This window comes from Mustela putorius, unplaced genomic scaffold (assembly GCF_011764305.1).
Source record: "Mustela putorius furo isolate JIRA1106 unplaced genomic scaffold, ASM1176430v1.1 tig00000868_pilon_pilon_pilon, whole genome shotgun sequence".
NCBI lineage: Eukaryota > Metazoa > Chordata > Mammalia > Carnivora > Mustelidae > Mustela > Mustela putorius.
This window is the reverse complement of record NW_025421502.1, coordinates 3,365,935-3,494,083: the sequence shown is the minus strand read 5'-3', so window position 1 is coordinate 3,494,083 and position 128,149 is coordinate 3,365,935. Positions and strand designations below refer to the sequence as shown.

Sequence of the window (128,149 nt, the reverse complement as noted above, 5' to 3'; positions counted from 1 at the left end):
AAAGTATAGACAATATGGAATGAACTCTAAGGTAATATCGTTCAGTGAAAAAGGCAAGGTACAAGAAAGTGTGTATAGTAGACGATTGTGTAAAAGGGTAACACCATTGGTATTTATTTACTTTTATGTTAATAAAATATTTCTGGAAAGAAATATAAGACCCTTATAATACTGAATGACTCTGTGGAAGGAAACTGGGTAGCTGGGGGATACAAGGAGGTGGCAAACTTTTCACTCTACTCCCTTTTGTTCCTCTTGAATATTGAGTCATGTGCATGTCATTACCTATTCAAAAATATATTTTAAAAGTAACAAAAGAAAGAAGGAAAAGGAAAACATAATGAATAAAAACAGAATACAAAGTGAGGTATGTATGCTTCAAGTATATAAATTAGACATATATATATATATATATATATATATATACACAAATATTAGATGGTAAGATAAATAGGCTCTGTTTGATTTGCTTAAAAACATAGAAGAAAATGTTTAAAAACAAGAAAGGAAAATACATCACCTGGACATTCCAGATTTTTGATTACTCAATGGTTAAACACTGAGCACCTCTTGTTCTGGTGCTGGTCCCTAATTAGAAACGCAAACTATGGTTCTGAAGAGCCACTAACACTACAGTTCTGAATGTAGTTCCTTTGTAATATGTTCTTTACTCTGCCCTTACTCCCTTATATTCAGTCAGCTTGCTTAGGCAGTATGCTTGGCACATGAAAGCAAGTCTTTTACAATAATGTCTAGATTCAGCTGTTACCCTCAAATGCTGTTCATTACACTTTGCCTGATGCTCTGATTTTGTACTCATGCGATATTTCCATGGGGTCTGGAAGGACATCTCTATCCATTCAAAACACTGGTAGGGCCTGTGATACCTAAAAAGAGTCACAGACACTTGGAGATGTCTTCTGGTATACACATGTGTCCACACAAACACACGCATAACTCATCTATGATGAAAGATCTGGTATCTTTTCATGCTGCAGAATTTGTCAACCATGTGTCTTCCCTACTGGTTACCCCCTCCATGCACAACCAGCCCTCTTCTATTTCTCAGTGCCTTACCTGGTCTTCAAAGATCTGGCCTCTACCTCACACCCCAAAGCCTGATACTGACTCTAGGGATAAGGAACCTGAAAATGTAGGAAATCATGTATCTGAGCTCCCAACATCATTATGGCCATGATAGTTCTTGGTTTATTTAGAAGCATACCCTCCAAAAGAAGGGTCAAAAGCGGCTGATTTTCTTACCTCAAGAATTCTGTCAAATTTCTCTATCAGGGAGAATTTTAGCTTGTCCCACGTAGGAGCAGAGTGGTGTGTATAACTACTTCATCTCTACTCCATGCTTGGGCTGTCAAATGAAACAAGTTGCACATATGCGTTCCAGAATATTGAACCAGAATGCTCTCCATTGAATATAGGACCAGCCACAGATGCTCAGTGAGTACACTGACTTCAACTGGACCAAAAAATTCTTTCTATTCCCCAAAGCCACAAATCCATAATTCAGCCAATAAAATAAATGTACTCAAAATTTTTGTTTCAAAAGAGGTGACCTAAGACTCTCACTTAGGAAGTCTTTTCTTTACTGGCTCTTCAACCTGAAAGTTGACCACTTCCTGATTTTTCACACACACACACACACACTCTCTCTCTCTCATTTACTCTAGTATCAGGACCAGATTTGCCTGTTTAGAAAGAAGAATATGAATAAAAGTCAATAATTAAGAGACTAACAGAAGAGTTAAAAGATATCAACCTAAATATTATTTCAGGATGAAAAGAACTCAGAGGCTTGCAGAGATATTTGGATTGTATATTTCCTTAACTTTATAATCAAATCATGCTAATATAAACCAAAGACACAACTTGAGCTAAACACACATTTCACTCATGGCTAATTACAAAGCAGGCATTTCAAATCAACATTGAGCTAATGTTTTTAGAATAATTATTTAGTTGTCAAGGTCCAATATCTGTCGAGTAAATCACCAATTTCCATTTCATTCTTATTTAATATAAAAAAATCAAATTAGTATAAAGCTATTTCACAGCTGCCTTTAAATTAAACCACAGTCAAGAGCATGCAGCATTTGGGGTTTGCATTGGCATTGCCAAACCAAATATTCATTTTGTTCAAATATTAAAGAAGCTTAATAAAAGTTACATTTTACTATGAAGTTTTAAGCTGAACTTTATAATCTCAGATTTTAACTTGTGCTTTTTCACAAGTGACTCAAATACTAAAATGTATATTTCTAAGGACAGGGGTCAGCAGCAGAGCAGAATATGAACTATTCTTTCTAAATCAACTTTTGAAAATAAGAATTTTTAGAATCACTAGCTCAGCTCTTAAATTTTTTTGATTGATAATCACTTTCTTGCATTAAGTAGCAAACTGGATCCTCTAGTAGCAATGTAGACCTTCAGAGACCTTCAAAGAGAAATCAGCAATCTCATTTCTTCAGAGTTTGGATGAATGCTTAAAAGTGCAATTGCTGTCACAATCAATACCACATTTGGGACAAGACTGGGCGAGTTATAAAACATTTTATTTGTTCGCTGGCTCTTTTTCCTCCCAAACATAAAAGAATAGTTCATAGAAGTGGGTTGGTCATTTTTTATTGTAAAATAATTCAAGTAAGCAATTTTCTTCATCTTTAAAATGAGTATTTAGTGACTTGGGTCACTGACATATTTTTTGAGTTGGCAAAAACAAACACTTCATTGCTGTTAATTATAATCAAGCCTTTGCCATTTTTCCATAGAGAATAAATAAATGGTATTTTGTTAATGTCAAAATCATACAAGTGTGTTAACATCCTAACTATATGGGTAACATCCTAACATTATATACATGTTAGCAAAGATTGTGATCTCTGGGTAGTGGATCCCTAGGTGCTTTTAGTTTTCTATTGTATATTCTTTGTATTTTCCAAACTTTCTACAAAGAGAATGTATTCTTTTCATAATACAAAAATTCTTAGGGGTGACATCAACAAGTTGGTGATAGAGGTTGGTCCTGACTTTGCCCCCCCTCACAAAAAGAACAACTGTTCAAGAATAAGACACCACTAAGAGTCCTAGAACATAAAGGTAAGGCTGAAAGCATGCCTTGTACCACATGAAAAGGTCTTCCCTGGGCCTCTGAAGCTTCCAGGGAGGAAAAGAGACCCGTGGGACAACCCATCATCCCCAGTATTGTGGGTCATTTTAAGGGAGTCTCCGCTTTGATCTCACACCATGGGGATTGCAGGGGAATTTGCAGGGCCCAGCCACTGGGAATCTGACAAAGGGGAGAGGGGCTTACAACAACCAGCACAGGCAAACTGAGTCCATACCTACAGTGCCAAGTCGTCATCCCAACCAGGAGTTTTGCTCATTTGTAGAACCAAGATCAGACCACACTCTGACCAGGGAAATCTGCAGTTTATAGATTGCCTGATTTGGTTCCTCACACAAGTTCTCCTTCTCCTTCCCTTTCCCCTTCCCCTTCTCCTTCAAGATTTTATTTATTTATTTATTTGACAGAGAAAGAGACACAGCAAAAGAGGGAACACAAGCAGGGGGAGGAGTGAGAGAGGGAGAGGCAGGCTTCCCAAAGAGCAGAGAGCCCAACATGGGGCTCCATCCCAGGATCCTGGGATCAAGACCTGAGCTGAAGGCAGTTGCTTAACCAACTGAGCCACATCACATGAGTTGCCCCTCACATGAGTTCTGCCAGCCCTAAAGCTGGGCTTCCCCCCAAGCCCTGGCCAAGGAGCTGAATCACAGCCCACTGGTGGAATGTCTTCTGGCACCATCTTACCAGAAGCATTGGCAACAACTCCTAGAATCTGTATGGTCCAACAGCCATAGAGCAAAGAAGTGGGCGGGCAGAGCTGACTGCTCCCAGAACAAAGCCAGTACTGGGAGTGAAGTGTCCTCACACTACACATAAGGAGAGGGATTAATTCATAGCCAATATTGAAGGTAACTCCTGGCACCTCTCAAAGAGAGAACCTGCTCAGGAAATTCAGAGTAACCTGAAGAAGCCCCTCCCCTTCCCACCCAGACAAAGGAGCTTCAAGAAAGCCTCATCCCTGTGAACTGTGTGTTTCGACCCCATCTCACTAGCAGGGTTGGTGACAACTCCTGGAAACTCCTGGTAACTGTGTGGCCCAGCAACACTCAAACCAAGAGGTATGTAGCAGAGCCAACAGTTTGACAAGCAAAGCCAGTGGCCTGTTCAGTCAGGGAACTTTGAATGTAGGTTGGCTTAAGACAACAAACAGCTTTAAAGCTGCTTCTCCCACAGCATGTGGGCATCTAATTCATAGCCACATCCATTGCTAAGTACAGCCTTCAGCCCATCTGACCAAAGAACCTAAAATATAGGAAACTATATAGTCCATTCAACAGCACTACTTACTCTAGAACTGGAACAGAAAGCACAGCCCAGGCTTCCCCCCATCTGCAGAGAAAAACCAGTGGCCTCACCTGACCAGGGAATTCAGTGTGCAGACTGGCCCGATTTGGGTCGCTAAACAATGAGCAGTAGAGGACCTGGACCCTGTCCTGTTGCCCTGCTAGAGTGAGGAAGCTAACTCACAGCGCTGTAACACTGAGTCTCAAACATGTAGTAATCCTAAACTGAAAATCCAGGCAACTGCAGAGACCATCCTACAGTCTTACTTAGGTAGGGAGCCAAGCCAGCCATTTTATTCAATTGTTCTCAGCCAGTGGCACAAGCCCCACCAAATCCTCAGTGCTCAAACACTTACTTCACCCAAAAGTAGACAAGAGTATGCCCCACTTGCTCAAGGATAATATTAAGAAATCCAAACAGAGCTGACTGGTGAAGAATTATTTCTGCCAAAGCAGATCTGTAAAGACTAAAAGAGGAGCCTGATTACTAAATATACAGGTGCCAACATAAGGAATCAAGGATCATGAAAAAAAAATCTTGAAAAATCAGGTAAATATGACAGCACTAAAGAAAATTAATAAAGTTCCCAAAAAAAAGAAAATTAATAAAGTTCCAATAATTAACCCTAAAGAAATGGAAGTGTATAAATTGTCAAAGAGTTCAAATAATCTTCTTAAGAAAGTTCAGTGAACTACAAGAAAACACAGACAACTAAACAGAATTAGGAAAACAATACATTAAAAAAACAAGAGGTTTGACAAGGAAATAGCAATAACCATCCAATAAATAAAGACTACCTGTAATTTTTTAAACTTCTAAATGAGGATTGTTAAGTGAATTATGCACCATTATTACTATATTGTAGAATCTAACTATAACTATAACCATTATTGGTGAGATTTATATTACCTGTTATTATGGTGTTAATTAGCATTCTTTTATTTTTGCTCAAAGAACTCCCTTTAGGATTTCTTGTAACAGGTCTGGTGCTAATAAAACCTCTGAGCTTTTGTTTGTTCAGGAAACTATTCCTTCATTTCCTTTTTTTTTTTTTAATGATTTATTTATCTATTTGAGAGAGAGAGCAGAGGAGCAGAAGGGGTAGAGAAAGAGGGAGAGAGAGAACCCAAAGCAGACTCCATGCTGAGCATGGAGCCCAATATGGGGCTCGATCCCATGACCTGAGATCATGACATGAACCAAGATCATGAGTTGGATGCTTAAGTGATTGAGCCTCCTAGGCATCCCTTTACCCTTTTGTTTCTGAAAGACTTTGTTGGGTATAAAATTCTTGATTGCCAGGTCTTTTCTTTACATATTTTGAACATGTCATCTCATTTTCTCATGGCCAGTAAAGTTCCTGTTCAGAAATTTGTCAAAAGTCTTATACCAGATGTTCCCTGGTATGTAACCTCTCTTTTCTCTTGCTGCATTTAAAATTGTCTTTGATGTTTGACAACTTAATTACAATGTGTCTCAGTGTAGCTCATTTGGGTTCAACCTATTTGGGATCCTTTGTGTCTCATGGATCTGAATGTCCATTTCTCTCCTCAGGGTCTCTGATTGCTTTAAATGTAGTTTCTGTCCTTTTCTCTTTCTCTTCTCCTTCTGGAATTCCCATAATGCGAATATTTTTTCTTTTCATTGTGTCTCATAATTCCCATAGGCTTTCTTCACTCTTTTTCATTCTTTTTTAGTTTTTGCTCCTCTGAATGGATAATTTTCAATATGCCTTTCAGTGTCCTCTATGTCAAGAATTCTTTCTTTGGCTTGGCTAAGTCTACTTTTGAAACTCTCTACTAAATTCTTCAGTTCTATTTTTTAACCCTAGACTTCTGCTTTGTTTTTGTTTCAGAGGGTGCCTATTTATTTGTTGAACTTCTTGTTTTATTCATGCATTGTTTTCCTAATTTAAATGCACACTAAATGGATCATTTACCATGATCAAGTGGGATTTATTCTTATAATGCAAAGAGGATCCAACATATACAAACCAATGTGATACACTACAATAATAGAATGAAAGAAAGAATCATATGATAATCTCAATAAATGCAGAAAAAGCATATGGCAAAATTCAATATCCATTCACAATAAATTCTTAACAAATTAGGCATAGAGGAACATATTTCAACATAATAAAGGCTATATATGACAAGCCCACAGCTAATGTCATACTCTAAGATGAAAGTAGAAAACTTTTCCTCTAAGATCAGGAAAAAGACAAGGGTGTCTCCTATTATCACTCCTATTCAACATGGTACTGAAGTCCAGCGAGCAGAGTCAGGCAAGAAAAGATATTGGAGTTGGAAAGAAAGAAGCAAATCTGTCTGTGTTGCATGTAACAACATGATATACATGAAATTGTATATTAATCATGTATATCATAAAATATACATGATATACAGAAATTCTAAAGACTAAAAAAAAAAAAACCCTTCAATCTAATCAATAAATTCAGTAAATCTGCAGAATACAAAATTAAGATACAAAAATCAGTAGTGTTTCTATACACTAATACTAAATTTCCTGGAAAAGGAAACAAAGAAATTTATTTCACTTATTATAGCATCAAAAACAATGAAATACTTAGGAACAAAATTAACTAAGGAGGTAAAAGATCTCTACTCTGAAAAGTACAAGACACTAATCAAAGAAATCAAAGAACAAATAAACGGAAAGGCGTTCATAGGTTGGAAAAATTAATACTGTCAAAATGTCAAAACTTACTTAAAGCCATCCATAGATCCAATGCAATCCCTATCAAGATTCCAATGGTATTTTTTTTTTTATCAAAGTAGAAAAAACACTCCTACAACTAATATGGAACTACAAAAGACCCCAAATAGCCAAAGAATTCCTGAGAAAGAACCAAGCAAGAGGCATGACACTTCCTAATTTCAAGCTATACTATAAAGTTGTAGTCATCAAAACAGTATGGTACTGGCATAAAAACAGACAATTAGACCAATGGAACAGAATCAAGAGCCCAGAAATAAACCCTAGCATATACAGAAAATAACTGACAAGGGAGCAAAGAATACCAATAAGGGAGAGACAATCTCTTCAATAAATGGTGCTGGAATAACTGGATGTTCACATATAAAAGAAGAAAACTGGAAACATATCTTACATGACTTACAAAAATTAATTCAGAATGGATTCAGCCATAAAAAATGAGAAACCCTATCATTCATGACAACATGGATGGACCCTGAAGGCATAATGCTAAGTAAAATAAGTCAGAGAAAGACAAATACTTTATAAGCTCACTTAAATGTTGCACATTTTTTTAAAGTTTTTTTTTTTTTTTTTTTTTTTTTTTTTTTTATCTGAGAGACAGAGTGAGGGCTTGGGCAGGGGGAGGGCCAGAGGGAGAGGGAGAAGCAGACTCCCTGCTGAGCAGGGAGCCCCTCATAAGGCTTGATTCCAGGACCCTGGGATCATGACCTGAGCTGAAGGCAGATCCTTAACCAGCTGAGCCACCCAGGCACTCCTATTCATGGCATATTAAATATCAAAAAACCAATCTCCTAGAAAAAGAGATTGGACTTGTGATTACTAGAAGTGGAGGGTAGAGGGAGGAGGAAGTGAAGGAAGGTGATTAAAAGGTACAGAGTTCCAGTGATATCATAAATAAGTATAATGTACAACATGATGACTTTAGCTAACACTGCTATAAGATATATAGGAAAGTTGCTAAGATAATAAATCTTAACAGTTCTCATCACAAGGAAAATGTTTTTCTTTTTTTCCTTTCTTTTTATTGTATCTATATGAGAACATGGACACTAATTGAACCTGTGGCAATTCATTTCACAATATATGTAAATCAAAGCAACAAGCTATGTCTTAAACTTACACAGTGATGTATGTCAATTATTTCTCAATAAAACTGGGCGGGGGGAGAGTAGTATAGATAAGTGCCCTTTAGGGCACCTGTGTGGCTCAGGCAGTTAAGCATCTGCCTTCAGCTCAAATCATGATTCAGGGGTCCTGGGATTAAGTCCTGCAGTTGGCTCCCTGCTCAGTGGGGAACCTGCTATTCCCTCTGCCACTTCCTTCTCTGGCTGATGAGCTCTCTCCCCCTTTCCTCTCTCTCTTTCTCTCATAAAAATAAAAAAAAATAACTTAAAAAAAAAAGATAAGTGAACTGTAGAACTATAATTATTTTTAGAATGGAATATCAAAAGGAATGAGAATATTTAAAACTATCAATATTCAAACATGGGCAGGCATCTCATGAGAATATTTAATAAATCAGGTATAAAAGCATAATGTGATTCCATTTCTATAAAGTTGAAAAGTCTGCACATGATAACACACATTACAATTTTCTATGTTTTCATAAGTTCGGATATCCTGAGGATGACAGTGTAGTAGCAGTAAGGGTACACAAAGGGGCTTCCTTGATGTTGATTATGTTCTATGACCCAAATGCTGGTTACAAAGATGTATTGACTTTGTGAAAATTCGATTAACTGTATACTTGTAATTTATGCACTTTTCTATATATGTGTGTATTAAAAAAATACTTCAAATTTTTTAAAAATTAAAATCCATTATATAATCTATCCATTACAGTCTATATGCCAATAGCTACCATGTAAATAAATGCACAGGAAAGAGACTAGAAGGGCATGAGCCAAAAGTATTCTCTCTTTCATTTGTTCACTCATCCAACAGATACTTATTGAATACCTGCTATACCAGGTACGGTGCTGGGTATTGGCCATGGCCTGGTACCGGGCACTGCTAAATTCAGGAGTGAATTTCTAGTGTTTCTCTTCTTCTTTTTGTACTTCTAAAAAGTTTTACTGTGAATATATATTTACTTACAAAATAACAGGGCATCATATATATTTATTTTTAAAAGATTCTGATAGAAGGACAAGAACCGCATGTTCCTCTCAATAGATACAGAAAAAGCATTTGACAAAGTACAGCAGCCTTTCTTGATTAAAACTCTTCACAGTGCAGGGATAGAGGGTACATACCTTAATATCGTAAAAGCCATCTATGAAAAACCCACAGCAATTATCATTCTCTATGGGGAAAAACTGAGAGGTTTTCCCCTAACATCAGGAACATGACAGGGATGTCACCACTGCTATTCAACATAGTACTGGAAGTCCTAGCTTTAGCAATCAGACAACAAAAAGAAATAAAAGGCATCCAAATTAGCAAAAAAAGTCAAACTCTCACGCTTTGCAGATGATATGATATTCCATGTGAAAAACTCAAAAGCCCCTACCCCAAAACTGCTAGAACTCATACAGGAATTCAGTAAATGGCAGGATATAAAATCAATGCACAGAAATCATTGCATTTCTATACACCAACAAGACAGAAGAAAGAAATTAAGGAGTTAATCCCATTTACAATTGCACCAAAAATCATAAAATACCTAAAAATAAATCTAACCAAAGAGGTAAAGAATCTATACTCAGAAAACTATAGAGTACTCATGAAATAAACTGAGGAACACACAAAGAAATGGAAAAACATTCCATGCTCATGAATTGGAAGAACAAATAATGTGAAAATGTCTATGCAATCTAGAGCAATCTACACATCCAATGCAATTCCTATCAAAATATCATCAGCTTTTTTCCACAGAACTGGAACAAATAATCCTAAAATTTGTATGGAACCAGAAAAAGCCCTGAATAGCCAAAAGAATGTTCAAAAAGAAAACCAAAACTTGTGTCATCACAATTCTAGAGTTCAAGCTCCATTACAAAGCTTTAATCATCAAGACAGTATGATATGGCACAAAAACAGACACATAGATCAAAGGAACAGAATAGACAGCCCAGAAATAGACCCTCGCTCTATGGTCAATTAATCTTCAACAAAGCAGGAAAGAATATTCCATGGAAAAAAGACAGTCTCTTCAACAAATGGTATTGGGAAAATTGGACAGCCATATGCAGAAGAATGAAACTGGATCATTTTCTTATACCATACACGAAATATAGACTCAAAATGGATGAAAGACCTCAATGTGAGACAGGAATCCATCAAAATCCTAGAGGAGAACACAGGCAGCAGCTTTTGTACAGCAAAGGAAAGAGTCAACAAAACCAAAAGACAACCGACAGAATGAGAGAAGATATTTGCAAATATCATATTAGATAAAGGGCTAGTATCCAAAATCTATAAAGAACTTATCAAACTCAACACCCAAAGAACAAATAATCCAGTCAAGAAATGGGCAGAAAACATGAACAGACATTTCTCCAAAGAAGACATCCACATGGCTAACAGACACATGAAAAAGTGTTCAACATCACTAAGCATCAGAGAAATACAAACAAAACCACAGAGATACCACCTTATACCAGTCCAAGAATGGCTAAAATTAACAAGTCAGGAAACAACAGATGTTGGTGAGGTTGTGAAGAAAGAGGAACCCTCCTACACTTTGTGGGAATGCAAGCTGGTGCAGCCTCTCTGGAAAACAGAGGTTCCTTAAAAAGTTGAAAATATGACCCAGCAATTGCACTACTGGGTATTTATCCCAAAGATAGAAATGTAGTGACCAAAGGGGCACCTGTCTCCCAATGATTATAGCAGCAGTGTCTACAATAGCCAAACTATGGAAAGAGCCCAGATGTCCATCAACAGATAAATGGATAAAGAAGATGTGGTATATATACACAATGGAATATTATGTAGCCATCAAAAAATTTTAAAAAAATCTTGGGATGCCTGGGTGCCTCAGATGGTTAGGTATCTGCCTTGGGCTCAGGTTATAATTCCAGGGTCCCAGGATCAAGTTCTTCATTGGGCTCCCTACTCAGAGAGAGTCTGCTTCTCCCTCTCCCTCTGCCTCTTACCCTGCTGTGCTCTCTCTCTCAAATGAATAAATAAAATCTTTAAAATAAAATAAAATAAAATCTTGCCATTTGCAATGATGTGGATGGAACTGGAGGGTATTATACTAAGCGAAATAAGTCAGTCAGAGAAAGACAATTATATGATCTCACTGACATGTAGAATTTAAGAAACAAGGCAAAGGATCATAGGGGAAGAGAGAAAAAAATGAAACAAGATGAAACCAGAGAAGGAGATAAAACATAAGAGACTCTTAATCATAGGAAACAAACAGGGTTGCTGGAGGGGAATGGGTATTATATAAGACTGATGAATCACAGACCTGTACACCTGAAAAAAACAATACATTGTATATTTTTAAAAACAGTAAAAAAATTAAGAAAAATAAATTTAAAAAAATATTCTGGGGGCGCCTAGATGGCTCAGTGGGTTAAGCCTCTGCCTTCGGCCCAGGTCATCATCCCAGGGTCCTAGAATTGAGCCCCATGTCGGGCTCTTTGCTCAGCGGGGAGCCTGCTTCCCCCTTTCTGCCTGCTGCTCTGCCTACTTGTGATCTCTCTCCCTTTGTCAAATAAATAAATAAAATCTTAAAAAAAAAATTCTGATCTATGGTTCAGAAAGGAGTGTTTTGATATAAGTGTGTAGCCATGTTCTAATAGATGAGTTTTTGAGATATTTATTTTTTTAATCGCTTCTCGGCCTTTTGGCTAATATCAGGTGTTGAGATATTTACTTATTTTTGAAGTAATACTGGTATTCCCCAGGAAGCCTTTTCTATGTCCTCTATAAAATCTATTCCTTTAGCAGACAGAAGCCATAATTTTAGAAAGAAATGTCTTTTTATTAGTAAGATTTTATATTACCTTCAACATCTGCCTATCTAAATATATGTATTTTTTTACATGTGGTTATTTAATGTTATTTAAATACTTTAAATAGTTTTTGATAACAAGGTTTTAGGATAATTAAAAAATATAAAAACTATATAGTGTAAAATGAATTTGGAATTCATATAAATACAAATTATCTATACCATGTCTTTTTGTGAATGAGATTTATCTTTAGATTTATCTTTTTCATTCTTTTTCTTCTGTTTTTCTTCTGCTTGCTTTTCAAAATAATCTTTAAGAAGATGGTTCAGCTGTGATTCATACTGGCTTGCATGTTGTAATCCATCTTCCCTTCCTTAAAAAGATGATACAAAACATGAGACAACAGTATTTCATAGTGGTCCCCTATTCCTTTATTTATCTCCTACAGTGGCAAATCCAGAGCTTTCCTATCTGAACCACTCTAAGCGCTAACTCAAAAGTCAATTTCAATTCAAAATGCTTGAATTAAACATATTTTTATTTTACCTTCACAGTGTTGGATAACACGTCCCCAGAGTCGATTTTTCCGTAAACAGGCTAAATTTCCCACGATCAATAAATGCCTCCTTCCTCTGGTCAATGCAACATTCATTCTTTTTTCTGAATCAATAAATCCTACTTGTCTTGTCCTTACACAGGACAGAATAATGATCTCCTTTTCAGCTCCCTGAAAAGCATCTACTGTGGATACCTGCACAGCTTTAATATCAGGATGGTCAAAGTCCGTAGCACTGAGTAAATGACAAAGCTATGGAGGAAAGAAGAAAGAGATCATTCAGGGCAGGGACTATGAAGAACTTAAGACCTGAACCTATTGACAGCAGCCCTTTTTATTTAACTGGTAGTGGATAATTTTCATTTTCTTTTTTATGACTCACAAAGATTTAGTAGTTTCTAAAATGATACATAAATAACGAGAGGACAATATAAGTTAGGCAACAAAATCAAAAGTGTTGATTTATCTGTTGCTGGGGAATTCATCTGGATATGCTAATTCAGAGTTGATAAATAATGAAACAGATGAAAAATATTTTTTTAAAAAAGCAAAAACTAGTTAGAAGTAATTAGCTTATGCGTACATTAATATCTGGTATCTATCTTTGATTAATAAAATGAAATGATAATGAAAGAACATTTTGGAAAACAAAGATTGAATCCCATCTGTCCCAAAACACAAAGCATACACTGTATTTTCTTCCCTCTAATTTGTTTATTTGCATTTTTGCCCCAACAGCTGTAAACTGAATTTAATTAAGCCTTGTTAGATTTACATTTAATTATACAGAAAAAAAGCCAGACCAGATAAAAATCAGAATTTTTTTAATATGTTAACTACAGTCCCAAAATTGTTTTTAACCAAAACAAACCACTACAAATGTAATATCAAATATTATAACATAAAATTATAATATTTAAGTATCATAATATGTAATACAAACCTTGTACATCTGGGATTTGTATAATGTTATCACCCCAATCATAGAGCCCACTATTCCACTTGCAATCAGTGATTGAATCAGTTTGAGTGTAAAAGCAGCTTCTGCCACATTATGAAAGCTGTTATCTCTTTCAATCTGGAATAAGAAACAGATCCTAAATTATATTTCCCAGAAAGCCTATGGAAAGACCAAGAAAACCATATAAACAACAACAATAAAATTAAAGCAGGAAACTAAACCATGTTGACTCTCATTAACATTAATGTCATTTACCTGTTCCAGTCCTTTAACGTTATAGAAACACAGGGTTGGGAGCCATTCCAATAAAGGGCTCCTCTCTGTTTCTGAAATGCCATTCATGAGGTTTCCTTCATAAAACAAATCATTAGAGATAGCACTGATCACAGGGTGACAACGGTATTGGGTTCTCAACAGAACTGGCTTATGCCCCTAAGAAATTTAAATGCAGAAAAATAGAAAATTGAAGCATTTTTTTTCCTTAAGGAAAAAAATAATATTTTAAAATTGAAAAGTATCACCATATTGTGCTCTTAGCAAGTGAATTACAACCATGATGAAACAGACTACAAATACAGTTTTCTTAATTACTAAAGATATTTTCATGGCAAACTATTATTATACCACAAAATTATAAAATATAAAACATGTCAAATCTTCAAATCATTACCTAATAGTATGGCACCTAACATTATGCTTTTATAATCTATGCAGAGTAGGGTGGACACTAAATTAAAAGAGAATCTTCAAAAAAAATTAGGAAGTGTTGTTGATAACTCATTTATGAATTTTCCTCCTTGGGTACAAGCCATCTTTCATTTTGAATCTTCAAATAAGTTTTCAATTTTGTTAATGTATCATAAAATACACATTTCATGTACTTTAGGGGTCTCTGGAGCAAAATGTTCTGTAATACTGTTTGAACATTTTAAATAATACAAGGTACTCCAGTAATAAAAACACATAGTAAAAGGTAGGATTAATGGTCACATAGACAAGTTTGTTTTTTTTTTTAAGATTTTATTTATTCATGAGAGACAGAGAGAGAGGGAGGCAGAGGCAGAGGGAGAAGCAGAGTTGGGAACCTGATGTGGGGCTTGATCTCAGGACCCTGGGATCATGACCTGAATGGAAGGCAAATCCTTAACTGACTGAGCCATACAGGCACCCAAGAAGGTATGTTTTATGGGAGAAAAATAGTAAGTAAAAATCCAATCCTCAGTACTATTTAGGGCCTAAATTTGTGGATGAGTCCGAATCAGTGGGCACGTGGGTGTAGCATGCTACTCTTAATCTTGGGGTTGTGATTTCAAGCCTGAGGGTGGTCATGAAGCCTACTTTAAAAAAAAAATGCTCAAAGGACCATGCTTTAGAACTAGAAACAATGTTAGAGAAATGACTAAATTATGGTATATCCACATTACCTATTTGGTGATTAAACATATTTATGACAACAGTGATGATTACAAAGCTAGTTAGAAACACAGGGAAATGATTTATTATAATGCAAAGTTTAAAAAAGTTAGGATAGAAACTATATAGTATGGTCTCAACTATGTTAGAAAATATTTTTTTCCAGCTTTATTGTGATATAATTGACATATAACATTGGGTACGTTGAAGGTGTACCAGGAGCTGACTTGATACACATATATTACAAACTGATTACCACCACAGTGTTAGCTAACAGCTCCATCACAGCACATAGATACCATTTCTTTTTTTATGGTGAGAATATTTAACATATATTCTCTTGGCAACTTTCAAGTATGTAATATAGTATTATTAACTATAATCAACATGCTGTTAATTAGATCCCTGGAACTTATTCATACCCTATAACTAGAAATTTGTACCCTTTGACCAACATGACCTGTTTCCTACCTCTCTACCTTCCAGTTCCTGGTAACCATCATTCTACTCTGTACAAGGTCAGCTTTTTTATTTTTATGTTTTTTTAAAGATTTTTATTTATTTATCTGACAGAGATCACAAGTAGGCAGAGAGGCAGGCAGAGAGAGAGGAGGAAGCAGGCTCTCCGCAGAGCAGAGAGCCAGATGCGGGACTCGATCCCAGGACCCTGGGATCATGACCTGAGCCGAAGGCAGAGGCTTTAACCCACTGAGCCACCCAGGTGCCCCAGCTTTTTTAGATTCTACAAATAAATGATATATATTACTGGTCTCTCTCAGATTTATTTCACTTACCATAATGTTCTCAAGGTACATCCATGTTGTTATAAATGGCAGGATTTCCTTTTTTATGGCTGCATGATATTCCAATGTGTGTTTGCACATATCAAATATATGTATTTTTAGAGTTTATATATATACATTTATCTGATATAAGCATATACCCCGAAGATAAAGGCTGGAAGGAACACTACTAAAATATTACAAAGGATTTTCTCTTGGGGGCAGTAAGGTTATTACCGTTTTGTTGTTGTTGTTGTTTTTAACCCTTTAGTTTTCTGTAGTTTCTATACTTTTTATCATGATTAGTAGATATTATTTTTATTTCTTTTAATTAATTCTGAGGTAGTTCAAATACACAGAAAAGCAAAGCAATATAATACTCATGTATGTACTACACAGATGTGACATTAGTATTTAGTCCTTGTTGCCTCAGATCTCTCTTTTGTTAAGACATAAAATGTGACATATATAGCTAAAGCTCCCACCTCATTTCCTCTACCAGCTTCTCCAGAAATAGCTTCAAACTAACATTATGTATACATTAATATGTGGTATCTATCTTTTTTCTGAATCAATATCTTATGGCATTCCCATGGAAGTTCTATATGTTTACTACATAGGCATATACCTATGATTAATACATATTATTTGTTATGCTTTTGAAATTCACATAAATTGTGTTCTACACTATGTAACACTTTGCACCTTGTTTCTCTCAATATCCACTACGTTTATGAGCACTATCTATATGGATCAAGTTAATTCACCTTAACTGTTTTATATATTCCATTTTGTAAATTCTATTCCATTTTATTCTGTAAATAAATCACTTTTAAGTCCTTTATTTACCCTTTTAAAATCCCCTCTAAAAATCTACTTCATATTTTAAAAGTCATCGACAACAAATAAGCGAAAGAGCAAAGAGCATAACAGCATGCATACTATGCTAGCATTTGTTAAAACAGAGGGAAAATACTTTATGTATTTGCTTATACTGACATAAATTATGACTAGAAGGGTACAAGCAAAGGTGACAGTTGCTTTGTGGGAGAGAAACTGAGTGGCTGGGGGACAGGAGTAGAAGTCTTCACTGTACTTTCTGGTTCCTCTTAAATTCAAATCCCAAATCATGTGATAATGTTACCTATTCAAAAATGGTTTAAGAATCTAAATAATTTTTGGGGGTGCCTGGGTGGCTCAGTGGGTTAAAGCCTTTGCCTTCAGCTCAGGTCATGATCCCAGGGTCCTGGGATTGAGCCCCGCATCAGGCTTTCTGCTCAGCAGGGAGCCTGCTTCCTCCTCTCTCTCTCTCTCTGCCCGCTTCTCAGCCTACTTGTGATCTCTGTCAAATAAATAAATAAAATCTTAAAAAAAAAAGAATCTAAATAATTTTTAATTAAGATTATTAAGAAGCCACTGGAAAGGTCTGATTCAAAAGAATCTGGACACTGACATTATGGAAGCGGTAGAAAGTTATGCAATTCAATTCAGTTACAATTAAAAGCTCAAGACCATTGAAAGCTTGAGTATTCACAAATTAAGTACAACTCAACTCAAAACTTAAATCAACTTGAAACTCAGTGTATGGGGAAACTTCTGAAGAAAGTAGAATAAAACTGCCTTGCAGAATCCATTCTCTGATATATAAAGGGACAACAAAAACACTAAAATAACAAAATAACTAAAAACAACAGCAAAAAAAAAATACAGTAGCCAGGCAACAAATGTTTATAGCCATCCCAATGTCATAAACGTTAAAAGGTTCCTGTCACCAAGAAAGAAACAAAATTTCAGTGGAAGGGAGAAATGCAATACAGATCTTCCTTGACTTATGATGCAGTAACATCCTGATAAACCCATCATAAGTTGAAAATATCATAAGTCAAGATGCGTTTAATACATCTACCCTGTGGAACATCATAGCTTAGCCTAGCCTACCTTAAACATGCTTAGAATACTTACATTAGCATACAGTTGGGCTAAATCACCTATCACAAAGCCTGATTTATAAAGAAGTGTCGGATATTTCTTGTAATTTAATACTGTACTGAAAGTGAAAACAGAATGGTTGTATGGGTGCAGAATGGTTCTTACATGTATCAGTTGTTTATTTTTATGATCCTGATTGGGAGCTGAGGCCCAGCAACATGAGAAAGGATCTTGACACATATGCTAGCCTGGGTAAAGATCAAAATTCAAGATTCAAAGTATAGTCTCTACTAAATTTATCACTTTCACACCATCATAAAGTTGAAATTGGTAGGTCAAAACATTGTAAGTCAGGAACCATCTGTGTAGTGAGATTCCTAACTCCTCTAGAAGTTATAAAATAGAAATGGCTTCTAAGAATAATAATGAAACAGAGAAAGTGAAATGGGCAGTTTTTAGCGGAAGTGAAGGCTCTGAGGACTAAACATCAAACTGAGAGGACACGTGAAATCCAAGAATAGTCCTCCTCTGGGAAAGGACAATACCTCCAACCATGTGGAGCGAATACTGGGACAGGATATTTAACAAAACCTTAGAATTGAGAGAGCACATGTAAGCTAAAAAAGACATTACACATTCTTATTTATTTCTATTCCAGTCTCACTCCTATTCCACTTCCCTACCACCATATTTTCAGGATACTACAAAAGTAGAGAATACAAATCTGAGAGAGCTACTTAAAGATGAACATCAAGAAATCAAGTAGGAATGGCAACTATGCAAACATATGATGGCTTCTCCCCGAAAATTAACAAAATAAAGGAAGACAATGCAAACAATATGCATAGAGCCCAGCCTAGACAAAATACAACCAACAGAAGAAAATTTTCCTCAAGTATAAAAGCTTTAGAATATAATCAGAATATAATTGAGTGAAACAAAATCTCAAAGGTGAGATGATGAAAAGATAAGATTAAAAGGGAAATTTCAATCATAAAGAAAAAAACTAATTTCTAAATGGTAACATTAAAGAACGGGTTCCCTCTCTTGCTGGGTCTCTCTCTGTCAAATAAATAAATAAAATCTGAAGGAAAAAAAAAAAGAAATTAAGGTAACATAAATGGAAGACAGATAAAGATACCCAATATCAGAATAACTGGGGAACCTCTGTTTTAGACTGAATGTGTTCCCCACCCCAATTCCTATGTTGCAGCGTTGAACCCCAAAGTTATGGAATTTGGAGGTGGGGCCTTTGGAAGGTAATTAGGTTTAGATAAGCATAAGGATGAGGTCCTCATGATAAGATTAGTCTCCTTATAAGAGGAAGAGGCCAGAGTTTTCTTTCTTTCCACCATGTGAGGATACAGCCAAGAACAGAGCTCTTATCAGGAACCAAATGAAGGTACCTTGACCTTGGCCTTCCCAAACTCCAGAATTGTGAGAAATAAATCTGTTGGTTAAGACCCAGTATATGGTATTTTGTTATAGCAGGCTGCACAGACAAGCTACTGACAGAGAATTCAACAGGTGGAACAAAAACCTTTCCTGAAACAAAGAACGAAAATTTCCACTTTGAGATACCTTATATTACAGAGTGGTTAGTTACAGAAAGCTCCACACTAAGATATACTGTAGTAAGTTTATCAACTTTAAGGTTATAAAAATAGTTCTTGCATCCAAGTAGAAAATATAAATCATTACAAGGGGAAAATAATCAGTTTGGCCCCAAAATTCACAGTAATAGCAACAATTCAATAAGCCAAGGTGCCATTTACATTTAAAGGAAATAGACATTTGAAACAAAAAGAACTCAGGAAAGTAGGCATCTATGAGCCATTATGGAAAAAAAAATGATGATGCAGTCCAAGGCACCCAGATGAATGAAAAGGTACTGAATTTTTTAAATATAAAACTGATTCTAAATAACTGTACAAATTATGATTGTAAAACAAAAAGAATAATGATGTAATAACTAACAAAGATAGGAACATGGGAAGGGATAAAAAAAGGGGGGTAAAGCATGAGAGCACTAGTATCTCTATCGTCTAGAGCAAAGAAATTAATCCATCCGTATAAAATCTGTTAGAGGATCTTTTAGAAAAACTCTCTCTTATGGGTAAAGAAATATTTATTTGAGATTTAATTATTTCTAGTTTCATTTCAGTTTTTCTCCTCTGCTAAGAAAGTACAGATTATTGGAAGTTCAAACAGCAAAATAACCCCCTAAATGCAATTTAAACTAGCAAGAATAGGAGTGCCTGGGAGGCTCAGTTGTTGAAGTGTCTGCCTCCAGCTCAGGTCATAATCCTGGGGTTCTGGGATAGTGTCCCACATCAGGGGGTCTGCTTCTCCCTCTTCCCCTGACCCTCCCCCAGCTTGTGCACACACTCTCTCTCTCACTCTCTCAAATAAATAAATAAAATCTTTGAAAAAGAATAAGCTAGCAACAATGAAAATTAATTAACAATAAACTAGCAACAATGATAACATTTTTCTTTTGACAACAGATTTTCTATAACTCTTATGGGTAATATTTTAATCTTCTGCTTTTAAAATAGCTCGATTTAGATTATTGCATCAAAACAATAGTAATAATGAATAGGTACAAAAATTATGGTATATACATACAATGAAACATTATTCAGCCATAAAAAGTAATTAAATCATATGCACCAATCAAATAGAATGGAGGATTTAGAAATAAACCCACACAAAGTCAACTGATTTTTAACAAGGGTGCCAAAACCATTCAATGGGGAAAGGACTGTTTTTTCAACAAATGGTGCTGGGAAAACAGGATATCTGCAAGGAAAAGAAAAAAGCTGATCTGTACCTTATATACCATCTACAAAAATTAACTCAAAAGGGATCAAAGAATTACATGTAAGAGCCAAAACTGTAACATTCTTAGAAGAAAACACTGGGGGAAGTCAGTATGACACTGGACTGGACAACAATTTCATGGCTATGACACCAAAATCATAAGTGACATAAGGAAAAAATAGACAAATTGGACTTCATCAAAATTACAAACTTTTGTGCATCTAAGGATACTGTCAAGGGGCACTTGGATGGCTCAGTTGGTTAAGCACCCACCTCTTGATTTTGGGACAGGATATGATCTCAGGGTCATGAGATTGCACCCCATGTCAAACTCCACAGTGGCCTGGAGCCTACTTAAGATTCTCTGTCCCTCTGCCTACCCCTCAACTGACTTGCTCATACAGGTTCTCTCTCTCCAAAAAAAAAATAAAAAGTAAAAAATAAAAAATATTGTCAAGAAAACAAAGACTACCTAAGAATGGAAGAAAGCATTTGCAAATAAGGGTTTAATATCCAGAAAATACAAAGAACATACACAACTCAACATCAAAAAACCAAACATCCCAATTAAAAATTGGGCAAAATATTTCAATAAACATTTTTCCAAAGATAAGCACATGCAAAAATGCTTAATGTCCTTATTCATTAGGGAAACCACAATGAGAGAGCTTCTTCACATCTATTAGGAGAGCTATTATTTAAAAAGCCCCAAAAATATAAAACAAAAAAAAACAAATATTGGTGAAGATGTGGAGAAACTGGAACATTTGTTGAGAAATTCCTGTAGGGAATGTAAATGGTATAGCTGATATGGAAAACAGTCTGGCAGTTCCTCAAAAAGTTAAACACAAAATTATCAAGGATGTGAAGAATGGAGAAACTTCTTACACTGGGAATGCAAACCAATGCAGCCACCCTGAAAAACTGTATGGACATTCCTCAAAAAGTTAAAAACAGAACTTCTATGTAATCCAGGGTATTTGCACTTCAATACAATACAAAATACAAATGTAATACAATAAAATACAAATACAAAATACAAATGCAAAATATAAAAATATAAAAACACGAATTCAAAGGCATACATGCACCCTGATGTTTACAGCAGCATTATCTACAATAACCAAACTATGGAAATAGCACAAGTGTCGACTGACTGATGAATGGAAAAAGAAAATGTGATATAGATATATATAGATATATATAGGTATATAGATACACACACACACACACAATGGAATATTATTACTCAGTCACACACACACAAAAAAGAATGGAATCTTCCCATTTACAATGACAGGGATGGAGCTAGAGAGTATAATGCTAAGCAAAATAAGTCAGAGAAAGACAAATACCATTTGATTTCACTCATCTCTGGAATTTAAGTAACAAAACAAGCAAAGGGGAAAGAAAGAGAGGCAAACCAAGAAATAGACTTAACTACAGAGAACAAACTGATGGCTATTAGAGGGGAGGTGGATAGTGGGATGTGCTAAATAGGTGGTGGGGAGTAAGGAGGGCACTTGTGAGAAGTACTTGGTGTTGTATGGAAGTGGGGAATTACTATACAGTACATGTGCATTTTAACTAACTGGATTTGAATATAAACTTAAAAATAAAAAAGAAAATGGATTTTAAAAAACCATAAAATTATTGTATGGCCCAGTAGTAACACTTCTGGGTACATAATCAAAAGAACTGAAAGCAAAGACTTGAATAGGTATTTATATACCAATGTTTATAACACCATTATTCACAGTAGCTGAAAGATAGAAACAACCCACATATCCATCCATAGATGAGTGAATAAATAAGATATGGTATTACACACAATGGAATGTTATTTGGCCTTTACAAAGAATGAAATTCTGACACATACCACTACATGGATGAACCTTGAAAGTATTATGCTAAGTACATAAGCCAAACACAAATGGATAAATATTGTATGATTCTACTTATATAAAACACCCAGAGTAGGCAAATTCATAGAGAAAGAAAGTAGAATAGAGGTTATCAGCTCAGGAAAGAAGCATATTAAATAATGGGTACAAAGTTTCTGTTGGGATAATGAAAAAGTTCTAGAAATGAGCAGGGCAATGGCTGTACTACGTTATGAATATACTTTTAAAAAATGTAATATAGTACGGACATATGCTACAGTGTGGATGAACCTCAACAACACTGCTAAGTGACAGAAGCCAGGCACAAAAGGTCACATATTGTATAAATTCCAAATTGTATGATACGAAAGTTGTAAGACTGTATGATATAAAATCCCCTGAAGAGATAAATCTATGTAGACTAAAAATGGACTGGTGGTTGCCAGGGCTGGAAGAAGGAGGAAATGGACAGTAACTGTTCAAGGAGTATGGGATTTTATCTTGGGGTGATAAAAATATGTTGAAACTAGAGAGAGGGGGCGCCTGGGTGGCTCAGTGGGTTAAGCCGCTGCCTTCGGCTCAGGTCATGATCTCAGGGTCCTGGGATCGAGTCCCGCATCGGGCTCTCTGCTCAGCAGGGAGCCTGCTTCCTCCTCTCTCTCTCTGCCTCTCTGCCTACTTGTGATCTCTCTCTGTCAAATAAATAAAATAAAATCTTTAAAAAAAAAAAAAAAAAAAAAAGAAACTAGAGAGAGGTCATTACACAGTATTGTGAATGTACTAAATATCACTGACTCATTTAGTTTAAAATGGTTAATTTTATGTTATGTGAATGTTACCTCAATTTAAAAATATATTAATAATTAATTTTTAAAATTCTTCTAAATGTGAAGCAGCACTCTGCAACAGCTCTACAATAGGGGACAGGGACAATAGAGACATTATAGAGTTTTTTAAATTTTAGAGCAAGAGCAATGCATTTACTACCCACTACTAAAGTACATGGGGAAAAGATTAATTTTATAAAAGGCCATTCAAATTACAGGGTTCTACTTATCTTTAAGAGGGGTACTTTCTAAACAATTACAGTTAAAATTATTTTAAGGCATGGGGGTAGTTCTAATATTTTCATTATCTATCAATCTACACAGTATATAAATCAATAAATTATAATTTTGTATGAATTCAGCAGTAGTACCATTAAGCAAAGCCGATCAAAAAGAGTTTGTTCCAATCCTTTTTCATGAGCTGCATCAGAACCCTGAATAGTAGGAGGAAGCTGTTTGGGATCTCCAACAAGAATCAGCTTTTCACACTCAAACCTAAAAACAGAATTCCAAAAGTTAATCTAAGCAACAACAAAAAAGGATGCACTGATATCACTTATTGCACTATTTTTTTTTTTTAAGATTAATTCATCTGAGGGAGAGAGAGAGAGAAAGGGCAGGGGTGGGGGAGCAGAGGCGGAGGAGGAGAGTGGGAGAACCTTAAGCAGACTCCTCACTGAGCCCAGAGCCCAGTGAGGCTCAATGGGGCTCCAACTCATGACCCTGAGATAATGACTTTAGGCCCAAACCAAGAGTCAGAGGCTTAACCAACTGTGCCGCCTACATGCCCCTTATTGCACAATTTCCTAACATGTATTTCAAAGAACTGGAATATCACAAAGAGTTCTAAGAACTGGGGTACTTAGCTTGCTCAGTCAGTAGAATATGTGACTCTTGATCTCGGGGTTTTGAGTTCGAGCCCCATACTGGGTATAGAGATTACTCAAAAATAAAAAAATCTTAAAAAAAAAAAAAGAAGTTCTGGTAACCAACAAGGCTTGATAATGCTAATAAATGTATTAAAAGGATTTGAAGTTACTGAGTTAAAAATCCTTTACAACTTTTTCCACATAAAACTCCCTTTATAAATGGGGCACCTGGGTGGCTCAATGGGTTTAAGCCTCTGCCTTCGGCTCAGGTCATGATCCCAGGGTTCTGGGATGGAGCCCCACATCGGGCTCTCTACTCAGCGGGAAGCCTGCTTCCTCCTCTCTCTCTCTCTGCCTGCCTCTGCCTACTTGTGACCTCTGTCTGACAAATAAATAAATAAATAAATCTTAAAAGAAAAAAACTCGTTAAATGTCTGCCTGCCTCTGCTTGGAATTAGCATTTTGCAGAACACATTTTGAGAAACAATGACTTTTAAATTCTGTAAACTCAGAGGCTTTCTTAAAAGTCATTTGGCTTAAACTCTTGTTTTAGAGATGAAGTAAATTGGGCTCCTGGGGCTAAATGTCTTTCTAAATAGAGGTAGGATATCATGGGAAAATGTCTGGTTTTCATAGAAGAGTCTATATCCAAATCTCAGCTCTATTATATTCTATGGACATAAGTTATTCAACTTCTCCAAGCTTCAGTATTCTGACTGGTAACTGGATGTATTAATACCTTGTAAAACTGTTTTAAGGACTTAGTGAAGTATATAATGTGTTTAATGTACAGTAGGTGCTCCAAAGTATTACTCCTCTATCCTCCATGCAATGCCTTACTGTTCCTCCATTCCTCGCTCCTGAGTAGGGTGACCAACTCACCCTGGTTTGCCCAGGACTGTCCCAGTTTAAACTAAAATTCCTACAATTAAGGACCTCCAAGTCCCAGGGAAAACATACTAATTGGTACCCTGCTCCCTCATTAACCAGGGATAGAGCAAGGACTAGAACTCAGGTCTACTGGGTCCAAGTTTAGCACTTTCTCTATCACCTTTAGGATCCCTCAATTAGAAATGTTTTAAAAGCATAATGTTTCAATTAGCTGATACAGCTTAGAAGATGTCATAGTCTTCTAAATTTTAGTACACGAATTTTTAACTTATTTTTCTTTATATACTTTATATCCTTTCATAATATAATTTTCAGAACCTAAACACTGGAATTTTAACAAAGTAAGTTACTGAAGAACAATTCTTCAATAGCTTAGGTTCTCAAAGTAGGACTAAAATGGAACCTTTAATCTAGCTGGGAAATCTGTAAAGTCCTAGTAGAATCCTAGCACGAGAGCTATCAAGGCTTTGAAAATTATGTAATCTGGGGGTACCTGGGTAACTCAGTTGGAAAAGTGTCTCACTCTTGATTTCGGCTCAGGCCTCATCCTGGGGTCCTGAGATCAAGCCCTGTGTCAGGCTCTGTGCTTAATGGAGAATCTGCTCTCTTCCTCTCTTTCCTCTAGCCCCACTATGTTCTCTCTTTCTCTTTTTTTTAAGATTGATTTTATTTATTTGTTTGTTTGACAGAGAGAGACGCAATGAGAGCAGGAACACAAGCAGGGTGAGTGGGAGAGGGAGAAGCAGGCTTCCCACTGAGCAGGGAGTCCCATGCAGGGCTCCATCCCAGGACCTCAGCCCAAGGCATATGCTTAACGACTGAGCCACCCAGGCACCCCACCCCTCAAATAAATAAATCTTCAAAAAAAAATTATGTGATCACCAGGGAGATACAAATCAAAACTATAATGAGATACCACCTCATACCTGTTAGAATGGTTAAAATCAACGTAAGAAACAGTGGGACTGGTGAGAATGTGGAGAAAGAAGAACCTTCTTGCACTGTGGGTGGGAATGCAAACTAGTACAGCCAATGGAAAACTGTGGAGGTTCCTCAAAAAATTAAAAGCAGAACTACCCTATGATCTAGCAATTGCACTACTGGGTATTTGCTCAAAGAATACAAAAACACTAATTCAAAGGGATAATACACCCTTATGTTTATAGCATCATTATTTATAATAGCCAAGATATGGAAGCTGCCCAAATGTCCATCAACTGATGAATGGATAAATAAGTGGTATCTACATATACAATAAAATATCATTCAGCCATAAAAAAAAAATGCAATCTTGCCATTTGCAACAATATAGATGGACTAGAGGGTACAATGCTAAGAAAAGTAAGTCAATCAGAGAAAGAGGAATACCATATGATTTCATTCATATGTGGAATTGAAGAAATAAAACAAACAAAGGGAAAAAATAAGAAAGAGACAAATCAAGAAACAGACTTTTCATTATAGAGCACAAACCAGTGGTTACCAGAGGGGAGAGGGTGGGCTGCGGGGAGAGGGCTAAACAGGTGATGGGGATTAAGGAGGCACTTGCGATGAGCACAGGGTGTTACATGGAAGTGCTGAATCACTATATTTTACACCTGAAACTAATATTACACTGTATGTTAACTAACTGGAGTTAAAGTTAAAACTTCAAAAAAAGAATTACATGATCCAAATGTCTCAACTGTGATCTAACAAAATCTTGACACATTAACCAAATCCCCCCAAATTATCTTCTGCATTCTTTTAAATGAGTTTAGTACCTAAATTACTAAGAATTTTCACACAAGTTTAGTAAGAGTTTGAAGTGAGAAATTATTTGAAATAATTGTGAAATCTGTGTTTTTCAGAAATGTTTAGGTTACCTTGCAATAGGAAGGAGAGAGGCCGGTTCAGTTATTTGACTACACTCATCCAGCACAACTACAGGAAATTTAAGATCATTCATGCATGGGAATGGGCAGGCTGCACAGGTAATTCCAACTACTCGTACCTTTATTACAACAAGAATATTATTAATTAACAACTTTTCGAGAAAATAAGATAATGAATTTACCAAAGAACTTGTAAAGTTAAAATCAGAAATGAGCTGTCCTAATTTAATTACTGGCAATCAAGAATCACAAGTCACTTTACCTCCACATTTTTATTATTTCCACATAGGAAATGGAAATCACAGAACAAAGGCTACTTAAGCCACAAGTCCCTTAACAAGAACAAATAAAAGGCACACTTTGATATTTACTAGGAAGGTATTATATTATCAAGGATTTTAAAAATATTAAGGATGACATACAAATGTCATCCTTCTAGATGAAGCTGGATAAACACATCATCCATTACTATTATCAACACAGGCCAAAGTTCTCCACAAAGAGAACACGCTAATGAACTGTACTTTGCTTTACCTTCAAGCATGTTAGGATTTTGACTTATTTTAGAAAGTAAAAATGTCTAACTATTTCTAAACAACAGTAAACTAAAGTGTACTTGTGGTCTATAAGCATATTTGAATCTTATAATTCTCAAATATTATAGCAGAATACCATTATTCTCAAGCAAAAAGCCTCATTAAAAAAAGCTAACATTTAATCTCTGAAACTAAATATAAACAAAAGGAAAATCACTGAATTTTCTGATTAGATGTGGTCAATTGCCCCTGTAGTCTAATAGCTACATACACACACACACACACACACTCTCACTCATACACACATACACACATGCATATATAATTTTTTTCCCTCTTAACAATCTGGAGAATAATTCCATTTCCTTTTTTTTTTTTTTTTAAGATTTTATTTATTTATTTGACAGGAAGAGAGATAGTGAGAGAGGGAACACAAGCAGGGGGAGTGGGAAAAGGGAGAAGCAGGCTTCCCACTGAGCAGGGAGCCGGACGACACAGGGATCGATCCCAGGATCCTGGGATCATGACCTGAGCGGAAGGCAGACACTTAAGGACTGAGCCACCCAGGCGCCTCTATAATTCCACTTCTTAGTAGCAAGGGCAGTCCACAAAAATGGACCATATTTTTTGTCAACAAACGTGACTGACAAAAATATGCTTTACAAATTAAATACTACCTCCATAGATCCCATAAAACAAGAAATATTATATACATTAATAATAACATTTATCACATATAATAGCCCTGTCAGTTATTTTCGTTTTGTTAAAAACAAGAACAAAATCATGAAGCCACATTTATGTTAGAAACTCCATACTTTTTAAATAGTCAGCTCTTTTAATATGATCCAGCAGAAGACACCACTGTAGCAGTATACACTGCTCATGTTATCACTTTCAAATATCATTCATTATTTAATTTCTGGAAACTATACCTGATAAAGACAACCTTAGACTAAGAACCTGAAAGTTGTGAACCAGGAAGCATTTTTTTTTAAAGAAATATCTAGTACAAAAACCTAAAGAACTAAGGTTTCTTTAAAATATTATATGATTTGTATCTTTAATTTGTTATATTGCCAAGATTCTAATCACAGAAGAAATCTTATTACTGATCTAGAAAATAGCAATTAAACTATGAAGCATTTTTTTTTTTTTTTTAAAGATTTTATTTATTAATTTGACAGAGAGAAATCACAAGTAGACGGAGAGGCAGCCAGAGAGAGAGAGAGGGAAGCAGGCTCTCTGCTGAGCAGAGAGCCCGATGCGGGACTCGATCCCAGGACCCTGAGATCATGACCTGAGCCGAAGGCAGTGGCTTAACCCACTGAGCCACCCAGGCGCCCCAACTATGAAGCATTTTTAAAATTTAATTTTATTGTAAAGACACGTCACTTTAGAAATGTACTAGCTTTGAATGCCTAATTGGAGGTTGGAAATTTGCTAGACAAAATTTCTTTTTTTTTTAAGATTTTATTTATTTATTTGACAGGCAGAAATCACAAGTAGGCACAAAGGTAGGCAGATGGGGGGGGGAGCCGGCTCCCTGCTGAGCAGAGAGCCCGATGCGGGGCTCGATCCCAGGACCCGGGGTTCCTGACCTGAACCAAAGGCAGAGGCTTTAACCCACTGAGCCACCCAGGTGCCCCAAGAGTTATGTATTTTAAAGAGAGAGTGCATACATGTCTGCATGCACATGCGTGTGAGGGGAGGGGCAGAGGGAGAGAGTCTTTAAGCAGACTCCCTGCAGAGTTTGGAGCTTGATACAGGGCTCAATCTCATGACCCATGAGATCATGACCTGAGCTGAAACCAAGAGTCAGATGTACAACTGACTGAGCCACCCAGGTGCCCCCGTGAAAACTCTTTTAAAGGAAACATTTTTTTTAAAAGTTTTGTCTAACAGGGACACCTGGGTGGCTCAGTGCATTAAAGCCTCTGCCTTTGGTTCAGGTCAGGAACCCCGGGTCCTGGGATCGAGCCCCGCATCGGGCTCTCTGCTGAGCGGGAAGCCTGCTTCTTCCTCTCTCTCTCTCTCTGCCTATTTGTGATCTGTCAAATAAATAAATAAAATCTTTAAAAAAAAAAGAAAAAAAGCCTCTGCCTTTGGCTCAGGTCATGATCTTAGGGTCCTGGGATCGAGCCCCGCCTCGGGCTCTCTACTCTCTGCCTCTCCCTCTCTGCCTGCCTCTCTGCCTACTTGTGAACTCTGTCTGTCAAATAAATAAATAAAATCTTAAAAAAAAAAAAAGTAAAATACATAAATCTTTAAAAATAAATAAATAAGAGTTTTCATTTGTAAACAGATAATACCAATGAGCAATATACTATGCTATCTGGGCTTTCACACAGAAAATTATCAAAGAAATCATTAACGATTATTCTTACATATCAATATTATGTTGGATAAGCAAGTAAAATGATAATTTACATAAATGACTAATTTGCATGGATTGAACCCAGTCAAAATAAGCCCTTCTGGATTTAGCTGGGGGAAAAGGAAGTAGTTAACTCTATAACTCAAAATAACAGAAAGCTAGTCTGAAGTCTTCTGAGGACTTCTATAACCAAAACTTGTAAATTGGTTATTATTTGCAATTTCTCCCTCCCTCCCTGTGAGAGTATTACATATCCATACCCTTTACCATGTGACTTTACAGAGAGAGAGAGATAGGGGGAGTATATTTCCCTGTCCCACTAAATGTTAGACTTGGCCATATGACTTGTTGCAGCAAATGGAATATTAGCAGACATGACATGAACAAAAGTTTTAAATGTATTTGTGTGATCTAGGCTTCCTTCTTGAACTTCTGCCATCTGTCAGAAGAAGACCATCATACCATCGGCAGTTTTTCTCAGAATAAGAGATCTGAACCAAAGCCTCAAGCTGGGCCTTGCCAACTGACCTTTAGAGTCATAATTTTGTTATCTTAAAGTATTGAGATTTTGTTTGTTAAGCAGCATTACTACTGAAATAGCTACACAATATGGGGACCCAAGTATGCTGATTTTTCTGAATCTCTTGCATAAAGTAACCAATGTCTACATGGTCCAAGAAGTCCACAACCCTCTTTTCTTCCCTTTCTTTTCCTCATGCTCTCCTTTCACTGGAGGAGGCTACTGACTGACTTCTTTCTCTCAGCTACCAGCTGAATGAAGCTGCCCACATCAAAAGGTGATAAAGGGGTGTGGCTACTTGTTACAGCTTGAGATCCTGTGTGTCCAGTCTTGGCTTCTAAAACTTACAAGAAAGTATATGAACCTCCTAGATTCTCAGATATAGACAAACCCTGAAAGGCTTGGCTTTCTAGGAAGGCATTAAAGACAAATTTTGCACAGGGTCAGACCTTCTTTTCCTTCCCCATTTCACCTAGAAAAAACCCAAATTTCGTTTAACTTGCCAGGAAATCTATTCCCATTTCTTCTCTTTCCTCTTTGAGCTTATAAAAAGATATACAAATACAGAAAAGGAGAAAGGATAACTCATTCATGGTTGGATCTGTTCACAAATTTGAAGAATGTTTTTCAATAAGATAAAACATGCACTGGATAGACATACACATACTTTTTATTTGACTCTAAGCTATCGTGGTTTTATTTAAATGAAATATTCTTCATTAACAGGAATAAAAGAATTCTGAGTAGTATATACAAATTAAGAAACAAACTTACCTGCTTCAGCAGGGTTTTATTGGTCCCCAGTTTATGCTGTTCAATACTTTTTCTGACATAGACCCTTTCCAGAGGAGTCAAGTCTTCTTTCATTAGTGCATGTAGTTCTTTCAGTTGTTCATTTTCACTTTCTGAGCCAGCATGCAAACTAAAAAAAGAATTACATAAAAGAATACCCCTCTCTTTTTTTTTAATTAACATATAATGTATTATTTGTTTCAGGGGTTAGGAATATCCCTCTTTATCCCATTTTCACAACATTAGAAAAAAGTAAAATAGAGATATTCTAAGTTAACAACAACAACAAAAAGATAAAGCTTTCTCCACTCTTTTTCAAAAACCAAACTTAAAATTATATAAAATTATTATACTTCTTTGAGCACTCTGACTTTTGAAAATCAGTGTTCTTACCTATAAGGTAAAACTGGCTTGGCAATCTTCCTGACACTCCCAACTCTGACAAACTTTTCAAAGCCAAGACTGAGAAGCCTTGAAAGAAAACAAGATCAAATAGATTCTATTTAGAAGAATTTATAAAGCAAAGTTTCACCTAATATTTTTGTTATTAAAATTATTTTTGTGTAACAGTATATTTTATAGTTATAGAATTCAACCTGGGGCGCCTGGGTGGCTCAGTGGGTTGGGCCTCTGCCTTCAGCTCAGGTCATGATCCCAGGGTCCTGGGATCGAGCCCCGCATCGGGCTCTCTGCTCAGAGGGAGCCTGCTTCCCTCTCTCTCTCTGCCTGCCTCTCTGTCTACTTGTCATTTCTCTCTGTCAAATGGATAAATAAAATCTTTAAAAAAAAAAAAAAAAAAAGAATTCAACCTGATGTGCCTAAATGAGAAAATGCAATGTAGCTAAAAGCTTTTTAATATAATGCATTTTATAAAGAATTTTTAAATTATACTGAAGGTTCATTAAATGTTTCTAAAATACTGATGTTGGGGCGCCTGGGTGGCTCAGTGGGTTAAGCCTCTGCCTTTGGCTCAGGTCATGATCTCAGGGTCCTGGGATCGAGCCCCACATTGAGCTCCCTGTTCGGCGGGAAGCCTGCTTCCCTTCCTCTCTCTCTGTCTGCCTCTCTGCCTACTTGTGATCTCTGTCAAATAAGTAAATAAAATTAAAAAAAAAAAAATAGGGCACCTGGGTGGCTCAGTGGGTTAGAGCCTCTGCCTTTGACTCAGGTCATGATCCCAGGGTCCTGGGATCGAGTCCCGCATCGGGCTCTCTGCTCAGCAGGGAGCCTGCTTTCCTTCCTCTCTCTCTGCCTGCCTCTCTGCCTACTTGTGATCTCTCTCTGTCAAATAAATAAATAAAATCTTTAAAAAAAAATAAAATAAAATACTGATGTTAGTATTTATCACAAATAAAACTGTCTCTGACATAATAATATGGAAAATAGCTACCATATACTTAGCATTTATTAGGAATGCGTGCCCTACTTTTACATACATTATCTCATTTAATACTCATTACAGCTCTGCATGATAGTACTCATTCTATAGATGAGGACTCCAAAAATGAGGTACTTTGCTGAGGCCACAGAGCTAATAAGTAGAGTCAGCCATGATTCAGCCTAGGCAAGTCTGTCTACCTTCGAAAGCTATGATCATTCTTCTACATACATCATCCCCAATTAGGGCTTTGTGAAGAAGCCACTCTCACCTACCTTTCCGTCTCATTTATCTTAGAGCTCTGGCTCTAGGCTAGAAACAGAGTAGGGATCTCAATGAATATCCAGTTCTCTAAAACATCTTCTGTCACCTCAAATGGGAATTTAAAGTGCTAGAAAGCTAAATAAACTATAGCTTTCCACACATAGTTTTCCTAAATAATTTGGAAGCAGTTTGTTTAATGTCAATACATGGATAAATTGCAACTTCTGCATATTTCATAGTCCTCATCTTGACAGTCAGTCTCAAAACACAGATTACATTTTTTCAATGCAATTTTATGTTAATTCTGTGATAACAAAGTATGCAGTATCCTCATCATACCACTAAAATAGGGTAAAAAGTATGTTTTTTGAGGGCACCTCGTTCACTCTGTCAGTTAAGCATCCTCTTGCTTTGGGCTCAGGTGATCTCAAGGTTATGAGATGAGCCTTACCTCGGGCTCTGCACTTAGCTGAAATCTGTCTGTCCCTCTCTCTCTGCTCCTCCCCCTACCTCACACATTCTCTTTCTCTCTAAAATACATAAAATCTTTTAAAAAAAAAAAAGTACATTTTATTTCTTCTCAAGAAACTCTTTGTCCCATCCTGTCCATTACTGTCAGAGTACATTGTCCAAATGTATTGCTAAATGTTATTTTAATGTGTGAGTCTAGCCTATATGCAGTTGAGGTATATATCCTAATTATAGATCCATATTTCTCAGGTCCTTATCAGAGGCTTAAACATTGGAGAATTTCTCCTAAATGTTTTAGTATTCAGTACTTACCTTCCTTCTTCATTCTAACTTTATGATTTTTCTAACTTTTCTAACAGACTACAGTTAAATTTTCATCTCAAGCTGAGCAGTCTAAAGCCCCCAAGTAACTCCTCATTTTCTTGAATCAAGAAATGTATTCAGGGCGCCTGAGTGGCTCAGTTGGTTGAGCAACTGCCTTCGTCTCAGGTCATGATCCTGGAGTCCCAGGATCGAGTTCCACATCAGGCTCCCTGCTCGGCAGGGAGTCTGCTTCTCCTGCTGACCTCTCTACTCTCATGTTCTCTCTCTCTCAAATAAATAAATAAAATCTTAAAAAAAAAAAAAAAAAGAAAGAAAAGAAATGTATTCAGTCTCTGTTTCAGATTACTAGAAGACTGTACACTGGCAGATCCTTTCTGAAGGACAATTTTGAAAAATAAATTAGGAAGCTTAGAAAATATTTACATCTTGTGGTGCCTGGCTGGCTCAGTCAGTAAGCAAGCAATTCTTGATCTCAGGGTTGTGAAATTAAAAAAAAGAAAAAAAAAATTAGGGGCACTTGGGTGACTCAGTTAAGTGCTGACTGTTGATTTCAGCTCAGGTTATGATATCAGGGTCATGGGACTGAGCCCCACATCAGGCTCCTCAATCCTTGCTCAGTGTGGAGCCTGCTTAAAATTCATTCTCTCCCTCTTTCTCTGCAGCTCCCTCACCCCCCTGTATGCAAAATGTGTGTGCTCTCTCTCACTCTCTCAAATAAATCAATAAATCTTAAAAAAATAAAGTTTACATCTTTTATTCTAGGCCTGAGACTTTTAAGGAAAGAATCAGAAATGAAGACAGATTAATATTTAAGGATCTTTACTGCGATATTATTTAAAATGGCAAAACTCTAAAAAAAAGTTTACCGATCAAAAATTGCTTGATTAGGAGTTCCTGGCTGGCTTAGTTGGAGAAATGTGGGACTCTTGATCTCAGGGTCCTGAGTTCAAGCCCCATGTTAGATGTAGAGATTACTTAAATAAAACTTTAAAAAATTGCTTAATTAAAGTGTAAGCATATTATTGCATTGCATATGACAAAGTTGAGAAAAATTGTTTTTTCTAAAAAGATGCAATAACATAAATAATCTTCTTAAAAAGACTTTATTTATTCATTTTAGAGAGTGAGCAAGAGCGTGTGAGAGCAGAGGAGGGACAGAGGGAGAGGGAGAAAAAATCTGAAGCAGACTCTGCACTGAGCACAAAGTCCCATGTGGGGTTGGATCCCACAACACTGAGCTGAAACCAAGGGACAGACATTTAACAAACTGGGCTACCCAGGCGCCCCAATACTTTATCTTTATGTGAAAAAAACAGGACACAAAATACTACATTATGTTGAATGCTAAGTATGGAAAATAAATGAGTATTTGTGTATACCTTAAAAATCTGTAAAGAAATATATTATCTGTATAGTCTGCATATTTTCCACTTTAAGCATTCACTTATATAATTATAAAAGTTAATTTTTAAAAAGCCTACACATTTTAAAATGAGTTCTTTCTTCTAATCAAACTTTGTCATTTATGTCAAAATTATGTCAATATGTTATTGGGATATTGGTAAAATAAGTAATATTTTCTTTGCATTTAAAAAAAAATTGTTTTAAGTATTATATTTATTTTAGAGAGAGAGAGAAAGTGAGAGAGAGGATGTGTGACTAGGGAGAGGGGCAGAAGGAGGGAGAAGAACAAGCAGATTCTACATTTAGGGCAGGGCCCAAGACAGGGCTTGATCTCATGACCCTGAGATCATGACCTGAGCCAAAATTAAGAATCAGATACTTAACTGCTTAATTGACTGAGCCACACAGTACTCCTGTCTTTGCATTTTCAATAAAATTTTACACAATGACAAAAATTTTATACCTGCAAGACAGATTATGATTGCCTTCCTTAGATCCCTATTACTAAAATAAAAAATTAATTTGACTAAACTGATGAGCTATTTCACAATTATAGGTCCATAAAGACGGGTATTTAAGGACGACCTCTAAGTTGGTTCAGCAATTTTAGCCCACTTCCAAGGTTCTTGAGTCAGGAACAAATGACTTTTATTCATGGCACTGGTAACAGCATAAGCAACCACAAATATGCACTGGTATCCCTTGGTCCCCAAGTCCAGTGGAAAGACACAGAAGGTCCAGATAGATTCTTGCACATGCATTGTGTTGAACTGCAGAAAAGAAACACTGAACTCGGAGAGCCACTCTTCTTATAACAATCAGTAAGCAAATCTGCTCTTTGTCTTGGAGGGAGACACTACCTTGTCAATCAAGGCTGCTTGCTGCAAACATAACACTGAGAAATGTCTTGGGTAATCGTGGTCAGGGCTTTGCATCCTTAACATCCCAGGAGGAATGCTCAGGGTCCTAGGGCAGATTGCCTCCCTCAACAATATACCCTTTAGCCCTACATGACCAAGCTTAATTTTTAGTGAGTATCCTGTCCTTGTGACAACATGGTCAGGTTTGGTATTTGATTTTATCATATTTATAACCTAGTAAGTTAGTTTATTACTCTTTCATTGATGCTCTCTCAGTCAGAGAGTAAGGCCTTGAATTTTTGACATGCCCAGCAAAAATATGCATGGACACTCAGGGCCCAAGATGGATTGTCTCTCTCAACAATAACCTAAAATATTAACTACTTAGGGCCTCCTGGTTGGCTCAGTCAGAGAAGCATGTGACTGGATCTTGGCGCCCTGAATTCAAGCCCCACGCTAGAGGGAGAGTTACTTAAATAAATAAAACTTTTAAAAATTTAAAATAGAATAAAATAATAAAATATTAACTTTATTTTCTTAAAGATTTTATTTATTCATTTGACAGAGATCACAGGCAGGCAGAGAGAGAGAGAAGGAAGCAGGCTCCCCAGTGAGCAGAGAGCCCGATTCGGGGCTCAATCCCAGAACCCTTGGATCTCTGCTGAAGACAGAGGCCTTAACCCACTGAGCCACCCAGGCATCCCCAATTAGCTATTTAAATATACTAGTCATACGTACCCAAGAAGTACTCTGTCCACAGCTACATTAGTGGAAGAAGAAATGAGAAGTTTCCATGGTCTTGCATTTCCACCTGTAGGAACTTCACTCTTTTCAAACAGCTGTACAAGAAACAAAATCACCACTGCCAGCAAATAACTCTTTCCTGCTCCAAAAACACCTAATTATTTTGAAGGAAGGAGAAAAAAATAAAGGCAATACTATAAATAAATTTCTGAAAGCACAAGAAACATTTCATCCATCTGCCTTCCTCTCTCCTTTGTTTAAATTAATTTGTTCAAAAAACATTCATTGAGTTACCACTATGTGCTTAGCAGAGGGGATAAGTAGATAGATAACCAAAGACCTCCATATTTAATGAGACCCTAGACAAAGTAAAGGAACAATGATAAAGTAGGGTAAGTAAAAAAGAACATTTCTTCTTTTGCCATTTAAAAATTTATGGTATGTATAAAAGAACATTTCTTTCTGCTTTGGTGGAGATGGGAATGTTTCCTAAAAATAAGAAGTACAGAACTAAGTCTTTCAGCATAAGATATCTAGACTGCTTAAAGAAAGGCCACTCTAGGCAAAAGCATGACAAAGTATGTAGATGCTACCTATTTCTATACAGGCTACTGCAAATAGGCAAGAGATGAGGCTGACAAGATAGGCAGGAGGATAAATCACAAGGGTTCTGCGTGGTATGGCTAAAAAGTTCATTTTGTCTAGTAGGCCAGGGACAGTCCCTGGAGGATTTCAAGCAACAGAACTGACTTGGGCAGATTGTATTTTGTAAAAACTACTTGAGTGAAAATAATTACAAAAGGTAAAACTAAAGGTAGATCAATTAGAAAACTATATGACAATAATTGCTACAATATTGTTACAATACTTTAATACATGCTAACTTCCCTGAATGCCTCCCTTTCCTGAGTGCCTAAGCCCTTTACTAATCAGTTAAGTCATTTAATCTTCCAATCTAAAGAGACAGATGCTATTATCAACTCCATGTTACAAGGCAGGAAATTAAAAAGATAAGTAACCTACCCAAGATCATACAGCTAATAAATAAAACAGCCAGGATATAAATCCAGATTCTAGTTCAAGAGCCCACTCTCTTACCAGTATATATGAAGGTATGATGAAGGCTGGGCTTAAGGGGATGCAAGTGATCTGGAGAGAACAAAACTGGTATGAAAGAAAGGTAGACACTAGAAGGGAAACATCTCAGTAACTGATATGATGAAGGAAGATAAACAAAGAGTAGGAGGAGGATTAAGAGAGGCACTTCATCTAGGGAGAAAGAGTAATCAAAGATGACTCCCAGATATCTAGCTTGGTCAACAGGGCGGTGTGATGCAAATCCTCAAAGGAGCACAAAACTGCTCAGTGGAGGTCTGTGAGAGGAAATGAGCTAAAGGGGTGACAGAATCTGGATAGAATGATTAGTTCTAAGAGGGGGAAAGTAAAGCTCCCTTACTGGGACAGAACCAAACGAGGTTAAAAATAGATTCAAATTTAGGTAAACTGGAGAAGAAGAGCAGGATATTGACAGGAGTTTCTGTTATAAGCTCTGTTTCCTGTTTTAGAGGAAAGATCAGTTTCAGAAGAGAGTGGGAGCAAGGGCAAGGAGGATGCCCCTTATATTCTTCATATAAGAATGAAGGTTTGGGGGGCGCCTGGGGGGCTCAGTGGGTTAAGCCTCTGCCTTCAGCTCAGGTCATGATCCCAGGGTCCTGGGATCAAGCCTCGTATCGGGCTCGCTGCTCAGTGGGGAGCCTGCTTCCCTCCTCTCTCTCTGCCTGTCTTTCTGCCTACTTGTGATCTCTGTAAAATAAATAAATAAAATCTTTAAAAAAATAATAAATAAATAAAATGTCAAATAAATAAATAAAATCTTTAAAAAAAAAGAATGAAGGTTTGGAATAGCTGCTGGGGGAGGATGAAAGAGTAAGCTGACTAGGAATTAAGAAAAGGCTTTGCTGCTCAGAGTTGAAGTTCACTCTGATAGTACAACACATGGATACCTAGATCACATCTGGATGCTATAAATAATGAATATATAATGCTACTCATTCATTAGATATGCTGCCTATTTTCCCTTTCAGGGTGGTCACTTCTACTCTCATCTAATAGTTTACTAAAGTAGGTTCAGATTCACAATAATCTATGTAGAGTTTTTCTGGAATCTTGTCTGACTAGGAAATTACAAACAGACTAAGTTACAAAAGCTTATATAACAGTATATTTACTAGACCTATTATCTTTCTTGCTTCTTACCATGTATAATCGTGATAGGGAGGGTATGGATTTGCAGTTCCTTCACTTCTTCAACATTTTCATGGGATGCCATCATTTGAGCTATCTGAATTAAAGCTGTAGCTTGATCCTTATTTAAATTGTGTGCCTGAATTAATTCACTAGCTAACCTCAATGTTGCTTCTAGGCTGAGAAGTTCAAATTTTGTGCTGACGTTTGAGAAGGCTGGTGGGATAAAATTTCTCTTATTGACTCTCTTGTTGCTAACTGTAGTTGATGAAGACCTAGTAAAAAGGCAGCAAAAAAGAGAAAAAGATTAAAAAGGAAAATAAGGGGTTTTTGAAATAAATAAACCTATTCATAGGTTAACCTTCACTGCATATGCATCACAAAGAACCTTTTCTTAAAGGTACAAATGGATATATGTCCCAATCTGAAGCGCGGGGGGAGGGGGGGACTAACATTTGTTTGATGACCAAATATGTGCAGGCACTATGCTAAAGCATTTTACATATTATTGGACATAATCTTTTTTTTTTTTTAAGATTTATTTATTTATTTGACAGAGAGAGAGATCACAAGTAGGCAGAGAGGCAGGCAGAGAGAGAGGAGGAAGCAGGCTCCCCACCGAGCAGAGAGCCCGATGCGGGACTCGATCCCAGGACTCCGAGATCATGACCTGAGCCGTAGGCAGCGGCTCAACCCACTGAGCCACCCAGGCGCCCTATTGGACATAATCTTAAAAACAACATTAGGAAGTAACCACCCCAAATAGAGATAGAGAAATATTAATTTTTTTCCCCAAAACGCACACAGATAATAAGTGGTGTACTGATTTTAAACCCAATGTTCCACTATATAAGGCTGACTTAGATAATTAATATGGCCTCTATTTTAGGTAATACTACAATAAATAAATCGGTTTTATTTCTATTTCTATAAAGAATGAATTCATTTCAAGGATTAAATAATGAAGATAGGATGCTTGGGTGGATCAGTCATTAAGTGTCTGCCTGTGGCTCAGGTCATGATTCCGGTGTCCTGCGACTGAGCCCCACGTCGGGCTCCCTGCTAAGCAGAAAGCCAGCTTCACCCTCTCCTACTTCCCCTGCTTGTGTTCCCTTTCTCACTGTCTCTCTCTGTCAAATAAATAAACAAAAAATATTTAAAAAGGAAAAAAGTTAATAACATAATGGAACAGAAAGATTTTAATTATTTACCTAGAACTTCATTATGGTGAGAAAAAATGAAACACCACAAGAGAGATCATAAAATTCCAAATTAGAAACTAGACTTTATCTCCCATTTTAGTGAATTTAATAGACTATCACTTCCAATATCTTAAAAAGGGGGAATGGTTCTTGAAAAATTAGAAGTTATATGTTATGTCAAGAATAAAGTTAGTATCGATATACATTACTGAATTCAAACTATAAAAGGATTCTTTCAGATATTTAATAATTTGTGGCATAAAAATACAAATGCATAAAAAAATCAACATTCAAAAGATCCTTAATATATTATTCCTTGACAAACAGAAAAAATTTTTATTAGTTTTTATTTTATCAGTTATTTTTAACTATTTACAAGCAGTAATCTCATGGTCTCTGAAAGATAATAAAAATAGTACTGGCAAAAATTTATGTACTGGACTTTGACTGCATTTTCATATTCACGTTTAGTCACACTTTGGAATACCAATGACCCAAAGGTAAAATAATGACTTACATTGTTAACAAATACTGTGTTAGAGGTAGAGTAGCTGGATTAAAGTTGTCCTGAATGTTTTTCAAAGTGGTCAGCTCTGTGCTAGCATTACAAACCAACAATGCATGGACCACCACTGTAGAAAGAATGCAGAAAATAAACATTTAATATTTTAAAAAATGGGTCATAAAAAAACTATCAAAACGTTCAGTTGGGTGGCTCAATTGGTTACACATCTGACTCTTGATTTCAGCTCTGGTTGTGATCTCAACATTCTAGGCTCGATCCCTGTGTCAGGCTCTGTGCTGAGAGTGAAGCTTGCTTAGGATTCGCTCTCTCCCTCTTCCTCTGCCCTCCCCTCTCCCCAAATGTTCATTTAACTCAGAGCTCAGCTACTGAATTAATCACATGACATAAAATAAACTCTTAAGTAGGTCCTTTCATCCATTAAATTATAACACTGCTTATACATACATTTTATATGGGTATTCATAAGTTGCGTAAGTCAAATCAAATTTAGCCTTCTATACATTAGCTAATGAGCAAGAACAACTGTTCTGAGTTAGTGCATGGTAACACTGCTCAACAGTTCCAACTAACTAGCATACCATCTTGTGCTGTATAGTAGGATTTGTGTAATTTCTGAACATTTTCTTTTATTTCTTCAACTATTTTATAGGAAAATACAGAAAGTCAGAAGGCTGATACGGGGGAACAACTGCAACAAATATGAAAATATGCATACAAAAGTGACAAATTAAGTAACAAATATTTACACAATTAGACTTTTACTGGACTCAAGCTAGTTGACTAGCTTTTTCAGTTCTTGAAAAAAATCAAAAGTTAAAAATGTATACAAAATATTTAAAATGGGGGGTGCCTGGGTGGCTCAATGGGTTAAGCCTCTGCCTTCAGCTCAGGTCATGGTCTAAGGTCATGGTCTCAGGTCCTGGGATCAACCCCACATCAGGCTGTCTGCTCAGCAGGAAACCTGCTTCCCTTCCTCTCTCTCTCTCTGCCTACTTGTGTTCTCTGTCTGTCACATAAATAAAATCTTAAAAAAAAAAAAATACTTGAAATAGGGACGGCTGGGTGGCTCAGTTGATTAAGCATCTGCCTTGAGCTCAGGTCATGATCCCAGGGTCCTGGGACTAAGTCCCATGTAGTCCCAAATTGGGCTCCTTGCTCAGCGGGGAACCTGCTTCTCCCTCTGCATGCCACTCCCACTGCTTGTGCTCTCTCATAAATAAATAAATCTCACAAATAAAATCTTTCCTAAAAAACTTTTTAAAAAATACTGGAAATGAATCATTAAATGTTGTGTCTCTAATTATAGACCAAATTGAACCATCAGGAATTATTCCAGAGATCAGGATATATCTGATCTCTGCAGAGAAATCTACAGATTCTTTGAACTGGACAGGGATTCAGCCCACTAAAACTTCCTTTATGAAAATAATAATAATAATAATGAGGCTAGTAGCCCACTATCTTATTAAAAATTTCTCAAAAATCATACCTTCCTGTTCCACTGCTAGGAAAATCCCTACAAAATCTAAAAGACCTCTCAATGTAAAAATAAATGATGTGTTTACTAAATGTACCCTATTAGAAAAATAAGCCAAAAGAATTAAAAAACCAAGAGAATCAGAACTTGATATGAGAAATTATTTGAGAAAATTCTTATTTTTTTTTAATGTTTATATTTTTAAAAATTAGTTATATAAAAATCAACTTAAGGGGAGCTTGGGTGGCACAGTCAGTTAAGTATCCAACTCTTGATTTTAGCGGAGAGTCTTGGTCTCCCGGTCATGAGATCGAGCCCTGCACTGGACTCCGTGCTCAGTGTGGAGTCTGCTTGAGATTCTCTCTCCCTTTTCCAATGCCCCCCACACCTCTCTCTCTCTCCTCAAATAATAAATGGATTAATCTTAAAAAAAAATTTTTTTTCAACAAAATACTTAAGTGAGGGTTCAAGATTTTATTATATTGTTAGCTCTGTGACACTTGAACTGCAAAAATATATATTCAACTTTCATACCTATTTTCAGGAACACACTGCATACAATAGTAGGAAATAGAAATGGATACTTTTTCCTTTTTTGGAGAGAGTGTGCATGAGCTGGGGAGAGGGCTGGGGGAGGAACAAAGGGAGAGGGAGAGAGAAAATCTTAAGCAGGCTCCAAGCCCAGTGCAGAACCCCACGCTGACAACTCTGAGAACATGGCCTGAGCTGAAATCAAAGGTCAGACACTTACCCAACTGAGCCACCAGGTGCCCCGAGGTGGCTGGCTTTTTGTTCGCCTTAATCAAATAACCCCACACAAAGTTAGCACCCTTGCTTACAATGTGTCTTATGTCTATCACTCTTCTTTTAATATAAATTAATATGGGCATGATAACACTTACCATTAGTGGGCCAGTTAGAAGGGAAATAACCTTTCAAAGGTAGAAGCTCCACTTCATTGATAGATGATGGCCCAAAGAAAGCACTACATGCAATAAAAGTATCCAATTCAAAGTCCAGGGTTTTTGATACCACCCAAAGATCATCTATAAAGATAAACATTTTTTAAAGAACTCAGAACTACACTCAATTCAAAAGTACTTTGGATTTCTTACATGCTTGGTCATATTATTTCTCAAAAAACAAAACTGGCTATTATCTACCAGAGTCTACCCAAACTAAAACCTGAATAAGTGACATTTTATTTTCATGTTTTAATGCAATTACTTTTATGTTTTTTTAAGTTATTTTATGATTATATTAAAAAACAATGTAAATAAAGTAACAAAACATCTAACTCATCTTTCTTATTAAAACAACTTTATAGCTATATCAGACTTTCCCAAGAAAGAACATGAGTCTAAAAAGATGCTCTGCCATGTAATGGTTTTCATGCTCAAATAAAGTTGGCAATCTGTGAACAGAAGACAAGTTCTCTGGACAGCTTCTACTTAACAGATGCTCTAGATTAATTAATGTTCTTCTTTCTGTATAACACGCCATCTCCATAGCATATTGAGTACCCCTAGTAGGCTATTTCCCACGATACCTGTACATCATTTCTACCACCAGTTGAGCTGATACTTACAAAGAGTCAATTTTATTTTTTCTAAAATTTATTTATACCAGTTGGATTAGTTATAATATTATAACTTAATCAGGTATTATTTGAATCATTACGAATATGAAGAAAAATAATTGTTGCTTTAAGAAAATTAAATAATTCAGAAAGACTTAAGGATTTACTTTAAAAAGTCACAAAATACACAAGAAAAACTGCTCTTGACTCAAATATATTGAGACAAATGTAAAAGCTTAGAAAAGAAATTGAAAAAATTTGAATCACTCTCCACTTAGATTTCTTCACAAGTTCTTGCTTCATGTTTAAGAATTCTGAATGGGGGGCGCCTGGGTGGCTCAGTGGGTTAAGCCTCTGCCTTCGGCTCAGGTCATGATCCCGGAACCTGGGATCGAGGCCCGAATCGGGCTCTCTGCTCAGCAGGGAGCCGGCTTCCTCCTCGCTCTCTCTCTGCCTGCCTCTCTGACTACTTGTGATCTCTCTCTGTCAAATAAACAAATAAAATCTTTAAAAAAAAAAAAAAGAATTCTGAATGGTAATTCTTTATGGGTGGTGTATTTATGGGTATGATTTATACAAGATAAAAAAAGATCACCAATCAAAACACCCAGTCTAAACAAAAGCCTTAATTCTTCATGAAAAGATCATTAAATAAAAATATATTCAAATATTTTAAGTTTCAATGTTTAATGTTCATGTGCATTATTTATTATAATCCCTAACTTAAACCAACTTTGAAAATTAACTGACAAGTCACAAGTCTCAACTGCATCAGAAAAGATGATTGATTGGACTACATTCCCATCTTGGAAAGTCCAATGCATATCAGCATATTTTAGGTTCTGAAAAATCTTAATTAAGGTTATTTGCTTAATGCAGCATTTTCCAAATTTATTTAGCCACAGAATCCATTTTCTTTACATTGACTTTTATCAATATCCCCACAGAACTATTGTTTTAGAAAATATTTATGCTTTAGAAAAATATATAAATTAGATATATAATATGTAGTATTATATATCTAATTTTTAAAAAAATATTTGCCAGGCACCTGGGTGGCTCAGGCCGTTAAGCATCTGACTCTGGATTTCAGCTCAGGCCATGATCTCAGGGTAGTGAGATGGAGCCTCACCTGGGGCTCTTCACTGGGCCTGGAGCCTCCTTAAAATTCTAGCACTTCCTCTCCCTCTGCCCTTCCCTTGTTCTCTCTCTCTCAAAAAACAAAACAAAAAAATGGCCAACTGAGGTAACATAGAAATAATTTATTCCTTATTTGCTAATATTTATTTAATCCAACCATCACCATAACTTAAAAAGATCTCCAATTCAAGATAGTTGACCAAAAAAAAAAAAAAAAAAAAAATTGTTTGCCTTTCCTTTCTCTCCATATCCCACTGAAATGACAGGAAAAATTTGAAATACAAATCCAATACAATGTTAGAAAAGAGCCAGTGGGAATGGCATGTCTACTTCAGAGCCCTGAGATTCTTATAGAAGCCACAAAGAGAATGAGAAAGGATGATGATAAAAAATCTTACAAAGCCAGGAAACTCCTGATTCTTTATAGGTGACAGAAAGGAATTCTGGGATTGGGGAAAGAGGAAGAATTTTCCCAGCCGATTCTCAGGATAACCCCAACCTCACCACCAAGGGGACAAAGAGGAATTGTGAGTCTTGAAGGTCAGCTGGGACATTAATTAATGGATGATGGCATAATCCTGTCACTCTTAGAGCAGTTGACTCCAGCATTTGTTCTGAGGCTAATTTAGTCTTTGGCTAAAACAAGACTGCCAGCTGGGGGGAGGGGGGTTGGGAGAAGGGTGGTGGGGTTATGGACATTGGGGAGGGTATGTGCTATGGTGAGTGCTGTGAAGTATGTAAACCTGGTGATTCACAGACCTGTACCCCTGGGGATAAAAATATATGTTTATAAAAAATAAAAATAAAAATAAAATTTAAAAAAAAAAAAAAGCAAGACTGCCAGAAGGACTTTAAGATAGAGAAACAGGGCAGCATACCCACTAACTACTGCCACCAGGGATAGGTAAATAGACCAGAATCTATTGGCAGGTCATGTACCTAGGGGAATTTTTTTTTTTTTTTTTGAATAAAATAAAAATAAGCCAGGGGCACTTGGCTGGTTTGGTGAAGCATGTGACTCTTGATCTTAGGGTTGTATGTTTGAACCCCACATTGGGTGTTGAGAGGACTTAAAAAAATAAAATCTTAAAAACAACAATAACAAAAACCCCACACAGTAATACATATTATATTCTGGGTCAAAAGAAATTTTAAATATCAAATAGATGTTATCATCACCATTTTATTGATGAAGGAAGAATGAGGCCCGAAAAAGTTAAATATATTATCCACAGATACAAGGACAGTAAATGGCAGATCTGGGACTAAACCCAACTCCCTAACCTCATTGAAGCTGACCATACTGGGGTCAGCCTTCACCCATAGGCAATGCCAGAAAGAGCAGCTGATACACCAGGGGAAAATTAGTTTAAAGGCCAAAATAATGAGACATTTAAGGAGAACAAAGACTTCAAAAAAAAACATACTGGATTACAGAGACCTACAGAAAAGGAAATACCAGAACAGATGGACAAAGAATTTAAATTTATCCTGAAAAAAGATTTTTTTTTATAAGAGATAAGAGATGATAGTAACAATGCAAACTATGACCAAGAAAATAATGAGAAAGAAACAAACCAAAATATTAGGCTGAAAAACATGGTAGTTAAAATAAAGTTATAACTGATGGGATAAATAGCAGAATAGATACTTTTGAGGAATAACAAAGCAATTTAGAAGACCATATTGAGTATATTTCCCAGAAAGAAGAAAGGACAAAAGCCCAAACAATATAAAAGAAATGTTTAGAGAGTCAGAGATGCTAATATTGGAATAATAAAAGTTCTAGAAAAGAAATAAAAATAAAGTGATGATTATATGAAGAAATAATGGAAATCAATTTCCCAGAATTTAAAAAATAGAAAAGATAAAAGACTTTAGTATTTTTTTTAAGATTTTTATTTTTTCATTTGAAAGAGAGAGAGGGCAGAGAGAGCACAAGCAAGGGCAAAAGGGAGAAGCAGATTCCCCACTGAGCAGGGAGCCCCACATGGGGCTCCATCCCAGGACCCTAGGATCATGACCTGAGCTGAAAGCGGACACTTAACTGACTGAGCCACCCAGATGCCCTGACTTCAGTATTTAAAACAAACACACACACACACACACACACACACACACACACACCCTATGGAGAGATGACTGACATACAAAAATCTATACATATTTAATGCATATACTGGACGAGTTTAGAGATAGAATACTTTATATTTAAAAGGCCAACAGTGTGCCCAAGAGGAGAAAATGGAAAAATTCATATGTAGACACATTATAGGGGAATATAAGACTATAAAAGTCAGAGAGAAAATTAAAATTCTAAAGCTTCCAACCAAAAAGAGCAAACAATATATAAAGGAGTAAGAATCATAATGGCATCAGATTTTCAACAGCAAGAACATAACCAAGTATATTAATACTTGGTTAACATATAAAATTGCTGCTTCCATAGGTCTAAATATTAAATGAAAAGAACTTATAACCTAGAATTCTAAATGTAGCAAAACTATCATTCAAATATGAATGTGTAATAAAAATATTCTCAAGTATTCAAGGCTTAGCAGGCTTACCATACAAAGACCTACATTCAAAACAGTTTTTGATGATATATATTAATAAGAGAAAAATCCAGAAAATGCTAAAAGGGAAACATGAAATAAATGTAATTAAATTACCTTGGACAAGTTTGTAGTCATTTTTTAAAAGGTAGTTATGTTCAAGGATGGGAAATAAATCCATATTAACCTAAAATTTATGGGTTTAAATTAGTGCTATTCAAAGTAGCCTATCTTAAATAGTTTTGTTATTGGTAAGCAACATGAAGTTTCTGCTAGAATGCAATCAACAAATCAACATTCCTTCATTCAGAAGGAATATATACTTATATAATGCCAAGAAGCTAGTATAATTTTTAAACAAAATTAAATAGATTTGGGGAGTCTTTAGTAAGGTTTTTTTAAAAAACTAAAATTTTTAAAAATGCTTTTTGGAAATGGTCCAATCTATTATATAATAATTCACAATACATGCTACTATTAAGCAGTATTTTATAAAACCTCTTTAATAGAAAGAATTTACAGAGCTGTTATGTAACGGAGATGCAAGGCTAGACATAGTCACCAACATGATCAATCAACTTACTTTTGCTATAAGTTGAAGAATTTTCCTTCCGACTCAGCTTAAGATAAAGTTTGCTTTTAGGTTCACTATAAAATTCAGGATTTACAGTAGTAAACTTCTTTAGTTTGCCATACTGTTTTCTTTGAAAATCAAATCCTTTTCTGAAAAATGAGTAAAAAGTAAAAGTGAATTTAAGTATTAAGGGACAAATTTTTTACTGAGATATAATTGTCATATAACATTATAGTCGTTTCAGGTATACAATAAAATGTTTCAATAAATGCATATATTGTGAAACGATCACCACAATAAGGCTAGTTAACATCCATCACCACACAGATTTACAAATTGTTCTTGTGATGAGCACTTTTTAAAAAAGATTTATGTATTTGACAATGAAAAGGGGCAGAAGGAGAGGGACTCTCAAGCAGACTCCCCGCTGAGCACAGAGCCAAATGTGGGGCTCGATCTCATAACCCTGAGATCAGGACCTGAGCCAAAATCAAGAGCTGGATGCTTAACTGATTGAGTCACCCAGGTGCCCAAGATGAGCACTTTTAAGGTCTACTCTTTCAGCAACTTTTAAATATGTAATACATATTTATGTATTATGTATGTAATATAGTTACCATACTGTACATTATAATCCCAGGACTTAGTTTACAAGTGGGAGTTTAAAGTTACAGATCTTTTTCTTTTCATCTTTAACTTTTTTTTTTAAGATTTTATTTATTTATTGGACAGAGAGAGAGGCAATAAGAGGGAATACAAGCTAGGGGGAGCAGGAGAGGGAAAAACAGGCTCCCCACAAGCAGGGGCTTGATCCCAGGACCCTGGGATCATGACCTTAGCCGAAGTCAGATGCTTAACGACAGAGCCACCCAGGTGCCCCTTCTTTTCATCTTTAAAATACAACATTAAAAGGAAAGAACCAGGGTGAGTATATGTTTATATACTTTCATACATGTACACGAAATTAAAAAATATTGTGTCAAAGAAAGATAACAGCAACCATCATGGAATTATCAACAGTTTTAAAAGAGACTGAGATAGGAAAAGTATCCATGAAGTATATAAAAGATAGAGTACCTCAGTTTTGATAACTATAATATATTATCCCCTTTATTTCCATATTTTCTAAGTTATTGTGATGATTAAATGAAATAACATATGCAAAGTACTTAGAAGAGGGCACAGCATGTATAACCCCCCCAGAGATGTTATTAAATTACCATGCAAATGTTCATTATAGCTACTTTTATAAGACATTTTTCCAAAACATAGCATTCTATTATCCTACAAAACTACCTAGTTCAGCCTTGTGAATGACCACTATTATCCAGCTCTGATAAAAATTATTCTTGTGGTTTTTTTTAAGCAGGGTTTCCCTTAGGATTGTGTCCGTATACAAAAATGCTTGGAAAAATAGCATGCCTGCCAGTCACCTTCATATTGCTGACACTGCTTGATGTTTAGAGGGGGCCAAAAATAGCTTTAGAAAATTATTCCCATTTTACAGTTAGAAAAACTGAGGTTTTAGATACTTTTAAATATTTTTCCTATCTCAATCTCTTTTAAAACTGATGACAATAAGGGCCCCTCAGTGGCTCAGTGGTTAAGCGTCCAACTCTTGATTTCAGCTCAGGTCCTGATCTCAGGGTTGTGGGAATAAGCCCCACATTGGACTCTGCGCTCAGCAGGGAGTCTGCTTGAGATTCCCTCTCCCTCTCCCATACCCCCAACTTGCTGTCTGTCTCACTCTCTCTCTAAAATAAATAAATAAGTCTTTAAAAAACAACAACAACAACAAAAAAAACTGATGACAATCATGTGAGGGTATTATCTTCTGATATAATTACAGGCATTATTTGGTACCAAGAAACGTACCTCACCAAAAGTTGGCATTCCTCAAAGAGAGGTATCTTTTGACTTCTTAAGTATAGGCCAATACTCTTTATATCACTTAAAACCACGGTAGGTAGAGAGTCTTCTTGTGTTAAATATCCTGGGGTCACTTCTTCAAGCCACTTGAAAAATTTACATTGTTCAGCTTTGGGTCCATCACAGGTATAAAAGAGACGGCCCTAAGAGGAAAAAGATATTATAATTTAGGAAAAAACATTTTATATTTTACTGTTTTTGTACTGTATTTGTCAAGACTTATATAAGACGTTTGGCATTAATTTACTTTAATAAATTATTATACAAGTTAATCTTCTTATTAATATCAATTTAAACAACACACTAAAATTTAAAACCACCTACTTTTCCATTTATTTTCTCCTCATCAAAAAATTACATTATTCTGAGAATATAAGCTTATTTGAAAAACAAAATTTACTGTTTTCCCAATTTAAAATGTTCACTATAGAAAACCAGAAAGAACTACAAGAAATATCTTGAGCATCTCTTTTTGGCCTTTTTTGTCACTCACATAAGTGTGTGCATATGCACACAAAAATATACACAGTATACTGTTTTTTAAAATAATAAAACTCAGATAATGATGGATAATGATGTATTTTCTACCCATAACTTAACCTTTATACACAACATACTGGACACATGACAACAACGTCATCAAATTATCTTAAAAAGAAAAAAAGACTTTTGATGGTTCTATAATATTTTATTCTGTAGTTATATTTATGAGTTCTTGCTTTTGACAACTGAATTTACATCTAAATATATATATGCAATACATAAACATTAGCTTGATTTCTCCGACTATAATACATTATCAGCAATGCAAATAAAATCACTATGCTTTTATATTCCTAAGGCCTTATCAGTTACTTGCACTGGGGATCCCATAATAAACTACTTAAACTTTCACTTCTTTCAGGCTCATCTCTGCATTCTCGAAGATCTCAGGTTGGGACATATTCCTTTCTCAGTGCTATAACTGTAATTTGGGCATATGCCTCCTACTGTATCAATTACACTATTATACAAAATTTCCTTTTATATTTCTTTCTCCATCTACCACTATGTAGTAAGTTCCTAAGCAATGTGAAGGATGATCTTAACTCACACTTTTACATCCTAGAACACAGATAATCTTTCAATAAAAATTTCCTGGGAATTTACTGTATGTTACTAACACCTCAAGTGGCTCCTAATCAAGACTTGCTCTTTAATCTTGTCATAAAGCAGTAGGTACCTAAACTTTTTACAAGTATTTGGTGGGGCAATAGGCAAGAAGAGGCAACAATACCTTATTTGGACCATCCTTTTTAACCATTACAAGTTTTGCAGGTTGATGATGATGGCAGAATGGCACATTACTTTCTACATTTTTCAGTTTCTCTCCCTTTAATGATGTGTAAAATGATATGTCAACTGTTGAAAGAGCTTTGTGTAACCTCTGTGCCAAGCCAAACAGCAATATATTTAGATGTTCTACCAAAAAAAAAAAAAGAAAGAAAGAAAAAAGTACAAATGAAAATAAAATATAAAATAATTGTATCATGTCCACTGTTAGCTAAATTCAAAAAAGCCTTTTAACAGAGTAATCTATAATCTAATGCTAATATCCATTTTTTCAAAGGTAAGTTTTGTCCTTGTACAACCAAAAGAACTATCGAAACTAATCATGCTGGGGTGTCTGGATGGCTCAGTCAGTTAAAGGTATGCCTTCGGCTCAGATCATCATCTGAGGACCCTGGGATAAAGCCCCACATCAGACTCCCTGCTCAGCGAGAAACCTGCTTCTCTTTTTCCCACTCCCCCTGCTTGTGCTTCCTCTCTCACTGTCAAATAAATAAACAAAATCTTAAAAATGAAAAAAAAAACTTATCATACATCATGTTTAAAATTTCTTAACAAAATCACTTGTAACACCTCTAGTTCAAAAAACATGAAAAATTATAACTTGAAAAAGATAATACCGTCATTTCCCTCTTAATGAAACTCAATTTGACCTTAAACTAGCATATAAGTTACTGTTGAAAACTGGAGGAAACATATGGAAAATAACAAATCTCAAGTAGAGAATTTAATATGAAAATTCACAGTATAAAATATTATGCTTTCTATAGCTATACTACTTTTATATTAAGCAGTGATCAATCATAATAAAATAGAAAAATAACAGTCATACCTATGAGACAAGATGTAAAAATCTGCTTATAATGAGCAGGAGACTGAAAAACAGCTGGTATTTGAATTTGCCTTTGGGGAAGATAAGCAGATTTTATTTTCTGTCCACTTGGGAAGCATAGCTCAGAGCCATTTATCTCCTGAAATTGAATAATTCAAGTTATTATAACAACTCCGGAAAAATAGTGTTTATTAATAAGAAAGTTATTTTCTGTAGAGATGTATAACAAACACATTTTTCTTTTAATTTTCAGAATTCTTGAAAATCATTTGTTAATTCTAAATGAGACAGGGAATATAGCAAGAATGGCTATGCATGGCAATTTTAATCATATAAATAAGAATAAATGTTTCTGTCCCTTAATAAGTTTTTAGTTTTTGCTAGGAAAAACTTTGCTAATAAGAACAACACTGTATGTTTCAATTTCCGGTTACAACTACAGTAATTGTGCAAAATCAATACATAATAAGATCTAACTTTACATTAACTATGGTCTGATTGGCAAAACTGAACTCATAGTGAAAAATCAGAACAATCACAGTAAGAACAGTAATTGAAGTGGAAATAGTTGAAGCTATAATTTATTAACTAGTTATTATGTGCCAGATACTGCACCAGACAGTTTCAAATATTTAAGTTCACTTAATGTTCACAACTACCAGGAAAGATTTTAAGTCAAAGAAGACATAATTATACCTAGAGTTCTGGAAAACTCAAAAAAGGAAAAAACAAAAAGCCATCAGCTCCAGGAGTAAAATCATTGCTCAATATGATTTTGGTAATTCTTTTGATAAAATTCAGACCACAGGGGCACCTGGGTGGCTCAGCGAGTTAAAGCCTCTGCCTTTGCCTCAGGTCATGATCCCAGGGTCCTGGGATTGAGCCCCTCATTGGGCTCTCTGCTCAGCAGGGAATCTGCTTCCCTCCTCTCTCTGCCTACTTGTGATCTCTGTCAAATAAATAATCTTTAAAAAAAAATAAAATAAAATAAAATAAAATTCAGACAATAACTATTGGAAAAAATGCACCAAGATACATCGGTACACTTTCTCACCTGTAAATCTGTTACACTGTAGATGTAGCAGGCAGACTCTCCTAAAATGTTTTGAATATTTTCAATCTTGGAAGTCTGCTTTATATTCAAACAGAGTGCTTTCTTTCTAGAAACCAAATCTTGACTGCTAAAATCCTGCTGCTGCTGATGGAGCATGCTTTTTAACATTTGCAAATGCATAGAGTCTAAAGAGATTTCATTCACAGTATCATTCTGTCTTTCACCTGTGTCACTAAAATGCGTCCCAGGAATAATCTCAGGAGAGAAGCCATCTGTTACTTTCATATCGACTCCATTTGGAGTAGTCAAGTTGCACTGGGGTATGTTCTGATATTTCAGCCACTTGCTTTGAGTAGATATATTATTGAGAAGTAAAATGTCCCCTGGAGTCACTTCTCTAGATTCTTTAAAGAAGGAAGTTTCACTTTGGTCCTCAAGTGCAAAGCTAAAAGAACGAACTCCTGATTCTTCACACAAGTTGAATATGGGGGGGGGACCAGAAGATTCTTGCCTATCACAGTTGATCACATATGAACAAGAATCTAAATCAGGTGACCTTTCAGCAGGTGGCAAGGTAATAAGCGGAACTCGGGTTCTACTTACTAATGGAAGCTTTTGAAAGTTCTTATTCTCCAGAGAACTAGATTTTTTGATAACTGGAGGAAAAAAAAAAAAAAGTTGATTAAATAAAAAATGTATTACAGTCACCACCTAGGCCCTAAAAACCAGTAGCTATCTGTATAAAAAAGAAAAAGTACCAACTTGCCTTGAAAAAAAATCCTTAATTTTATTTCCACTTTCATAATATAAATATTTTAATGATTTTAGATTTCAAAGTTAAGAGACTCAAACTTTCTTAAGGTTGATGAACTTGCAATTCTTCTCTTTTTTCTTTTCCCCCTTAGCTAAGGCTTCCCTTCCACCACCAGTCACTAGATTATATTTACATAGCACTTAAGTTTTCAGAGTATTTTATAGCCAAGAAGGGATTTATTGTACTCATTTTATAGATGAGACTACCAAGACCTAGAGGTAACATGACTACTGATTGGCAGAGTCAGGACAAAAACCCAGAACTAATTGTTTGTTCTCAACTTTACATTCCTACTCCAGAAACTGAAGTTCATGGTTTATTTATCGGACCATACGACTATAGCCTCCTTTTTATTTACTACACTCATGAATTAATATGTTCACTTTCAGGGTTACAAAGATATTTAGCTTTATTCTGATCTGTTGGTATGTGATAAGAGTTCAACTCTGGTAAACTCATTTAATGGCAGATTTTGGCTGAATTTTGGAATTCCTTCGGTGAGCAGTGTTAGTAATAGACATACTCCTGAAAATGTAAAAAGCAATGATAAATATTTATAGAATAAATAAGTGAATGAATAATACTACATAGGAAATATATAAGCTTAAAGTTTTTATCTGACAATCCTATGGTTTCCTATTTTATGATAATGTGCGTTCCTGACAGACTTATTATTTATTGGAAATAAACTATAGTGATCACTTGGAAAGGTAGTATAGCAATAGGTGAGCCAATGATATTCTTCTATAATGTTAGATTATAATTCTAAGAAGCCAATCAGCAACATTGACAGAAAAGTTAAAACTTCATTAAAGAGTAAAAGATTGGCATAAAAATAGACATACAGATCAATGAAAGCCAAATAATAGTTTAGAAATAATTCCACGCTTACATGGTCAATTAATCTACAACAAAGGAGGCAAGAATATACAATGGGGAAAATCTCTTCAACAGCTGGTGCTGGGAAAACCAGACAGCTACATGTAAAAGAATAAAGCTGGATCACTTTCTTACACCATTAAAAAAAATTAACTCAAAATGGATTAAAAGACATATGTGTGAGACCTAAAATCGTAAAACTCCTAAAGAAGTCAACATAGGTAGTAATTTCTTTGACATTTGCCAAGAAATATGTTTCTACATATGTCTCTTCTGGTAAGAGAAACAAAAACAAAATTAAAAACTACTGGGACAACACTATAATAAAAAGCTTTTGGACAGCAGAGGAAATCATCAACAAAAGAAAAAGGCAATCTATAGAATGGAAGAAGATATTTGCAAATGCTATTATCAGACAAGGGGTAAATATCCAAAAGATATAAAGAACTTCTACAACACAACACCAAAAAACCACAAGTAACTCCATTAAAGTGGGCAAAGGATCTGAATATAACTTTTCTTTTTTTCTTTTAAATTTATTTATCTTAGAGAGAGAAAGAGAGTGTGCACGAGCATGTGTACAAGCACGAGCTGGGGAGGGGTGCAGTGGGAGAAGATAGAATCCTTAAGCAGACTCCCTGCTGAGCATGGAGCCTGATTCAGCTTGATATCAGGACCTTGAGATTATCACCTGAGGCAGTCAAGAGTCCACTGCTTTATTAACAGCCATCTAGACATCCCTGAATAGACATGTTTCCGAAGACATACTGATGACCAACAGACACATGAAAAAATGTTCAACATCACTCATCATCAGGGAAGTACAAATTAAAACCACAATGAGATATTACTTTACATCTGTCAGAATGGCCAAAATAAGAAAAGACAAGAAATAACAAGTGTTGGCAAAAATGTGGAGAAAAAGAACCCAATGCACTGTTGGTGAGAATGCAAGTTGGTGCAGCCACAATGGAAAACAGTATGGAGGTTCCTCAAAAAATTAAAAATAGAATTACCATGTAATACAGTAATTCCACTACTGGATATTTACCCAAAGAAAATGAAAACACTAATTTGAAAAGATATATACATCCCCATGTCTACTGCATTAATTTCAATAGCCAAGATATGGAAACAGCGTCCACCCACAGGTGAACGGATAAAGAAGATGCGGTACACATACACACACACACAGAGACACACAGAGGGGAGGTGGGTGGGGAAAGGAGTGAAATAGATAAAGGAGATTAAGAGCACACTTATCTCAATAGGCATTGAGAAATGTATAAAATTGTTGCATCATTGTATTCTACACCTGAAGCTAATTAAATACTACATGTTTATACTTGAATAAAAAAATCAAAAAATAAAAATTTTAAAAAATAAAGAAAGACCCATGGCTTAACTATGAAAATTATTTATTATTTCATTGTCACCTCACCTGTTTGGATACCCACTCCTCCCATACTGACTCTTCCTTACCTTGTTTCCTCTACTAACCATACCCACCTAAACCTTTTCCATCACAACTACTCATTCACATTACAAAGTTTTTTTTTTTTTGTATCATCCACTCATGACCAAAAAAATTACCTACAGCTTCACCTCTTACCCAACACAGCTTTGGAATCAGGTGCAGATCCGCTGGTGAAATTATAAGAAAAGAGAGAGAAAAAGAAAAGTTAAGGGAAAGAATCTACTTATCACAAAGTAGGAATTTACTCATAGGTAGGAGTTTAAAAAATAGAGACTTGAAAATGCAACTGTGGAAGCAGCAGCTGAAGAGACCCCTAAGCAAATCAGAGGAAAGAAAGAGGTTAGAACAAAGTCAACCAATGGTGTAGATGAGACATTGACAATGAACTGTTCCCCTGGAAGGGGAATGGGCAATAGAGGGGCCTGGCTCTGGAGTTAGAGCTGTGAGAAGAACCGTAATGACAGAAGACAATTTCAGAGGTCCATAATGAGAAAATGACAGAAGAAAGAAGCTACCTGCAAGTTAGAAGGAAATACCGTATTTGGAAGTAAGAGCCATCTGGCATAGAAAAAGGGAAGGCTTGAGGGATACGACATAGAATCTGGTCCTAAGATACTTTTAGTTTAGTAACAATTGAACAAATAAAAAACTTCATTTTACACAGAGAGGGATTAGAGCACTTTGATAGTAACTAAGCTGAGGAAGTAAAGGTCACCAGGTAAAGTTCTTTCTTTCAGGGACTCCTCAGAGAATTCCAGCACAAAGTCTTCATTTCTTGAGTTCAAAGTAAAAGTAGAAACAGGGTTTAATGTAGAGATCTTTTGTTCTGGTGATATCGCCTATTCAGAAAGAAAAAACAAGACTACTGACTAAAATGTTATTATACTTTTTTCCCTATAGTTTGAATGAATTCTAGTAATCTACATTATAAAAATAATGCTGTCAAGCACATTATGTAGAGTTATAGCAGGACAAAGATTCTTCCCAAAGGGGCAGGATAGAATAAACTCATTAAAGTCAATAATAATCATAAAAAGTAAAATATAGAACATTAAGAACTATTGGATTTATGTTGTTCAGTCAGTGGGAGGCTCAGTCAGTTAAGTGTCTACCTTGGGCTCAGGTCACGATCCCACGGTCCTGGGATCAAGTCCCACATTAGGCTCCCCAGGTAGCCTGCTTCTCTCTTTGCCCCTCACCCTGTTTCTGCTCTCTCTCTCTCTCTCTGTGTCAAATAAATAAATAAAATCTTTTAAATAAATAAATAATAAAAACTATTGGATTTATTTGAAATGGGTCAGATTCTCATTTCCTCTCATTAAAACTCTAATGGTTCCCAAACTCTCTCAAAGTACAAGAAGGTTCTGAAAATGTCCTGTGCAGCACCCCTGTAAGATCAGCCCCTTACTTCCTCTCTGATCTAACTTCCTACCACTCTCCCCTTCATTCATTCATTCATTCATTCATTCATTCATTCATTCCAGGGCTATCTCCTTGTTATTCTATAAATTGGCCAGCATTCCCCTGCCTCAAAACCTCTACACTTGCTATTCCTTGTACCTGGAATGCTCCAGATATCTGCATGGCATGTGCATGCTCTCCCTTCTTATTTATTCTAACAAACTATACTGATGTTTTAACACTAAAATAATGTTGATTTTTGGTAAACTTTCTTGATCATGCTTTAAAAAATTCCTAAGATTTTTATCTTTTTAGTTTTTGCGGGATTCATTTCTTCTAAGATTACCAAGATTTGTTTATTTATTTGAGAGAGAGAGAGAGAGTGAGTATGCATGAGCAGGAAGAGAGGTGGTAGGAGAGGAGAGAGAATCTCTATAGCAGACTCCCTGCCAAGCCAAGTGTGGCATCTGACTCGGCACCAATCCCCGGACCCTGAGATCATGACCTGAGTCGAAATCAAGAGTCAGCCACTTCAGTGACTAAGTCACCCAGGCTTCCCAAGATTACCAAGGTTTTTTACTCTCAACCATTAAAATTCTCCTTACATTATACCTTATTTCCTTCCCATGAAGTCTTCTCTGCTGATTTAAAATTATAATCCAAATAATGATATGAACGTTCTGAATTTTTAGGAGAGAAATCTAAAATAACTGTGGAGAAGAAAAAAAAGCATGGATTTTTATGTAACAGTCTGTTCAATGTCAAATAAATTTTTAATGTTATATTTTACTTAGAATTTACTTACAGTCATTTTCAATTGAGTTCTTATTAGACTCAGCTCTCACTTGAAAATTATCTTCAATATGAAAGCCAATACCTCCTTTTGGAAAGTTTTCTTCATCTGGGAACTAGAAAACAGAGATCCATTCATCAGTTTATTTAGTAAAAAGATAAAGTGTGTGTGTGTGCATATCTATATCTTTATCTACCTCCCTATATGTGCGCTCACACTCACACTCACACACACACATATAATTTGTGGTTATAATGTGAGACACAGAAGAACAGAAGCAGTACGTTATGAAGTCAATTCAGGGAAAGCAGAATACATTATATATCATCAATGCTTACATTCACATTTCTTATATCTTAACATCACTGAGATAAAGGATGCACCCTAACAGTGATGACCTTGTTACATCCCTATAGCACTGGCAATAGTCATAACACTGCTGGCATTGCTATGCAAGTGAAACCATATGCAAGTTAGTCATACTGTTCATACAATAATCACTTAAGCATGAGTTTGCATTAACATTACTTGTTATGTAATTTTGCCATTTAAACATCATCAAAAGGATAACATTATCATTTGCCACTGAACAAAAGAGTATTGCATTCAGAGAGGGCAAGGAGGCAAAGCGGTGTGATATATCATTAAAATATCTACACCCAAATAAATCCAAGACTTCTTACAACAAGCAAAACATCAAAAATCTAAGTGGAAGTGAAAAAGTTCTAGAGATCTGCTTCACGACATTGCAAATACATTTCAGATTACTTAACTGTACACATAAAAATAGGTAAGATTATAAATTTTATGATTTTTCTAACCATAGTAAAAGTTTTTTTGTTTTTAAGTAGGCCCCACACCAAGCGCACAGCCCAACATGAAGCTCAAACTCACAACCCTGAGAGCAAGACCTGAGCTGAGATCAAGAGTCAGATGCTTAACCAACTGAGCCACCCAGGCACCCCACCACAATAAAAAAGTTTTTAATAAAAAAGTCAAAGTGATGAAGCACAGTATAATGTTAACTGCTCTTCTTTATTAGTATTATATAATGCTGCTTTTATTTTTTCATTTTTTTTAAGATTTTTAATTTTTTTTTAAGATTTTTAAGATTTTATTTATTGGGGTGCCTGGGTGGCTCAGTTGGTTAAGTGGCTGCCTTCAGCTCAGGTTATGATCCCACGGGCCTGGGATCAAGCCCCCCATCGGGTTCCCTGCCCCACGGGGAGTCTGCTTCTCCCTCTCCCTCTGCCTGCCTCTCTGTCTACTTGTATTCTCTGTCAAATAAATAAGTAAAATCTTTTTTTTTAATTAATTATTTATTTATTTATTTGAGACAGAGAGAGTGAGAGAGCACAAGTAGGGGGAGCAGCAGAGGCAGAGGGAGAAGAAGGCTCCCCGCTGAGCAGGGAGACGGATGAGGGATTTGATCCCAGGATCCTGGGATTATGATCTAAGCTGAAGCCAGATGCTTGACTGACTGAGCCACCCAGGTACCCCATAATGATGCTTCTTTTAATCAGTGATAGTACCTGGGAATTTGATGAAATACAGAATATTTTTTGAGGTTTAGAGACTACTATGTGCAATCTGCCACACTTAGGTAGGCCTGGTCATTTTGCCTTAAAATATATCTTATAGGGGCGCCTGGGTGGCTCAGTGGGTTAAGCCTCTGCCTTCAGCTCGGACATAGTCTCAGGGTCCTGGGATCGAGCCCCACATTGGACTCTCTGCTTGATGGGTAGGTAGCCTGCTTCCCTGTCTCTCTCTGCCTGCCACTCTGCCTGCTGTGCTCTCTCTCTGTCAAATAAATAGATAAAATCTTTGGGAAAAAAAAAATGTTAATCTCTTGACCAGACACTGTTTTGAATATATGCGTATCATTCTCTTATGAACTCTATTTGGTAGCAATTGAGAGGTGAATAGTGTCATACTTTACAGAGTGGGGGTAAGGATAATTTTTATTTGTTCAAAGATTTAAATATTTCTTCATAAAATTTAGTATTGATATAAAGTCAATGATTTGGCAAGGTGCAACTATAAAAAATATTTTTACCTGCAAGAAATCAATCTGCATACAAGCACTAGTCAATTTTGGTGTCAATAAACAAGTGTCTGTCCTGTAGTTTTCATACTCAATACTATCTGGAAACTGACCGCATTCTAGCTGTGAGCTGTGTCCTCTGACCATCAGAGCACTAGTAGCTGATCCTTTCACTTGGTGCCCTTGAAACTCAACAGGCTACAAATAAATTATTAAAAATGAGTATTGCAATAAGTACATATTGATATATAGTCACAATGTATATATATATACACAGGAAATAAATCACAATTTAGCTTTCTTATTAAATATTAATGTAAATAATTATTTGGTGAATAATACTGAAAACCAGAAAAACTCCTATTATCCTAACACATGCTAATTATAAAACACAATTTGGTTATTGATTTAATTGAATTCAAGTTCAACATTAATAAATATGAATTTTTTATAAGGAGCACAAAAGCTATAGTTATAATGGAGTAATTAAACCACAAAATACAGTTGGTCCTTTTTCTATGCGTGCCATGTACATTATACAACTTTCCATTATAGACTTACCACATTATACTATAATGAAGTTTCTTTTCATCTATATCCTAACTGTACTATAAACTTCTTGAGGGGAGAAACCTGTTGCTTTCATCAGGGTACCATGTGCATTTAACACCATGCTTGGCATATCGGAAGCCGTCAATAAACATGTAATAGGAAGTAAGTAAAGAAATACAGAAAGCATTTTCCTTTGTTCAGGCATTTTGTAAACTATCAGGCTTCCCAGAAGAGGGATGGTGGGCTCTCTGCCTCCCAGAAGATCTGATCCTATTGCTTTGAGAACAAAGTCCTAAGAATATGATGCCAATACAGGCGTGTACTTCAGAGAGGTATTGTCATGTCCTCAGAGACCTGATGATCTGCTCTCAGTCTTCAAACAGCTTTCTCTACTGCCCCCTTGAGGGGTTCTAGGAATTTTATTCCTCACTGGGTGACAAATCTACCCAGAAAGTGGAAAATTAAGATTGCTTGGAGCACCTGGGTGGCTCAGTGGGTTGAGTCTCTGCCTTCAGCTCGGGTCATGATCCCAGGGTCCTGGGATCAAGCCCCACATCAGGCTCTCTAGTCCATGGGGAGCCTGCGTCTCCCTGTTTCTCTGCCTACTTGTGATCTCTCTGTCAAATAAATAAATAAAATCTTTAAGAAAAAATTAAGATTGCTAATAGAATTTATTTCTAATTGATAAATTAACAAAATTATGATAGTAAATAATCTGAATATTCACTTATTTAAAAATGAAGATTCTAAATCACACATTTGAAAGGAAAATCAAATCTAAATATCCTTTATAAAGAACTTTTGTTGAAAATATTCTAAATTTTAAAACATACACAGTTCAACTAAAAAAGTCTCACCTATTGAGACTCTGTATATTTCTAATTTGTTTGATGGAGAATACACATTCTCCACAAGTAACAGACACCTTATTCTCTATGCTTCTATGTAGATCTCCTTTAAAGGTCTGTTGGGTATTAGGAATAAAATCAGTATTTATAAAGTCCAAGTATTTATATGCTACATTGTCTACAAATTTTTGATATGGAGTAGATGGCACTAGATAGAACTTGGGTTATATATACTTTTACAGAAGTAGGAGTGGTAAAGTAGCCTATATGTTGAAGGCTATAAAGATCTTCATTTTGTTCTCTGCAAAGCATTCATTATTTACAGCTTATTTATCTTCCAGTTTCTAGGGTATGCATCATATATATGCATGACGCATTATTAGTTCACTAGTGAAGAGAAAAGGCTCAAGTAAAATAAAGGGTACCAGTCATTAGTTTTTCTTGTTCCTAAAATCAGGTTAATTCACTATGCTCATTAACTTTCTGCCTATGAAAACTCTGAGAGTGGTATAAAAACAGCAGGAAAAGGCAGTGGATTAGAAAATCAAAGTTATTCACAAATTTTACCTTAGGGTCACAGGTTTTTCTCTCTAATTGTTTAGGGATAACATCTAGAAAAGCAGTCTCTCCATCTCCCAAGGAAAAGATCTAGAATAAAATATCAGTAAGTGTGTTAGCTAGTAGAGTTTTATAGGCCACTCATGAGTTTTATTGGAAAATACTCCCAAAACTTAAAGCTTGCTATTTCAAAGTACACTTGCCATTTCAATCTTACTTCTGTACATACAAACATATAACAAGCTACCTCTGGCAAGCAAGTTCTCCAGCAGGTAAGGTACATGCTAAGTAATTTTAAAACTCAGCAATAAAAAATTCTAATCCTAATTTTTTTTTAATTTATTTATTTTGAGGGGAGCCTGGGTGGCTCAGTCATTTAAGCGTCTATCTTCGGCTCAGGTCACAAGCCCCGTGTCCGGCTCTTTGCTCACTGGGGAGCCTGCTGCTCCCCCTGCTTGTGCGCTCTCTCTCCCTCTCTTTCTCTCTCCGTCAAATAAATAAAATCTTTCTAAATTTACTTATTTGGAGAGAGAGAGGGAACACACGTGCACACAAGAGGAAGGGGCAGAAGGAAAGAGAGAATCATTTTTAAGATTTTATTTATTTGAGAGAGAGAGAGAGAGAGAGAGAGTGCACTTGTGCATATAAGTGGTGGGAGGGGCAGAGAGAGAGGAACAGGCAGAACCCCACTGAACAGGAAGTGTGCCCTGGGACCTGAGATCGTGACCTGAGCTGAAGGCCGACACTTAACCAACTGAGCCACCCAGGTGCCTCAGGAGAGAGAAAATCTTGGGCGGAGTCCCCACCAAGCCTCGACCTCAGGGCTCAGTCTCATAGCCCTGAGATCAGGACCAGAGCTGAAATCAAGAGTCAGACATTTAACCAACTAAGCCACCCAAGCAATCCTAATTCTAAAACTATAGCTGATTTTTTTTAAGATTGTATTTTATTTATTTGACAGAGAGACAGAGAGAGTACCAGCAGCCAGAGTGGCAGGCAGAGGGAGAGGGAAAAAAAGGATCCCTGACAAGCAGGGAGCCCAATGTGGGGCTCGATCGCAGGACCCTGGGATCATGACCCTGGCTGAAGGCAGACACTTAACCAACTGAACCACCCAGGAGCCCATGGTTAAATATTTTAACACTAGAAAAAATTATTGCATACCTAATAATCACCCATCTAACCTAATACTTAATGTTAATACAGATTATTTAATTCAAAAATTAGTTTGAAACCAAAAGAGGAAAAATTGTAAAAAGCGTTATCAATTTAAAGAATGAATCAGGGGCACCTGGGTGGCTCAACTAGTTAAGCGTCTGCTTTCAGCTCAGGTCATGATCCCGGGGTCCTGGGATTGAGCCTCACGTCAGGCTCTCTAGTCAGCAGGGAGTCTGCTTCTCCCTCTATCCCTCACCCCGCTCATGTTCTCTCTCTCTCTTTCTCAAATAAATAAATTAAATTAAAAAAAAAAAAAAGAAGAAGAATGAAATCTGAGCACCTGGCTGGCTCAGCCAGTAGAGCATGTGACTCTCTTTTTTTTTAGATTTATTTATTTTAGAGAGAGCTCAAAAGTGAGGGGAGGGGCAGGAGAAGGAGAGAGAGAATCCTTAAGCAGGCTCCCCATTGAGCATGGAGCCCGACACAGAGTTTAATCCAAGTACCCTGGGATCACAACCTAAACCAAAATCCAGAGTCTGCCATTTAACTGACTGGCATCGAGATGCCCCAGTAGAGCATGTGACTCTTAATCTCAGGGTCGTGAGTTCTAGCCCACTTTGGGCATGAAGCCTACATTAAAAATAAGATAAAAAGATAAACAATTTCCTAGCAACCATAAAAACACAAGATATAGACAAGAGCAACTAGTCATTTTTAGTTCATCAAGAACTATATAATCATAATTTCTATTATGAATGAGATTTTGAAAAGGAATTTAACAGAAATAATTTTTATGTTTAAAAAGTATAGAGAAAACAATTCCTCAATAGACAAGAGGTAGTGCATTTCTTCAAATAATAGTTACCTTCCATTAATAACAATATATTTAGCACATCTGTCAACCAAGTAGTTCTTGAAAACATTCAACTCATATTTTAGACTTAGAATGTTCAAATATAGTGAGTTTAAAAAACCAATTAGCATAGCACCCTCTCTTCTGTTGCTATTTTAGCTAATTATAGAAATTAAATTAGCAGAAATAAAATAGCAGTGCCATTAAGTATATCCTTAAAGAGTACCCTAACTTTAAATTTTGAAAGTTTTTCTTCTTCCTTTTTTTTTTTTTTTAAGATTTTATTTATTTATTTGACAGAGAGAGAGATCACAAGTAGGCAGAGAGGCAGGCAAAGAGATGGGGGAAGCAGGCTTACTACTGAGCAGAGAGCCCGATGCGGGGCTTGATCCCTGGACCCTGGGATCATGACCTGAGCCAAAGGCAAAGGCTTAACCCACTGAGCCACTAAGACGCCCGCTGAAAGTTTTTCTATCACTAATGAACATGAAGAGGTTGCTTCAGAAAATTATAGTATGAAGGGTATTACAAAAAGGCAAATATACTCCTATATTAATGCTAAAAAAATTGAAATAAAATTTTTTTACAAAATATTATAAGATCTTTTTCATTCCTATGAGATTACAACAGATTTTTTTAAATATATGATATTTATTTTAAATGGCAACTCATAGGGATGCTGGGGTGGCTCAGTTGGCTAAGTGTTTGCCTTCAGCTGAGGTCATGATCCCAGGGTCCTGGGATCAATCCCCAAGTCAGCCTCCCTGCTCAATGGGGAGTCTGCTTCTCCTGCTGCTCCCCCTGCTCATGCTCCCACTCTTTTCCTCTGTAATAAATAAATAACATCTTTAAAAAATAAAAATAAAAATAAATAGCAACTCATTGTGGAGAATGACAGTGTTATTTGCAGTTTATATTTTGTGATAACTGCCCTTGAAAAGGTTTAAACCCTATTTTTTCAAGTGAAGAAAAGAATTAAGAATGTGACCATTTCTAAGCTAAATATGTGGTTGTTCATTATTATTTTATACATTTGATTTTATTATATAAGGATAAAAAATGATTGAGCCACCCCTAAATGAATTTTATTTGTTTTGTTTTCTTTAAGGCAACAGAGTTACAGGTACAGCTATAATTATCAATTATAATTCTTGAATTAAGTAATGATTACAAGTTTACAAACTTATTTGTGGGGGTGCCTGGGTGGCTCAGTGGATTAAGCCTCTCCCTTCGGCTCAGGTCATGATCTCCAGGTCCTGGGACAGAGCCCCGCATCAGGCTACCTGCTCAGGAGCCTGCTTCCCCTCTCCCCGACACCGCCTGCCTCTCTGCCTACTTGTGATCTCTCTCTGTCAAATAAATAAATAAAGTCTTAAAAGAAAAAAACTTATTTGTGATAACAGATTTGTTACTTAACCAAATCCTATTGACCACACCAGGATATTTGTACAAGACAGCAGGCTCATCTAAATAAGTTTACAAATGATATTGAAAACTGACAGGGGCGCCTGGGTGGCTCAGTGGGTTAAAGCCTCTGCCTTCGGCTCAGGTCAGGTCATGATCCCAAGGTCCTGGGATCAAGCCCCCCATCGGGCTCTCTGCTCAGCAGGGAGCCTGCTTCCCTCCTCTCTCTCTGCCTGCTTCTCTGCCTACTTGTGATCTCTGTCAATAAATAAAATCTTAAAAAAAAAACTGACAATATAAAATTATATGCCATATCTATAAATATAACTATAAATTCTGGCTACTTTATATTTTAAAAAAGATTAACTCACCTGCCAAGACTGAAGTGGTTCACTTGGTTCAACTTCATTTTCTTTTATGATCTTAGGAAAAGAATATAAACAGAATAACTAAAAGGTACTAGTAAGTTATAAAATAAAATATAAATTTCTATTAGACATAAAAAATAGAAGAAAAAAATAAAAATTTAAAAATAAAAATAAAAAAACAAAAGAACACTATCACAAATCAAATCAAAGGAACAAAAACTATATATTAATTAAATATTATTCTGACTTAGCAAGAATTGAAAATATCTTTTTTTTTTTTAAAGTTTTATCAGGGCACCTGGGTGGCTCAAATGATGAAGCATCTGCCTTTGGCTGGGATCATGATCCCAGAGTCCTGGGATAGAGCCCGAAATTGGGCTCCTGGCTCAGCAGGGAGTCTGCTTCTCCCATTCCCTCTGCCTCTGCTTCTCCCCCTGCTCATGCTCTCTCTCTCTCTCTCAAATGAATAAATAAAATCTTAAAAAAAGATTTACTTATTTATTAGAGAGGAAGAGAGAGTACGAGACTGAGGGGAAGGGAAGAGGAAAAGAGACAGAATCTCAAACAGCCCTCACACAGAGCAGAGCCCAATGCTGGACTTGACCCCACAATCCCAAGATCACAACCTAAGCCGAAATCAAGAGTTGGATGTCCAAGCAACCAAGCCACCTACATGTCTCAGCATTGAAAATATCTTAGTACTGGCGAATATGAAGTGAAATAAATATTCATACTATAAAAGAGGAAGATATTTAGATTTGACAATATAAATCAAGAAAATTGTTCTTAGGGGCACCTGGATGGCCCAGTGGGTTAAGCCTCTGCCTTCGGCTCAGGTCATGATCTCAGGGTCCTGGGATCGAGTCCTGCATCAGGCTCTCTGCTCAGCAGGGTGCCTTTTTCCCCATTCTCTCTGTGCCTGCCTCTCTGCCTACTTGTGATCTCTGTCTGTCAAATAAATAAATCTTAAAAGAAAAAAAAAATTGTTCTTAGCCTTTCAAGTTATCATCAATTCCACATGTGGGACTCAAATCTAAGGAAATAACTCAAAATGTAAACAACGATTTATGTGCAAAAACATTTGCTGAAGTTTTATTTATCCTACAAAATGCTAGAAATAATTTAAATCTTCAAAATAGGGCACTGCTTATCCAAAGCACAGATTATCCATAGGATAGGATGGTAAGTAACCTCTAAAAGATATTAAACTGCTGATCTGTGATTAAGTGGCTAACGTGGTCTCTGTTCTGCAGGATGGCATTTGTTAAAGTTGTCAAGAATAAGTCTTACTTTAAGAGATACCAAGTGAAATTTCGAAGATGACGAGAGGATAAAACTGATTACTATGCTCAGAAACACTTGGTAATTCAGGATAAAAATAAACACAACACACCTCACTACAGGATGAAAATCTGTGTAACCAAAAAGGGATCTCATTTGTCAGATTACTCACACCCACATAGAAGGAGATATGATAGTTGTGCAGCGCAAGCTCATGAACTCCAGAGTATGGTGTGAAGGTTGGCCTGACAAATTATACCACAGCATATTATACCGGCCTGCTGTTGACCCACAGGCTTCTCAAGAGATTTGACGTGGCCAAGATCTCAGAAGCCAAAGTGGAGGAGACAAACACTGATGGTCAACCTGGTACTTTCACCTGCTATCTGAATGCAGAGTTTGCCAGAACTACTCCCGAAAATAAAGTTTTGGGGTTCTCGTGGGAGCTGTGAATGGAGGCTTGTCTATCTCTCACATTACCAAATGATTTCCTACTTATGATTCAGAAAGCAAGGAATTCAATGCAGAAGTACATCAGAAGCTCATCATGGGTCAGAACATTGCAGATGATATGCATTACTAATAGAAGAAGATGAAGATGCTTACAATAAATAGCTCTCTCAATACAAAAACAACAATGTAACTCCAGACATGATGGAGATACGGTTAAGAAAGCTCATGCTGCTATATGAGATAATCCAGTCCAGAAGAAGCCTAAGAAAGAAGTTAATTTAAAAAGATGAGGTGGAACCATCCCCAAATGTCCCTTGCCCAAGAAGAAAAACTAGGTAGCTCAGAGGAAGGCAAGCTTCCTTAGAGCTCAGGAGCAGCCTGCTAAGAGCTAATACACCAAATCATAATTTTCTGTGAAGATTTTTCAGATAAAGACAATAATAAGCTAACTCAACAAGCAGGTAAAAAATTAACTAACTAAATAAATAAATAGAAGATATATTTAAGAGGTATCTTAATAAGGTAAGAAACATAAAATATTAAGGGGAAAAGACAGAAAACTGTTTACACACACAACAATCTAACCATATTTCTGAAAATGGGCCTAAAATGTTGTAAACATTAATAATAATTACCTATCAGTGATAGGGTGAGTTTTATTTTTCTTCATTTTTTCTGTATTTAAAAAAGGAGGAAAAAAAAACAGTTGGAAAATACAGTAAGATACAAAATGGGGGCAAAGGAAACATTTCACTTTCTTTTGTTTCAAACACGTCTTTTAGAAAGAGCAGTGCCATATAATGAATATCCCTCCAAATATGTTAAACATCCCCAAGAAGAAACACTAATTTAGAGGATTTATTCTAGCATATCAATGTATTCTAATAAGTACCATAATTTTTATATTATTACCATGGTTCCTAAACTGCTCAACAAGGTACTTTGGGGTACCACAGTGAAATCAACAGGGGCTGCACAAAATGTTTTAAATTTAAGGGATGGGGTGTCTGGATGGGTCAGTGGGTTGAGCATCCAACTCTTGGTTTTGGCTCAGGTCATGATCTCAAGGTTGGGAGATTGAGCCCTTCAATGGGCTTTGCACTCAATAGAGTCTGCTTAAAAGATTCTCTCTCTCCCTCTCTTTACCCCTCTGTTCTTCCCCTGGGTTGTGTGCATTCTCTCTCTCTCTCTCTCTCTCTCTCCCTCCCTCTCTCTGTCTCTCAAATAAATAAATAAAATCTTTTAAAAATTATAAAAATTGGGGTGCCTGGTGGCTCAGGTGGTTACAGGTCTGCCTTCAGCTCAGGGCATGATCCCAGGGTCTTGCATCATGCCCTGCTTCAGGCTCCCTGCTTAGTACGGAGTATGCTTCTTCCTCATCCTCTGCCCCTCCACACCATTCATGCTTTCTCTAGCTCTCTCTAGCTCTGTCTCTCAAATAAAGTCTTTAAAAAATTATAAAAATTTTAAAATTTAAATTTAAAGGGAAATACAGTTATCACTTGGCATCTGTTGATCAGTGAATGAACTGTTAACTCAAGGTAGTTCAGTTCAACATCAGATCTTATGCCATCTCTTTCAATGGCATTTTATCTTTGTAAAATTGAGTTTTTAGAAACTGCTATGATGAAAATCAATTACCATGCAAAAATCAATGTGAACAAGAAAACTAATCTATTCTAAGGTTCTAATGTATGCCCAAAAAGTGCAAACATTCCATTAGCAATTGTGTATATTTAAAAGTAAAATGCTTACGTTGGGCTCTGTGCAGGGTGGAGCCCACTTAAAAAAAAAAAGCGGAATGAGGGACTGCCCCTCGGTGGCTCAGTCAGTTAAGTACCAACACTTGATCTCAGCTCAGCTCTTGACCTCAGCTCAGGTCTTGACCTCAGGGTCATGAGCTCAAACCCCACACTGGGTTCTGAGCTGGGTGAAGAGCCTACTTAAAAAGTAAAATAAAATAAGATAAGATAAAAGGCTCACAGTGATCATATATATTCACAATATATACATATGTTAAATCATTATTTTGTACACCTTAAACCAATACATTATATGTCAACAATACCAATTAAACGGGAAAAAATAAAAATAAAAAGCTTACTAAATTAGTAGGACATAATACTTACTTACTAAATTGCTTAATACTACTCACTACTTAATAAATGGAACTGCTAGGCTCTTTTTCCCCCAAGGATATAATGAAAATAATTACTGAGATACAAGTTGGGGGCGGGCATGAGATAAGATATCTTGGCACCCTATATATAACAGCAGTCTCATCATAAAGAACAGTACAGAACATTCTATATCACAATAGAAGAATATAGGGGAAAAAATGTACCTGTTGAGAATCCTGGTTCAGATGAGGCAACTTTGGTAAAGCTTGTAAAACTCCTGCAGTCAATGGTTTCCTAACTATAACACATAAAATAAAATTATTTTATTCATCTCATATATAGTGTTTTAAACTTTTTAAAAACTTATTTCTAGGGGAGCCTGGCTGGCTCAGTCAGTATAGCATGTGACTGATCTCAGGGTTGTAGGTTTGAACCCCACACTGGGTACAGAGGTTACTTAAAAATAATAAAATTAAAAAAAAACAAAACAAAACAGTGGCTCAGTCATTGGGCATCTGCCTTCGGCTGAGGTCATGATCACAGCGTCCTGGGATCGAGCCCCACATCAGGCTCCCTGCTCGGCAGGAAGCCTGCTTTTCCTTTCCAAGTCCTCCTGCCTGTGTTCCCTCTTTCGCTGTGTCTCTGGCAAATAAATAAATAAAATCTTTTTTAAAAAACAACCCTTACTTATAAAACTGAATGAAAGCAGGAATATAACTTAAACTTGAAGATGAGGTATTCTTGATAATTGCTGAATCTGGTCTTTGGATATTTCAGGATTTAGTGACTATTCCCTCTGTATATCTATGTAGTATATGTGTAGTCAAACATTGTCAAGATAAAAATTCAAGAAAAAGGGCTGCCTCCGTGGCTCAGGCAGTTAAGCATTCGCCTTTGACTCAGGTAATAACTGCAGGTCCTGGGGTTGAGCCCCACATCAGGCTCCCTGCTGAGCAGAGAGCCTGCTTCCCTGTCTCCCTCTGCCCCTCCCCCTGCTTGTGCTCTCACTATGTCAAATAAACAAAATCTTTTTAAAAATCTTTAAAAAAAAAAAGTAAGAAATATGAAAATGTTTATTTTTTTTTTTTAATTCAAAAAAGAAAATTTTTTGGTTACCTTTTAATAGTAGGAATGCTTCCTTTTTTCTTTATTCAAACTAATTGAAAAATACCAACTCAATAGCCAATAACCTGTACTAAAAAATGCTCAAAATGAAATATTAACTGTTAGAATAAAGCCAAGAACATTACACTGCTGCTATGTGCAAACACAGATGAGAAAAAAGCACTTAATGCTATTTCTGAGTCTATCTTAAATGCATTTGACTTTGGTTTGAGAAAAAAACCTTCAATTATCTTCTAAGTACATTGTGCCAGGCACTGGGGAAACAGTAGTTTCTTAAAAAAGGAAGGCCACAGAAGATTAAAAAAAAAAAAAAAGATAAATTCAGATTATGATACAAAAGGGCTTCATAACAATGACAGAGAATAATGTTAGATAGGATGAATGGAAAGTTCTCTCACACGAAGTGACATCTAAATTGAGATCTGAATACACGAAAAAGCTACCAGCTATGCCAGAGGTAAAGATGTTCAGACAAAAGTCCTAACACATATAAAAAGAGTCTCCTGCCAACAGGAGAGTTGGCAAGTCTGCAAAATAGAAAAGAGGAGAAAATGGCCAGGCCATACCACCTGAGTATCTGTTTAAAAATAGGATTTTTTTTCCTTAAAGAAAAAGGTACATATTCAATCATTTCAATTTCTCCTAAAGTCACCAAGAAGACTATAATTTTAAAGTGATTATTAGAAAGAAAGATTGATTAAAATTGTAAAAAAGATAATCAGAGGCACTTGGCTGGCTCAGTTTGGGGGAGCATGCACCTTTTTTTTTTTTTAAGATTTTATTTATTTATTTGACAGAGAGAAACACAGCGAGAGAGGGAACATGAGCAAGGGGATTGTGAGAGGGAGAAGCAGGTTTCCTGCTGAGCAGGGAGCCCAATGCAGGGCTGGATCCCAGGACCCTGGGACCAAGACCTGAGCAGAAGGCAGATGCCCAAAGGCTGAGCCACCCAGGTGCCCTGAGCATACAACTCTTAATCTCAGGGTCATGAGTTCAAGCTACTTGTTGGGTGTAGATTATTTAAATTAAAAAAACTTTACTGTAAAAAAAATCATAGCTAAATCTAGTGTAAACATCATTTTTAGTTCATTGTCATTTCTGGTTTCATTATTTTCCTGTTAAAATTCAGAATTAAATGAAATTAATTGGATTTTGGAACCTGATGCTATTTCTAAAACAGGCTTTAAAAAGGCATTTGTGGGGGGGGTGCTGGGTGGCACAGTGGGTTAAAGCCTCTGCCTTTGGCTCAGGTCATGATCCCAGGACCCACATTGGGCTCTCTGCTCAATGGGGAGCCTGCTTCCCTTCCTCTCTCTCTGCCTGCCTCTCTGCCTGCTTGTGATCTCTGTCTGTCAAATAAATAAATAAAATCTTTTAAAAATAATAAATAAATAAAAAGGCATTTGGGGATGTCTGGGTGGCTCAGTCATTAAGCATCAGCCTTCAGCTCAGGTCAAGGTCCCAGGGCCCTGGGACTGAGCCCCAAGCACATGGGGCTCCCTGCTCTGCGGGAGGCCTGCTTCTCCGGCTCCTACTCCCCCTGCTTGTATTCCTTCTCTCACTGTCTCTGTCAAATAAATAAATAAAATCCTAAAATAAATAAATAAATAAAAAGGCACTTGGTGAAAATAGATGTGTTTTCCTTTATTGCATTCACTCAAGAATAAAACTCTAAATGAACATTTCTTTTTTTTTTAATATTTTATTTATTATTTATTTGACAGAGATCACAAGCAGGCAGAGAGGCAGGCAAAGAGAGAGGAGGAAGCAGGCTCCCTGCTGAGCAGAGAGCCCGATGTGGGGCTCAATCCCAGGACACAGGGATCATGACCTGAGCTGAAGGCAGAGGATTTAACCCACTGAGCCAACCAGGCACCCCCCTAAATGAACATTTCTAAGATATATTCAATCATCCCACAAAAACTTCAGGAAATCTACAGGAAAAAAATCTACAATCTACAGGAAAAAAATCATAACACTTTCACATATCCTAAATTGATGGTAAAACTGATTCTTACTCCATGAAGTCAATTGTTATATTCCAATAAATAGATTCAAGTTTCTCAGTGTCACAAGAAAACCAACTTATTCCTTTCTAGAGAAATCTATGATATCAGAAAACAAATAGTCAATCCTCATTACTCACAGGTCCTACCTACTTACTAAAATTTATTTGGAACCCCAAAATCTGTACCCTGTGTTTTGGGGGTTATTTTTTGACATCCAGAGCTACAAAAAATGAGTTTCCTGACATACATTCCCAGCTGAGGTAGAACAAGGTGATACTCTGCCTCCTTGAGCTCTCACACTATGAACAAATATCCTTTTTGTGGTCTATTTAGTACATTTTTTACACTTTGGGGCTTCTTCTAAGTGACTTTGCTATTTCAAATGTTCCCTAAGCATACTGTCTAATGTTCCTAAGTGCAAGAAGGCTGTGATGTCCTTTACGGAGAAAACGTGTGTTTAGGGAAGTTTTTTCCAGGAATCACTCATTGTGTAGTTCACCATGAGTTCAATGTTAACCGATCAACATTAATTAATGCCTTTAAATAGAAACACTCATAAAAACAAGATTTTGATCAATTGATAAAAATGCTCTGACCAGAGGTTTGATGGAAAATACCCCTAAAAACAATGACTCATTTTTCACTAATTCAGTGTTTCTGTTGATTCAATATTTTATTTATTTATTTGACAGAGAGATGGAGCACAAGCAGATGCAATAGCAGGCATAAGGAGAAGAATCAGGCTCCCCACTGAGCAAGGAACCCAATGTGGGGCTTGATCCCAGAACCCTGGAATCATGACCTAAGCCAAAGGCAGTTGCCTAACCAGCTGAGCCACCCAAGTGCCCTGTGTTTGTGCTGATTCAATAGAACATAACTACTGCAAATAATGAGACTCAACCATAATCCTCTTTCCAACTTGATGAGAAAAAAGATTTCCTAAAACTAAATTCTATAATTCCTATATATTCATAATAGGAATCTATATCCTTATATATTATATAATTTCGTCTGCCCCTACTTATTTTTCATGAAAATTTTTTTCCTTTTTAATTTTTTGGAAAATAAACCATCAATTGCCATTAAACTTATCTTTCTCAGGAATCCCTTGAGATATTTAAATACGAATTTAATTTTTTAAAAAAAGAATTCAGTTTTAACTTTTGAGAATCTCCAAGTACACTGTTCACTCACATTTATATGTGTCTAATATTGATATTTACTAATATGTTCTATATTGGTTTTCTTTTTTTAAAAATGCTATTGGCAATATACTATAAGCAAAGTCAAAAGACCAGTGACATATAAAAGACAGTATCTGCAACACACATCACCAATAAAGGGTTAGTATCCCCAATATATTAAGAAAAAAAACTCTTAAAAATCAATGAGAATAAAAATACTAACAGCCATTAAACATCTGGACAAAAAGGTAAGACAGTTCATGAAAAAAGATGTACAAATGTTGCTTAAACATATGAAAAGATGTTAAATTTCACTTGTAGTAAGAGAAATACAAATTCAAAAACACTGAAATGCCATTTCTCATTTATCAGATTAGCAAAAATTCCAAAGCTTGGCAACACATTGGCAAGACTGTGGAGAAACAAGCACTCTCATACATTACTGGTGGGGATAAGACATGGAGAAAATTTTGAAGTATCTAATAAAGTCACACATTTACCCGGTAACCCTGCGGCTAGGAATTTGTCCTGAAGACACACCTCAAACAATATGCACACACACACACACACGGAGAGCTAATTAATATCACATCATTTGTAATAGCAAAGTATTGGAGACAGGTTGCATAATGATGGCTCATACACACAGTGAAATATTACACAAAAAATGATATAAACAAAAAATGAGGATGTGTCTTATGAACTGATATGAAGCAAACTTCAGAATATATTAAGTGAAAAAATGCTAAAGAATATATAGAGTATACTATCTTTTGTTGAATAGGGAGGGAACAAGAATGTAAATACGGAGCACTTCTTTTTGCAAAAAGAAACACGGGTATGACATATTGGCTCTGTCTAGCAGGTAGGTAAGAACAGGATGAAAGGCACAAGGAAGGCGTCTGAGTTTGTTTTTATACAGCTTTGTTTCCTGAACTAGATTAATATTTTACATAATCAGAAATAAAAATAAATCAACAAAGATAGGCAAAAAAGTCCTCATACTGAATATAAACAGTGAATTTAACTATATTTACATCAAATTATAACATAACCACACTAAAGAGAATAACCCAAGTAACTTTTTAAAGATATTTATTTGAGAGAGAGAGAGAGAGAGTGCACCTGTGTATGTACACAAGCAGGGGAGGGACAGAGAAGGAACCTCAGACTCTCCACCGAGCACAGAACTGCATGTGAGGCTCAATTCCACCACCTCAGATCATGATCTGAGCCAAAACCAAGAGTTGGACGCTCAACCAACTGAGCCACCCAGATGTCCCACCCAAGTAACTTTTTAACTTAATACTCTATGTATTTTCAGTAAGATATATTGCAAAAACAAACCAAAAGAGGGGTGCCTGGGTACCTCAGTTAGGCATCTGCCTTCAGCTCAGGTCATGATCTTGGGATCCTGGGATGGGGCCCCACACTGGGCTTCATGCTCAGTTGGGAGTCTGCTTCTCACTCTCCCCTCCCCACCATTCAGGCTCTTTCTTACTCTCTCTTAAATAAAATCTTAAAAAAAAAAAAGAAAAAAAGAAAAAGAATTTGTGAACTTTACACATTTGTAAAGGTTTTTTGTTAGTAGTAATACTAGTGTAAAAATTTGGAAGCCATTTGATGCGTATTATAGAATTGAGTAAGTAAACGTACTAATGGTGTTGGGAACCAGGGCCCCTTCTCATTGTGGTAGTAAAGAAATACAATTGTGAAATTGAGGAAGACAGGAAGAACCCAGTGTTTAAGAACTGGAATTAGAGAGATCAATATGAACTAATGATTATTTTTTTTAAAGTATCTCCTAACACATGTTCAAAAATGTCTGATTGGGGGCACCTGGGTGGCTCAGTGGGTTAAACCCTCTGCCTTCGGCTCAGGTCATGATCCAGGGGCCTGGGATCGAGCCCCACATTGGGCTCTCTGCTCAGCAGGGAGCCTGCTTCCCCCCCTCCCTCCCTCCCCTCTGCCTCTCTGCCTACTTGTGATCTCTGTCAAATAAATAAATAAAATCTTTTTTAAAAAATGTATGATAGGAATGGATATTCACATACATACTTGCTTATATGTGCCTGTATATGCTTATTTCCAGAAGGATACCCTGGAAGGAAACTAGCTAATTCTTAGGAGTGCACTGAGGGACTATACTAGAAAGGTGATTTAACTTTTCACCATTTTATCCTCTATTAGAATTGATTTTACCAAGTACACATATTGCCTATTTAAATACTATCTAATTCTTGGGCACCTGGGTGGCTCAGTAGACAAAACATCTTTGGTTCAAGTCATGCTCTCAGGGTCATGAGATCAAGCCCTGTGTCAGGCTCTGTGCTGGGCATGTAACCTGCTTAAGATTCTCTCTCTCCTTCTTCCTCTGCCCCTTCCCCTGCTCACACTCTTCCCCAGGCACACTCTTTTTCTCTTTAAAAAAAAAATTTTTTTTTTAAATTTACTATGTAATTCTTTAATGTAGCCTCCAAAGCAAATACTTTCCAACCTCTGAGCTATTCAGAAAACAATCCAAAACGAACATGCCAATCTAACCTTCAGGATTGTTATCTGGTTCATCAGTCATCTGGCTCAGAGTTCCTTGTTGTTTAAAGGTAATACTTCTCTTTTTCAATATTTCCAAGCCTTCTAAAGCCGTACTGTGTTCAGACAATGACTTTAAAATGGAAATGTTATTTACTAATCCAGAGAGTTCTGAAGGATTTCTAGGACTATTGGAATATTGTTTGCTTTCTCCATCAGTTTCTACTTCAACATGGTCATGGTCTAAACTTCTAATCCTTCGCAAATCTTCAGATTCAGGAATATATGCTTCCATATCTTTGGAAATAGGATGCTTTTTTCCCAGAGGGTAAAACAAAGAATTAGAAACTTGGGTACTTGATTTATCAAGAGCAACACATTCTTCAGAGTGATTATGATTAACGTGTAATTCTTGGATACTTATGTCGTTGCTTGACGTTGACAGTAAAAGCCATTCATCATTTTTGTCTAAGTTACTTCCCATAATAAAAGGCTGAGGTTCAGCCTGTTCTGAGAATGGGCTGTTTTTAGGAGTCTGATCAGTGGCTATGTTTAAACAAGGAATATGTAAATTTGAGCTTATATCTTTAGATTTATTCTGTAGTGAAGCATTATCATAGTTAATTCTGACTTTTTGAATAGATTTATTAGCATTTTCATTATTATCTAGAGATACATCATCAGTCCCCTCTAAAGATGAGTCAAAACTGCTTAATATATCACTACACTCTTCTATTTCTTTTCTAACGTTTCCAGTTTTCCAAGGTTCTCTGTCAACACCTACGCAAGCTTTATCACAAAACTCTGACAGCAGAGTCTCTTTAATAGGAAATGTCTCTGTATGTTTATCCCCAATAGATGTTAAAAGAGACAAATGTTCACTGCCAACTTTCTTACAGCTTGTATCTTCACATCTCTTCTGAACACTCGAACTGCTGTCATTAACCAAAGTTTCCTTTACCCAACCCTCTGAATCCTGGGAAATTTTGTTGTCTTCCTGTGATTCCTCCTCAGTGTCGCTGGTTTCAAAATTGTTCAGATTAAAACTCACCTCCACAAGTGGCTGTGTTGCATTACTCATAGGTTCAGGAATACTGTTATGATTTCCATTATCAGTATTACTTTTAGAAAGCACATTGGTAAAGTCATCAGAGATCCTAGAATTGTTAGCTATAGAAGACTCAGTTTGCAGATGTCCAGATTCTGGCAGGAATGAGATTGGCCGTTCATACTTCTTTACCTCCTGAGCATTTTCTCTACCGAGAGTTGATCCTTTTAAACACATCTTGTCATTTTGACTAACAGGTATCTTTTTATTCTTTTTAATGTCATATTCTGATAATAAGCCATCACACTCCACACTGCTACAAGTAACTAGTAAGCTGTTGCTTTTACAGAATGAAGGAATTTCCAATTTTACTTCCTGATCCAATGACTGATCACTATCATCTACTGGCCTGACTTCATTATACTTTTTACCTTTTTCAGCACATGTTTCAGAGACCTGTATCCTCTCTTGTACCAAAAGGTCTTTCAAATCTAAATTTGTATTGTCTCCCTGGACCTTTGGTTTCCTTTCTATATTATTTCCATCTTCAGTAGAAGAATGTACAGGTGAGCTCTGGGAGGATAAATACATGGCCCATCGACTTTTATTTCTCATGGTATTTTCTGATTGATGCTGGTGGTGTGAACTGTCTGTGCTTTTCGTCTGGGCACACTTTTCTTGTTCAACTATGCACTTTGGTTTAATAGGAATGTTTACACTTCCTTGTAGTTGTATCTGAGGGAGATGTTCTGTAGTCCCAGAATTTAGTTCCTCAAATGTACCAGTTGATTTGGACTTCAGAAGAGCTAATATCTGTGCTTTGCTTCTGATGTTTTGTGAAACTCCTAAACAGTGAGAGGTCAAACCATCTTTTTTTAAGATCTCATTGGTCAGTCCAGAATCTGAATGCTTATTTACAGAATAGACAGGAGAGCAAAAATAATTTTCTTCACATTTCATTTCTGGGTTATTCTTGAAGGATGGAGTAGAGACAACCGAAGAAAAATGTAAGCCATTTGTCTCTCTGTCTTTGTAAGTGACACTGTTCTCAGGGTCTCTTGGCATATTATTTATATCTTTCTTGCCAGCAGTAGAAAACAAAGGAGGTGCGCTATAGAAGGGAGAAAGAAAAATAGGGCCAGGTTTCTTAGCCTCAAGTGACTCTGTGGATTCACCATTTTCTGTAATAATCATTTTCTTTGGCACTTGACGTGGTCCTCGAAAACCCTAAAAATATTAAAACAATTATTAGCTGTTCCGTTATCTATAAAGAAACTTTGAAATGGACTGGCTTTTTTAAAAAAGGGAAAAAAAGAAGGGAAAGAAAAGAAAATGGAATGTGTCTATTTTGCAAGGTAAAGTAATAAATATATAAAATTTGCAAGATTAAAATGTAAATACTCATTTGTATTAAGAGTTTTCTAATTAGGATTTACTTCCTCACTACCTAAACATTTATTATGAAATACCATTTTAATGATAGAGTACAATAGTTTCAAATTCACTACTTCTTGAAATAGTATTAGAAATATATACTGATTTACTATTTTCAACAGAGAAACTTACAGTAAACTTTCTTTTTAGACCAGCAGGCTGACATCCAAGGGACCGGCCAGAGGATATTAATCTCCTTGGATTTAACTCTGATGCTTCCTTAATGACATCCTGTTTAACAGCTATGTTTCCAGCAACTTTAACCTCCTCAACTGTGATTAAGTATCGATCACTTTCTAGGTCATCTCCAGGCTTCACCTAAATTTTAAAAGAATAAATTTAAAATCACATACATCTAATTATTTGTTCATGTGTTCTAGTAAGTCATTAGCACTAGCAAGGCACAAAAGATAATAGTTATTAAACATATGAATCAATATTCAAATCTTCATTTATTATTATAGACTAGTTAACTATCAATAAGCATAAAAAAGGATAATAATATAGTAAAATTAGAGCTATCAGGTATCCTGGGTGGCTCAGTCGGTTGAGTGTCTGCCTTTGACTCAGGTCATGATCCCAGGGTCCTAGAATGGAGCCCAACATCAGGCTCCCTTGCTTAGTGAGGAATCTGCACCTCCCTGTGCCTCTCCCCACTGCTCATGGTCTCTCTCTCTCCTGCTCACTCTTTCTCTCTCTCTCAAATAAATAAAATCTTTAAAAAAAAAATAAGATTATCAGCCTAGTTGGTAATACCCGAAATCTGTGTATTATCACAGATAATATGCTTAGTCTTTCCTAATGAAATAATTTAAAATGAAATAATAACAACAGTAGTTAGACCCAATTAACCATCTACTAAGATAGTGCTTTTTATAGACTCTTTTGGTAAATATGGAAATACCACAACCACTATTAATTCCACAAAAAATTTTTTAAAAAATTTAACACCATGGCCAAAATCAACACAATAAGAATATACACTAACACTTTTAAATGACCATATTAAACTGAAGTTCACATAAATTATTTCTAATTTTTAGACCAACACAGTAAAGTCTATCCTATGGTCTATGTACTACAGTACAGAATTTAGACACAAGAGAAGCTAGGTTAGCTAGGAAGCATCTAAAAGTGGGATATGAACCCAGAATGACCAAACTTTAATATCCTTATTCTTTACACTAAAATATGCCTTTAGTTCCTTTTCTTTCTCCAAAAGGAAAAACAGAATATTTGAGAAAATATTATATATAGGAATAATTTCTGAAAATATTACCCATTATAATTCTCAGCCTATTGAGACCATGTAATACAATTAGGTTACAGAGTCAGTTTCTGGGGTCCAGATCCCAGCCCTACCACTGCAATTCTATGAATATGGGCAAGTAACTGAATCTTTCAGTACTGTACTCCCAATCTAAAAAAAAATCACAAGAATTGTCTCAAGATTAAATGAAACAATATCTAAAAGTTTTTACCACAGAGGTGGCTAATAATAAATGTTAAAGTACTAGCTATAATTAATACCATTAATACCATGACTATACTCTTTAACAATATTCATAAAGGAAGTAAAGAGATTTTTTTAAGTTAAATACAGAGATTTAAGTAACTTAAAAATAAGATAGAAACATTAAAATACCTCAAGGCACTTAAGAAATATACTCTCCAAACATCCTCCTTTGTCATCATATAAAATTGCCTATATCAAAACAAAATAAATGTTAAAAAATATATAATTCTGCTTTTCTTAAACATCTTCAATAGCAAATCAAACACGGTTATATAAGTAAATCTTAAAATGAAAGAATTACCCTCTTTGTTTTGCATTAGAAAGTACATCTATTTCAAATATTTCCTAAGCAACTCTTCAGTCAGTGGAAGACAGCAAAGGTTATGCATCAGAATTTCATGAACTTAATCTCTACCAGGAGGTTCCTAGAATGGAACTTGGAAGAAAACAGAATTGGAATGCCTGAGAGGGCAAAACAGGAAGCAAGATGAGTAAATGGGGTGCCTGAATGGCTCAGTTGGTTAAGCATCTACCTTTGGCTCAGGTCATAATCCCACTACTGAGCAATAAAAGGAATAAAGTATTGAAGCATGCTTCAACACGAATGAACCTTGAAAACACGCTAAATGAAAGAAGTCATCTAATGAAAGACCACATATTGTACAATTCCATTTATGTGAGAAGTCCAGAACAGGCAAATCTACTGAAACAGTAAGTATACTAGTAGTTACTTAGGACTGGGAGGTGGGTACCAAGGAGTAACCATAACCAGGTATAGGATTTCTTTTGGGGGTTACAAATGTTCTAAAATTATGTTATAGTAATGATTCCAAAATTCTGTGAATATACAAAGAAACAATGAACTGAATACTTTAAAGGGGTGAACTGAAAACCATGTGAATTATATCTCAATATAGCTATTTAAAAGATCAGTGTTTACAAAGGCTCTATCTTTTCCCCTCTATTCTTTATATTCTATATTCTCCATTTTTGTCTTTTAAGTAGGCTTCACACTATGTGTGGAGCCCAAAGCAGAACTTAAACTCACAGACCTGAGAGTGAGAACTGAGTGAGGTAGGATCAAGAGTTGGATGCTTAATGGACTGAGCCACCCAGGCACCCCTCTATACTCCATTCTTGAGTGATATCATCTACACAAACCAGACCATATCATTCTTCTGCTCAAATCCTCCCAATGTCTCCACAGCTCCCAAAGAATAAGAACAAAAGCTCTTACAATGACCAATAAGGCCTACATAATCCCCCTGATTTCCATTTTCATCCTTGCTCACTCTATTCCTTGTTGTCTGCCTAACCCACAAGACAAACATATTCATTTAGTTTACTGGTTTGTAACCTCCATGATATTTCTACGAAGTCGAAATATCGGGGTTCACATGTTGTTTCCTCTGTATCCCCTAGAATAGTGTGTAACCCCTAACAGGTTAAAGGATTCGTACATTTATTTCTGTACTCCAGAAGCTTCAAATATCATCTAAATGCCACATACTCCCAATCAGTATTAGTAGCCCAGAACCTTCCTGAGTTCCAGGTGTCTGAAGCCAATTACTTAGATGTTCCTATTACACTGTAAATTCATTAAGTTAAAAATAGAACTCAAAATCTTAATGTTGGGGTGCCTGGGTACCTCATTTGGCTAGGAATCCAACTCCTCATTTTGGCTCAGGTCATGATCTCAAGGTCGTGGGGTCATGTCCTGAGTTGGACTCTGCACTCAGGGAAAGGCCTGCCTCAGATTTTCCCTCTCCTGCACCTTGCCTCATTTGCACGAGTGCATGCATTCTCTATATATATACATGTATATATAATAAACAAATCTTTAAAAAAAATCTTAGAAGGATTTAATTGGGAGGTTTTGTTTGTTAGGGAAACTAAAATGCTAAAGAAAGAAACTTAGAGGCAGCTGTCTGGCTCAGTCAATACAACATGCAACTCTTGATCTTGGAGTTGTGAGTTCGAGTTCCAAGTTGGATGTAGAGATTATTTTAAAAGGAGGGGACAGGAGCATCTGAATGGCTCAGTTTTTAAACATCTGCTTTCGGCTCAGGTCATGATCCTAGGGTCCTGAGACTGAGCTCCCCATCAGGCTCCCTGCTTGGTGGGAAGCCTGCTTTTCCCTCTCCCACTCCCCCGCCTTGTGCTTCTTCTCTCGCTGTGTCTCTCTGTCAAATAAATAAAACCTTAAAAAATAAATAAATAAAAGGAGGGGTCAGGGTAGCACTGGCTGGTTTGGTAGGAGCATTTGACTCTTGATCTCAGGTTTGTCAGTTCAAGCCCCATATTGTGAATGAAGATTATTTAAAAATAAAATCTTTGAAAAAAAATCAAATAAATTTATAAATTTAAAATATTTAAAATGTTATGTTTGTTGATATTTTGATTATTAAAAGTATCTAGCTTGGGGCAACCAGATGGCTCGGTCAGTTGAACACCTGACTTTGCTTTTGGCTCGGTTCGTGATCTCAGGGTCATGATATGGGGCCCTGCATCAAGCTCTGAACTGGGTGTGCAGCCTGCTTGGGATTCTCACTCCCTCTCCCTCTCCCTCTGATCCACTCATGCTCACAACGCTCTCTCTCTTTCACTCTCTCAAAAAAATATATAAATAAAATAATAATAATAATAAATAATTTTTTAAAAGTATCTAGTGGGGCACCTGGGTGGTTCAGTTGGCTATGTGTCTGCCTTCAGCTCAGGTCCTGATCCCAGGGTCTTGGGATTGAGTGCCACATTGGGCTCCCTGCTGAGCTGGGAGCCCACTTCTCCCTCTCCCTCTACCCACCCCCAACTCATGCTCTCTCTCTTCCTCTGCAAGCTCACTCTCAAATAAATATTTTTTAAAAAGAGTATTAGCTTGTTCAACTTAAGTTGACTGAACACTAAGCCCACTGAAAGTTAAACTGAAGTTAATCGGATTTGTAAACTGAACTTGAAGTCTTAAAGCAAAACTAGTTTTTCTTTTTCTGTTTTAATTGTTAATTCACAAATAAGTAGCCTTTCTACATTGAAAAGCTGCTCCTATTGATAACTTCACAGAGATAAATACATGGAGTAAGGACAGAATATGGAATAAGTCCATCAGAGAAAGACAATTATCATATGATTTCACTCATGTGGAATTTAAGAAACAAAACACAGGATTACAGGGGAAGGGAGGCAAAAATAAAATAAGATGAAATCAGAGAGAGAGAGGCAAACTATAAGAGACTTTTTTTTTTTTTTTGAAGATTTTATTTATTTAGGGGCTCCTGGGTGGCTCAGTGGGTTAAGCCTCTGCCTTCGGCTCAGGTCATGATCTCAGGATCCTGGGATTCAGCTCAGCAAGGAGTGTGCTTCCCCCCAACCCCACCTGCCTCTCTGCCTACTTGTGATCTCTCTCTCTGTGTCAAATAAATAAATAAAATCTTTAAAAAAAAAAAGATTTTGTTTATTTATTTGACAGAGAGAATGAGAGCACAAGCAGGGGGAACAGCAGAAGGAGAGGGAGAAGCAGACTTTCTGCTGAGCTGACAGCCCAACATGGGGATTGATCCCAGGGTTCTGGGATCATGACCTGAGCTGAAGGCAGATGTTTAACCAACTAAGCCACCCAGGCGCCCCAAAAGACTCCTGACTATAGGAAACAAAACTGAGGGCTGCTGGAGGGGAGGCAGGTGGGAGGATGGGGTAACTGGGTGATGGGCATTAAGGAGGGTACGTGATGTAATGAGCACTGGGTGTTATATGTAACTGACGAATCACTGAACTCTACCTCTGAAACTAATAATACACTATGTCAATTAATTGAATTTAAATAAAATTTAATTATTTAAAAATTTTTATTTACTTATTTGTCTGAGAGAGAGTGCAAGCATGAGCAGGGGTAAGGGCAGTGGTAAAAGAGGCAAAGGGAGAAGCAGGCTTCCTGATGAGCAAGAAGCCCAACACCAGGCTTGATCACAGGACACTGGGATCATGACCTAAGCCACCCAGGAATCCCTAAATAAAATAAAATAAAATAAAATAAAAATAAATAAATAAATAAACAAGAATATGGAGATCTGTATCTGCTGAGGAGTAGGGCTAATAAAGTTGTTCTTTCAATTCTGTAGTATTAAGAGAAACTATAACAGACTGGTTAGGATATGGGCTCTGGAGTCAAAAAGGCTAGGGTTAATTATGACTCCTCCACTCTCTAGCTGTGAGATCTATGGACAAACTACTTTTATCTTTCTGTGTCTCAGTTTCAACCTCAGTAAAATATATACAAAAATAGTACTCTAAAAGTGGAGTTATGTAGACTAAGTTGACACATTTATAGCATGTCTGGCAGATGACAATTTAAGCTTTTTTAAAAAATCGATCTGGGGGAGAGTGGCACTGGGGGCATTGCTAAATAGATGAAGGGAGTCAAAAGATACAAAACTCTAGTTATAAAATAAACAATGTATAGCCTGATGACCATAATAATACTGTATTGCATATTTTTTTAAAGATTTTACTTATTTATTTGACAGAAAGACAGCATGCACAACTAGGGGGAGGAGCAGGCAGAGGAAGATGGAGAAGTGGGCTCCCTACTGAGCAGGGAGCCCAACGCAGGACTCAATCCCAGGACCCTGGGATCATGACCCAAGCCAAAGGGAGCTGTTCAACTGACTGAGCCATCCAGGTGCCCCACTGCATTGCATATTTAAAAGTTGCTAAGAGTACATCTTAAAAGTCCTTATTACAAAAAATAAAAGAAAAAAATATTGTTAACTATGTATGGTGACAGATGGTGACTACACCTACTGGGATCATTCTGCAATGTATACAAATATCAAGTCATTATGTTGTATACTTGAAACTAATATTATGTTAAATGTCAATTATACCTCAATAAAAATAAGTAAATGGAGCAGATTGCTCTCCCTAAGTGGGTGGGCCTTATCCAATCAGTCTAAGACTGAGTAAGAGAAAACTCCTGCCTGACTGTCCCTAAGCTGGGACAGAAGTATTCTGCCTTTTGATTCAATCAGAAACACTGCCTCTTCCTGGGTCTCAAACCTCCCATCATTTATACTGAAACTACACAATTGGCTTTGTTGGGTCTCCATCTTACCAACCACAGATCTTGGCACTTGTTAGCCTCCACAATCACATAACCCAATTCCCTAGAATAAATTTCTTTTTTCCCTTTCTCTTCATGCACACACACACACACAGATTTGGGGATCCGAGTGGCTCAGTGAGTTAAGCATTTGTGTTTGGCTCAGATCATGATCCGAGGGTCCTGGGATAGACCAGGCTCCTGCTCAGTTGGGGGTCTGCTTCTCCCTCTCTGTCTACTCCCCAACCTCGTGGTGTCTCTCACTCTCTCTCAAAAAAAAAAATAAAAAATAAAAAATAAAATCTTTAAAAAGAAAAGATTAAAAAAGAAAGACTTACATTTATTTATATATTTCTGTGTAAGTACATATATGGCTGAGTTCTAAAGAAAACTTCAAAGTTGGAGAAGAGAATGAGCCCACAAAAAATACTTAGATATCAGTAAGCAACCTCAGGAAAATGTGGTGTCACAGAAGTCAAACAAAGAATTATTATGACGAATGGAACAGCCAAGAGTGTTGCATAAGGTCATAAGAACTAGTAAGAGAAAATTACAATTCGGCAGATGGAGATACTTGGGATGAGAAAAAAGCACATAAAAAAGGATCACTATATCTAGTAAAGTGAAAGATCACCCAGGTAAATAATTCTCTCAAGACTGACAGGATCATATCATAACCAAAGTAAGATTCAAAGAAAATGTGAAAATAGAAGAACTCTACAAAATTTTTGGAAATTGGCAGCTTTCCTAAAACAGTTACAGTGTTTGAAATATATTTTATTTTATTTTTTTTTTTAAGGATTTTATTTATTTATTTGTCAGAGAGCAAGCGAGAGCGAGCGAGAGCGAGCACAGGCAGACAGAATGGCAGGCAGAGTCAGAGGGAGAAGCAGGCTCCCTGCGGAGCAAGGAGCCCGATGTGGGACTCGATCCCAGGACGCTGGGATCATGACCTGAGCTGAAGGCAGCTGCTTAACCAACTGAGCCACCCAGGCGTCCCTGAAATATATTTTAAAAGGTTTTTTGTACCATTAAACTCTTATTTTCTGCAAAGATAAAAATGTTTCAAAATACCTAAAAACTTTACAAAAAATCCATTTCAAATTTTAAAAATCAAAACAAAGTAAATACTATTTACTGAACTTTTACAAATTTTAATTTTAACAAATTAATCACTGTAATGTGGCAATTATTGGACAACTTCTGTTTTCATACCATATCAGCTTATGGACATAGCCAACATTTTACCATCTACAGAGTCTTCTTAATATTCAATCAAAAGGCAAGAATCTAGCTTTTGAGTCAACTGCTTTGTACTTACTTTGTTTCCTAAGTGAGTGATCTTCAGAATTCCATCTTGCCATACTTTTGACTTCTTCATCTTTTGATGAGTATACAGTACCTTATTTCCAAAAGGACAAAAGAAATGGTTTCTACTTACATGCATTTAATGTTGCATATTCTTATACCCTTCCTACATATAAAAAATATTTTATTTACTTCCTTTATTGAAGTAAAAGATACCATAACGATAAAAACAAAACATTAAGGATCCTGCCCCAATCAGTTGGTAAAGCATGTGACTCTGATCTCAGGGTTTTGAGTTCAAGCTCCATACTGGGCATAGAGTTTATGGTTATTTTAAATTTTTTTTTAAAAAATCAATCTTAAAAAAACTAGGTAGTAAAAGGCAAGGCAGGGTTGAAAGAAGTAAAATCTAAAGAGAAAACTGCAAAGTTAACTGAACAACAAAAATCATTTTGAGCTTTTCAGTTGTCAGTGGCAAGGAAAAAATTTGTTGGGTTACACAGAAGTCATGATCTGTGCTCAAAATGTAGTCCAGAGATTCTTAGAGGTTCCCAAGACTTTTTCAAGGTTCTTGAAATCAAAACTGCTTCCGTGATGTTATTTGCCTTTTCACTCTTATTTCTTCAGACATGCATAGTGGTCTCCCAGGGTTATGTATGTATAATGTTGCGAAATTCATTTTCAGACTAAATGCAGAGGCAGATCTGAGAATCTAGCGGTCTATTAAATCAAATGCTAAGAGGACTTGCAAAAAAAATGTATAGCAATGCTACTCTTTTCAACGTGTTTTTTTCTGTTGTTGTTTTGGAAAATATACCTATTTCCATTTTTAAAAAGTAATTTATATTAAATGTAATGGGTTTTTTTAACGAATTAATAAATATTTTTAAAATGTCTGTTACAGGGGCGCCTGAGTGGCTCAGTGAGTTAAAGCCTCTACCTTCGGCTCAGGTCGTGATCTGAGGGTCCTTTGATCGAGCCCCGCATTGGGCTCTTTGCTCACCAGGGAGCCTACTTCCTCTTCTCTCTCTCTGCCTGCCTGTCTGCCTACTTGTGATCTCTGTCTGTCAAATAAATAAATAAAATCTTTAAAAAATAAAATAAAATAAAATGTCTGTTACAAGTTCTCATATGAAAGACAGCAATAGGTATAAGCCCCATAATCAGAAACTCTCTGGGCTCCTCCATAATTTTTTTTTAAAGACTTTATTTATTTATTTGTTAGAGAGAGAGAGAGAGAGCGCGCGTGCGACCACAGGCAGAGTGCAAGGCAGAGGCAGAGGGAGAAGCAGGCTCCCTGCCGAGCAAGGAGCCCAATGTGGGACTCAATCCCAGGACGCTGGGATCATGACCTGAGTCGAAGGCAGCTGCCCAACCAACTGAGCCACCCAGGCATCCCCTCAATAATTTTTTTTAAAGATTTTATTTATTTATTTGACAGAGATCACAAGTAGGCAGAGAAGCAGGCAGAGAGAGGAGGAAGCACTGAGCCACCCAGATGCCCCTCCTCAATAATTGTTAAGAGGTTTAATAGCATCCTAAGACCAAACAGTTTAAGAATCACTGATCTAGGGGCATCTGGGTGGCTCAGTGGGTTAAGCCTCTGCCTTCGGCTCAGGTCATGACCCCAGGGTCCTGGGATGGAGCACCGCATCAGGCTCTCTGCTGAGCAGAGAGCCTGCTTCCCTTCCTCTCTCTCTGCCTGCCTCTCTGCCTACTTGTAATCTCTGTCTGTCAAATAAATAAATAAAATCTTTTTAAAAAATATTTAAAAATTAATAACATTTAAAAAAAAAAGATTCACTATCTAGGGGTGCCTGGGTGGCTTAGTGGGTTAAAGCCTCTGCCTTCGGCTCAGGTCATGATTCCATCGGGCTCTGCTTGGCAGGGAGCCTGCTTCCTCCTCTCTCTACCTGCCTTTCTGCCTACTTGTGGTCTCTGTCTGTCAAATAAATAAATAAAAATCTCTAAAAAAAAAAAAAAAAGGAATCACTGATATAGATAGAAGAGGCATGGCACTTCTTCAGAAGAAATTATTTCCTGATCACAACGAAGATCTTACAAGAATTTTTATATAACTAATGTGAGTCGTAGGCAAGAGATAAAATTGCCAGAAAAATCGAGGGCTATATTTAAGAAATATATACTTATACCAAAAAAATTATTCATTGTTTTTCTGATATTCAAATTTACCTAAGTGTCCTGCTTTTAGGTTTTGGGGTTTTTGTTTTTTGTTAAATCTGTCAACCCCAGCAAGACATCTGTGAAATGTGGAAGGAAGAAAGAAAAAAGGAAATAGTGGGGAGCCTGCCTGGGGGGCTCAGTCAGTGGAGTATGCAACTCTTAATCTCAGGGTTGTGAGTTCAAGCCACACTGGGTATAGAGATTACTTGAAAATAAAATCTTAAAAAATTTTTAAAATAGGGGACTTAAAAAAAAAAAAGGAAATAGTGAAAACTGTAAGACTCACAATAAATTCCTGGTTTTCCATTATTTCTTCTGAAATTATACACCAGTCAGGTCCAAAAAATAATGGTGCTTATTCAATTATTTATACAACCTAAAATGAAAATAGACAAAGAATATTCAACCCCGATGAAAAGAGTATCAAATCCAACTGTTTCCCACAAACTCTTGACACAGAAATCTAAGAGTTCTAAGACTATGTGATTACCAAATCATCTGATACCAATTACATAATAAAAGAGTGATCCCACCTAGTGGAAAAAGAATTTTCCAAGTAAAAAGACAGCCAAGTAAAATGTATAAAATAATTAGTAGTATGCTAAGTTTTTTTCCAAGTGCCACAACATGGATCAGAAAATGATCCCTCTTCCCCCACATTTGAGTTTCTTATACAGAGCTTCAGCTTTCCATTTTCTGAATCGCTATGGCCACCACAAGATGGCCCCCTTGTGTTCTTAATGTTCCCTTTTATAGCTTAAAGTCAAGAAAATCAAAGTATCCAGGACCTAATACACACATTTTATATCTTAAAGTCAAGAAATCACAGTATCCAGGACCTAATACACAAATTTCCTCTGTAAGGAATAATCTTTTCACTATCACTACAATAAGGACTGTATTTATCCTATGCTACTGGATAAAACTGTTACTGTGGGCAAATTTGGAAATCTAAAATTACTGATGGTGAATTGAAGAAGTAAATAGAGATGTCAAAGAAAAAATCTTTTTTTCTAAAGGAGTGGTTCCAAAGGTACGATCCCTGAACCAACAGCATCAGCTGTTGGTTAGAAATTAGAAAGTAGTTAGAAATTCAAGTTCCTGGGTCTTATCCTTGAACTTTTAAATCAGAAGGTCTGAGGTTGGACCCAGTGCTTCGCTTTAACATGCCTGCAGGTGATAGGGATATATGCTCAAGTTTGAGAACAGAGGGCTAAAGACCTAGGATGATTAAATAAAACTATTATTTGCAATTCTGGATTCAATTCCCTCTTCATACATATAAGATAAACCACACACATATTATTTATAAATTACATGTATTTATTTAGTACTTGCTTTAGTATTTGCCAGACATTGTTGGGTTGAGGTATTAAAATGAACAAATACTATTTCTAACCAAGGAATTTCCAGGACAGCAGGTTGATAAAAAGTAATTACAATAAAACATGTCAGAAATAAGCACAGGAGGGGCACCCAACTGGGTCTACGGCATCAAATAAGGTTTCTGGAAGAACATAAATATTTAAGCTATAAGCTGAAATAACCATAACTGAAAGAAGATGCCAGGAATGTATTTCCAAACAAGAATTAATATATACAAGGGCCTGTAAAAGACAGAGCAAGGCATGACCAAGGAACTCAGTACAATTAAGGGGTCTATTTAAAACAGTGAACAGTGAGAGAGAAGACTGAAAAAAATGAGCAATAATCGGAGTCAGAGGAACTTCTGCTATGCTGAGCTGTATAAACTTTATTCTATAAAAGTGCAAAGGGTACAGTTTTAAGAATAAGATTACATAATGACTTGTGTTTTACAAAGATTACACTGGTTGCTGAGATAGGAGAGATAAAGGATTAGGCAAATGAGAGATGAATACTTGACCCATAACATAGTTCACAGGACAGGGGACAGGCCTACAGAGAGAGGCACTGCCTTCCAGAGATAAAACTCCCATATCCCTCTACTCAAGCCCAAAGGAATTGCTAAATGCCTAATGAATGCCAAGAAAATAACAGAGGTCCAGCAAAATACATCATTCACTACTGCTTTTAGAGCAACTTGCTCCCAATACTGAATGTGTTGGACATTTTACATCTGTATGAGATTACAAGGTGTACAGTGCTTGGCATGTGGCAGTTATTGATATGAGATCTCTTTAATAAGAGTTATCACTTATTCAATGTAACTTTATGCTGGACACTTAACATGCTTTAAATGCTCACAGTTTTATGGTATAGATACTATTTTTTACATTTATTTTACAAGAAAGGAAACTTAGGTACATAATAGTAAGTAATTTGCTCAAGAACACAAAATAAGTAAATGGCAGATTCAGAATTCAAACTAAGTAGCCTAGAGGCCCCTGGCTGGCTCAGTCGCCAGAGCATGCAACTCTTGATTTCCAGGCCATGAGTTCAAGCTCCATGGAGGGCATAGAGTTTTCTTTTTTAAAAAAAAGAAGAAAATGAATGAGAAATTTTTAAAACTAAGTAGTCTAAATTCTGGTGCTCCAACTCACAAATATGACAGGACTATTTATTGAGTACCTAGCATGTCAGGCAAAAATTGGACTATATTATATACATATTTGTCAATCTCAGAATCCTGAAGAGTAAATATTATCACCACAAAATACAGATGAGTAATCCAGTGTTTACTAATTTAAGTTTACTTATAATCTATTTAGGAACTGCAAGATAAATTCCCCATTGTTTTCCTAAATTAGAGTTAATACTTCAGGACTTACAATTTAAAAGGGACTGTGAAGATCAATACCCTCGTAAGTGGTAAATTAGATTATAACAAAACAAAGACAAGCTTTTAAAAAAAGGCTAACTTCATTTTTAAATATTTAGAAGAGGCTTAATTCCTACATTCGAAGTAGTCAACAGCCCCCCCCCTTTTTTTACATCAACTAGGAAATACGGCATTAGCTAACAAATGACGTATTTAAGTGAAGTGCAAATATAAAAAAAATTTCTGAACGTCTTCATCTAGCCACATCAAGTGTTGCTGACCCACCTCCAACATGTGAAAGTTTAATGTACAAAGTTTTTAAGGCAGTATGGAGACCTCAGATGCTCTGGTAATTATATAACCACAAACACGCACACATATCCCCCCCCAACATATATATTCCCAAACGTCCTTACGTTGCTTTATACATTCATATATAAAATTCGGTGTTCTCAATAATATATGAGCCATTCCTCCTTTTAACTATGAGATGTTTTTGGTCTTTTTGTTTGGGAACAAGCAGGACCTTTAGCATCTCTAAACGGTTCATAGATTTTAAAGTTCCAGAGTCTCCAATCCAAGATCCTGTTAAGTAGCCATTCATCCAAAATAAGACAAGCCCACATTTCATTTGCCGAAATAATTACCATGATAATATGTAACCAAAAGGCACAGAGACTTAATCCTCTGTCAGTCCTAAATGCAAAAACCAAAACCCTCTCTGGTCTTTACACTTACGCTGGAACTGCAAAGCAGAGGCTGGGGAAAGCGGTAAAGACGAGGGCACAATTTAACAGAGATTCCAAGCAGGCTGTGACTGCCACTATCCAAACCTGGTTCCATATAGCACCAGCAACGGTCCGCTTCTGGCGGAATAGATTCTTTCAACCTTTTGCCCTAAATTGCGACGCCGCCTCTCGCTCAAACCCCTTTCCCTAGCCACCCTCACCCGGGGGAAACAACTGACTTCACCTGTCCATAAAATCCACTTTCGAATTTCCCCGGCGAAAGTCCGTGACGTCATCAAGCGGGGACCACACCAGATCAGGACCCACCTCTCAGCCCGCCCACCAGAACCGGCGTTTTTAAACCGCCAATCAAAACTTTTCACTGTCTGCCAGCCTATTTGGTCAGCCGGGTAATCCGACGGACCGCCCTCTGCGCCAGCTCACGCCTGTGACGTAAACGACGGACGCACAGTCTCCGTGCTGGTCTTTTCCTAGGCGTGCCGGAGAACGGTGTCGCTCACCCTATGACGCGGAAATCAGGACTATAAGCATCTGGAGGCGACAAAGGTGAAGGACGGAATCACCGGCCCCGTATTTTGGGAATTGAACCGAGTAAGTTTCAGGTAGACCGTAGATAGTGTCCCAAGGGTTGACTGAGGTTTCAGTTCCTCTGAGTCCTTTCTAACCCAGTTCATTTTATCATCTTTCGTCCCTTTTACTTCGTCCCCTCCCACAAACCCATCAGTTTGCTTGGCCTAGTTCTCTCTGCGCACGCGCAGAAGTCCTTTGGCAGCCCTTGTAATTCCAGTTTTCAGAGGTTGGGGGCGCGTATTGTCCGGCGATGGGAGATTGGGGGCCCGCCGGGCTTTTGGCGGCCCAGGTCGGCCGCAGGCCAGGGTGAAATTGCCTTCGTTGATCTGAGCCTTGGCGGCCAAAAGATAGCGAATGTGAGGACTTGTTCTACAGTTAGTCATTTTCTTTTTCAGGATTCTAGTTTTTGTCATCAGAGAATCGAAAATCCAGGTACGGAAGGGAGCTAACAAATTTTAAGTGTCAAGTGGAGTGTACTGAGCGCCCCAAAAAATGTGCCTGAGGGAAAATGGATAAGGAGACAAATTAGGGGAGACGTGGTGGAAAGCTCCATGTAAGATGCCACTTCACGTGGGCCTTGAAAATTGAATAGGGGTTTTTAAGGCAAGAAGACATTCAAAAAAGCAAAGGCATACAGGCAAGGATGTTCTGGTACCGTTGAATGGTCAGCCATGACTAGAACAATGACTTAACGTTTTTGACACATCATTTCCTCTAAAAATGATGAAGGCTGTGGATGAGCTTCCCAGGAAGGTGCATACACATGTCAAGACATTATACATGTAATTTTGTTGGGAAATTGTGAAACACCTTGAAACGGCCAAAACACGAGATACTGGATATCTTGTCTAGCTCACTCTTTCAGCTTATCTCTTTCATTGTCTTTGAGTTACTTTACATTTGTGTAAGTTGTGGGAAATGATTATAATGGAAAGTAGTCTTGAAATTAATTAATTTTGCAGTTATTGCTCTAGCCAGTTTTACACCTATTAACGAATTTCTTTCAGTGTTCTTGATAGTTTTTTAATGGAATATTTTTTAAATTATTAATTATTTATTTTAACTAGGCCTCACGCCCATTTTGGGTCTTGAACTCACTGCCCTGGGACTGAGTCTCATGTTCTACTGACTGAGCAAGCTAAGTGCCCCTCCCCAAACCAGTTTGCAACACTTAAACTAGTTCCATGATTAATTACTTAAATAAAATATCTGACATGTATTCATTTTAAATCAATTTATATTTAAATGCCTTTGTTTAAAATTTATCTTTTAACAGTTTCACAGAATTCACAGGAATGTTTGAAACTCACCCAAAATTCCATGGACTTTAGGTTGAGAATATCTGAGTCAGAACATAGAATGCATCATGACAGGCTGTAAAAGGTTCTACTAAAAGGTAGGCAAATATGAGGGAGTCAAACTTACCAGTTTTATTTGCTTACCTGAGCTTGTTTTTAACTCAGCTAGTTTTGTCCAGTTCACTTAATCTTTAAGTCTCTGTTTAAAAAAAAAAAAAGTTAGAAGACACCACCTAATTGTAATTGTGAGGATTTAAAACAATATATGTAAAGTAACTAGTAACTGGCATTTTTACACAGTACTTTTATTATTTCTTTAAAGCCCCTGTTTATGGGCGCCTGGGTGGCTCAGGTCCTAGGATAGGGCTGGCTTTGGTCTCTCTGCTCAGCAAGGAGCCCGGGAGCCTGCTTCTCCCCACTGCCTGCTGCTCTTCCTACTTGTGAGCTCCCTGTCAAATAAATAAATAAGATCTTTAGAAAATAAATAAGGCCCCTGTTTAAAAGCCAGTTAGATGTCCTTGATCTGTTTTTTAGACTTACATATTATGTTATAAATAGGCGCTGAGGAATTTTTAATCTTGAAAGTTTTAACATTAAAATCATAAAATTAGATCTGTGTTTTAGACAAGTTACATAGCTTATGAGAAGGATAAACGACCTCTAGAAATGTTTATAAACTATTCCCATATTACAGTGACAGTTGTGGAAAATACTGGAAGGAGATAAAAGCCATTCCAGAAGTTGAATTGGTAGGACTTAGTGACAGATTGATAAATGATAAAATGGTAATAATGTTACATTTTATCAAGTGTGTGAGAAAGTAGACTTAGAGAATCTTTACTAACAAAAGTTAACTTCATGACTTCCCCACCCCCCACAGCCTTTGCATTGGAAAGTTAAATTGTGCCATATCTTGTTGCTTTGTGTTAATCAGTATCTTCCTCTTATATATGTATGGAGGTATATTTGATTATCTACAGAATATATTTCTTAAAATCACAAATTGCAAACATGTTAGGTACACGAGACAAGAGTTTTAGAACTTAATTTTCCAAGTCACAAAAATAATCCTTAGCTGAGGGTATGAAGGAAAGTCTCTGAGATGAGAATGATGAAAAAACTGATTTCAGGAAAATTTTTACTTTCTGCACTTCTGCAGTTCCATCCTCTATTTCCTTAGATGGCAGTTCTAACAAGGAAAGGAATTGGAAAGCTGGTAATCTGTCCTTTATGATTTGGAAAAAGGAAAAGTTAGCACTGGATCTTGCTGTATTGATAATTTGTAGCTTCCATTTTATTTTATTTATAAACCTATGTCTTTCGAAAGAACTTGAAATGCTAGGGTGCCTAGGTGGCTCAGATGGTCAGCCTTCTGCTCAGGTCGTGAACCTCCATCTGGGAACAAACCCCAAGTGGAGCCAAGGGCTCAGCAGGGAATCTGCTTCTCTCTCTGCCCCTCCCCCCTACTTGTGCACTCTTTCTCTCTCCCAAATGAAGATATAAAATCTAAAAAAAAAAAAAAAAAAAAAAACTTGAAATGCATAACACTTTGCTGTATGAGATCCTTTTAAATACATTATTTAACAAATGTTTTGGTTGTGGATCAAGCTGAAGTACTTGCCTTCGTGGTTTTTGCATTCTAGTGTGTTAGACAGTAAAATTATAATTACAGGTAGGATACGAGGATACAAAGTGGTGACAGGAATGGGTAGAGTTAAGATTGTCAGGGAAGAAATGTTTTAGATTGAGTGAAAGAAAGGCCTCTTTGAGAAAATGACATTTATGGAGACCTGAATGAACAGAGAAGTAATCCCTACAGATGTAGCCGAGAGGGTAAAGAGAACTGCGAGAATGAAGGCCTTGAAATGGGAATGGCCTTAGCATGTTTAAGGAATAGTATATCATAGTTAGAGTGAGCCTGTTGGGAAGAATTGTAAGGCCAGATGGAATAGTGCCGAATAGACCAGAGTAAGGACTTGGATTTTGAGTATGATAAGAAATCTTTGAAGGATTTTGTCCCAGGGATTGACATGCCCTGGTTTACATATTTAATGATTATTCTGACTACTTTCTGGAGGTTTGATGATAATGGAAGAAGAGTAGACACAAGCACAAGTTACACTGTTCTTGCCGTAGTTCAGGCAAGACACAATAATAGTGTGGACCAAGAGGTTGTAATAAAAGAAATAAAAAATATTCTTATTCAGAATAGATTTTATAAAGGTAGAGCTAACAAAAGTGCTCCTGGATTTGTTGTGGCGTATGAGGAAAAGGATTTCAGAATTTTGGGCTCAGCAATATTGTGATTGGTGTGCTCTGAGATGGGACAACAAGGGAAAAATAGGTTTGTTAAATTTGAGAGTTCAATTTTGTCATTTTCTTATAAAAAAAATACTTAAGGTAAATAAGTGGAGATGTCAAATGGACAATTGAGTATTGGAATGGGGGGAGCTAATGGGAGAAGTCAGCACTGGGAAATACAGGTTCATGAAACATCAGCATGTAGCTGAGAAGCTTAAAGCCGGAGACTATCAGAAAAGATATTTGTGGAGTTAAGAAGGGAGCCCAGGACTGAATGCAATTGTGGGGAGCTTATAAGGGTAGAGCAAAGTAGAATGGTCCAGAAAAGGAAATTGAGAAGGAGGGGAACTCTCCTGGAAGCCAAATGAAAATGTCTTCACCGGAGAGAGTTTAACTGCAGTTGCTGCTGAGAGGTCCAGTAGTCAGTGGAGATCACTGTTTTTAGTTTCCCTAGAAATGTTAGAAAGGAAAGCCTGACAGGATGGGTTAAAGGGAGAATATGGGGTGAGGAATGTGGTTATTCAGCACTAAATGATACCTAATTGTTTTTTTGAGTGATAAATTCAGACGAGTAGCTCCATTTTATATGCATCTCAATAAATGTGTCTTTACTTGCATATTTTCAAAATTGGCACTTAGTTAATCTACTGCAGCCTGTTTTAAAAGTGCCAAAATACTCTTTGGTTGGTTTTGGTGACACTGCATGTTTAGTTGAAGTTTTGAAGTAAAATGCCTTAATGGCTTTGTACTCTCTTAACTGGATGTCGCTTTGAAACATTTTCTATTTCTGTTAATCTCTGCAGGGTTGCTGCTGGAGTAACTGATTCTGACTGACAGGGTGAACAGATACAAATAGGCTTTGATATTATATGAATTGAGTGTTAAAGAAAGGTATAAGGCAGGAACCCCTGGGTGGTTCAGTGGGTCCAGGGACGGCCTTCTGCTCCGGTCATGATCCCAGAGTCCTGAAATCAAGTTCCCTATCAGGCTCCTTGCTCAGCTGAGAGGCTGCTTCTACTTCTGCCTGCCCATTCTCCCTGCTTTTGTGTGTGCACACTCTCTCCTTGATGGATGTGACAAATAAAATGTTTAAAAAGAAAAAAAAAAGGCAGAAGGAGGATACAAGGCAGAAGGGATAATAGGGATGGCATCTTCATGTCATCTGGAGTCCCAGACCCAGCACTTAACCAAACTCCGCAATTAATCTACATCTACTTTCCCCCCTTACCTATCACAGCATGTGTGATAAGGGCCCAAGTATTTTAGGTCACCTAGATATGTAAAAGCCTTAGCCCCTGTTTCCCACCTATCTCCAGTGTCATTCTTGTTGCATAGGTCCAAGGCCTTCATACCACCTAAGAGTGGCTCCCACCGGGGTGCAACAAAAAGAGTCGGAGAAAAACTCTCCCTGTACATCTTAACTCTCCTGTGTCCAAGAATACCATATCACGGGAGCCTGGGAAATATAGTATGGGAAAACCATGTTTAGGTGTTTTTCTCAGACAGGCTCGCACCATCCCACGCCCTATGTTAAGGCTTTGCTCATTTGCTTATTTTTGCTCTAGCAATGCAATGAAGATGACACAATTATTCAATAAATTTTTGAGCGACTATTCTGTGCCCTGGAATGGCAATGCATCATAAACAGAACAGAAGCCTGATTTCATGAATACTAAATTCTAGGAAGGAAAAAGAATAAAATTGTCTAATAATGTTAAAAGATAAGTGCAATGGGAAAAAAATAAGGCAAATTTGTCTGGAAATTTGCAGTTTCAAATATGACTATGGTAGGAGACTTCACTGAGGTGACACCTGAATAAGATGTCAGCCAGTGGGGGAGTTAAGCCATGTTATTTAGGCGTAAGTGAAAACAGCAAATCCAGAAGGCTCTCAGTTGAAGATTGGCAAGCCAAATTTTAGGAAGAGCCAAACACCATTATCGCTGGAGCTGAGGGAACAAAGAGGCATGCAAGGTTACTCAAGGAAGGAAACGCTTGGGAATTGCTGTCCAGGAAATAACAAAACATTGGAAAGGGAAGGTAACAGAAATGAAGTTAAGGGCACCTGGCTGCCTCAGTAGAGCGTGGGACTTATCTTGGAGTTGTTGTAAATGCAAGGCGCACTTTGAGTTTACTTAAATAAAACCTTGGGGCTTGTAGGTGGCTTTTAGGTCTTGATGCATCTGGCTTTTTGCTAAGTAGGGAGCAAGCTTCTCCCTCCGCCCCTCCCACTGCTCATGGGCTTAGGGACTGAGCCACCCAGGGGCCCCTGGATACTGTATTTAAAAATACGACACCGGGCGCCTGGGTGGCTCAGTGGGTTAAGCCGCTGCCTTCGGCTCAGGTCATGATCTCAGGGTCCTGGGATCGAGTCCCGAGTCGGGCTCTCTGCTCAGCAGGGAGCCTGCTTCCTTCTCTTTCTCTGCCTGCCTCTCAGTGTACTAGTGATTTCTCTCTGTCAAATAAATAAAATCTTAAAAAAAAAATACACCTTTTTTGAGTTTGCAGAGATAAAGTGCATTGAAAAAGTAAAGCTAGGATTTATGTAGGAGGTTAAAAATTTTAAAAGTAAAAACAAAGGGCAATGAAAAGCAAATAGGCAAGAGACTAAATTTCAAAAATTTTAAAACCACTAGGCCAATGAAAATTTTGTGTTACCCCAGATTTTGTCCTCAGCCAGCCAACTTAGTTGAGCCCTCAGGCAATTTAAATACCAACCGGAATTATCACTTGAGATTTAAATATTGGCCTTTTTCTTTTCAATTTTCAGGAATGGAAACTGAAAGTGGAAATCAAGAGAAATCAATGGAAGAAAGTACTGAAAAGAAAAAAGAAGTAGAAAAAAAGAAAAGGTCACGAGTTAAGCAAGTGCTTGCAGATATTGCTAAGCAAGTAGACTTCTGGTTTGGAGATGCAAATCTTCACAAGGATAGATTTCTTCGAGAGCAAATAGAGAAGTCCAGAGATGGTTGTAAGTTTACTTGCCTTCACTATATACAATGGAACCGGTTTTTATGTACTCTACCCCTAAATGATATGTGGTACTACCATACTATGTACTATTTAATTGACATAGTTCATATTTTGTACATTGTTTTACATTTCCACGTGAAAAGAAGCTCAGTTAAATTTTTGTGACGGAGCTTTTGGCAAGCTCAGGTATACCACCTGACACTGCTAGGTTTGAGCCCAACACTGGGCTAAGAAGTTACTCGGTGTTTAATTCATCCCTAAGTTTAATTCATACAAGGCATTTTATGGAGAGCAATTCAAAAAAACTTATAATACAAATATATATAAATATAAATTCTTAATTATAAAGGCAGTTTTGACTACATAAATACATTTTACCCCCAGTTTAGTATTTATTTATATTTACAATTCACTTGTTAGATGTTGACATATCACTCCTCGTGTCTTTCAACAAAATGAAAAAATTGACCACAGATGGAAAGTTAATAGCCAGAGCACTAAAAAGTTCATCTGTTGTAGAGGTAAGAATTGTTCATCTATTGTAGAGGTAAGTTAAAAATTGTTAAACTTATTTTACCAATAAATTAGTTTATTATTAACCTCATATACTCAATTTCAAAGCTGGACTTAGAAGGCACCAGAATAAGGAGAAAAAAGCCACTGGGTGAAAGACCAAAGGACGAGGATGAACGGACAGTGTATGTGGTAAGAAAAGCTCAAAGCTAGAGATCACAAATGACAAAAACATTTTTATATTAGGAGTGAAAAAATTTATTGACCTCGAGAACAGTATTTGTATGTAATATTGCTTCTAATTTACTACAGGAATTACTTCCCAAAAATGTTAATCACAGCTGGATTGAAAGAGTATTTGGGAAATGTGGCAATGTTGTTTATATAAGCATACCACATTATAAATCTACTGGAGATCCAAAGGGATTTGCCTTTGTGGAATTTGAAACAAAAGAACAAGCAGCAAAAGCTATTGAGGTAGGTCCAGAACCTAAAAAAGAAAGGCAAAAAAATTAGCAATTGTTTTAAATAGTAACAAAATTAAAAGGCTTTAATGTATTGATTTTTTCAGTTTCTTAACAACCCACCAGAAGAAGCACCAAGAAAACCGGGTATATTTCCTAAGACAGTAAAAAATAAGCCTATTCCTGGGCTTAGTGTATCAGGTAATTAAACTTAACATTAATATTTAGGTCAATGTAATGATATTATTAAGTAATTAAGTAATGATAATATTATTACAGAAGAAAAGAAAAAGAAGAAGAAGAAGAAAGGCCGAATGAAGAAGGAAGACAATATGCAGACCAAAGAGTCAAATATGGACACAGCTAAGGAGAGTGACAGTAAAATGAAAAGATCTAGGACAACGTCTGAGGGATCAGAAGTAGAGACAACTGAACCTCAAAAGCCGCCCTCAAAAAAAAAGAAAAAACGGGAAAGACAGGAAGTTTCCGGCTTACCTGTAGTCAGAACAGGGAAGAGGAAGAGAAGTAACTCTGAAGCAGAATACCCAACTCCCAAACCAAAAGTAAAGAAAACAAATCAGAAAGACAACATTAAAAAAGATACAGAAACTTCCAAAGAGAACAAAGGTACCAGAAGCCATAAGGTGTAAATGACCAAAAGGAAAAGTTGTTTTCTTAAATTTACTTATGTCTATGTTTTTTTTATATTTTAAGACTTGGAAGTCTCTACTGAAGAGGAGAAGGATACCGGAGATGTGAAAGATGGATCCCTTTTAAAAGCAAAAAGGAAGCATAAGAAGAAACATAAAGAGAGGCACAAAATGGGAGAAGAGGTTATACCATTAAGAGTCCTTTCAAAGTAAGTTCTGTTGAAAATTGACGCTCTCCATCACCATTGCTAAAGTGCAATTCCAATTTGTATTTAACAGAGTTGCATATTAGCAACAGTCATGGCATGTAGCCAAGATCTGCATATTATAGATTCAACGCAATTGAGGATTAAAAAGGAACCACCACACTAAAACATGGAAGCACTTATTTTTACCATGTCACAGCAAGTGCCTCCATGTTAAAGTAGAGGGCATTCCTTAACAGACTTAAACAGTTTAAATATACCCACAGATAGGCAAGGCCATGAAGTTTTCCCTAAATACAAAAAATGCAAAAGTAAGACTTACCATCACTAAAACATGGAAGCACTTACTTTTTTAGTTTCAAAGCAAGTACATCCACGTTTAAGTGGTGGGGAGCCCGGTCTTGAAAAAAATGTGAATCCTGAACCTGTAAAGTAAGGTTTTAAAATTATGTCCGTTTGGAGACACCTCCACTGAAACATGGAAGCACTTACTTTTTGTTTTACACAGCAGGTACCCCCATGTTAAAGCAGAGGGGAATCCCCTTGGACTCTATAAATTAACCAGTTTGCCGTATTACATTCGGAGGCATAATTTGGGTTCACTTCTACTAAAACATGGAAGCACTTACTATTTTAAAAATAAAAGAAAGTATTTCCATGTTAAAGTTAAAGGGAGTCCAATTCAATGAAGGAATGAAAGCCAAGAGAAAAAAAAATGTAAAGTACTATACCTTTGAGAGGAAAGTGTTTCCTAGTTTTCCAGGCTTGTACTCTGGCCGCAACTATCCTCTTGAAGGTTAAAAGGCAAGGACTTCAGGCACTTGTATTTATACTATTCTTAACTGCTGAATTCCTTTTGCCTTTTTATCTCGGAGAATCATTACAAGAGGTTTTTGTTATTCTAATGTATCAGCTCTCAGGGAATGTATGATCCTGGGTGGGTCTGGATACTTTTTTTTTTTTTTTTGAAGTATACAGATGTCAATAATAACTGCTAAGACCATTACCACCAGATATCCTCCTCTTTAAAAAAAAAAAAAAAAAAAAATCCCCTATCTGCTTGTTTGATGGCATAGATTAGAGTAACAATGAGTGCTCCTGTGGAGCCTTGGAGAGGCATTGTGTTTCTATCTGGAGGAGCTCTAGCTGTTTGAAGAAACATCTACATGTTAAATGTATGTAAATAAATAAAATGCTTCCATGGGGTGTTTTTTTCTTCTTAGAAATTCCTTTTGGTTCAAGTAAATACTAAGGATTGTTATCTCTCAAATTGGAACCAGTTTAACAAGTAATCTTTAAATTATAATCAGCCATTATTCCCTCAGAGATGACAAATTGTTGCTGTTTAATTAATTCAAAGCTTTTATTTTCATAAATAAAAACATTTGAAGCATAGTCAAGAATTAAAATTGCCAAATTTAAAACATTTAATCTGAATGTTGGATCAGGGGAAACTCCCCTTTTCATATTTCCTGGATCACTTGGAACTCAAGAAGTAATTTGAATGTTATGTGTTTTAAAGAAGGAAAAGTTAGGAGTGGTTACAAGACACTGTGAATATATATTTAGATATTTTATTTGCTCATCTCTGTTCACTACTTCAAAAGTACATTCTTTTCATTACAGGAGCGAATGGATGGATTTGAAAAAAGAGTATTTAGCACTGCAAAAGGCCAGCATGGCTTCCTTAAAAAAAACAATATCCCAGATAAAGTTGGAGTCAAAAATGGAAACAAACGGAGTACCTACTACATCTGAGATAAAAAATGAAAAAAGTAAACAAGCACTATGATAGTTTTTGTAGCATTATATTGTATTTATATACTAACATACTAATTCTGATTTATTATAGGCTAAATCTTAATTTTTTAAAACTAAAAATGCAATGGTAATTATTAGAACAATTACTGATTTGTCGTGTCCAAATGTGCTGTTTAAGCTTTTCATAAGAATATTTGAAGTGGTTGTTATAAAATCTGTTTTTTGGGGGCCCCTGGCTGGCCCACAAGATCATGCCACTCTTGATCTCAGGATCATGTGTTTGAGACCTACATTGGGTGTAGAGATGACTAAAAATCTTTCTTAATGATTTAAATTTGCATTCTTAATCAGATTTAGTAATTAGTAACTAGTTTACGAATTGGGCTAGTTTGTAACAGCAATAATTGTAATTTCTCATCTGCAATTTTATCCTAATATATTAAGATATCTTATAGTTTGAATTCTTATAAGTTGAAAATACAAATTTTCACATTTTAATCATAATGTTTATAGATTATTTTATGTGTTCTCTTTTTATTTCTTTATTAAGTAAAGTACTTTATTCAGGTAAGGGAAAGGGGGCGGGGTTTTTTGTTTGTTTAAGGTTTTACAAGTGTTCCTCTAAAAGCACTTTGCAATTAGAGTGATAAAAGTTTTGGTATTTTATTTCATGGTAGTCTGCAATAAGCAGTATGGCAATTACCCTAATTACTTTACAGTTAAATTTAAATTAAGTAAATTTAAATTATTTAAATCCGACTAAGAAATTATTGTTGTTTTCAAGTGGGCATACTAAGTATTAAATTAAGTGTAAGAGGCTTATTTCTGGTCTTTCCTTTTCAAATCAACAGCAAACAGTGAAGAGGGTTGTCCTCAGGAAAAGGTTAATGCAGCAGGACCACAGTTTGTGAGTGGCGTGATTGTGAAGATCGTTAGCACTGAGCCTCTACCTGGCAGGAAACAAGTCAGGGTAATGCTTTTGTGTGTCAAGGGTAGTTGTTGTTCTTTCCTCTTTAAAATGTACCCCTGTGAAAATGTTTTGCATTATAGAAAACAAAGCAAATCAAAATAGAATATATTCCTATGTGGAATAATACTTGGAGGATTTGATTCCACAGTAACTCTTGTGTTTGACTTGAAGCAAAATCTGACGTCTGAAATTGAAATTCTTCAGTGGATTAGATTTGCAATGAGTAAAGTTGAAACATCCTTCTATAGAACTGCACTTTGTGCTTATTTTTCTTGGTGCCCTTAATGGTTGATTATTGTATAGCTGAATGAGCAATCCTTACTGTAGACATTATAACTTTTAAGTTCTTAATATTCTTTTAAGAATAAAAATAGTAAGATGCTGTCATAATATTATTTCTTTAGGGGACATTGTTTGTTTTCAGAGAAAAGGGGTTTTAGAAAATACTTCCTGCCAAACCTTTTAAAGATTTGTTCAACATTACAGTTCATCTGAAATTATTGTAACTTTTAATCACCTGCTATTATTTGATTTTTGAAGCAAACTAGAGAGTTTGTCGTTTGTTTTCATTGGAGCTCTTAGCTTTCAGTAGGTTCTGAAAGATTTTGTGATCTAAAAAAAGTCAGAAATATTTTCATATAAAAGAGTTAAACATGCTTATTTTTAACTTAACATAAACTCTTTTTGTCTATTAGTCTTCTTGGAAATTGAAATTTTTTCCGGGGAGAAATGCAGAATTTTTCTGGAGAAAAGAACGTTTGTTAATTTTATTTTTTTTAATGTTGTTACTACTTTCAGTCTGGGCTGTTTTAAAAATGTGAAACAGTTACAGGAGAGTTAAAATATATTGAAAAGCTACAAAAATTTTGCATACGTATGCAATGTTTTATGTAATTTACAAATTATTATATCTACTGCTCTGCAATCTCTTTTTACTTCTGTATTTTATTTTTGAATGAGCAATAATCGCGCCTTGGATAAACCTCATTGGCTGTGATACTGCCACTGCGCAAAGCTTGTATTTTATTTTTGAAAGCCTTTCTGTACCAACACAATATTTTTTTCTTATTGACAAATTCTGTGTAAAATGTCCTTTTGCATAGCAGATATATTTGAAATTGTTACACTGACATGCATCATCATGTAGTATGTTTTCATTTTACATAGACTCTTACTAGTCACAGTTTTTAACTTGCATAAATGAGGTTGCTCACTGTAATTATCTTGTAGAACACTCTTTATCTGGAATCCTGTTTCTATCCTGTAACATCCTTATCACTAACACATAAATTTAGTTTCTGTTTACAATATTGATGAGGTATTTGGCAAATCCCAAGTTGGTATTACCAACTTGAATTTCAGAGTATGGTAGTAATATAGAATTTCAGGTCAGAAGGCTTAAAAATTGAGGATGTAAATGATGCTGTGGCTAGTTAAGTTGCAAAAGATTTAAAAGTAAAATTAGGCAGTTTGCTATTTGGAATAATTGTCATAGACTTTATATTCATCAAAAACCTTTCTATTATCTAAATAGTAAGTATATCAAACATTCTTCGTTTATTATCATCAAAATCATAAAAACAGGTTAGCAGTTGCTTTTATTTTCCTGGAACAAAAACTGAGTTACATGGTGGTTACTGCTGTCTGACTTGCCCTTGTGATTACCAGTCTAATTTGTCTTTTAAAGAAGGGTTTTTAGTCCAGAGATTAGCCAAAGTTATAATGTGTATATCATAAATACCTTTTGAATTATAGTAATCTATCTGATAAATCAGTTACAAAACTTATTATTACCATTTAACACATTCAGATTTCATCAACTTGATACCAGTTATTTGTCTTGTGTTCTGTTTAAATTGAGTACTAGAGTATATAGAGAAATGGGAAGAATTGGCAAGTATATTTCTCTCCGGTTATCTTATTTTTTCATTAAATTAGCAATCATTTATTATGTGCCTATTTTGATGGGCAGTATGCTAATAGTAGGGATGAGTTAAGACTTAGTTCCTGGCTTTGTAGGTTTTTACTGCTTATTCTTTATTATTAACTAACTTTTCTAATTTTATGATCAAATAATATTTTCACATATTACTCCAGTTTTTCTGTAATTCAGACTTTAAAAACCAATATATGAAAGTAATCTAAATTCCTTGTGGCTTGAAATTTGAGTCAATAGGAAAGGAATCCAGATGGGTAAAACACTTTTATTTAAGCTGAGAACCTCCAGTAATTTCGTTAGCTTTCTGAATGGAAGTTGATGAATGAAGACTTATGTAACATTCCTGCATAATTGCATTGTTTACACCTCAGAACATGCTGGGGAAAAAATGATTAGAAATGCAGGAATCTTGTTAATTTGCCCTCACAGCAGGCATTATAGATAGAACTATTCCTTGCTGCCTGACTACTAGTTCAGAGGAGACCTGTTTGGTATTTCATCAGAAAGTATGAACTTTTGAGCTATATTACCATAGATCTGCTCCGGAACCTAGGATTTTTGTGGGTTCCCAGGGAAGTTTTTTTTCGTGAATTCGAAAAAGTTGAATGTTTATTTCATACATTTTAGGTCATGAGTGATTTTGTACAGATGAGTGTAAACACCTTGTCCACCAATCCATTGTGGATTTTTTGGTTTTTGATTCTATTCATTATTGTAACTACACCAAGACTTGCAACCTTTTTTTTTGTTTGGGGATTGGCAGAAATTACTTGATACTCTGCTCTAGAAATATGTTGTCCTTATGAAGTGTTCCCATTCTAGTTAATATTTTAGGATTGTGGTTAATTAAAAGAAAGTTATGGTTAGAGTTCCCACTTTTGTTCAGATCAGTTTTTAAGAGTATCCATGTGTTTTACGGTGCCTGGCTGGCTCATTCAGTGGAGTGTACGACTGTTGATCTTAGGAATTTGAGTCTAAGCCCCATATGAGGAGTAGAGATTCGTTAAAAATAAAAAATCATTAAAAGAAAATATTTGTATGTATTTTAGAAGAAATGTTTAATGTAGGATAGTTACTCATTTTAAATTGTATATGGCTGACTTATAAACTACATACATTCTGGCACAACCATGGGAATAATTTTAGGATTATTGTGAAACATTTTTATTATTTATTTAAAGTCTTTCTAAATTTTAATGCAGGATACATTGGCAGCAATCTCAGAAGTTGTTTATGTTGATTTGCTAGAAGGGGATACAGAGTGCCATGCTAGATTTAAAACTCCTGAGGATGCTCAAGCTGTAATAAACGCATATACAGAAATTAAAAAGAAACACTGCTGGAACCTCGAGATCCTTTCTGGTAAAAACTCATAGATTCTTCTTTTTAAGTAATTCTTATTGAAGGGTGATTGTATTCTATTTTCTTAGTTTCCTAGGAAAATTGGTTTAATTTTCATATTCTAATTTGCATAAAGTGGTATTAAATATAATCCGACAACTACAGTTTTTTTTACTGAAATGTAATTAATGACTTGAATATGTTTCTTCATATGTATAAGTGATAATTGTGTTTGTTTGTTTTTAAGGTGACCATGAGCAAAGGTATTGGCAGAAGATTTTGGTAGATAGGCAGGCAAAACTTAATCAGCCTCGTGAAAAGAAAAGAGGCACTGAGAAGGTAATTCATTTTTCGGTTTTTGTTGTCATTGTCATTTTTCGGTAACCTAACTTCAACATTCAGTTGAATGTTCTCTGAAAGTGTAGCCTTAAAATAACTTTGGTTTTGCTAGACACAATAATGATTTATATGATATTTACTGCATTTTAGATTGTGAGAGAATACTTGTTTTTCTGGACTTTGAAATACATAAATTAGAGTTATTTTACCCATAAGGGTACATAATTTAGATTCTTCTTGTTTTCCTTTCTTTATTCTAACAGTGGTTGCCATTTAAAGATTGTCTTAATGGTAAAACACGATGTATTTGAGAGTGTTTGGTTTTGGCGGGGGGGGGGTTATTAAAGATTTCATATATATATATTTTACAGACAGAGATCACAGCTAGTCAGAGAGAGGGAGGGGGGAAGCAGGCTCCCCTTTGAGCAGAGATCCTGATGTGGGGCTCCATACCAAGACCCGGATCATGACCTGAGCTGAAGGCAGAGGCTTTAACCCACTGAGCCGCACAGGAGGCCCAAGAGTGTAGTTTTTAAAGTTATGATCCTCCACAGATAATATTGGGAAACTTTATGCCTAAGGTTTGCTATAGCAATGATAAGCTTTATTCATTTTTCTCTAGAATACTCAAGAAGTGAAGCAAATTTAAATACATTAAATAATTTGAAGCAAAACTATCAGTAATTTTGCTTTAAATGACAGTTATTTTTCATACTACTGTTGCTTGTGAGCTGTAAGGTTTATTCTTTTAAAACAAATTATTAGCGAATGCCTGGGTGGCTCAGTCCGTGAAGGTGCTGCCTTCAGCTCAGGTCATGATCCCAGGGTCCTGGGATCATAAGGCTACAAGTCCTACATAAGGCTTCTCGCTCAGTGGGGAGCCTGCTTCTCTCTCTGCCTCTGCCTGCTTGTGAATGCGTGTGTGCACTCACTCTCACTCTCTCGCTCTTTCTCTGACAAATAAAGAAATAAAATATTTTTTAAAACAAATAAAGAAATTATTATATGTGTAAAGATTAGTACATCTGTAAGTACTTAGGACAAATTAGGACACATAAAAACTAATAACTATTACCAAAATTTTAAAATGCCTATGATGAGATAAAAATATGAAAAGTTTCACATTCTTCTATGAATCATTAGCACTTACCATCATCCTTCCTGTATTTTAGGTTTGTTGATTTGGGATTCTAATTCTGTTTGTTTTAGTATATAAAAATCTAGTCCTTTTTCATCAGCGTTGCATTGCCTAGGATTCACTGGAATATAAGATTATTAGGGGGGAGGTTTCCTAATGGTCTTTGTTAATTCTGTTTGCATGAATACAGACTGAATTTACTGAGAGATGGGAAGGCCTTGTCTCTCTCACACCCCCCACACCCAGCCCCAGAGACTCTTTCAGGTCTATGAGGTGTTAATTTCAAAGCCTGCTTGAAATTATTTAAATGTTCAAATCATTGATCCAGAGCTCACAACTAAAATAAAATCACTTTGTTAAATAATAGTTATCCTTCTAATTGGTGTGAAGTTTCATTTAAGTTGTATATGTTTTTAAAAGTAGTAATTAGTCATTTGGTTTCCTTGAGAGATCTGACCTTCATAAACTTAATTCAAGGCAAGGAAATAAGCACTGACTAGGGAGTTTTATAAATTGTGTTGGAACATAATGTGTAGCTCTGTTACTCATTTGGAAAGTTGTTTTCTGATCTCATTTATCTGTTGTACCACCAAGCTTTTTCTTAGCATGATTTGTTTCATAAATAGTACAGGATCCTAGTTGAAACTATGAAAGTAGCTAGTTGGCTTCTATCACAACTTGAAAATAAGGTACTACACAAAGTGTGTATTGTACAGGACTTTTCAGAGGAAGCAATTAGTATGTCAGTTGACTTTTTTGATAATTCATTTAATTAATATTTTTTGATTGCTCATTTTTTTTGCCCACTATTCTAGGAACTGGAGATAGAGCCAACAGTAGCAAAATGCCTGGTTTCATGAACTTTGCATATGACCAGTTTAGGTCAGATGATGACAGGTGCTGTGTAGAATAATCGAAGGGTATCATGAGATAGCTTTCCATCAGGTGAGGTTGTCTGGGAAGTTCTTGAAAGTGACATGAACACAAACCTTAGGAAAGTAGAACAAGCAAGCAGGAGACTTCAAAGGCATAGCTTTCCATGCACAGGCAGCAGAAACTGCAGAAGCCTTGAAGAGAAGGAAGAATACTGGGAGTAAGCACCTTATTAAAGGAAGTTAAATATTTAGAAAAAAATTTAGCAGCCAACCAAAAGTATGACATTAGTACTTTTCTCATATGACAGCTTTACATTACTGTGCATACAGTAATGTTACATTACTTGGTCCAAAATAGAATTAAAGAACAGCAATGGTAATAAATTTTGCTTCTTAATTTTCAGCTTATGATGCAGGGGAGACTGGGGACAGTTTCCTAAGCCCCAATCAGTTTATACAAAATTAAAAGACAAAAACAGGAGTAGGTGAAGGAAGAAGTTAGTTTTTACATATGGTATTTTTCATGTAAAAATCAAATGTGGGTTCTCACAAAAGATCACTAAGATGAAGGAAATATGTGCCAGATAGGATCTCACTCATTCTTGCTAAACCAAGCCTTTGTAGCCTTTCCTATCACTCTGAGCGCATTAGTAAAATTAGATAACAGCTACCGGAGACAGAGTGAATCTTTTTCATTTGTCTTTATCTTGTAAAGCATATTTGAAATGTTTTTATCACCAAGCTCTTTTCTGTACAAATTATTGGTGGTTAGATATTCAGCAGGTAAAGACAGAACTCACTATATCTGTGAGCAGAGTTATAAATAACTTATATTTTGACTCACTTCTCAGATGAATAGGCTCTTAGTTTAATCAGCTAAAAAATTAAATAAATTAAAGTGACTCTCTGCCAGTGGCCGCAGTCACCAAACACTTGAATGAAACTCTAGTGAGTACTTAACTAGAATCTGTATTTTTTTTTTAAGGTTGGAGAAATTGCTTAAAAGTAAAATCTTTTGTTGGGTGCCTCGGTGACTCAGTTGGTTAAGGGACTGCCTTTAGCTCAGGTCATGATCCTGGAGTCTCTGCGCAAGTCCCCCATGGGCTCCCTGCTCAGCAGGGAGTCTGCTTCTCCCTCTGAACCTCCCCTCTCTCATGCTCTCATGCGCATGTGTGCGTGCGCGCTCTCTCAAATAAATAAATAATAAAACATTCTTTAAAAATTTTAACAATGAAAATAAAATATTAAAGTATTATGTAAGGGTATAATAATAAGTACTTTTTAAAAAATATTTTTATTTATTTGACAGAGTTCACAAGTAGGCAGAGAGGCAGGGCGGGTGGGGAGCAGGCTCCTTGCTGAGCAGGCAACCAGATGTGGAGCTCCATCCCAGGACCCTGGGATCATAACCTGAGCCAAAGGCAGAGGCTTTAACCCACAGAGCCAGCCAGCCAGGTGCCCCAAAGACTCTCTTTCTGACCAAACTTTAGACAGGCTTCTCTGAGCCTTCTTTTCCTCCAGGCCTAAAAGCTTAAAATTTGCCAGCATGGAGTGGCTGGGTTTTGGGGGGTTTTTTGTTTGTTTGTTTTGTTTTGTTTGGGGTTTTTTTGTTTGTTTGTTTTTAAGAATTTATTTATTTATTTGACAGAGATCACAAGTTGGCAGAGAGGCAGGCAGAGAGAGGAGGAAGCAGGCTTCATGCCGAGCAGAGAGCCTGATGGAGGGCTCAAACCCAGTACCCTGAGACCATAACCTGAGCCTAAGGCAGAGGCTTTAATTCTCAGTGATGTGGAAGGGAAGTCGGAATGTTTTAGTAATTCTAAGATTTAAAACCTATCATACTTAATAAACCACAATCCTAAACAGTTCTCTCTGTAATTGATTTGGGCTAAGCTTAATTTATCTCATTTGTCTACCTTTCTCTCTTTTAAAACAATTTTATTCAAACTGATAGTTGTGAAACTTTTTTTACTCATAATTATCTTTTTGTTTTGTGTATCCAATACCTTATAATTTCTAATTTCTTTCTCCACAGTTAATCACCAAAGCTGAAAAGATTAGACTTGTGAAGACTCAACAAGCAAGTAAACATATTAGGTTTTCTGAATATGACTGAGAAACAGTTTTGGATCACCTCTTGAGATTTCATTGGATACTTGAACTTTTCGTAGTAAATCCATTTTATTTTGGTAGTAATAAATAGTGTTTTTCTGAATCCTATGTTAATTAGAAGAAACACCTTTGTTCTTTAACTTACAAGACTTTTTCTTTGGACAAGTACATTGTATACCACAGTTTTTCATTAAACATTTTATTTGCTGAAATTATTTATACAAATCAACCTCAAAGTGATTCAGTAAATATGTTTTGAACATTAATATTAATTTTGTTTTTATATTACAAAAACAATAATATTTGCAAAAATATTACTACATAGTTTAGAAAAAAATATTTGACAGTGGATGCACTGTACTTCTTATTTTGTAATTTGCTTTTTCCTTTTCAAATATTTTTTCATGTTGATTTATACAGAAACTTATGTGTGATATTTCATTCTGTTTATTGTACTTTCCTTATCTGAGCTTCCACTGAATGGGCCATATCAACTGTTTCCAATTAAAATGTTAACCTTTAAAAGTATAGAGTTTGTTTCTCATAAATGAAGTTAAACATTTGATTTTCTCTAACCAAAATACCAGATACTGTGAACACGGCGAGGAAGAAATCTTCTAAGAATCAGCCTTAAGCGTAATGGAACTCTCTATCATTTTATTCAGAAAAATCTCAGACCTAGCATATTTAAGGCCTTCTTAGAACTGAACCTACAGGGTCTTTCATGACTGGCACCTTAATCCCTTATCAGAATATCAAAAACAGGGGCACCTGGGTGGCTCAGTGGGTTAAAGCCTCTGCCTTAGGCTCAGGTCATGGTCTCAGGGTGCTGGGATTGAGCCCCGCATGGGGCTCTCTGCTCAACAGGAAGCCTGCTTCCTCCCTCTCTCTCTCTGCCTGCCTCTCTGCCTACTTGTGATCTCTGTCTGTCAAATAAATAAATAAAATCTTAAAAAAAAAATATCAAAAACATACTCTAGACAGTCAAGGTGTGTATTTCCTTGGACTATAAACCGTTTGTAGTTCCATCAGCTTTGTCCAGAAGTAGGCCTAATTTTGGTGCCCTTTCTATGCATTGTGGAAGACAAAAAGTCAGGAAACTATTTCTATGGGCCAAGGATTTGAGAAGATTGACTGCCTCAAAAGTAAGGGTGACAATAGCTTATTACAAGTAAAGATTCTAGCAAGTTGCCACTGACTCCTTTTTTTCTTCATGAAGGAAATCTAATGACACAGTCTAATGGAGGAAAAGAAAGATCTGTAAATAGTTGCTGAAGCTTACTATGAGGATTATGACCAAATATGCTTCAGATGTTTCAGAATAATCAGAAGTTAGATGTCTGTTTCAAGGATTAAGTTGAGATCAGTGAGGACTCTCTTTAGATGACTTTGGAAAGGTTGTCAAAATTTCAGAAATTTTCCCCATGGCAGTTTTTAAAACAATATAAGTGTGTCATTCAGCAACTATCTTTGGCCAGTTTTAGCACTTGGGAGATACTAGTGAAGCAAATCAGATAAATTTTCATGCATGGGCATTATAGTCGAACAGTAGATAGAGACAGTAACAAAAATAAGTAAAGTTACATACTTCGTTAGGTAAGTCCTTAGGACAAACAGAAAAGGTGAAGAAGGAGACACTCCATTTGTTTGTTTATTTTTGTTTATTCTTTAATTCATTTAATTAAAGGAATATTTATGTAGCCCCTACTACATATTAGACACTGACACTGTAGACTTTAGAGAGAAAACGAAAAGGTAGGGTACTCTGCCCTTGAGGAGTATACAGTTGGGGAAGACAGACAAGCCAAGGTAATTAGGATACAATGTAAATGATTTGACAAGGAGCCCCAGGTGACCTGGGATAGTTCTTGAAATGGAAGTCACAGTTTTGAATGACCTTCCAAGGTTTTTGTGAACCTTTGGTCTTTTGGGTAAGTTAATTTCCTTTTTATCTAACACATAGCACATATTAATTGCTTAATAGATACTTCTTAGTTGAGTTGAACTGAATGTATGTTTCAGGTGTTCCCCAAGGGCGGATGTTATGATTCCCTTGCATGAGGAATACTTTTCTTTCTATACTTGATGATTCTCCTATTCACATTTCATTTTTTAAGTGCCTGCTTAGGTCCCTGTCTTTGTGCATTTAACTTCTTTTGCTTTATTAACTGCAAAACTTAATTTTATTTAATCACCTTGCATTAAATCAGTACCGCTAGCTTGTTGGCCATTGTCTGTTGTTACTAGTTGTTGAAACTAAAGCATTTATCAAAGGTTGTAATACATAGCTAGTCTGAGATTTAAGCTCAGTTTCTCTTACTCTAAAGACCACACATTTAACTACTATACCTCCTCTCTTCCTGGCCCTCCTGCCTGCCTTCCTTTATTCCTTATTTTATTCATTCCAGCCAATGTTTTGTATCTTATGGTAGTGATAGACTGTAGTTTACATACCATGATTTCTGTGAACTTGTAGTTGTCTCCTCTTTTTTACTACTAAGAGCAATGCTGCAGTGAATATCATGTCCTCCTTTGTTAATGTGTGTGAGTGTATCTGTAGGATAGATTTCTGGAATAGGAATTGCTAGGGCAGGTATCTTTTTTAAGGCACCTGGCTGGCTCAGTTCATAGAGCATATGACTCTTAATTTCATAGTCATGAGTTCAAGCCCCACATTGGGCATGGAGCCTACTTAAAATTAAAATTTAAAAAAAAAAAATAAAGTTACCTGATGTGGGACTTAATCCCAGGACTCTGGGATCATGACCTGAGCTTAAGGCAGACACTCAGCTGCCTGAGCCAGCCAGGTGCCCCTAGACTCATTAATACAGAATGTGGGATGCCAGGCTGATTCAATCAGTAGGGCATGCAGCTCGTGACTTAAGGGTCGGGAGCTGGAGTCCCATGTTGGGTGTAGAATTTACTTAAGAGAAGAATACGGGTTCTAATCTGTCCTTTTTTTTTTTTTAAGTCTTTCTTTTTTGCTGTTCTGAGAGGTAAAAATGTATCTCATTGCTGCCTTCATATTCATTTCCCTGATCACTCTGAGACTGAATAATTTTCACATGCATGTTAAATATAAATATATATATTTTATATATATATATATATATATATATACTTAGCAAATTGCTTCTCATAGATTTTATAGGATGGATAATTTTTTCTTAATAACTTACCGCCAAACTTTTTTTTTTTAAGATTTTATTTATTTGACAGAGATCACAAGTAGGCAGAGAGGCAGGTAGAGAGAGAGGAAAGCAGGCTCCCTGCTGAGCAGAGAGCCCTATACGGGACTTGATCCCAGGACCTTGAGATCATGACCTGAGCCGAAGGCAGTGGCTTAACCCACTGAGCCACCCAGGCACCCTCTGCCAAACTTTTTAAGTTAACATATCCTTGTGAATATTTTCTTCCATTCAAACACTTGCCTTTCAACTTGGTTTATAATACAGTCGTTATGTAAATATTTATATTTTTACAGAGCCATATCTTTTAATTTGCTTTTAATAGAAAATTATTTCCCAGTCTGGGGCCTATGAGTCCTGTCTTCATTTCTTATTCTCTGATGCCCAGAAGATTGACATATTAATAGGAATCAATCTTGAATTAACACAAGTGAGTTTGTTTGCAGCCAAATACAACCTGAATTAAAGTAATACCTTTCTTTAAAAAATAAATCACACATTTTATTTTTTAAATACCTTGGGAAGTTTAAAATATAACGAGCAATTAGGATAAAAAATAGGAAGGAGTTACACTAGGAAAGAGTCCACATTATCATTTTTACTTATTCCCCATGTGTCTATTGACTTATTTAAAGATATCACAATCAAGCTTGTCATTCATACAGTCCGCACACCATGCATGACAAAACAAAAAGCTAACATTCATGTAGATTACCACAGTAGTCCAGGTCTGAGATCATTCAAACCTGGAGACGTGATTTGTATTTACAGACTAGGTTGTCATTGAAAGAAGTACTTCAAGGACAGGAATTAAAACAGGGATTTCTAAATGTTGTCTGTCACCCTGTGATTTTGCAACCATTATAGGAAAAACTTCTGTAACGATGCTTAAAGCTATAATCATAACTATATTCTAACTACTGAAAGGTTTTAGAATTGCTTTATCTTGCCTAACCAGGGCTTGGTCTTAAAAGTGTCTTGGGGACCTTGGTGGCTCAGTTGGTTGAGCATCTGGCTCTTGATTTCAGCTCAGGTCATGATCGGGGTCATGAGATCAAACCCTGCGTTGGGCTCCATACTCAGCAGACAGCCTGCTTGAGATTCTCTCTCCTCTCTCCCTCAGCCCCTGCCCCCCCCCATGTGTGCATGCATACACTGTCTCTAAAATAAATTTTTTTTTTTTCAGTTGTGTTTTGGGAGCTCCTAGCTGGCTTTGTCTGTAGAACATGTGACTCTTGATCTTGGTGTCATGAGCTGAAGCCCCACATTGGGCGTAGAGTTTACTTTAAAAAAAAAAAAGTTCTCAGGGACACCTGGGTGGCTCAGTGGATTAAGCCGCTGCCTTCCGCTCAGGTCATGATCCCAGGGTCCTGGGATCCAGCGTCCATCAGGCTCTTTGCTCAGCAGGGAGCCTGCCTCTCTCTCCACCTCCGCCTACCTCTCTGCCTCCTTGTGTGCTTTCGCCCTTTCTCTTTCCGACAAAAAAAAATAAATAAAATCTTTAAAAAAAAAAAAAGCTCTATATATAACATGGGGCTTGAACTCATGAAACTCAAGAGTCTCATGTGCTACCATTGAGCCAGCCAGATGCCCCAGGCATAGAGCTTACTGAAAAATAATGATAATGCTTTCATACTGAATAGCATGTTGAAATAATATTTTTTATTTATTGGGTTAAAATATAGTATTAAAATTAATTTCACTTGCGTTTTTTTATTTTACCTTTAATGTGGCTAATAGAAAAATTGAAATTACTTGTGTGGCTCACATAGTCAGTTGGATAGCACTGACTTAGAGGAACCACAGTGCAACCGAAATCAACAATGGTATTTACAGTAACAACTAACACTGACTCACTGTTACTGAAAGAATCAACTGAGAATATATATATATATATATATATATATATATATATTTTTTTTTTTTTTTTTTTTTTTTTTTTTAGCACACAAGAGAGCACAAGCAGGGGAAGCAGCAGAGGGAGAGGGAGAAGTAGGCTCCACACTGAGCAGGGAGCCCAGTGCAGGGCTCAGGGCTCAGATCCATCCTGGGACCTTGGGATCATGACCTGAGCCAAAGGCAGATGCTTAACTGACTGAGCCATCCAGGTCCCCCTCAACTGAGAATATCAAAACTTTTATTTTATTTTTTTTTAAGATTTTATTTATTTATTTGACAGAGAAAGAGCGAGAGAGGTACTAAAGGCCGGGGGTAGGGGTGTGGGGGCAGGCGGTGGGAGAGGGAGAAGCAGGCTTCCGAGGAGCAGGGAGCCCAAAGCAGGGAGCCAAAGGCAGACTCTTAATGATTGAGCCAGCGAGGCACCCCATATCAAAACTTTTATAGCTTTACAAAAATACATAGCTGATACCAGGAAAGCAAAAGCTGTTTTATTTCTTGAGTGCATTTTATAAGCTTTGTTATCTTTTGATTGGAATAGATCTAAATTTATATTTCCTTAAGTCTCTAGTGAGGTAACTCAATAAAAATTGTCAGGGGTTCCTGGGTACCTACTTCTCCCTCTCCTTATGCCCCTCGTCCTTGCTTGTGTGCTCCGTCTTTCTCTCTCTCTCTCAAGTAAATAAATAAAATCTTTTAAATAAATAAATAATGTCAAGGGGTGGGGAGAGGGGCACTTGGGTGACTCAGTTAAGCAACTAACTCTTAAGTTTTTGTTTTGTTTTTTTTTAAAAGATTTTATTTATTTGAGAGAGAAGGAGCAAGAGAATATGAGAAGGGGGAGGGTCAGACAGAGAAGCAGACTCCCTGCTGAGCAGGGAGCCCAACTGGGGACTGGATCCAGGACTCCAGGATCATGACCTGAGCCAAAGGCAGTCGCCCAACCAACTGAGCCACACAGGCGCCCTGAGTCTTGATTTTGGCTCAGGTCTGGATCCCAGGGTCATGAAATCAAGCCCCGCGTTGGTGTCAAGAGTCTGCTCCAGTTTCCCTCGCCACTCCCACTTCTGCTCTGTCTCTATCTCTCTCAAATCTTTAAAAGAAAAATTGTCAGGGGCACCTCATAGAACATGTGACTCTAGATCTCAGGATTGTGAGTTTACGTCCCATTTAGGCATACAGCTTTAAAAATGTCAGGATTTAAGGGATTTTTCCCCCCTATTTTTGAAGAACTTTTCATGGAATTACTTACAAAATAACCATTCAGACACACACCTGCTTAATCCTCATTTCAAATTAAGTGATATATACAAAAATTGGATGGATATATTAAAATTGATATTCTATGGGTTAACTAGCAAATTCATTATATGGTTGATAAATTAGATTTTGCCAATGGATATGGTCAAATAATAATGTATAACCCAAAGTAATAATAATGAATATCTTACAGTACTTAAGTATACACAAAATCCATTATTTGTGTTACAGTATAATCCACAAACCAAGGTGTGCAAGAAATACAACTTTATTTTCTTTTTTTAAATTTTAATTTTATTTAATTTTTATTTTTTTAAAGATTTTATTTATTTATTTGACAGACAGAGATCACAAGTAGGCAGAGAGGCAGGCAGAGCTAGAGGAAGGAAAGCAGGCTCCCTGCTGAGCAGAGAGCCCGATGCAGGGCTCCATCCCAGGACCCTGGCACCATGACCTGAGCTGAAGGCAGAGGCTTTAACCCACTGAGCCACCCAGGCACCCCATACAACTTTATTTTCTTAAAATTCAACTTAATCTCTATTTCAAGCCTCACATCCCACAAAATTCTTTTTTTTTTTTTTAAGATTTTTATTTATTTATTTGACAGAGAGACACAATGAGAGAGGGAACACAAGCAGGGGGAGTATGAGAGGGAGAAACAGGCTTCCTGAGCACAGAACCTGATGCTGGGCTTGATCCCAGAACCCCGGGATCACAACCCGGGCCTAAGGCAGCCGCTTAATGACTGAGCCACACAGGTGCCCCTACATCCCACAAGATTTTTAACCTCAGCCAATTTAGGGTTCTCTTTCTTTTTCTTAGAGTTGAATCAGCATTCTAGGTACTTATGCAATACCAGGTGAGAGGGGGCACCCATTTGTCTCCAGTCATATTATCTGAGAAGGCCACTATCTGAGTTAGTTCCAAATCATTCATTTATAGGTATCCCTGGTCCTGCATACTTAGCTCATCAGTTCTCATGCTACTTCTCAGGCATGCATAGGACTCAAAACGACAGAGCTTTTGTGCTGTGCTATAACTTGCCCAGTTCGGGCCAGTTCAGTTCTTCACCTGTCCGGGTAAGGATAGGTCCGTATGGGATCCAGCAACATGTTTAAGGAAGTACGCAAGACAGGAAAAAGTAACAGAGAAAAGAATGAGTATTCAAGACCAAGTGAGAAGTTGTATTATTTACTTTTTTTTCTTTTTAAGGAGACTCTATGCCCAATACGATACTTGAGCTCATGACCCCAAGATCAAGAGTTGCATGCTGTATCTACTAACTGAGCCAGTCAGGCGCCCTTGCCCCTTTTATTTACCATTCTTGGTTGTTGCAAGAAATAGAAACTAAATCCACTAGATTAAGCAAAGGAAAAAATTATTGTAAATATGTGAGAGACTTGTGAAATCTGAGGAAGTGTATGAATAATAAGCCTCATGAAGTCCAGGAGCCCAGGCAGCTATGGGTTTCTTGACAGGACTTTTTAGAGAGGCTACTTCAGTTTCCTGTTGATTCAGCAACTGTGTTCCTCAGGCTCATGGACTCTCAGTTTAAAATTCCCATTTTCCTGAGGAGACAGACTCTGATCACCAAGCTTAAATCAAGTGCATTCTTGCATCAACCAATTATACTTACACTAGGACTACAGGTTTGGGATTTATTTTTAAAAAGGGCAAATGTCGTTAGCGGACCTTTGTTAACATCTAACCTACTAATTCTTTTATATCAGTAGAGTTAAGAAGACAGCAAGTATAAAAATACTAAAGGAGGAACTTGCCTGGTGTGTTTGCGACACAGCAAAAAAATCTCAGCAGCTGAAGAAAATTGGTAAAAAGAAAATGGGAGAACATAAAGAATAGGATAGGTTGATTAGGATCCATCTGTAGAAATTTTTTGAGTGTCAGATTGCCCTGTAGCAACTGTAGATTTTAAATAAGGGAAAGATAACAGAAAGTATCAATCTAAAAAACAAAACAAAACAAAAAAAAATTTTTTTTAAAAAGCATCGGGGGTTGCCTGGGTGGCTCAGTGGGTTAAGCCTCTGCCTTCGGCTCAGGTCATGATCCCAGGATCCTGGGATTAAGCCCCACATTGGGCTCTCTCCTCAGCAGGGAGCCTGCTTCCTCCTCTCTCTCTGCCTGCCTCTCTGACTACTTGTGATCTCTGTCTGTCAAATAAATAAATAAAATCTTTGAAAAAAAATAATAAAAGCATCAATATGTCAGCTATTGGAAGGAAAAAATAAGACACAGATATCAGTGAATCAAGGTTAAAAACGACTAGAATACTTCAGTCATGAAGAAACAGAGTTCAGTGAAACTAAAAAAGATGCCGTGAATGCAAGGCCAGGGTCAGAGGAAGAGCTGACAATCCCTGGTGACTGATCAGATACAAATGTTGGTGGAAATGGAAGAGCAAAAGCGATTTATGATATTTTAGGCTAGGTAACCAAACACAGCAGTTAATTTAAAAAAAAAAAAAGGTTAGGATGAGAGTTGAATTTTCAGGAGGTGGGCTGCTGGGGTGAGGATGGTAATTGAAAACTAAAAAGTTTATGTATTTGTATGTATTATGTATTTGGTGGTGGGGTTCTTCATGAATATGTCCAACAAATTTTTGGACAAACAGAAACTATAATCAGATACTAGGAAGAGGCCAAATACAAGGAAGGACTTGGGTTTCTCTCCGTAGCTGTGCTGCCAGAGAAATACTCTGGGAGTGTAAGGTTATATGTCTTAGTCATATATTTGCAACAGTTCTATATTTAGTCATTTAAATATGCAAAATCACAGCTAAAATTCAGTAGAAGTAACCTAATTAATCACTTTATGTTGCATAAAGCACCAGTGTTTATGTCCTATAAATAGCAATTGCACGAACAACTACCTTGTCAACTTCTTAAATAGTATAGCATGAATAGAAAACTGAACTTTGGGGGCGCCTAGGTGATTCAATTAAGGGACTGCCTTCAAGGAGAATGGAGTTGGGAGAAATTGGAAAGGGAGGTGAACCATGAGAGACTATGGACTCCGAAAAACAATCTGAGGGGTTTGAAGTGGCGGGGGGGGGGGGATAGAAGGTGGGGGTATCGGGTGATGGGTATTATGGAGGGCACGGATAGCATGGAGCACTGGGTGTGGTGAAAAAATAATGAATACTGTTTTTCTGAAAATAAATAAATAAATTTATTTAAAAAAAAAAAGGGACTGCCTTCAACTCTGGTCATGTTCTCAGGGTCCTGGAATTGAGCCCCATGTCAGGCTCCCCACTCAGCAAGGAGTCTGCTTATCCCTCTCCCTCTTTCCCTCCCTTTGCTCTCACTTTCATGCTCTGTCCCTCCGTCTGTCTCTCTCTAAAAAAAGCCAATAATCTTTAAAATAAAAAAAATTTTTAAATGGAGTGGTGAAAATTTCTTTAAAAAAACAAACTGTACTTTGAAGTTTAGTAAAGAGCAATGAAATTTTACAAAAGGAACTCATAGATAAACAGAAACATAAGCACCCTAGGGGCCCTCTTCTAGTCGCTCTTACTCCTTCTGGAAAGGGAGGAGGCCTAGATTAGTTTCACCTGATACTGTATTTTACATAAATAGAATCAAATGTTTAGATGTTCTTTTGTGTCATTGGTTTGCTCATTCCAGGAAAAATTCTAAATCATCAGAAAGAAACTAGTTATTTAGGTTGGCATACATTTATGCAATTGAGTGCTCTGCGAAGGTTAAGATTGAAGTGGATGAAAGATGTTACAAGTCACTCATAAATTATGAGCCCATCTGGGTAAATACATTAATGTGTCCACATTACAGAAGCATGTATCATATGTGTGCTGTTACATATATTAAACACATTTTGTTTTTAAGGTTTTTATTTCTTTGACAGAGAGATAACACAAGTAGGCAGAGAGACAGGCAGAGAGAGAGGGAGAAGCCGGCTCTCTGCTGAGCATGGAGCCCAACACAGGCCTCAGTCCCAGGGCTCTGGGATCATGACCCAAGGCAAAGGTGGCTGCTTAACCGACTGAGCCACACAGGCGCCCCTAAACACAGTTTAAATAATACGCAGGAAATTGATAACTGATCCGTTTGGTGAAGAATTGAAGACAGACTTTCTAATTTTATGTCTTTGTGTCCTGTTTGCTTTTTTTTTTTTAAGATTTTATTTATTTGAGAGACAGTGCCTGTGATCAGTGAGGGAAGAAAGGGGTTGGGCTCAGCAGAGGGAGAGGGCCAACAGACTCTGTGCTGAGCATGAAGCCCTGACTCTGGGGGTCCCATTCTGGGACCCTGAGATCATGACCCCAGCGGAAACCAAGAGTTAGCCTTATTAACCAACTGAGCCACCCAGGCACCCTTGTTTGCATATTTTAATAAACATGAATTTTATTCAATTTTAAAAATATGAATAGAAGTTGAAGAATCCTTCAAATACAATCCTCACATTTATTTGAGAACCCTTGTTGACAACTGTGCAATAAGATATTGGCCCTTGAACTTAAGTTACAGTGTTGAAAATGGTCTGAAAACTTTAGGAGTAAGTGGTGACCCAATTAAAATTGTTGATTTAAACTATTAAAATTGTTGGTTTTAACTTTGAATCAGGCCATTTTCACAGTCATGATTTTCAAGCTCCCTAGAATAAAATCAGACTGTAATTAGTATGCATATCTATTACTCAGGAAATCCAAACAGTTTTAAAAGAAAGTAATGGAAAAAAGAAAAGAATGTTTGGGAGCTTTAGCAGCTATTACTAAGGAAACCAACTCTATTTGCCCTGTCACTAGATTTAAAAAGGAAAAAAAAAGCCATAAAGGCAGCCAGAAACCCCAATAATTTTAAATTTTTATATTTTTAAAGCTAAAATTTATTTAAGTAATCTCTATACCCTACGTGGGGTTCAAACTCACAACCTTGAGATCAACAGTCAAATGCTCTACTAAAAGCCAGCCAGGCCTTACGTTGAAGTTGTGGGTTAAAGCCTCCCGGTTGAGTATGGAGCCTAATTAAAAATGGAGGGACATCTGAATGTCTCACTTGGGCATCTGACTTTTGGTCTTGGCTTGGGTCTTAATCTCAGGGTCATGGGTTTGAGCCCTGTGTTAGGCCTACTTAAAGAAATTTAAAGAAAAATTTTTTAAGAAAAAAAATTCTTTCCCTATTTTTTTTTTTAAAGAATTTATTTGTTTATTTAACAGACAGAGATCACAGGTAGACAGAGAGGCAGGCAGAGAGAGAGAGAGGGAAGCAGATTCCCTGCTAAGCAGAGAACCCAATGCGGGACTCAATCCCAGGACCCTGAAATCATGACCCGAGCCGAAGGCAGCAGCTTAACCCACTGAGCCATCCAGGCGCCCCTTCCCCTATTTTTGAGTTACACAAATAACACAAATTCACTAAGGAAAAAAAAACAGAAATATATATGAGAACAAAAAGAAAAAAGAAGACATCAGGGTTTTTTTTAAGTTTTTATTTACTTATTTGAGAGAGATAGAGAGAGCACAAGTGGGGGACAGGGGAGAGGTGGTGGGGAAAAGGAGAAGCTGAGTGGGGAGCCCAATGTGGGGCTCCATAACAAAACCCTGAGACAATGACCTGAGCCAAAGGCAGACACATAACCCACTGAACCCAGTCGTGACCAAAATTTTATACATGTTATTACACTGTTTCATAACTTCAGATGTTTACTGAAGAATATACTGTAAAGATTTTTCTGTTAATAGATACTATCTTGACTGAATTTTTTTTAATATTTTTTGTTTTTTTGTTTTATTTGACAGAGAAAGAGAGATCACAATTAGGCAGAGAGGCAGGCATAGAGAGAGGAGGAAGCAGGCTCCCTGCCCAACAGAGAGCCCGATGCGGGGCTCGATCCCAGGACCCTGAGATCATGACCTGAGCCGAAGGCAGAGGCTTAACCCACTGAGCCACGCAGGAGCCCCTTGCCTGATTTTTTTTTTTAATTTTTATTTTTTTTTCTAAGAGTTTTAATTTTAAGTAATGTCTATACCCAAAAAGAGGCTCAAACTTACAACCCCAAGATCAAGAGTTACATGTTCTTCCGACTAAGCCAGCCAGATGCCCATCCAAGGCAGGTTTTTAATCTGAATATATGGATAGTAGTAGTATGTACCATCTAGCACATGGTAGTGTATGGTAGTATATGGTATATGGTAGTTGGTCAGTTGTGAATCTTTCAATAATAGTATCATTATTTTGAATAGCTACGCGGTACACCATTATGTTACCTACTATAGCTTAATATTTATTTTATTTTATTTTTAAATAATCTCTACACACAACATGGGACTCAAACTTACAGGCCTGAGATCAAGAGTCACCAAAAAAAAAAAAAAAGTCACTATTCTACTGACATGAGCCAGCCAGGTTAGCCCCCTGCTATAACCTATTAGTCAACTCATTTTTGCTTGACATTTGGTTTTCTGATTTATTATTATTTTATGTGTGTATTTAGGCTAAACTCCTAGAAGTGTTGAGGCACCAGGGTGGCACACTCGATTGAGCAATCAACTCTTGAATTCAGCTCAGGTCACCATCTCAGAGTCCTGGGCGAGGGCCTGCATCAGGATCCGTGCTCCCTCCTTCTCCCTCTGCCCCTCCCACTCATGCTCTCAATCTCTCTCTAAAATAAATAAATAAATCTTTTAAAAAATTCCTAGAAGTGTTCATGATAGATACGAGTTGGAATACAATGGAGGGTGTCCATGAATTCCTAAAAGCCTGCTAAATACTGTTCTTTTTTTTTTTAAGATTTGTTTATTTATTTGAGAGAGAACAGGAATGGGGAGAGGGGCAGGGGTAGATGGAGAGAATCTCAAGCAGACTCCCTGCTGAGTGGACAGCCTGAGGTGGACTCCATCTCAGGACCCTAGATCATGACCTGACCTAAAGCCGGGGGTTGTAGGCTTAACCAGCTGCATCAGCTACATGTCCTGTGAGCCTGCTAAATCATTCTGAAAGCACTTTTTTTCCCCTCTCCTGTAAAGATATGGTTTTTGGCCTGCATGACAAGAAACTACCTTGCTACCACGACCATGACTGACTAGACCAGAGCCAAAGGCAAATGTGTGGGCAGGACCTCAGAGAGGTCAAAAGTCTCTAGGGAGGGGCGCCTGGGTGGCTCAGTGGGTTGAGCCGCTGCCTTCCGCTCAGGTCATGATCTCAGAGTCCTGGGATCCAGCCCCACATCCAGCTCTCTGCTCAGCAGGGAGCCTGCTTCCTCCTCTCTCTCTCTGCCTGCCTCTCTGCCTGCTTGAGATCTCTCTCTGTCAAATAAATAAATAAAATCTTAAAAAAAAAAAAAAAGAAAAGAAAACTAAAAAAGTCTCTAGGGAGTCTCATAATCAAATCCCATCCAGTTGGTTTGCCACTGGACACTGGATCATCTTCTCTCTCAGGTGGTAGGTCTCTCAGGAGCAAGCCGAAGTTGTGTGGTGGTACTCCAAGAGGATTGCTTTCATCACAAGGTTGTCTGAAGAGCTGAGGGATTGACATATGAGTCTCACACTGAAGTAATCAGGGCATGTCCCTCGCCTTCCACTTTATAGAACCTTATCTGCCATCTTCAGAATGAAATAGGAGAATCTGGAAGGTAGGAAAACATTAAACATTTTTAAGGCAGTATACATTTTTCATGTTCTGAATACATCTGTCATGCTTCTGAGCACCACCTGAACTGTTGCTCTCTTTCCATGCCAGCATAATAAATACTTATATGTGCTGTTTCTTTCCAATTGTGGGTTTAGTGTTTTGGTGGGCTGATAAGAAACACTGCCTCCTGGGGCCCCTGGCTGGCTCAGTCAGTGGAGCATGTGCCTCTTGCTCTCAGGGTTCAGAGTTCAAGTTCCACATTGGGCATAGAGCTTACTTTTTGTTTTATTTTTTAAAGATTTTTATTTATTTATTTGACAGAGAGAGATCACAAGTAGGCAGAGAGGCAGGCAGAGAGAGAGGGGGAAGCAGGTTCCCTGCCGAACAGAGAGCCCGATGCAGGGCTTGATCCCAGGACCCTGGGATCACGACCCGAGCCGAAGGCAGAGGCTTTAACCCATTATATGATATAATATAACATATTTCAAATTCTCTTAGATTATTTTTAAAGGAGAAAAGCTGACCTCAGTGTCAATGAATAAATAGATTTTTCAGTTTAACAATGGACCATATTCTCTATTACATATTTATCCTCTCTAACCAAAAACTATCTACTTTGATTTTCCAGGTGGCCTGAATTTCATCTCCCTATCCATATTTGGTTTTGAGTGTGTGGGAGGATGGACCTAACCTATAATGTATTTTATTTTATTCTTTAAAGATCTTGTTTATTTTATTTGAGAGAGAAAGAGAATGTGAGCAGGGGGTGGGGGTAGAGCAGATGGAGAGGGAGAAGTAGGTTTCCACTGAACAGGAATCCGGACACAGACCTCAAGCCCAAGACCCTAAGATCATGACCTGAGCTGAAGACAGTCACTTAACCAACTGAGCCACCCAGGCGCCCCAAGTGTGTATTTTTAAAGATTTTACTTTTAAGCAATCTCTACAACCAATATGGGGCTTGAACTCACAACCCTGAGATCAAGAGCTGCATGTTCCATTGACTGAGCCAGCCAGGCACTCCCCATAGTGTATTTAATCCTATGTAATACATAGTGGGTACCATTTCTTTCTGACTGTAAAACAAATGTAGTTAGGTGAAAAAACAAGTTGAAGAGTAGAATGATTTGACTTCTATAAAACAAGTGTATACATACATACAGATATAAAATTTGTATATGCATACAAAAAATAATGGACAAATATAAACCAAAATATTAACTAGATATATCTGCAGAATGGGCTGAGGTGTAGATTTTCACATTTAATTTGTACTTCTCTGTATTAATTAACACTAAAAAGTAATACAGGTGTTTACTGTGCCAGACACTATAGCAAGCACTATAAATTTCTCAAGTCATACTTTCTTTTTTTTTTAAGATTTTATTTATTTATTAGAGAGAGAGAATGAGAGAGAGCATGAGAGGGTGGAGAGTCAAAGGAAGAAGTAGACTCCCCACTGAGCAGGGAGCCCAAAGTGAGACTCAATCCCAGTACTCTAGGATCATGACCTGAGCCAAAAGCAGTCACTCAACTGACTGAGTCACTTAGGTGCCCCTAAGTCATACTTTCTTATAACAATCCTATGAGATAGATACATTTTATAGATGAAGAAACTGAGGATCAGAGAGATTAAGAAACTTGTCTAAGACCGCACAGCTAGTAAATGGCAAAACTGGAATTTCTTTTTTATTTTTTTTTTAAGATCTTATTTATTTGAGAGAGCGAGAGTATATGAATGGGTGTGGGTGAGGGGCAGGAGGAGGAGATAAAGAGAGAGAAGCAGACTCTCCACTGAACAGGAAACCGGACTCAGGGATCCATCCCAGGACCC

The 128,149-nt window shown here is 36.7% G+C and overlaps 2 protein-coding genes and 2 pseudogenes across 4 annotated transcripts; 2 read left to right on the top strand and 2 right to left on the bottom strand.

The window, feature by feature from the left end:
- Window positions 1–11,893: 11,893 nt before the first annotated feature.
- On the bottom strand, window positions 11,894–93,135 carry ZGRF1 (zinc finger GRF-type containing 1). Of its 3 annotated transcripts, XM_045085533.1 has the most exons (31): window positions 92,908–93,135; window positions 89,716–89,805; window positions 87,259–87,339; window positions 80,975–81,034; window positions 79,462–79,647; window positions 76,860–79,122; window positions 70,222–70,295; window positions 66,147–66,197; window positions 62,370–62,450; window positions 60,415–60,600; window positions 58,371–58,473; window positions 58,178–58,275; window positions 56,857–57,003; window positions 54,095–54,098; window positions 52,995–53,650; window positions 51,941–52,079; window positions 51,056–51,240; window positions 49,726–49,922; window positions 47,860–47,999; window positions 42,905–43,048; window positions 40,517–40,631; window positions 38,810–39,072; window positions 36,548–36,707; window positions 31,502–31,579; window positions 31,091–31,238; window positions 26,875–27,002; window positions 23,621–23,744; window positions 13,848–14,024; window positions 13,575–13,709; window positions 12,622–12,883; window positions 11,894–12,448 (listed from the first exon to the last, which is right to left on the bottom strand). In XM_045085533.1, the coding sequence occupies exons 2-31, from the start codon at window positions 89,734–89,736 to the stop codon at window positions 12,291–12,293; spliced, it is 6,564 nt and encodes a 2,187-aa protein (XP_044941468.1). In that variant the 5' UTR covers window positions 89,737–89,805; window positions 92,908–93,135; the 3' UTR covers window positions 11,894–12,290. The 3 variants fall into 3 exon arrangements, with proteins under 3 accessions (XP_044941468.1, XP_044941465.1, XP_044941466.1); XM_045085531.1 differs by lacking the exon at window positions 54,095–54,098 and having other exon boundaries at window positions 11,897–12,448; window positions 53,598–53,650; window positions 56,880–57,003; XM_045085530.1 differs by lacking the exons at window positions 54,095–54,098; window positions 60,415–60,600 and having other exon boundaries at window positions 11,895–12,448; window positions 56,880–57,003.
- LOC101675178 lies at window positions 67,398–68,269 on the top strand (annotated as a pseudogene).
- A 240-nt stretch (window positions 93,136–93,375) lies between the features above and the next one.
- LARP7 (La ribonucleoprotein 7, transcriptional regulator) lies at window positions 93,376–112,895 on the top strand. The gene is made up of 13 exons (XM_004748050.3): window positions 93,376–93,509; window positions 99,857–100,057; window positions 100,480–100,580; window positions 100,681–100,764; window positions 100,885–101,049; window positions 101,144–101,237; window positions 101,316–101,663; window positions 101,751–101,895; window positions 103,519–103,667; window positions 104,505–104,623; window positions 107,765–107,924; window positions 108,151–108,242; window positions 112,291–112,895. Exons 2-13 carry the CDS (start codon window positions 99,859–99,861, stop codon window positions 112,369–112,371), a joined length of 1,737 nt encoding a protein of 578 aa, XP_004748107.1. The 5' UTR covers window positions 93,376–93,509; window positions 99,857–99,858; the 3' UTR covers window positions 112,372–112,895.
- LOC123393489 lies at window positions 105,466–105,640 on the bottom strand (annotated as a pseudogene).
- Window positions 112,896–128,149: the final 15,254 nt, after the last annotated feature.

Excerpts from the sequence above, each read along its gene's own strand:
- ZGRF1 (XM_045085533.1), bottom strand. The coding sequence starts at position 89,736 with ATGGAAAACCAGGAATTTATT. Across the intron at positions 87,340-89,715 it reads TGGAAAACCAGGAATTTATT|GTACTGTATACTCATCAAAA; the intron begins GTGAGTCTTACA and ends TTTGGAAATAAG. Across the intron at positions 58,474-60,414 it reads TGCAGATTGATTTCTTGCAG|TTCCCAGATGAAGAAAACTT; the intron begins GTAAAAATATTT and ends TCTGTTTTCTAG.
- LARP7 (XM_004748050.3), top strand. The coding sequence starts at position 99,859 with ATGGAAACTGAAAGTGGAAATCAAGAGAAATCAATGGAAGAAAGTACT. Across the intron at positions 101,238-101,315 it reads TCCTGGGCTTAGTGTATCAG|AAGAAAAGAAAAAGAAGAAG; the intron begins GTAATTAAACTT and ends ATATTATTACAG. Across the intron at positions 104,624-107,764 it reads CTGGCAGGAAACAAGTCAGG|GATACATTGGCAGCAATCTC; the intron begins GTAATGCTTTTG and ends ATTTTAATGCAG.